The sequence below is a fragment of the Aquarana catesbeiana genome, linkage group LG08, assembly GCF_042186555.1.
Source record: "Aquarana catesbeiana isolate 2022-GZ linkage group LG08, ASM4218655v1, whole genome shotgun sequence".
Taxonomy (NCBI): Eukaryota; Metazoa; Chordata; class Amphibia; order Anura; family Ranidae; genus Aquarana; species Aquarana catesbeiana.
In genome coordinates this window covers 107,692,687-107,836,865 of record NC_133331.1, presented here as the reverse complement: position 1 = coordinate 107,836,865, position 144,179 = coordinate 107,692,687, and the positions used below count along the sequence as shown (strand labels likewise).

The window sequence follows — 144,179 nt, the reverse complement described above, 5'->3', positions numbered from 1 at the left end:
CACATAAATGGAGATTTTACATAAAAAATCCCAATACTAATTGTGTCAACAACAATTAATCTACCATCATAATGTGTACCAAAGGTTATAATAAACCATTGCTACAACAAAAATAGGTGTATATAACTTTATTAATAAATCAATCATGAATTATCTATCCAAAAATTAATCAAAGTGACGATAATCCCACCAGGATCCAGTATAAATACAGTGAAAAAATGCAAAATATACAATCAGTGAACGTAAGTAACAAATAAAGTGTAATTTCATTAATAAAGACCAGTGTATAAGAAGTAGTAGTCCAGAAAAAGTAATTCAATTCATGCAATAAATCGTGCATCTATTACCCAGATAGACTGCGGCACAATGGCTCCCCTGGGCGAAATCCCGTACATGTACGTCCTATCCGTTTTCGGGCCACCAGAGGGAAGGTCACCCGCTTTCACTGCACGGTGGGAACCCGATGCGCGCGGTAAGTTTCAAAAGTCTCCGATCTGTCCGTCGCAATGTCGCAGTACCGCTAATTACTAGTAAAAAAAATTAAAATAATAAAAATGCCATAAATTTTTCCCATAGTTTGCAGACGCTATAACTTTTGCACAAACCAATCAATATACGCTTATTGTGATTTTTTTTACCAAAAATATGTAGAAGAATATGTATTGGCCTAAATTGATGAATAAATTTGTTTTTTAAAAAACTTTTGGGGATATTTATTATAGCAAAAAGTAAAAAATATTGTTTTTTTTCACAATTGTCGCTCTCTTTTTGTTTATAGCACAAAAGATAAAAACCGCAGAGGTGATCAAATACCACCAAAAGAAAGCTCTATTTGTGGAAAAAAAACGCAAATTCCGCTCAGGTACAGCGTCGAACGACCGCGCAATTGTCAGTTAAAGCAACGCAGTGCCAAATTGTAAAAAGTGCTCTGGTCAGGAAGGGGGTAATATCTTCCAGGCTAAACAAACAAGAACAAGAACAAATTTCTTCATCAGTTTAGGCCAATATATATTCTCCTACATATTTTTGGTAAAAAAATCGCAATAAGCATATATTGATTGGTTTTCGCAAAAGTTATAGCGTCTGCAAACTATGGGAAAGATTTATGCCATTTTTATTATTATTTTTTTTTTTAATAGTAATGGTGGTGATCTGCAACTTTTAGCAGTACTGCAACATTCCGATGGACAGATCAGAGACTTTTGACACTTTTTTGGGACCATTGGCATTTATACAGCGATCAGTGCTATAAAAATGCACTGATTACTGTGTAAATGTCACTGGCAGGGAAGGGGTTAACACTAGGGGGCGATCAAGGGGTTAAATGTGTGTTCCCTCAGCATGTTCTAACTGTGTGGGGATGAGAGTGACTAGGAGAGGAGCCATATCGTTTTTCCTACTTAGAAGGAAGAAACTATATTGCTCTTCTCCTCTGACAGCAGAGGGATTTGTGTGTTTACACACGCAAATCCCCGTGCTGGCGCTTGTGCACGCGATCGTGCGTGGCCGGCGGCGATCGTGCCTGCTGGCGATCGTGCCCGCCGGCGATCGTGCCCGCCGGCCATGCACATCGGGTCCCCTGCCGTGCAGCCGGCATGCCCTCTGGTGGCCGGAAATGGGTAGGACGTACCCGTACGGGATTTCGCCCAGGAGTGCCATTGTGCCGCACATCTGCATAACACAGTCAGCAGGTGGTTAAAATGATTATTCACCTTTGCAAAAAACCTGTCTATGCAGGCAAGGGATGTTTGAAAATTAAATCAAACTGTGCAGTTCTGACAAAAGATGTATAATACCTTGCTACAGGTGTAGGCCATTTACATACCTCCTGAAGCCTGATTAAAATGCTCTCGGGACGTTGCTAAGTACTCCCTGGATGTTGCTAAGTGTGGCCTAGTCACTCACCTCCACCATCACATAAGTGATTTCTTTCTCTGATTCAAACCCCCTCACATACTCTTTCTCTCCCCGATCATGTAGCTCTGAGCTCAGCATTTGAAAGCTCACTCCTGTGATGGTGGAGGTGAGCAGTGATGACTAGGCCTCACTTAGCAATGTCCTTTTTTGTATTTGGTGTCCAGCTATAACGTGAACATTAAATCTATAAGATAAAGGTCACAGGCCTTTCCCACCAGCCCACACCACTTACCTGCGGGTAGATATGCCATGCAGATCCACCATTCCTTTCCTAGCATCTCACATCACTTGTGTGTGTGACACTGGGCAGTTTAACTTCGGGTAACCGGTATGAGTATTCATCACATACCAGCCACACATTTCTGCCCACTAAGTGCATGTGAAGGGGGGGGGAGCAGTGCACTCCCCTTCCCTGGGTTTAGCAGTGTCCTCCAGAGTCAAAAGTTTTGCTGCCTGTTGCAATTAGGGATGAGCCAAACACCCCCCCCCGGTTCGGTTTGCAGCAGAACCTGCGAACGGACCGAAACTTCACACGAATGTTAGAACGCCATTGAAGTCTATGGGACTCGAACGTTCGAAATCAAAAGTGCTAATTTTAAAGGCTAATATGCATGGTATTATCCTAAAAAGGGTTTGGGGACCCGGGTCCTGCCCCAGGGGACATGTATCAATGCAAAAAAAGTTTTAAAAACGTCCATTTTTTCGGGAGCAGTGATTTTAATGATGCTTAAAGTAAAAAAAAAAAGTATTTCTTTAAATATCGTACCTGGGGGGGTGTCTATAGTATGCCTGTAAAGTGGCGCGTGTTTCCCATGCTTAGAACAGTCCCTGCACAAAATGACATTTTTAAAGGAATAAAAGTCATTTAAAACTGCTTGCAGCTTTAATGTAATGTCGGGTCCCGACAATATGGATGAAAATCAGTGAGACAAATGGCATGGGTACCCCTCCCCCAGTCCATTACCAGGCCCTTTGGGTCTTGTATGGATATTAAGGGGAACCCCGCACCAAAATTAAAAAAAGGAAAGGCATGGGGCCCCCAGGCCCTATATACTCTGAACAGCAGTATACAGGCGGTGCAAACAAGACAGGGACTGTAGGTTTGTTGTTAAGTAGAATCTGTTTGTAATTTTGAACTGGTACATTTTTAAAGTGTAGCTCCAGGAAAAAAAATCTATTTTTAAGCTTTTTGGAAAACATAGGAAAGGGTTATCACCCCGTGACATTTGTTTTGCTGTCTGTGCTCCTCTTCAGAAGATTTCATCTCACTTCCTGTCCCAATGACAAATGTTTTTAGAAAATTTGGGGTTTTTAGTGAAACAAGGATTGGTGATAAAGCATCAGTGGAAAGGAGAAATGTTTTTTCCCATATTAACTCTTACAGGAGAGAATTTCCCTTCCTAGGGGTAGATTTCATCTCACTTCCTGTTGTCTCCTTCCGTTTGCAAGTAGGAGTCGTTTGTAAGTTGGATGTTTGAAAGTAGGGGCCTGCCCTATATACTCTGCAGAAATTGTGGCCTTAGGTGTTGGTGTTGCCACAACACTGTAAGCCCTCACAGGACCCTGCTGTGAAATATTAGATCAAGAATTGTAATTACATGCCCCTGTTGAACAGGGGCAGAAAAATTGGGCCTTTGGTGATGGTGGTGGTGCTGGTGACACAACACTGTAAGTCCTCACAGTTACTCTTAGTGGGCACTGGAATGGGCCCTGCTGTGAAATATTAGATCAAGAATTGTAATTACAGTCAGGTCCATAAATATTGGGACATCAACACAATTCTAATCTTTTTGGCTCTATACACCACCACAATGGATTTGAAATGAAACGAACAAGATGTGCTTTAACTGCAGACTTTCAGCTTTAATTTAATCTTTTGCAGTCAATTACAGCCTGAAGTCTGGAACGCATAGACATCACCAGACGCTGGGTTTCATCCCTGGTGATGCTCTTCCAGGCCTCTACTGCAACTGTCTTCAGTTCCTGCTTGTTCTTGGGGCATTTTCCCTTCAGTTTTGTCTTCAGCAAGTGAAATGCATGCTCAATCGGATTCAGGTCAGGTGATTGACTTGGCCATTGCATAACATTCCACTTCTTTCCCTTCAAAACTCTTTGGTTGCTTTCGCAGTATGCTTCGAGTCATTGTCCATCTGCACTGTGAAGCGCCGTCCAATGAGTTCTGAAGCATTTTGCTGAATATGAGCAGATAATATTGCCCAAAACACTTCAGAATTCATCCTGCTGCTTTTGTCAGCAGTCACATCATCAATAAATACAAGAGAACCAGTTCCATTGGCAGCCATACATGCCCACGCCATGACACTACCACCACCATGCTTCACCAATGAGGTGGTATGCTTTGGATCATGAGCAGTTCCTTTCCTTTTCCATACTCTTCTCTTCCCATCACTCTGGTACAAGTTGATCTTGGTCTCATATGTCCATAGGATGTTGTTCCAAAACTGTGAAAGCTTTTTTAGATGTTGTTTGGTAAACTCTAATCTGGCCTTCCTGTTTTTGAGGCTCACCAATGGTTTACATCTTGTGGTGAACCCTCTGTATTCATTCTGGTGAAGTCTTCTCTTGATTGTTGACTTTGACACACATACACCTACCTCCTGGAGAGTGTTCTTGATCTGGTCAACTGTTGTGAAGGGTGTTTTCTTCACCAGGGAAAGAATTCTTCGGTCATCCACCATAGTTGTTTTCCGTGGTCTTCCGGGTCTTTTGGTGTTGCTGAGCTCACCGGTGCATTCTTTCTTTTTAAGGATGTTCAAAACAGTTGATTTGGCCACACCTAATGTTTTTGCTTTCTCTCTGATGGGTTTGCTTTGTTTTTTCAGCCTAATGATGGCTTGCTTCACTGATAGTGACAGCTCTTTGGATCTCATATTGAGAGTTGACAGCAACAGATTCCAAATGCAAATAGCACACTTGAAATGAATTCTGGACCCTTTATCTGCTCCTTGTAAATGGAATAATGAGGGAATAACACACACCTGGCCATGGAACAGCTGATAAGCCAATTGTCCCATTACTTTTGGCCCCTCAAAAAGTGGGAGGCACATATATAAACTGTTGCAATTCCTACACTATTCACCTGATTTGGATTTAAATACCCTCAAATTAAAGCTGAAAGTCTGCAGTTAAAGCCCATCTTGTTTGTTTCATGTCAAATCCATTGTAGTGGTGTATAGAGTGAAAAAGATTAGAATTGTGTTGATGTCCCAATATTTATGGACCTGACTGTGCATGCACCTGTTGAACAGGGGCAGAAAAATTGGGCCTTTGGTGTTGGTGGTGGTGCTGGTGCCACAACACTGTAAGTCCTCACAGTTACTCTTGGTGGGCGCTGGAACGGGCCCTGCTGTGAAATATTAGATCATGAATTGTAATTACATGCACCTGTTGAACAGGGGCACAAAAATTGGGCCTTTGGTGGTGGTGGTAGTTTTGCTGGTGCCACAACACTGTAAGTCCTCACAGTTACTCTTGGTGGGCACTGGAACAGGCCCTGCTGTGAAATATTAGATCAAGAATTGTAATTACATGTCCCTGTTGAACAGAGACAGAAAAATTGGGCCTTAGGCACTGGTGCTGGTGCCACAACACTGCAACCCCTCACAGATACTCTAGTTGGAGCGCAGGAATGAGCCCTGCTGCAAAGAATTGCATCAAAAATTGTAATTACATGCCCCTGTTAAACAGGGGCTGAAAAATTGGGCCTTAGGCACTGGTGCCACAACACTGCAACCCCTCACAGATACTCTAGTTGGAGTGCAGGAACTAGCCCTGCTGCAAAGAATTGCATCAAAAATTGTAATTACACGCCTCTGTTAAACAGGGGCTGAAAAATTGGGCCTTAGGCACTGGTGCTGGTGCCACAACACTGCAACACCTCACAGATACTCTAGTTGGAGCGCAGGAATGAGCCCTGCTGCAAAGAATTGCATCAACAATTGTAATTACACGCCCCTGTTAAGCAGGGGCTGAAAAATTGGGCCTTAGCCACTGGTGGCGGCGCCCAGAAACAAAAATATTCTTACAAGCTATCAGCATGATCATTGAGGAGGAAGAGGATAGTCACTCAGCATAACAGGATAGTCACTCAGCATCAGCATAGGCAGTCTTGAAGGGATCTGACATTTCAAAAAAATGTTTTCGGTTACATCAGCATCAGGTGCTTGGTATCTGGTGGTGATCCAAGACTGATTCATTTTTATGAAGGTCAGTCGATCGACCGAGTCGGTGGACAGGCGCACCCTGTGGTCGGTTACAAAGCCTCCAGCAGCACTGAATGTGCGTCCCGAAAGAACGCTGGATGCAGAACAGGCCAGTAGCTCAATTGCATACTGTGCAAGCTCTAGCCAGTGATCCATCCTCAAGACCCAGTAACCCAGAGGATTTTCAGTGGGAAAGGTGTCCACGTCAGATCTTGCCCCTAGGTATTCCTGCACCATGTAAAGCAGACGCTGGCGATGGTTGCTGGAACCGATCATACCTTGGGGCTGGGGACTAAAAAATTGTCTGAACGCATCGGTCAGACGGCCACCTTCTCCACCGCTCCTTCTTTGACTGACCGAAGCCTCGGCAACACGTTTTCCAGGAACAGGAGTTTGTAACCTCCCAGTCCCTGGGAACGCATTGCACAGACCTTTCTGTAAGGCCTCCCAAAGATGTTTCATCCTCTGCTCCCTCTGCGATGGCAAGAGAAGGTCTGCAACCTTACTCTTGTAATATGGATCAAGGAGGGTTGCCAGCCAGTATTGATCCCTCTCCTTGATACCACGAATACGAGGATCCTTCCGCAGGCTTTGCAGGACCAGGGAGGCCATGCAGCATAGGTTTGCTGAGGCATTCGGTCCGGAGTCCTCTGGGTCACTAAGGACGACATGATCCGCAGCCACCTCCTCCCAGCCACGTACAAGTCCATGGGTTTCTTGGGACTGTAAATGATCCCTTAAAGACTGCTGCTGATGCTGAGTGTCAGGCTCCACCTCCATGCTGAAACAATCCTCCTCCTCCTCCTCTTCCTGTGTGATTGGCGGGCACGCAGGAACACTGTCTGGATAAAGGGGGCCTTGAGAGCTAAGGAAGTCCTCCTCTTCCTGCCTCTGTTCTGCCTCAAGTGCCCTGTCCATTATTCCACGCAGCGTGTGCTCCAACAGGTGGACAGGGGGGACAATGTCACTGATGCATGCACTGTCACTGCTCACCATCCTCGTGGCCTCCTCAAATGGTGACAGGACAGTGCATGCATCCCTGATCATGGCCCACTGGCGTGGGGTAAAAAAACAAGCTCCCCTGACCCTGTCCTGGTGCCATAGTCGCACAGGTACTCATTGATGGCCCTCTGCTGCGTGTGCAGGTTAAATTCCTTTTGGAGGTCTGCCAGCCGAGCACTGGCATTATGTGACCGGCGGAAATGCACACAGACTTTCCTGGCCTGCCTCAGGGCATCCTGTAAGCCCGGGTACCTGCCCAAGAACCGCTGCACCACCAAGTTAAGGACGTGAGCCAAACAGGGCACATGGGTCAGTTGTCCCTGTCGGAGGGCTGAGAGGAGGTTGGTGCCATTGTCGCAAACCACCATTCCTGCCTTAAGTTGGTATGGCGTCAGACACCTCTGAACCTGCCCCTGCAGAGCTGACAGAATCTCTGCCCCAGTGTGGCTCCTGTCCCCCAAGCACACCAGCTCAAGCACCACATGGCTTCTTTTGGCCTGCGTACTTGTGTAGCCCCTTGAACGCCTACAGAGCACCGCTGGTTCCGAGGACAAAGCACAGGAAGAGGCCATGGAGGAAGAAGAAGAGGAGGGGGTGGAGGAGAGAGGTGTGTCTGAATCACCAGTAGTGGCATTTTGGAGGCGTGGTGGCGGAACAACCTCCAACACTACTGCACCTTGTCCTGCATCCTTCCCAGCTGCCAACAGAATCACCCAATGCGCCGTGAAACTTAGGTAACGTCCCTGTCCATGCCTGCTGGACCATGAGTGAGCGGTAATATGCACCTTACCGCTGTCCAGCGAAGCCAAGACATTGCCTTCCACATGCCGGTAGAGAGCCAGAATCGCCTTCCATGAGAAAAAGTGGCGTTTGGGAACCTGCCACTGAGGAACCGCACTTTCCACAAACTCACGGAAGGGGGCAGAGTCTACCAACTGAAAAGGTAGCAGTTGAAGTGCTAGCAATTTTGCCAAGCTAGCATTCAACCGCTGGACATGTGGATGGCTGGGAGCGAACTTCTTTCTGCGGTGCAGCAGCTGGGGCAGGGAAATTTGCCTGGTACAATCTGACATTGGCGTACCGATAGCAGATTGCCCGCAAGTACTTGGCTGTGATACACCTAATTCTACACCTTCATTCCTCTCAGTGCAAGAGGACTGAAGGTATAGTGGGGTTGGAGATCCCAGCTGATGAGGAGCAAAGAGAGGTCCTCTTTGTTCTTTGGTGTGAGTCTTTTAGGTACGCTTGCCAACGAACTGCATGGCAGGTCAACATATGTCTGGTCAAGCATGTGGTGCCCAAGTGGGAGATGTTTTGGCCACGCGAAAGAGCCTTGAGACATATGTTGCAAATAGCAGCGGTGGGATCTGATGCACTCATCTCAAAAAAGGCCCACACCAAAGAACTTTTGGAATAACGGAATGGAAAATCCTGCGTCATTGGTGATGTGCCTCCTCCTCCTCTCTCCTATCAGGCACCCATATGGAGTCAGTGACCTCATCATCCCCTCCCTCCTCATCACTGGAGCAAACCTGGCAGTATGCTGCAGCAGGGGGAACATGACTGCCAGATTGCTGTCCTTCTTGGGCACCCCCTCTGTCTGGGCTCACGTTACTGCCTTCCTCTAGCTGAGTACCATCATCGGAGCCTTCAAAACGCTGGGCATCCTCCTGGAGCATGTACCCAACACTGTGGTCAAACAGTCTGGGGGAATCTTCAAGAGAACATGGTGGGGCTAGGGAAGGAGTTACTGATGCCATTGAGCCGAGGGAAGAGGCCGCGTTGGCAGCTGCTTTGCCAGACAAGGTACCCTGAGCCTAGGTGAGAGAGGATGAGGAGGATGAGGACGGCTTGGTCATCCACTCGACCAAGTCTTCCGCATGTTGCAGCTCAACACGGCCAGCTGCCGAAAAAAGGCCATGCGTGTCCCACAGCCACGTGCTGATGAGGACGCACCGTGTCCACGACTGTTGCACTGTTGCCTTTAGACACAGAGCTTGCTTGCCCTCTTTTATTGGCTTGTGACTGTCTGCCTCTCCTTGTTGGCCTTCCAGACATACTATTGGCCTGCAGTGAGATGTAGCTGCACAAAACTGGGACGTATATATATACCGATTATACTGCAGCTAGCAGAATCAACTGCCTGCCTGTAGTATTATTAGTATGAGAACACCTGCACTTGTCTTCAGGTAGCTATACTGTAGGTGCAACTGTGCAGGGTACAGGGTACAGTAACTGGAAATACGTCAAGAGCCTACACAAGCACCTGGCTTTAGTTAGTTATACTGTAGGTGCAACTATGCAGGATACACAGTACAGTAACTGGAAATACGTCAAGAGCCTACACAAGCACCTGGCTTCAGGTAATTATACTGTAGGTGCAACTGTGCAGGGTACACAGTACAGTAACTGGAAATACGTCAAGAGCCTACACAAGCACCTGGCTTCAGGTAGTTATACTGTAGGTGAAACTGTGCAGGGTACACAGTACAGTAACTGGAAATACATCAAGAGCCTACACAAGCACCTGGCTTTAGGTGTCTATACTGTAGGTGCAACTGTGCAGGGTACACAGTACAGTAACTGGAAATACGTCAAGAGCCTACACAAGCACCTGGCTTCAGGTAGCTATACTCTAGGTGCAACTGTGCAGGGTACACAGTACAATAACTGGAAATACATCAAGAACCTACACAAGCACCTGGCTTCAGGTAGCTATACTGTAGGTGCAACTGTGCAGGGTACACAATACAGTAACTGGAAATACATCAAGAGCCTACACAAGCACCTGACTTCAGGTAGCTATACTGTAGGTGAAACTGTGCAGGCTACACAGTACAGTAACTGGAAATACGTCAAGAGCCTACAAAAGCACCTGGCTTCAGGTAGCTATACTGTAGGTGCAACTGTGCAGGGTGCACAGTACAGTAACTGGAAATACGTTAAGAGCCTACACAAACCTGGCTTCAGGTAGCTATACTGTAGGTGCAACTGTGCAGTGTACACAGTACAGTAACTGGAAATACGTCAAGAGCCTACACAAGCACCTGGCTTCAGGCAGTTATACTGTAGGTGCAACTGTGCAGGGTACACAGTACAGTAACTGGAAATACTGTAAAAACACCTGCCTGCCTGTCAGTATATTAAGAAGAGAAGAACAGGATCTAGCTAAACTGAATACAGTGTATATAAATATATATATATATATATATATATACAACACCTGGGATGCATATATATATACACAATACACTGCAAGTGCAGCTAACTGACTCGACCTGCCTACTCTATCTAACTTAAATCAAATGACACTGTCTCTCTGTCTATCTATCTCTCTCCACCACAACACACTACACAGGGCCGACGTGCAGGCGGCCTTATATAGTGTGAGGCGTGTACTAAACCCCCTGAGCTATAATTGGCCAAAGCCTCCCTGGCTTTGGCCAATTATGGCTCTCTGTACACACGGCGCTGTGATTGGCCAAGCATACGTGTCATAGTGCATGCTTGGCCAATCATCGGCCAGCAATGCACTGCGATGCCACAGTGAATTATGGGCCGTGACGCGCCACTCGAATTTGGTGCAAACGGCTCAAAACGTTTGTAATTTGGCGAACGACCGAACACACAAGTCAAACGCATGTTCGAGTCGAGCATGCGTTCGACTCGAACACAAAGCTCATCCCTAGTTGCAATCCTGATGCAGCTGGCCCAAAAGGGGAGGGGAAGGGAGGGCAGCTGCCTGGCCGCAGGATTGTGGCCCAGCTCAGTCTTCAATACCATACTTACCAACTGTCCCGAATTTCCCGGGACATTCCCGGGATTTAGCCTCTTTTCCCAATTTTATTAATTCCTGGGAAATGTCCCGAGAAATCCACTTTTTCACGATTTTTCACCGCCGCTAGAGGTCCGCAGCCGGCGGAGACAATGTCTCCGCCAGCCACCATTTTTGAGAAGACCAGAAGTGGAGTGGAGCTGGGTGGGTACAATAGAAACCGAGCTGCTGCAGCACCACCCAACCTCCGCCCCGCTCCGCCCCACTCCGCCCATCCCTGCTCTGCCCCACTCCTCCCCGCTGCCAGTCTGTTATGGAAAGGGGCAGGGGTGGGCGGTGGTTCTATTATAACCACGCAGCCGGCAGGGACATTATTTTGTTCCCCCTTGGCCTTCTGTAATGGCGGCGGATTCACAGCTGGGGACTCCTGATGTGGGGGGGGCCCTGCTGGGGACTCCTGATGTGAGGCAGGCTCAACTGGGAACTACTGATGTGAGGGGGGCTCTGCTGAGGACTCCTGATGTGAAGGGGGCTCCGCTGAGGACTCCTGATGTGAGTTGGGTGTCCACTGAGGACTCCTGATGTGAGGGGGGCTCCGCTGAGGACTCCTGATGTAAGGGGGGCTTTGCTGAGGACTCCTGATGTAAGGGGGGCTCTGCTGGGGACTCCTGATGTAAGGAGGGGCTCCACTGGGGACTCCTGATGTAAGGGTGGCTCCGTTGGGGATTCTTGATGTAAGGGGGCTCCGCTGGGGACTCCTGATGTAAGGGGGGCTCTGCTGGGGACTCCTGATGTAAGGGGGGCTCCGCTGGGGACTCCTGATGTAAGGGGGGCTCCGCTGGGGACTCCTGATGTAAGGAGGGGCTCCGCTGGGGACTCCTGATGTAACGGTGGCTCCGCTGGGGAATCTTGATGTAAGGGGGGGCTCCGCTGGGGACTCCTGATGTAAGGAGGGGCTCCGCTGGGGACATCTGATGTAAGGAGGGGCTCTGCTGGGGACGTCTGATGTAAGGAAGGGCTCTGCTGGGGATGTCTGATGTAAGGGGGGCTCTGCTGGGGACGTCTGATGTAAGGGGGCTCCGCTGGGGACGTCTGATGTAAGGGAAGCTCCGCTGGGGACGCCTGATGTAAGAGGAGGCTCCGCTGGGGACGCCTGATATAAGAGGAGGCTCCGCTGGGGACGTCTGATGTAAGGGAGGCTCCGCTGGGGACATCTGATGTAAGGAGGGACTCTGCTGGGGGCACCTGATGTAGGACAGACTCTGCTGGGGGCACCTGGTGGTATCTGGTGGCAGGCGACGTGGCAGCTGACACGCTCAGGGGCCCCACTGATTCTGGATTATGGTGAGTTGAATGATTTCATTCTATATTACAATGTAATAATAGTAATAATGTGCCTCAATCATCCTGACACCACAACAACCATGGTGTCGGGATAATTGAAGCGCTAACACCAGGTGTTTGGAGTATCTTTATCTGCTGATTTGTTAAACTCTGGAATACACATTCCTATTGTGTTGTAGCATCTGGGCCTGCTGTCCCTCCATCCCTCTTTCCTTCCTTCTCTCTCTTTCCCTCCTTCTTTCATTCTTTCTCTCTCTCTCCCTCCCTCTTTTCCTCTTTCTTTCTCATCTCTCATTCATCTCAGACTCTAACCACACTCCCATGCAAACCACGTCCATATAAGCCACACCCACTATTTCACGTAAACCATGCCCATTTTTCGGCGCTACGCGCGCCGTATTTTTCTTTTTTGTTCTTTTTTACACCTACAAATGCATGCCTCGCCCCCTAATTATAATAAAACTCCACCTACAGCCAAAAAAAGTGTCCCTATTATTTTTTTTACAATGTTGGCAACTATGCAATACCTGAGTGGGCCAGTGAAAAAACACATTTGTTTTCAGTTTGTTTTGTGCCCTGGTCCTGCCTTGTTGCCTTTGTGAACCCTGAGCTATACCCCGATACAAGACCAACCATTTTGCACAAGAAGAAATAAAAACCGTGACTGATCATTAATGCAGAAAGCTCCTACACAGTGGCAAAGAGTTGTTTTGTGCTGGATTATTGCACAGATGATAAGGAAATATACAAAGCACATCAAGATTCAAGCACCTGACTCTTGTATTTAGACACTATGAGGTCTGTTCATCTTACAAGGAAAATGTTTACTTTGCAATGGAATTTTCTGTTAACTTAGTAAGTGAAAATATAAAAAAAAAACATATTTTTGCTTGCTATTGATTGAATGATGGAAGTCAGCAGAGCTTCACCTCACACTAAGAAAAGGGACAATTCCCTTGCAAAGCAAACAGCCTATTTGCCTTTAATAAACTGACTCCCTGTTTAGCCCAGACTTCAGCTTTAACCAGTTGTGGACATTGTGCATGCTACATATGAGAACCTAACGTGGTAATAAACCCAAAACCAAAAATGTACTATATTGCAGCTTACCAATCGTTAGAGGTGGTGGCTGCATTGGTTTTCTTTTCTCAGGCTTTTTTTCTTCTGTTTTTAGCTTGTGATCTGGCCAGTAACAAACCTCCTGTGTTATAGTGTCCCTATTCTGGATCAATGGGCACAGGGACACCTTTGGACAGTAGCATTATTAATCTCAGGTGATGGACTAGAGATTTAGATACATAAACAATTTGAAGCTAAATGGCAGCCACAGTATAATCAGTAACAACAATTTTTTTTTCTTTTAGGATAAAGGACATCATCATAAATAAAAGCTGATCATTGTATGCACCCCTGTTAGTGGTAAATGGTTTGCCTCAACCCTGTAACTGATACATCTGGAAGAGTGCTTGTGTATAAAAAAAAACAACAACAACAGACGAACTGGCAGGATCACCAGGTGAAAATAAAGGGTAAAAAAGCCCAAAAAAAGAAAACGAATTCAGCCATCACATCTACGAATTGTTAAGCTGCAATATAATAAATGTTTGCCCCACTGCTGCTCCCACTCCCTTGAACTTGATGAAAAACCAATAGCTAGGAGTTGCTGCGTAAATAAAGTACTTTACAGTTTTTGTCATAAACCGGACCTTCTGACACAGCGTTTATAAACACTGTTTGTAAACAGATGTTACTTCTCTATTTACTCTGTTTCATACATCTTCAGATCAAAGGGATGAACTTTGATCTGCATATGATTGTCAGTTATAGCAACATGACAAGTATAAATATTTTTTAAATGAAATTTGATCATATTTAACCTCTTATACAATTATAGTTTACTTTTAACAGCACCGATCAAAGCAGAGCTATACTCACCTTCTCTTCAGCAATGTGGTGTCCCGGAGCTCCCTCACTGATCACTGACATCTTTGAAAGGTCTCCCTCCCGATTTCAATCTTCAGCCATTTTTACTAGACATGTGCATTCGTTTTCGTCCGAATGCATTTTCGTCCGAATTTCAGGTATTTTCGTTGTCGCTTTGACAAATGATAACGAAAGTGCAGAATCCGAAAACCAAAAGACCGACAAATGCTTTATTTTCCTTTTCATTACGACAACAGTTCAATATAGATAGGAGATTCGACATGACACTGACAATAACAATCTGTGTCTATCGAACCTGTGGTCGAATGTGCCTAGCTTTAATTCTATAAGTCCAAGATTATTCTACATAGAGAGAAAAGATTTGACATAGAGAGAAAAGATTCGACATGGAAAGAAAAGATCGCTGCTGGAATTGGGTGGGAGAAGTAAAATAAAAATAATGATGATAATGAATGTTATTGGCCGATTGTAACCAAAGAGGAGGGGCAGTAAAATAGCTAGAACTAAGTACACACATACAGCCAACTTACTTTCACTTACGATTTGCTAGCAGAGAGAGACACACACACTGAATAATTTCAGAAGACAGCCAAGCTACAGTTCAACTAAACTTTTTCATATTAATCTGCTGCTATTGTGTTAGTGTTGTGAACTTGATATTGATACTAGTGTTGCTAGTGTTGTGATAGCCTCAGAGGCTGCCCATGTTGTGGGGGGGCTTATTATTATAGATTCTATATTATAATGCCATATCAATATCTAACACAACGTCGGATGCCGCGCCCACCATTGCACTTGGAGATTGAGAAACGTATGTGAAAGTTGGCTGACTGTTGGGGTAGAGTAGACCATTGAACATGAATGACGAAGTTTCGACAAACCAACGAAAAACATACAAACGTCAAATCTTTGGCTTATGGTGTCTGTCGAAAGTTCTAAGAAGATTTGACAGAGCAGCTAAACTGTACGACGCTGCAATCATACATTTCCGGTCAAATGCATCAGCCCATAGGCTATAGAAAAATTCTAATCTTGGTTGACTAGTAAAATAATTAATAAATATAATTATTACTAGTTATACAACATTAGAATTCTACTACAGCTAGCTTGTAGGCGGAAAATTCAACCGGAAATGTACACGTACAGTTTAGCTGCTCCATCAAATCTTCTTTGAACATTCGACAGACACCATAAGTCTTCAATGACAGATTCGACCTTAATTAATTTGAGTTTTCAGACGAATGCAATTTTTAACGAAAAACGAAATAAATAAAAAAGAATTTCGGGAGTAACTAAAAAATGTATTTTTCGGACGAAAACGAAATTCCGAAACGAAATATTTCATTGTGCACATGTCTAATTTTTACTGGCCAAGCCAAAATTATATTACTTTTAGGCATGCACAGAAGTTCATTCATCTAGGTAGATGCTGAAAGTGTAAACTAATCTGCACATGCGCAGCTCAGTGTACAGTGTAAGCAATTAGACCCCCTTCCACACTGATCTATCAATCAGGTCCGCCTGTCAGTTTTTCAAATGACCCGATCAGGCCATTCATTGCTCTCTATGGAGCATTGGATGTCAGCCGACATGTATCCACTGACATGTGTCAACATCCGATCCGATCCTGTCTGCTAAAAAACAAACAGGTCCCCATCTGTCTGACAGGTCGGATCAGATGACAGTCGGATGGAAACGGACATTCTTTCGACAGCCCAATAGAAAACAGCGGGCTGTGTCCACTCTGCATCAGCGGAGCAGACACGGGCCTGTCATCTGCCTGCTCAGTGGGGATCAGCGGAGAAATCCCCTGCTGAGCAGGATGATCCGCTGACGGAGTCCGCTTGATGTGAAAGGGGCCTTGGGGGGAAATAGATGAAATAGTTTGTCTCTTCTGCATTATGAAGTCTGTCTTTGCACAAATGTGTATTTCTCCCCACCTTTTTTTTTCCTGGTGATTTTTCTAACCAATAACACACTTAAAAAATATATATATATACTTTATTTACTTTGTTGTTTTTTTTTTTTAAAGTGCACAATTGAAAAAAAAAAAATATTTATTTCATGTGTAAATAACTGTGCAATGCTTTGTACCAAAATCATATTTTAGTGTAATAAAACAGGATAAATTATATATCAACATTTATACTTTTATCTACAGTAACACTATTTTATAAACTAACACTGATCATAACAGAAAAAGTGGATTTTTTTTAGTTTTGTTGTTTTTTTTTGTATATTGATTGCATAAAAAATAAACTAATTTTTAAAAGACAATGGGGGTTATTTACTAAAGGAAACTCCACTTTGCACTGCAAGTGCACTTGAAAGTGCACTGAAAGTGCACTTGGAAGTAAAGTCACTGTAGATCCGAGGGGGACATGCAAGGAAAATAAAAAACAGCATTTTAGCTTGCACATGATTGGATGATAAAATCAGCAGAGCTTCCCCTCATTTCAGATCTACCCCTTATGGGGCGTACACACGGTCGGACTTTTCAGCTACAAAAGTCCGACAGCCTGTCCGACAGACTTTCGACGGACTTTCGACGGACTTGCGGCGGACTTTCTAACGAACAGACTTGCCTACACACGATCACACAAAAGTCCGTCGAATTCTTACGTGATGACGTACACCGGACTAAAATAAGGAAGTTGATAGCCAGTAGCCAATAGCTGCCCTAGCGTGGGTTTTTGTCCGTCAGACTAGCATACAGACGAGCGGATTTTTCGACCGGACTCGAGTCCGTCGGAAAGATTTGAAGCATGTTTCAAATCTAAAGTCCGTCGGATTTGAGGCTGAAAAAGTCCGTTGAAAGTCCGGAGAAGCCCACACACGATCGGATTACCAGCCAGCTTTAGTCCGTCAGCGTCCGTTGGACTTTTGTAGACGAAAAGTCCGACCGTGTGTACGCGGCATTAGATTTAGAGCGACTGCACTTCCAAGTGCACTTGCAGTGCAAAATGGATTAGCCTTTCATAAATAACCCCCATTATCACCAAAAGAAAGCCTTGTTTGTCCTAATGTTTTCCAACAGTTAGGATGACTCAAAATATTATATTATAGCATATTTGTCTAGGGCTTCCTATAATTTAAGAATTGGAAGACGTATTTATTAAATGGTAAAGCATATCTAAACCCAAGAAGCAGAATTTAATATAGTGTAGCTTACCAGTTTATAGACATAGTTGCAGCATTCATTTTCTTTTTTCAGGCTATTTCCCTAAATTTCCACCTGGTGATCCTGCCTGTAAAGCACTTTTTGTCCTAAGGTGACAATGCTCACTCACTGTCCTGTATCTATGGAGGAACAGTATTGCCTCCTACAATAGAAAGTGTGTTAGGAGTAAGGAACATTTAGAACATTTACCCCTCTATTATGGAGATGAGAAGGGGGGTTGGTGCTCTGTAGTTCACAGATAAAGCTGGAAACAGCACTAACTGAAACACTAATGCTACGTACACACGGTCGGACTTTCCGGCGGACTTGGTCCGGCACACTTTCTGACGGACTTTGACCGCCAGGTGCGCCGGACTTTAAAACGGACGGACTTGCCCACACACGACCGGACTTTTCCGGCGGCTAAGTCCGCCCGTCTTTCCGACGGACTTTCGCCGGAGGTACGGCGGACTTTCAGAATGAACGGACTTGCCCACACACGGACAAGTCCGTTCATTTTGAACGTGACTCATGTGCGACGGGACTAGAAAAGGAAATCAATCTTGCCGCTTTTATCGGCAAGATTGACACCTTGCGAGCCCCGTCGCGGGGCATACCAGGCCCTTAGGTCTGGTATAGATTATAAAGGGGAACCCCCTACGCCGAAAAAAACGGCGTGGGGTTCCCCCAAAGATCCATACCAGACCCCGATCCGAGCATGCAGCCCGGCCGGTCAGGAAAGGGGGTGGGGACGAGCGAGCGCCCCCCCCCCTAAACCGTACCAGGCCGCATGCCCTCAACATGGGGGGGTGCTTTGAGGGAGGGGGGCGCCCTGCGGGGCCCCCCACCCCAAAGCACCTTGTCCCCATGTTGATGAGGACAAGGGCCTCTTCCCGACAACCCTGGCCGTTGGTTGTCGGGGTCTGCGGGCGGGGGGCTTATCGGAATCCGGGAGCCCCCTTTAATAAGAGGGCCCCCAGATCCCGCCCCCCCACCCTATGTGAATGAGTATGGGGTACATGGTACCCCTACCCATTCACCTAGGGATGCAATACCCTGCCCTCGCGTCGTATCTGGTCCGTCGGACCAGCATACACACGAGCGGACTTTCCGTCGGACCAGCACACAGACGAGCGGACTTTCCGCCCGAAACTGAGTCCGGCGGATAAATTTAAAACAGGTTTCAAATCTTGGTCCGGCGGACTTTTTCCCCAAAAGTCCGCTGGCGCCTACACACGGGCGGATTGTCCGGCACACTCTGGTCCGCCGGACCAAGTCCGCCGGAAAGTCCGACCGTGTGTACGCGGCATAACTGATAACAGTTAGTAGAGGCAGAGAACACAAAAAGTTATCAGCTCACTGGATTGTTGGTAGAATCAATAGGTATTTTTTGTACTTATCAATAAAAAATAACACAATAGTTTTAATGGAATATTTAAAGTGGATGTAAACCCTCTCCTATACCCAGTGAAGTGAACATCCTCAGATGATACAAAAAGATGAAACAAATCTCCCTACATAAGTTTTACATGCATATCTGCTGTCTTCAGCTTTATATATTCTTTAGAATCCTAACATCGTGTTTGGATTTTTACTTCCTCATTCAGCAGTAGGTGTGCATTCTTGGCTTACACAGTGTGACAGCTGATTGGAGGAAAGGCACACCCACCCATTGCACATAGACACAGGAACGAATATACTTTCAGAGCTGTACTGTGGCAAGACAAGCTCTCTGCTAATCTATTTATAACACCAACCCCCCCAACACAAATTTCAGTCTGCTTTTATCTCCCGTCTCGGAGAACTTGTCAGACGTTATCATGCTGATAACAGAGGAACGAAACAGCCAAAAGACACAGGACTTAGGCCTTTGGAGAGAGATAAGTAAACACTACAGATATATGTGTCTAGGTCAAATTTCATGAATCAGGTTTACATCTACTTTAAAAGATCAAAAGGGAGCCATTAAAAGAAGTTCATTATTAGAGTTTACGTACATTTGTGTTATCTGGATTGTCCAATGTTTGGTAACATTAGTCAACACTAATAAGGGATATCATCAAGAAAGCAGAATATTAGTTTATTTTTGTACAAAAAACAATAATATTGTATTCTGATAAATACATGTGGATAATATATATAATCTCAGCATTCAGTACCTACTGTACATTATAATCCTTCTTTGATTTCAAATTTTCCTTATTCATATGCAGACCCAACTATCCAGAAAACTTGACAGGGGTTTAACCACTTCAGCCCCAGAATAATTTACCCCCTTCCCGACCAGACCATTTTTTGTGATACGGCACTGCATCACTTTAACTGACAATTGCGCGGTCATGCGAAGATGTACCCAAACAAAATTGACATTCTTTTTTTCCCACAAATAGAGCTTTCTTTTGGTGGTATTTGAGCACCTCTGCATTTTTAATTTTTTGCGCTATAAACAAAAAGAGCGACAATTTTGAAGAAAAAGTAATATTTTTTACTTTTTGCTATAATAAATATCCCCAAAAAATATATAAAAAATAGGATTTTTATACCTGTAAAATCCTTTTCTTGGAGTACATCACCGGACACAGAGCCATAGTAGTTACTATGTGGGTTATATAGGCCACCTTTAGGTAATGGATACTGGCACCCCCTAAGACAGGAAGTTCACTCCCTATATAAGCCCTCCCATTACTGGGAGTACCAGTTTTTGTAGCAAAGCAATATACGTGTATCAAAAGAGGGGAGGGACCTCTGTGTCCCGTGATGTACCCCGTGATGTACCCCGTGATGTACAGAGCCATAGTAGTTACTATGTGGGATGTCCCAGAGCAATGTTAACTGAGGGGAGGGAGACACAACAAAAGTAGGGCACCATGAGACCAGAGGACCTATACTGCTGCCTGCAGCACACTGTGCCCAAAGGCGATATCCTCATGCTTTTTTACATCCACCTGATAGAATTTGGTAAATGTATGGACTGAAGACCAAGTTGTGGCCTTGCAGATTTGAGCCATGGAGGCTTGGTGATGCACTGCCCATGAAGCACTAAAAGCCCTGGTGGAGTGCGCTTTGATTTGAAAGGATGGAATCTTCCTCTTCAAACCATAAGCTTGAACAATTACTTGTCAAATCCACTTAGACATAGTAGATTTTGATGCTGCCTGTTCTTTTTTAGAACCTTCAGGCAACACAAACAAAACATCAGTTTTTCTAATCAGAGCAGTCGCCTTCAAGTAGACTTTGACTGCTCTCACCACATCAAGAGAATGTAGCAACTTTTCTTCCGTAGAACTGGGTTCTGGAAAAAACAAATGTAGAAAAATATCCTGGTTTAGATGAAAACCTGACACTACCTTCGGTAGAAAGTTAGGATGAGGACGCAATACTACTCTATCCTTGTGAATAAATATGGCTCTTTACAAGAAAGAGCAGCCAGCTCTGATACCCTTCTTACAGAAGATTTGGCTACCAGAAAAACTAGTTTCCTTATCAAAAGGACCAAGGGGATATGACGTATCAGCTCAAAGGTTGTTTCTGTAATGCCAACAGAACTAAATTCAGGTCCCAAGGGTTCAGGGGTGACCTAATCGGTGGATTAAGCCGCGTTACCCCCTGTATAAAGTTACGAACCAAAGAAGACCTGGCCTTTGATAGTTCTCAAGGCCAGCTTCATCTCTAACCCCATTTGCAGAAAGTCAAGGATTCTACCTATGACATACTTTCTGGGATGCCAACCCCTGGATTCACACCAGGAAACATATGCTTTCCATACTCTATAATATATGATTCTAGAGACCGGCTTCCTTGCATTAATCAAAGTAGATACCACTGAACCTGACAGCCCACGCTTCTTCAAAATGTGGGTCTCAATAGCCAAACCATTAAATTTAGCTTTTGTAAGGTAGGATGGAATACTGGTCCCTGCGAGAGCAGGTCTGGACGTGGTGGTAGGGTCCATGCCAGGAAGATATCAGGGTGAAGGGCCCATTCTCCCTTCTCCTGGCAACAACTGCTGGTGACTCAAGTAGTCTGCCTGCCAATTTTCTATTCCTGGAATGAAGACTGCCGATAGGCAAGGTACATTAATTTCTGCCTAAGTTAGGATATGATTCACATCTCTCTGTGCCGCACGACTTCTTGTACCCCTTGGTGATTGATATAGGCCATTGCTGTGGCATTATGGATTGGATCCTGACAGGACAATTCCGCAACCTGAATGTCCAGGCCCTCCAGGCTAAGCGCGCTGCCTGATTCTCTAGAATGCTGATGGGCAAAGTAATTTCTGATCTGGGCCATTTCCCTTGGACAGTCGCCTCTTCCAGGACTGATCCCCAACCCGAAAGGCTGGCATCTGTTGTTACCACCTTCCAGGTAGCTGGTAGGAAGGATTTTCCCTTCTGCAGATTTTTGGTTATCAACCACCAACTGAGGCTCCAGCGCACCTTTGGAGACAGACGCATTGGGAAATCTAGAGCTTGGACCTTCTTGTTCCAAGCCGATATGATACTGTTTTGCAGCAGTCTTAAATGAAACTGAGCATAAGGAACGGCCTCGAATGAAGCCACCATCTTTCCCAACAACCTCATGCAAAGCCGAATAGAAGGATTCTTCTTTGCTTTGAGCACCTGAATCAGTTCCTTTATGGCGCTGATCTTTGCCTGGGGCAAGAATACCTTTTTCTGGGCTGTATTCATGATCAGACCCAAGTATTCTAATCTCCTTGATGGTTTTAAGGAAGATTTCTCTAGGTTGAGAATCCAACCTAGGTATTCCAGGTAGTTGACTGTGGTGACCATACTTTGGTCTAAATGGGCAACCGACTGGTCTATCAAGAGCAGATCATATAGGTAAGCTATAATCGTTATATCTTGGGTCCTTAATCTGGCCAGAGGAGGGGCCAGGACCTTTATAAACACCCGAGGTGCAGTATCTAGACTGAAAGACAGAGCTACAAACTGAAAATGAAGATTTTCTACTTCGAAATGTAGATATTTCTGGTGAGCGGGGAAAATAGGCACATGGAGGTATGCATCCTTAATGTCGATTGACGCCAGAAGTTCTCCCCCTTGTAGGATGGAGACAACTGATCGAATTGACTCCATGCGAAAAGAGCAGATATTCAGGAACCAGTTTAGATCCTTGAGATCTAGAATGAGTCTGACATCTCCATTTGGTTTTGGCACCGTGAAAAGGTTTGAATAAAAACCCAACCCCTGCTCTTCCATGGGGACCACCATGATCACTTTTTGAGACAAAAGACAGTCCAATGCTTGAAAGAGAGACTTCTTTTTCTCTGGATCCTTGGGAACGTTTGATCTGAGAAAACTAGGGAACTCTAGTTTGTACCCTAGAGCTATTGAGGAAATCACCCATCTTTCTCGACACTCTTCCTGCCAGACCCTTGAGAACTGCAGAAGTCATCCCCCCACTCGAGCGAGCGGGGGCGCCCCTTCATAAGGAGGCTTTAGTATTTTGTTTTGTAGGTTTCCTCCCCCAAGACTTCTTTTGTCCCTGCGGTTGACTCTGAGGTTTACCTCTTGAACCTGACAGTGGAGGCCGTCGTGACTGCCTGGAGACTGATGCCCCTGGCACTGGAGAAGGACCTTGTTTAAATAAAATATTTTTACTCCTTTTCTTAACTGGCAAAAGGGTACTTTTTCCTCTAGAAATTTTTTGGATGTATTTATCTAAATCATCCCCAAACAGGGAGTTTTTTGCATGGTGCTTCGGCTGACCAATTTTTCAACCATAGGATTCTACGCGTATGTACCAGCCCAAGCGTAAGGTGTGAGGCCTGAAGAATAGAATCTCTCAGAGCGTCTATTGCAACATAAAGCCCCTGGTAGCTCGGCTAAATCCTGGACCTGCTGATCAGGGATAACCTTGAGCACCTGTTTAAACTGGTCTTTCAAGGACTGACATACCCTAATTGCTGCCACAACAGGTTGAGTCACTGAACCTGCCAAAGAAAATGCATTTTTTAACAGGAATTCCAATTTCTTATCCGCTGGATCCCTAAGCATTTGAGCATTATCTACTGGACAAGTCAAACTTTTATTCACAGAGGATATAGCAACATCAATTGCTGGTATCTCCCACTTCTTAGTGAATTTTTCCTCCATAGGATAAAGTGTTGAAAACTTTTTGGGAGGAAAAAAATGCTTATCTGGGTGATCCCACTCAGAATACGTAAGCTGTTCCAGCAATGAATGGACAGGAAAGGCATGCACAGCTTGAGGAGGCTTTAGTGAACCCAAACAAGAAGTGGGCTTACCAACCGACTCAGTTAAGGGTAGCATAAATGTGGAGCGGACCATTTCAGTAAGAGATTGCACCATCAATCTTTCAGATTGTGAAGCTGAAGGAGGTCCTTCTGCAATTGACCCCTCAGATGAAGGTAGTGGAAGGGGACCTGTCGCGTTTTGTCCCACTTTGGGAAGATGCAATTACCTTTCTTCCAATCCCATCATAGGTGAGGAAAAAACCTCCTCAGTAATATAGACAGGGGCTGCAGTGTTGCAAACAGTTGCAACATTTGATGACCCCGATGGCTCACTCTGACCAGCCACCCCAGATCTCTCAGGGGAGGATGACATTGTAGAGATGAATCTAGGGTTAGAACCTAAGGGAGACCCTTTTGTGTCCTTTTTTGGGGTGTTTCTACCCCCCTTCATAGCCCGATGCACAAATGCAGAGGTACTGCCAGAAGAAATTGCACCCACTGCTTGAGCAACTGCAGCTGCTATTAATGCTCAGCCTAATGCTCAGTAAATGTGCCTAGGAAATGCCTGTGTCACCACTTACATGCCCCCCTCTGCTCTTGTGTCCCTCCATCAGCCTGCAGACTGCAAATGGCGCTTTTTATCATGTAGTCCCACCCTGGACGTTGCTGCATGCCAACACCGTGCTAAGCCACGCCACCTTCGTCTTCCCACCGCGCCCCCTTCTTTTAAAAAAAGAGCGAGCGTTTTCCTGTGCGAGAGCGGGCCTCCAATCCAATGGGATCTGCATGTGTGGTGGGGGGTGGTGGCGAGGAAAGGAGATGGAGAACCGCCGAAATTGCACCCACTGCTGAGGCGGTGAAAGAGCGGATCGGCATCCGCCGACCTCTGTGGGCTTCCCCTACCTATTCCGGAAAGGGGAAAAGTTTCTGCCCAGGTGGGGGAAGTTTTTAGAAAAAAAATCCCCCCTCCATCAACTTACCAAGGCTTGGGACTGCTTAGCCCAGAGGAAGCCTGCAGTTTCTGTGGACACAGAGCGAGGAATGGAAGCATGAACAAGGTACGTGCTCTATACAGCCCCCAGTGGTGACTTTAGGCATGACAACATTTACTTTTTAAAGGAGACAATCCATAAGAAAATTTTAAATTCCTTAGGAATCTCCACTTACCTTATCCCGCTGCAGGGATTCTGTGGTAAAACCAGTTAGGTCCAATTTTTACCCTTCATGGTGGGCTCCATTAAAAAACCTTCAAGGGCTGGGGACCCTTTTTATCGGGAGATCCACACCCTTGGACCCGTAAAGCACATTGCCGGGAAGCTTTATGGCTGAAAAAAACAAAACGCTGGATCCCGGGGTCCAGCTCTCAAACAAGAGAAGCGTTACGGGCTAAACCTCGTTTCTTCCACCATGAGGCCCGGGTACCATTCAATACGGCCTGAAAAGACACTTTGAATGGATCTGGCTGCATAGCTTGCCCCAGCAAAGGATTACTCCAGTGGAGCTCAGCATAGCACATCTTTACTCGTGACCAATACCTAAGACACTGGCGAAAATCTGAGGTACTCCCAGTAATGGGAGAGGTTATATAGGGAGTGAACTTCCTGTCTTAGGGTGTGCCAGTGTCCATCACATAAAGGTGGCCTATATAACCCACATAGTAACTACTATGGCTCTGTGTCCCGTGATGTACGATAAAGAAAAACAACTTACTTCCTCAGTTTAGGCCGATATGTATTCTTCTACATATTTTCGGTAAAAAAATCGTAATAAGCGTAAATTGATTGGTTTGCACAAAAGTTATAGCATCTACAAAGTAGGGGATAGATTTGTGTAATTTTTATAATAATTGTTTTTTTTTTACTAGTAATGGCGTTGATCTGTGATTTTTATCGGGTCTGCGACACTGTGGTGGACAGATCAGACACTTTTGACACTATTTTGGTACCATTGACATGTACTGTATACTGTACACTGATCAGTACTATAAATAGCCTTTGATTACTGTATAAATGTCATTGGCAGGTAAGGGGTTAACACTAGGGGGTGATCAAGGGGTTAAGTGTGTCTGGGGAGTAATTTCAACTGTGGGAGAATGGGGGAGGAGACCGATTGTTGTTCCTAAGCATTAGGAACAACAGATCGCTCTCCTCACCCCTGACAGAACAAAGATCTGTCTGTTTACATTAACAGATCTCCGTTCTGTCCTTCTTTGGAGCAATCGCGGGTAGCCGGCGGCCATCGTGGCCACCGGCGATGCACATCGGCTCCACCGTCATGTGGTGGGAGTGCGTGCGCGCCCCCTATACTCCTTGAAGTGCCCGCCGTACCGCTATGCCGATTCGCGCAGGAGTGCCATTGTACCGCCATCAATCGACGGCGGCCGGTCAGCAAGCGGTTAAACTATAAATATGATAATTGTTGCAAGCACCCATGGCATTGTTAAAATTTGTCCCAAACCCTGCCATTTTCATTTTGCTGGACAACTTGGTTTAAATGTGGAAGAACAAAAAAAAGGCACGATAAATTTAAAAATAATTCACACATTGTGCTATCATTACATGTACTAACCACATACTTTTATCAGAATAAAATACTGTATTTTTTGCGATAGTGGTCTTTTTCATTTCCCATTAGAAGACGACTTATCACATTCTTCACATAGACAAAACATCACAAACTAGACTTCACATTTTTATTTCCAAATATTCTGACCACACAGTGACTTCATAGGAACAAAATGTTTACTCAAGAGAACATCAGTGGGTTTTGGTTTGGATTTTCTTTATCTTTATCTAACAGTACTTATTTAATACAGTAAATGCCATGTATGAACAGAATTCATTAGCATGCTCCATTATAAAAGGTAAGTAGTGAAGAACTTAGAAGACAAATTTCTAAGGCATTACCATCACACCAAAGGGGTCTTCAAAAGAAATATTTTGAAATGAAATGACAGGTTGACTGCATGATTTCACATAAAAAGTCTTTGCAAATGAAGACATCAGCATGACATCACAGACATATTGAAAACCCCTTTAATATGCTGGAGATTTTAGTTCATGTACAACAGCGCTATCACTCATCAGTGAGAGTGTTTCATGTGCAGTGTACACTTTACAAGAATTCAGAAGATGCACACAAAATCCATACAAACTTTACAACTGTCCTTCTGGTTCATCAAGAGTAATAGCTGTACTGTTGTTCTCAGTGCTCCTTGTTTCAATATCAACACTGCTGATTACTTCTTCTTGATTATCACTGGATTCACACGCACAGCAGCTGTCCTCCATTTTTGCTTTTTTGTCATTATTTTCAAAAGAAGACTGGAAGTCTATTAACAATACTATAAGTCGATAAAGCTGTAACATGACAACCAGGGCATTTTTGGCAGCAAAAAACACCAGCATTTGGTTAACCACACCAAAATAGGCCATTAGGATGATACGGCATATGAGAAAAGGACCATCTTGAATCAGTAGAGTTATTCCAATGTTCCAAAGGTCTGCACTGTATCTACAGAGCAGTAAACACAGGCGCCTCTTGGAGGATGATCCTTGTTGGCATCCAATATTTTGTACTATAAATAAAAGAACAGTAGACCCAAATTAGAAAATAACAGAATAATGCTAGATCAACAGATGAACATCTACCATTATTACTTCACGACTAATATGATTCAGCAATTTGCTACTAGCAACCGGCATACCTTTCGCTTTAATAGGCTATGAATCCTAAACTAAATCAAAAAGTGAATCACAGACAGTTGTTATACTTACCAGAAGTAGTATAGTTTACCTTAAAATCCTTAATTCCATATAAGTCAAAAATAACAACTAGCACTTTTGCCTTCCAGCTCTTGTTTCAGGATTCAAATCTTACCTGGGACAACAAGGAGTTAGTATTTTCTCCCTGTCTTATTCTAGGTTTCTTCTGGGTGTTTCCTCCCACATTCTAAAGATATACATACTGTCAGGCTAAATGACTTTGCCCTAAAGCAGGGGTAGGCAACCTTGGCCCTCAAGCTGTGGTGAAACTACAAGTCCCATGAGACATTGCAAGACCCTGACAATCACATGCATGACTCCTAGAGGTAGAGGCATGATGGGATTTGTAGTTTCACCACAGCTAGAGGGCCGAGGTTGCCTACCCCCACCCTAAAGTGTCCTTTCAGCATGTTTATAAATTCTGTATTCAAGAGTGAAGAACAATCCAAGATGTAGACATGTATAGCAAATTACAGGCATGCAAAATGTACATTATGATGTACCATGACAGAGTAAGACATACATAAATACACAAATATATCCATCTTTTTACTTGAGTTACCTTCTTTTTTTTGTTACAAACTGAAAAGGTCAAGAAAGTAGTTAAAAAGTAAGAGTGAAGCTGAAGTGGGGAGAAAACAGGATAAGGAAAGAGGGGCGAGGGGGGTGCTGGAGAGAGGGCCAGCATATTTCCACAAAGAAGGCATGGATCTGGCCAAGCAACCAGCTCAATGTATACTGGGAAATACTAGGGCTGTGACAAATTAATTTATCTTCTTGCTCCCTCAGAGTCATAGTGAGCTGCTTCATTTTTTTGTATTTCTGAGATCCTAGCTTGCGACTGTGCAATGGTGGGGGGGGGGGGGGGGGGGGGAGCTTTGCTTTCACATTGCTGGGATGCAGGCCTTAGTAGCACTGAGGAAGTGTTTGAGCAATGTGCTCTTATATATCCAAATAGAAAGAGGGGTATCATGCAATAGGTAAGCTGTAGAAGTTCTATTAAATGGCACATCCCTATAGGTCTTTATCCCGAAAGATAGGAGCATTTGCTTTGCTTGTAATCACCTCCAACAACCGTTGGACATTTGTTGGAACATCTGATGGAACACACTAGGGGGTAGATTTACTAATATTGGTGCACTCAGAATCTGGTGCACCTGTGCATGGTAGCCAATCAGCTTTTAACTTCAGCTTGTTCAATTACGCTTTGACAATACCAGATTGTACCAGATTTTGCACACTCCAGTTTTAGTAAATCTCATCTGTGTCCTGTACCACCTGGTTTGTAATTTGTAGCTATTTTCTTGATATTTACAAGCACTAGAGGCTTTGTGAGTGAAAAGGACTGTATGGCACTTTTGATTTTGGGAGAACACAATTCCCAGGTCTTCTTCTCAGAGCTTTAGGGACCTTGGCCCACTAACAGTCAGGTAAAAATAAAAGAGTGTTAAAGAGTGTCTTATGGGAAAAATGTCAAGGCACAGTTGTTTGAACTGTGTGGGAGTGCATACTGTCATATGAGACTCAGGGAGGTTGTGTAAGAAGCTGTTCAGTTGGGCCAGCTGTAAAAAATCCAATTCAGGCGTGAATTTTGTTTCCAACTTACTTCTGGTCAAAGGGCGAATGCCTGCTGAGAAATGAGATGTGAAATATTCCCTTTAGCATGAGGGCGTTAAATTGTGGGCTGGAGAAGGCATGTCTAAAAGCTCCAGAGCCCAACATAGGGAGCATAGGGCTAGGCAAGGGTAATATTCCCCTGGGGGTTCAAAGGGTTGCAGTTACTAGCATATGTTTGTTAAGAGTTGTGTGATATGAGGATTTTTAAAGCCACGGAAGACCCTCTAATGGGGTATCAATCAGTGAATGTTCCAATTTAACCCAGGGTATATGGTCAGAGTAGGTACACCAGTTGAGGAATCTTGTGGGTTATTTTATGACACTTGACCATGTCCCTAAGCCCCATGCCCCCCCAGTCTTTGATAAGGTTAACCTCTTGCGGACCAGCTGCAGTTTTACTGCAGCAAGTTGGCTCCGCTGCGCGAAATTGCGTTATTGTAGGTGATCTCTAGAGGTCCAGATAGTGGGCACGTGAGCTCCGTGAGTCCGACCGCGGGTCCCACGGACTTGATGTCCGCGGGGATACCCGCGATCGTCTCATAGAGAGGAAGAACGGGGAAATACTGATGTAAACAAGCATTTCCCCGTTCTGCCTAGTGACACTGACACTGATCACAGCTTCCTGTACTCGGGAACGGTGATCAGTGTCATGTCACACATAGCCCACCCCCCCATCCCTAGGACACACTTAACCCCTGCAGCTCCCCCTCCTGGTTGACCCCTTCACTGCCAGTCACATTTACACAGTAATCAGTAATCATTTTTAATCACACTGATCGCTGTATAAATGTGAATGGTCCCAAAATAGCGCCAAAAGTGTCCGCCTTAATGTCGCAGTCACGATAAAAATCGCTGATCGCTGCCATTACTAGTAAAAAAAAAAAATATTAATAAAAATGCCATAAAACTATCCCCTATTTTGTAGACGCTATAACTTTTGCGCAAACTAATCAATAAACGCTTATTGCGGTTTTTTTTACCAAAAATATGTAGAAGAATACGTATCGGCCTAAACTGAGGAAAAAAATGTTTTTTATATATTTTTTGGGGATATTTATTATAGCAAAAAGTAAAAAATATTGCTTTTTTTATTAAATTGTCGCTCTTTTTTTGTTTATAGCGCAAAAAATAAAAACTGCAGAGGTGATCAAATACCACCAAAAGAAAGCTCTATTTGGGGGTAAAAAGGACGTCAATTTTGTTTGGGAGCCACGTCGCATGACCGCGCAATTGTCAGTTAAAGTGACGCAGTGCCAAAACGCAAAAAGTGTTCTGGTCTTTGGCCAGCCAAATGGTCCGGGGCTTAAGTGGTTAAAATTAAGCATTTAATGTGTGCAGGCTTGCCTCTCCATACAAAATTAAGGAACTTGGTTCTCAAACCCTTTAGGAAATCCAATGATAAGACAATGGGAAGGTCTGCAGCAAATATAACAGCCAAGGGAGAATGTGAATTTTACAAATCTTATTGCGGCCAAAACAAATGAACACCTCCTTGTCCCACCTTTGTAAATCTTGTTTGAATGATTTAGCCAAAGGGCTGACATTCAATTCAAAAACTCATCTGAAGATTATTGGAATGTTAGTTCCAAGACAAGGAATGTATGAGAAATGTGCACTGATTTGGTCGCACATTTCTGTTTCCATTTCCACTTTCATAGCTGCTGACTTAGAGAGAGAGCCTTAGCTGTTTACTTCACCTTATAAGTTGGGGAGGAAAATTAATGGCAAAGTTCTAAAGAAGATCAGGTCATCAGCATCGGCTGCCAATTTTTGAGCATCTAGGTTGGTTTGAAGACCATGGATATCTGTGTGGGATCTGATTGTGTGCAAAAAGAGCTCCAAAATAAGTATAAGTATGAATACCAGTTTTGATAGTGGACAGCCTTGTAGTGTCCCATTAGGTATGTCAAAAGTTTCGGAAGTTACCTGATTGACCTTTTCCATAGCCGATGGTCTAGATTAGAGAGTGGTCAGCCACTTGCGCATCCCCTCACCCAAACTGACATACTTCAAGGTGGTGTAAAGAAATTCTCAATTTACTATGTGAAATGCTTTTTCAGTTGATAGGGAAACCAAGAGAGTATGCCTTGTTTAGGGGAAGTGGAAAGCGTTGAGAACTCTTTGCGTGTTATCTCAACCAGGGTAAACCCAACTTGGTCAGGATGTATTAATTTAGTGATTAATTTAGTGATATGAGGAAGCAGTCTAGTGATTAAGATCTTCATAAATATTTGAGGATCTACATTCTGTAGAGATATCGGATGGTACCTTTGACATAGGTATGGGTGTTTCCCTTCTTTGGAGATCACTGGGATATGGGCCTGGGGGGTTTCCTTGGGAATTGGATGACCAGATTGCAGTTGTACGCACTTTTCAGTGTGTTTATTAGTGTGGAGAACATGTGATGGTTACCTTCTTTGAGTTAAAGATACTGATATGCATGGCTGTAGTCAGTTAAGTAACTATGATGTCCCCATCAATCAGATATGACTTACTGTTGCCTCATTCCTAGTTGTTCTCAATTAATGTCACACAGTTTTGGTGTACAAGCAACTGCTGCCCTGTCACCCCTAAGCCATAATGCCTCTCTTTATAGTTTGCCCAATCCCAGTACACCTGCATTCTTTCACCCCAAGCAGGGGTCATGAGCAAATAGTTCCCCTGTTAAGGTGAGCAGTACCAGTTTAAGGAAGACTGGTGGGTGCTGCAGGTGACTGTGGCAGAGATAGTATCTGCAATGCACATGTAATAACATGGTACAATACTTACATCATTCGTTTTAGAATCCATAACAGCTTTAAGCTTCACTCTGTGTCTTGAGTCCAGAAACCCATTATGGCCATGCCCTGGCACAGTCATTCACCCCACTGACCTTTTCCAGAATTTCCCATTTTCCCATGTTCATATAGAGTCAACTTAAACAGTACTTTAAATTGACTCCAAACAATATCCTTATTCTCCAAAAATAATTTATATACGTTGACTACTTAAAAACTTAAGGACAGAGCCTAATTTTGAGATTGGGTGTTTACTGGTTTAAAACATTTTTTTTTTTTTTGCTAGAAAATTACTTATAACCCCAAAACATTATATATATTTTTTTCTAACATCCTAGAGCAGGGGTGTCAAACTCAACTTTATCGTGGGCCGCATCAGCACCATATCTGTATCTGTAAGATTAGATGTCCAGCGCATCCTCTCCCCTTATATTAGATGTCAAGAGCCACCCCACATCAGAAGTTGAGTCCCCTACTCTCCCTAACGTCACAGTGCACCCCTTCCTCATGCTGCTGCTGGGAAGAAGCTGGATGCATTGCTTGAAAGCAGAAAGTAGGGGTCTGGAGGAGGTCCAGAGGAGGGCTGGAGCTCTCCTGCAGCTGCAGGAGAGGTGTGAGGGCCACATGAAATGGCCTGGGGGGCCAGACTCGGCCCGCGGGCCTTGTGTTTGACACCTGTGCCCTGGAGAATAAAGTGACGGTCATTGTAATACTTTCTGTCACACCGTATTTACGTAGCGGTCTTACAAGCGCACTTTTTTTGCAAAAAATACATTTTTGGAATTAAAAAATAGGACAACAGTAAAGTTAGCCCATTTTTTTTTTATTTTGTGAAAGATGATGTTACGCAGAGTAAATTGATACCCAACATGTCATGCTTCAAAATTGCGCCCGCTCGTCCCCATGGGACAAGTTTGAGGGTTCAGGTAAGTAAAATGGGGGGGCTGGGGGGCCAGTCACGGACAGGCATTTTTTCACCTTAATGCATAGGATGCATTAAGGTGAAAAAACATGAATCTTTACAACCCCTTTAAGAGGGGTTTTAACCCCTTTAAGAGCTATGGGCGGAAGTGATGTTTTGACGTTGCTTCCACCCTGCAATGGTATGGAGCCGGGTGGGGGCCATCTTACTCAGTGCCATACCACACAGAGAGAAGTATCCGCTCAGCTCTGCCGCTACCGACATCTCCGGTAAGCAGCAGAGGGCACCGGAGCGCAGCAGGAGGGGGGAGCCCTCTCCCGCCACCAATAAAAGTGATCTCCGAGCGAATCCTAAAAGCTGACCGCCCGCTGAAGAAGTGGATCGTGGGGTTAAGGCAGCTAGCTGCTGCCATAACAATGATATTCCTCTTCAAAGTGACGACATATAACGGCGGCGGGCAGTCGGCAAGTGATTAAAAACTCTGTTCTACATTTCATGAAATTGTTACTTACTGTAATTTTTTGCCTCCTTGTAATGTCCTCTGTGAACTCCCAAACCTCTCCTATTTGTTTGGAATTAGCAGTGCATGTTAGTTGCAGTCAGGTACACTGCTCTGTGCACACTACAAATCCTATAATCAATAGTCCCCAATCAATCTCAAGTGAGAACAAGAGTGGGTGGTTACATACAGTGGGGCCATGGGTAATGAACCTTTGTCCGAAGGGCATTGGCCCAAACTTGCCTTGCATGCACATGGCACACAATTGTTGGCCAACAGTCATGAACGTAGTAATGTACTACATGGTTTTTTAGCTCTTTAGCGCCACCCTTTGGGCTCCTTCTGCTAATATAATAATGGTATATTTTCTATATTTTTGGATGCATAGAATGCACTTTTTGGTTAAGTTCTATTGGCAGATAGCATGTCTAATTTTATTTGTTTTCTTTTTTAATGCACAATAAAAAAATTGTGTAGAATAATACTTGGCTATGTGTTTTACTTCAAAAGATGGTTTGGGAGTAGGCAGTTGCATTTAAAAAAAAACAATGTAAAATTGACAAGGGACACCAACATAGTTGTATCTTTGATCTTAAAAACTACGGGATAATGGTGTTGTGGTAACTTGCCCAAAAAAAAAAAATTATTCTTGATATCACTAGAAAAAAAAAGCCTTTGAAAATTTGTTTGCAATAACTCCATCAGTATCACCAGCAAAGTAGCTTCATTATTATCCCATTAAAGAAGAAGAGAATGTGCACTGCATTTCAAGATTTCATAATTTGCCATGTCATAAATGTTAATCCTCCATTACGAACGCTAGTTTACAAGACCGACCGCTTCTGGCTCACCCTTGCTTCCGAGCATGCGTGCTTGTACTTTGGACTTTTGTCCAACGGACTTGGGTACATACGCTCAGAAAATTCTGTCTTTTGGTCATGCTTCTCCTGTGGGTCACAGGAGTGCACTTAGTTCTTAACTCCTGCAACCCAGGTTCAGCCGACAGCGGGCTAAAGCCTGCTGTCAGCTGATGCCATAGAGGCTGAGTCTGAGCTCTGCAGGGGATCCTGACTATAATGTCGGCATCCGCCCACATGCCTGTCCAACAGTTGGTTCAGCATCTCAGTGCCCCGCAGAGAGTCTGAGCCAGCCACTCCCGCCCCCTCCAAAGCCTGGCGCTCTAATGCTGGAGGGGCAGAGCACAGATTGATGACAATCAGTCATCATTCTGTGCTCAGAGTGGACACGAGAACTGAGCTATCAGCAGTCATGTGATCGCTCAATTCTCAGTGTAGAGTCAGTGGGGGGACAGCTGCAGCATTAGATCGATGCTGAAGCCATCTAGGTGAGTATAAATGTTTGTTTGCTTTTTTAATCCCACACTTCTCTTTTAATTCAAAAGAATAAACAGATATACTGTAGCAGTAAATAATTTCATTAGGATCTAATTAAAATGCTGCTTGCAAATAGTACTCACCAGCCAGATCAAGTGGGAACTGTAACATGCTCCATGTCCATATACCAAGGATTGAGTAAATCAATATGATGTTTTCTCTGGAAATGAAACACACATAATTGAAATATGAGATAATTTACAATATTTTGTTGTGCTAGGGGACGACAGCTATGGATAGGGGTGAGCAATATACAAAGGGATAGTAAGTTATATAAAATAAAAAAATAATAAAAAAATAAAAAATAGCTAATTAAAAGATATCAATTTAAATAACAGTCATGTGTGAGTTACAATACATTTATATGATAAAAATAATGATAATAGAAAATGAAAAATGAAATATGAAAAATGATAAAAAATGATAAAAAAAAAAAAAAAAAAGTCCTGGGATGGTGCTGGGTTGATGAACAAAAGTCCATTCATAAAAACTGGGATGAAATGAGTGGAGGGGGGGGAGGGGGGAATGCAGAGTATAGGTCTATGACTTCAGGGGGAGAGATGCAGATACAAACACAGGAGGCAGCTTGCTTGAAGGGCAGAATTCACCTTTGGAGGGAGATAAGAAGGAAGAAAAATGATGCAATTGGCCCGCCCGCCCTTCTTATACCTCTTCCCAATTTAATGGACGCTATGCCTGATGAAGGAGCACGCATGCTCCGAACGCGTGCACGCCCCCAGCGTCACTGATACCCGGGAAATACAACTTAACAGACGATCCACGCTGTGCCTGTCTCAACCCAGCCTGTGACACTGGTTACCACCTGCGCCGTCAGACGGGACAAGGAGACAAGTGTAACACACTCCAGCATTCAGGATCGCCCCCTGTGGAGCCCTGCTGCCCACCACACAGCTTCCCGGACGGATTTTTTACTTGATGTGCCTGTATCTACCTTACTCTGAGTGAGTGTATTTTAACCTGTAATAAATGTTTATGCTACAGTACTACACTTAGGTCGGCGCTGCTTTTCTTCCTTTTTATAATTGAAAAATGTCATTTTTATATATATCAGAGCATTGAAAATAATTGCTGTAGGTATTAAAGACAAACACAAATATTAAACATTGGAGTTGGTTTATTACAGGAGGATGTTCACATATCAAAGTGAAAATTTGCTTATCAAAATAAGTGTTAATTTTGCAAAGTAAATGCTCACTGAACTTAGTAAACAAGGCGAAGTTGTGTTTACTTCAAACAATCATGTATTAGCAAATATGCATTTTTTTAAAAAATATCCCTGCACATGACTGGGTATTCTAACTGTACACAGGTTTATCTTATTTAATAACATCCGTTTTGAATAGTAAATATGCATTAAGGATGGTTCATACTTATGCGCCTGAGGGAACTCATGCTAACGGCATGCCTTTCCTGACCCATAGGCAAAATGAGCTACGCTTTAGAATTAATGGCACCCCCCACATATTGGAAAACACAGCGCCCCTTCGGGTGCTTAAAATCACATGGTGCCGCAGCACCATGGGGTTACATTTGATTGCGGTTTTAAAAAAGGTTTGGGGACTTTTTTCCCCCATGTTTCCCACAGGTACAGCAGCCCATTCAAATTAATAAGCTGCTGTGCCCCCACAAACTCACCTATACAGAAGCGCAAAAATGTGAACCTAGGCTTTATTTGTTTTGCCTTTAGAAATTCAACCCCAATCAATATCTTCTGCAAAAGGTAGCTCTATTTCATTTTACCTCCAGATCAGATGTTAAAGTGAGAATGGGTGTCACAAAAATGGATTGATTGGGTGTTTTAAATGGGATTTGTGGAGGTTAGAAGATGCTTATGTTGTTGTTGTTTTTTTTTTTTTTTTTTAATTTGGGAGTTATATTGTAATTTACATATTAAGAGGGAGTTGGAAAAGTGACAAAATCACCCCTTTGTAATGGATAAATAAACATTGTATAAAACTACAGGATGCCTTCCACAACTTGTTATTGCTATGGATATTAACCTGCTCTGTCTCACTCAACCACTGCGCTCATGGCAGCATTACAGGCTCCTAAACCTTAAAGGTCACCTTCCAATGATTTATTGCAGGTCTGTGTGAGACACAGACCTGTTATTAGTAAAAATAACAATGAAAGGCATTCTAAGCTCAGGCTGCTCTTCTGCTACTAAGACAAAACATGTGATTGGATTAATTTATATCAATCCTTGGAGCTATACAAAATACGATTTTTTTAATTCTCAAAAGATTGGAGATTGGATTGAGCATTCTATGTTTAAAGTAGAAAGCCCCTTAAAAGGGAATCTATATGTTTTTCACTGTTGAGATACAACTGCGACCAAAAGTTTGCATACCCTGGCAGAAATTGTGAACTTTTGGCATTGCTATTGAAAATATGACTGATCAGGCCAAATAACTGTCTTTTATTTAACCTCCCTGGCGGTTTTCCCGAGTGTGGCTCGGGGTTAAAATTCAGTACCATTAGCGGTAACCCCGAGCCACACTCGGGATCGCATTGCAGGATCCTGGGGCGGCGTTACTTACCTTGTCCCCGGGATCCTGCGATGTCACCCGCAGTGTCCGAGGGCTCCGTCCTCCTCCGAAGCCTCTCCGTGCCAGGCTACGTTCCCTGCGAGCGGCGCGACGCATGGGGGCGGAGCCTGGCGGCAAATTAAAAAAAAGTAAAAATCATAACACATACAGTACTGTAATCTTACAGATTACAGTACTGTATGAAATGATTTCACATCCCTTTTGTCCCCAGTGCTTTGGCCCATGCCCTGCATGCAGTTTTATATGATATATACTGTTCTTTCTGCCTGGAAACTGGAGATTGTCCATAGCAACCAAAAAGTGTCCCTTTACGTCAAAAGTGGCTTTAGACCAGCTAGAAAACAGCGATAGTAAATTAGAACACTTGCAGAATTGAGCGATAGTGAATTGTGGGGAAATTTATTTTATTACTATTTTTTATTTATTTTTTTTTTATTATTTATTTTTATTTATTATATTATAATTTATGTTTTTGTGTTTCAAACTTTATCATACCCGGGATATCTACTAGACTCTGGTTTGGACAGATTTAAGTGTGTTATTGTTAAGATTTACAGACCTACAATATAAAACGCCAAATTTCCATGCAAAATAATGGTACCGCTTTCAGCACCTAAAATCCGAAATAATCATACCGCCAGGGAGGTTAAGGATAAATCAGATTTAAAGATTTTATTTAAGGTTAAATCATATTGATACCAGAAATCACCCAAATGACCCTGATCAAAAATTTACATACCCTGGAATGTTTGGCCTTGATACAGACACAAGGTGACACACACAGGTTAAAATGGCGATTAACGGTTAATTTATCACATCTGTGGCTTTTTAAATTAGTGTCTGTGTATAAATAGTCATTGAGTTTGTTTGCTCTCACGTGGATGCACTGAGTATGAAAGATTTTGAGCCATGAGGAGTAGAAAAGAACTGTCAAAAGACTTGCGTAACAAGTGGTAGCCAGGAGGTGGTGGGGGTATGTGGCAGCCAGGAGGTGGCTGGACCCAGTAGCCTGCCCGAATCCTAGGTCCCTCCCCTCATCTTTCCACAAAAAAGTGCCAGGAAGAGGAGTAACTTGGAGGAGGCAGCACTTGGCCTATTTCTAAAGGCTACTGCGGCCCTAAGAAACCCCCCGCCAGTCTTCAAGAGGACTATGCCTACATGACAGCCTGCAAAATGCTGGAAATGGAGGAGGGCCAACGCCTTTTATGTGAGGAAGTGTCAGGGCTGGGCTCAGCCCTTCCTTCTCTGAGTTGGCCGCTCAGCTGTCAGCTAATTGCCAGCTCCCATCTCGCTTCACAGTTACCCAGCTGTTGTTGATTCTGCTCGTCAGTCCTGCCTACTTAAAGCCGTCCAGCTCACTTGATCTCTGCCTTCGCCTTTGTCAACATCACAGAAACTTTCTCCTGCGTTCCTGTTGAAGATTTGCTCGGCTGACTTTCCTTCTGGCTCCTGATCCTGCTTGCTGTACTACTACATTTATCTCTGGCTCTCTGACATTTGCTTGGCTGACTACCCGAACCAGTTACTGAACTCTGGCTTGTTTTGACTACGCTTACTTTCTACCTTATTATTTTTATTATTAAACAAGTGTGATTAACTATACTTCTGTCTCGGTCTGATTCATGATTCCTGATAGTAGGCGAAGGCCATGAATTCAGAAGAGACAGTCAATTCACTTGTTGGTAATATTTTTTCCAGATTGGATGAGCAAGATCACCGCATGGATCAGTTTGCCATAGAGTTACAAACGCTCCAGAGTCACACGACTCACCTGGAAACTCCCACTGTGGCTGCTCTGGTACAACCTGAGTTGCAGGCCATCCCTGCTGCTGCGCCAGTCTCTGTGCAGGCACCCGCCTCTATAAGAGTTATGTCTGGTTCCGCTCCACTTCCCCAGCGATTTTGGGGCGATCCAGTTCAATGCAGAGGGTTTCTCAACCAGGTTGAGATTTACTTTGAGATGCTGCCCCAGGCATTTCCCACGGACAGAAGCAAAGTAGGTTTCGTGATATCTTTGCTTTCTGAGAGAGCCTGGGCAAACCCTCTATGGGAGACGCAAAAACCTGTTGTCTTGAGTTACCCTGACTTTGTGGCCTCCTTTAAAAGGGTATTTGACATTCCCGCACACTCCGCTTCTGCTGCCAAGTGCCTCATGTCCATCAAACAGAGTACGAGAACTGTTGCCGACTACGCCATTGAATTCCGTACTCTGGCAGCAGAGGTTGCTTGGAACAATGAGGCCCTCGTGGCTGCTTTTTCTCATGGTATCTCAGATTTCATCAAGGATAAGATAGCAGCCCGAGATATACCCACTGAGCTGGAGAGGTTGATCACGTTTGCCATCCTCATTGACTCCAGACTCAGAGAAAGACTCTCTTTTAAGGAGCGCTTGCGGAAGCCTCCTTTATCTTTGCCTCTGAGCTTTGCAGTCCCACCCGTTCCTCCCTCACCTCCCATGCCTCCTGGTACCGAGTCGGTCAGTGAAGATGAACCCATGCACTTGGGCTTCACGCATCTCTCTGTGGATGAGAGAGCCTTTAGGAGGAGGGAGAGATTGTGCCTTTATTGTGGCCAGGCAGGTCACTTTTTGAAGTCTTGTCCTACCCGTCCAGGGAACGCCAGAACCTTGAGGTCCTGTCATGGACAGACCTTAGGTGGCGTTGTTTCATCCCCAGTTATCCAGAAGGATAAGGCCCTGGTTTTGGTCACCCTTTCTTGGGCTGAGTCGTCCATCGAGATACAAGCTCTAATCAACTCTGGGGCTGCAGGCCTGTTCAATGATGCTGCCTTTGTATCGCAGCACTCAATTCCGCTGCAGCTGCGTGACACTCCACTTGCCATTGACGCTCTTGACGGGAGACCTCTACAGCCTGCCCATGTGACTCATGAGACGGTTCCATTGTCCATGGCTGTAGGGGCTCTTCACCATGAGATAATCCGATTCCAAGTTAATTTCTCACCTAGGTTTCCGCTGGTTATTGGTTATCCTTGGTTACAGAGGCACAACCCCTCTTTTGATTGGCTCCATGCTGAAGTTCTCTCCTGGTCACCACAATGCAGTGAGATATGCTTCCAGAAGGTAGCCAAGGTCCTGTGCACCTCTTCACTCTCCTCCCTGCTGGAGGAGTACTGCGATTTTAGCAATGTCTTTGACAAAGATCAAGCTGGTAGTTTGCCTCCACACCGTTCTTATGATTGCGCAATTGACCTTCAACCTGGTGCCATACCCCCTAATGGCCGGGTTTACCCTTTGTCGGTCTTGGAGGATAAGGCCTTGGAGGAGTATGTTGCAGACGCACTTTCTTGAGGTTTCATCCGCAAATCTCCTGCTGGTGCTGGTTTCTTCTTTGTGAAGAAGAAGAGCGGTGAACTGAGACCTTGTATTGATTATAGGGGTCTCAGTCGTTTCATGGTTAAGAATGCCTACTCGATTCCATTGACTACAGAGTTATTTGATCGCCTCAAGGGAGCAACGGTTTTCACGAAGCTTGATTTGAGAGGGGCATACAATCTCATGCGGATTAAGGAGGGCGACGAGTGGAAAACTGCATTTAATACCCGAACAGGCCATTCTGAGTACCTAGTAATGCCTTTTGGCCTTTGTAACGCCCCGGCAGTTTTCCAGGAATTTATTAACAATGTCCTCTGAGATTTGTTGCAGTTATGTGTGGTGGTTTATCGCAATGATATCCTCATATTTTCCAAGTCCCTGGAGAGCCACCACACAGATGTCTGTTGTGTGCTTTAGAAACTAAGAGAAAACAATCTCTATTGTAAACTGGAGAAGTGCGAGTTCCATCGTGAACAGGTTAAATTCCTGGGCTATGTCACTTCCACTGCTGGTTTTTCGATGGACCCAGAGAAACTTTTGGCAGTCCTACAGTGGTCCCGACCCGTGGGTTTACATCCTCTGTAGCGTTTCCTGGGCTTTGCCAACTATTATCGGAAGTTTATTTGTAACTTCTCGTCTCTGGTCAAGCCCCTGACTGATATGACCAGAAAGGACGGTAACCCACAGAGTTGGTCTCCGGAGTCCATTAAAGCTTTTGAGAGTCTCAAGGCTGCCTTTGTTTCTGCTCCTGTGTTGGCACATCCAGATTCTACATTGCCTTTTAACCTAGAAGTTGATGCTTCTGAGACTGGAGTTGGCCCCTTCTGTCTCAACGTCCTAACTCTGAGAGCGCTATGCATCTGTGTGGCTACTTTTCCAAGAAATTGTCACCTGCAGAGTGCAATTATGAGATTGGTGACAGAGAGCTGTTGGCAATCATTTTAGCCCTGAAAGAATGGAGACATCTCCTTGAAGGTACCACTGTGCCTGTTCTCATTTTTACTGACCATAAGAATCTCACATTCTCATCTGAGGCCAAGTGCCTCTCTTCCAGAAGGGTGCGATGGGCTCTTTTCTTGTCGAGTTTTAATTACATTGTCTCTTTCTTACCAGGTACTAAGAATGTAAGGGCTGACGCCTTGTCACAACAATTTTCCTCCACTTCCAAGTTGGAGTCAGTTCTGGTTCCTGTGATTCCTCCTGATCGTATTCTGGCTACGGTTCACACCAGTCTTGCTTCTCCTTTGGGTGACAAAATTCTTGCTGCTCAGGTCCATGCTCCTCCTGAGAAACCTTGTGACCGCTGCTTTGTCCCAGAGAGTCTCTGTACTGCCATGCTCCAGACTTACTATTCTCCCAAGGTAGCTGGCCACCCTGGGAAGAATCAACTCGTTTGGGCCATTTCCCAACAATTCTGGTGGCCTAGTCTACGGGCTGATGTAACTGCCTTCGTAGCTGCCTGTTCTGTGTGTGCTCAGAGTAAGACTCCACAACACCTTCCAGTGGGCCTCCTCCAACCCATACCCAATGGAGAGAGGCCCTGAACCCACCTGTCTATGGATTTCATTGTGGAGTTACCCAACTCCCAAAGCAACACTGTTATCCTTATGGCGGTTGACTGGTTCTCAAAGATGTGTCATTGTATTCTACGTCAGAAGTTGCCCACTTCTAAGGAACTGGCTTCCATTTTTGCTCGGGAGATCTTTCACTTACATGGGCTACCCAAGGTGATTGTCTCGGACAGGGGTAGTCAGTTTGTCTCCCGGTTCTGGCGAGCCTTTTGTGCACAGTTGGGAATTCAGCTTGTTTTCTCCTCTGCATATCACCCGCATTCTTATGGGGCCGCAGAACGAGCCAATCAGACCTTGGAGCAATTCTTACGTTGCTATATTTCTGACCATCATAACAACTGGTCAGACCTATTACCGTGGGCAGAGTTTGCTCACAACAGTGCCTTGAATTCTGCTTCCCAATTGTCCCCGTTTATGGTGAATTATGGTTTCCAACCTTCCATGTTGCCTGACTCGTTTGTTCCGCAGAGTATTCCTGCATTAGAGGAGCATCTCCGTGGTCTTTGTTCCACTTGGGCACAAGTTCAGGAGGCTTTGCAACATGCTACCGATAGGTACAGACTCCATGCTGACCGCAGACGCCTGCCTGCACCTTCCTACCAGGTTGGGGACAAATTCTGGCTGTCGTCTCACAACCTCCGACTTCATGTTTCTTCTTTGAAGTTCGCACCTCGGTTTATTGGGCCTTTCTGTATCCTTCGCAGGATTAACCCAGTGGCTTACGCCTTGGACCTTCCTCCTAGTATGTGCATCTCAAATGTGTTTCATGTCTCCTTATTGAAACATTTGGTCTGCAATCGCTTTACCACCTCGGTGCCACGTCCTCAGCCTATACAGGTTGAGAACCATGAGGAGTATGAAGTACAATCCATTGTTGTCTCCCGTAGGTTCTGTGGGCGCATACAGTACCTGGTGCATTGGAAGGGGTACAGTCCGGAGGAACGCTCTTGGGTCTCATCCTCGGATGTACATGCCCCTGTCCTCCTCCGTGATTTCCATAGACGTTTTCCCCTCAAGTCCGGTGGTCCTCCGAGGGGGAGGGGTAGTTGAGGTGGGGTACTGTCAGGGCTGGGCTCAGCCCTTCCTTCTCTGAGCTGGCCACTCAGCTGTTGGCTAATTGCCAGCTCCCATCTCTCTCCACAGTTACCCAGCTGTTGTTGATTCTGCTCATCAGTCCTGCCTACTTAAAGCCGTCCAGCTCACTTGATCTCTGCCTTCGCCTTTGTCAACATCACAGAAACTTTCTCCTGCATTCCTGTTGAAGACTTGCTAGGCTGACATTCCTTCTGGCTCCTAACACTGCTTGCTGTACTACTATGTTTATCTCTGGCTCTCTGACATTTGCTTGGCTGACTACCCAATCCGGTTACTGAACTCTGGCTTGTTTTGACTACGCTTACTCTGTTTACCTTATTATTTTTATTATTAAACAAGTGTGATTTAACTATACTTCTGTCACGGTCTGATTCATGGTTCCTGATAGGAAATGATCTTACAAGCCCTAAATAAGGGGTTGAGGGGCGAACTCAGAAGCCAAAGCCACTTTGTGAGTTGAACCATGGTCCTCCTCCTCCACCTCCTGCCACAACTCCAACACCAGAGCCACAGCCTGGAAGGAAGCGTGTAAGGAAGACCAGAGAGTGATGGCCTGGGTTCAGTCTGGTCTGACAAAAGATGCAGGCTGTTGTATGACCACAGCCTGGGGACAAATACTTCATCTGCTGCTGTTCCTGATGTTTTGTAGTCCTGGACCGGATTGTGCTCACTATTATATGGACTCCTCAGGCCACCAATTTTCACTGTAAAATAATTGATGTGTGCCCTGGGGTACAAAGGCTTCGCCAATTTCAGCAGTTTTTCCAGCGTTGCCTTCCTCTTTATTTTGTTATGACCCAGAATAAATGGCTATTTATGTTTCAGAAATACTTGCCTATGTGTTTTACTTCAAAAAGGACAGTTTGTTTGTGAGTAGGCAGGTACATTTCCTAAATACAATGTGAAATTAACAAGGGACACCAATACCAGCCAACCTCCTTGAGGTTAAAAAATACAAGATAATAATGGTGTTGTGGTAATGTGACACACAAAACAAGAAATAATATTATGGCGAGCACTAGGAAAAAAAATGTAGATCTTGATAAAAAAAAAAACAAAAAAAAAGAAACAAAAATTATAAACATTTTTATGGAAATCTGACGAAAAAAAAAATTATATTATTTATGAGATCACAAGAAATAATAAAGAAATCAGTTTGTGAGAACTCTGTCTGAATATGAGCAGCAAAACAACTTAATTCTTGTAGCATTCTAAAGTAGAAGAGAATGTGCAACATTAAACTATTTAAAAAATTGCAGCGAATGTGCTATCTCGATTACGAACGATAGTTTTACCAGACCGAGTGCTTCCGTCTTGTAATTTATTCTGCGCATGCGTGGCACTTTGTGCTTCTGAATTGTGTACACACGATCGGAATTTATGCAAACGGATTTTGTTGTCGGAAAATTTGAGAACCAGATCTCAAATTTTGTGCAACTGAAATTCCGATGGAAACTGTCCGATGGAGCCTACACATGGTTGGAATTTCCACCAAAAGGCTCCCATCGAACATTTTCCATCGGAAAATCCGACCGTGTGTATGGGGCATTAGGGGGAGCTTCAGCTGAACAAACTGCTGAGTTAATGGTTCGAGAAGTATTTAAACTACATGGAATTCCTGACAATGTGGTGTCTAACAGAGGAGTACAGTTTACTTCAAAATTTTGGAAAAACTTTTGCTCAGCCTTAGGTGTAACAGTTAATCTGTCATCTGCTTTTCATCCCCAGTCTAATGGTCAGACCTGGGAGGACCAATCAAACCTTGAAGCAGTACCTTCAATTTTTTGTCAGTTATCTTCAGGATGACTGGGTGGATTATCTTTCTACAGCAGAGTTTTCTTATAACAATTTTAAACATAGCTCCACTTCTCAAAGTCCTTTTTCATTAAACAACGGATATCATCTAGTTTGTATTCCTGATCTTCCTATCTCAACTCCAATTCCTTCTGTTACCAGCAGATTTAACTACTTTGCAGGAGATTCAGGAGAAATGTATCGAGACTTTGAGGGAGACTCAGGAATGTTACAAGAAGGTTGCTGATAGACATTGCAGATCACTCCCTACCTTTCATGTGGGTGACAAAGTTTGGTTATCAACCAAAAATTTGAAGGTCCATGTTCCGTCTGCATAGCTGGGCCAAAAGTTTGTAGGACCATTCAAGATTTCTGCTCAAATCAATCCGGTTATCTTTCGCTTAAAACTTCCTGACTGTATGACAATTCACCCTGTTTTTCACATATCACTACTTAAACCATTTCATCAAAATCCTTTTTCTGGAAGAATTCTTCCACCTCCTCCACCTGTTGAGGTACAGGGTGATGTAGAATTTGTGGTGGAGGATCTTTAGAATTAAGCTACAATGTCTGGTCCAATGGGAAGGATATAGGCCAGAAGAAAATTCTTGGGAGCCTGAGGAGAACGTTCATACACCTAGATCAGTGATGGCGAACCTTGGCACCCCAGATGTTTTGGAACTACATTTTCCATGATGCTCATGCACTCTGCAGTGTTGTTGAGCATCATGGGAAATGTAGTTCCAAAACATCTGGGGTGCCAAGGTTTACCATCACTGACATAGATTAACAAGAGAACTTGACCAGAGGTTTCCTCACAAACCCAGCCCTAGGATGTCCAGAGAACATCTTGAGAGAAGGGGAGTACTGTCAGGACCTGGGCTCAAACCTGGGACCTCTTCTGTGTCAGGCATTGACTCTTTTCACTGAGCTATCTGAGATGCTGGACAGCTCCCTGCCTGATCTATTGAGGAATCCTGCCTGATCCATTGGACAACCCTGCCTTGTGTCTTGATTGCTGTTAAACCTTGAACTCCTTGCTCCTCCCATGAACTTCCTATATAAGCCTTGTCTCAGCACTTCCTCTTTGCCAGATGATTGTGTCTTCTCAGCCAGTGCCTTGCTCTTGTCTTCCCTGCTTCCGTCTGTATTTTGCTACCACTCGTTATCGACACTTGGCTTGTTCCTCAACTACTCTACTGCCTGATCCCAACCTGCAACTACTCGATACCGACCTTTTGGCTTGTTTACTGACCACACTGTCATTTGATCCTTATCTGCTCATCCGCTACTGGACTTGCTCACACCCTGGTGGGGCGATCTTGAGGACCGTGACCTGGTACTGACATGGAGCTAAATCCATCTCCACCATCAGGAGCTCTGGTGAACACCAGTTAGTACTTAGATTCCGTACCTCCGGTGAGCCTGTGTCATCAGCCAGGGTGACTGCCTGTGTACCTATCCTGCTGGTCAGTGGTAGTCCAGCAACTGCTATAGCAACTGGTCTTCGAGCCTGACGCCTGATCGTAACATTTTGTGTATGTCTATTCTAATCTATCAAGCATACAAGGTGACAACCTGTGTGATATAGGGTCAAATCAGGCAAAGGAATTCCACCATGGTATTTTTGTACTTACCAGTTTATATGAGAATGTCTATTGGGCCAATCAAAATTAGTGAAGGGTTTGGAGTTGGAATAAAAGAAGTAGTGGGGAATATGAATTGGTAATTAAATAAGTAAATATGAAAGTATGAAAGTTTGGTAAATTTGTCATCTTCAAAATAATGTAGCGGTCGAACCAAGAGTGCTTTCCTGTCTGCCATTTCTTATGTAAGGTTTGGATGTTCCCAAGGTTAGTCTATATGTATCTTGGAGTCTGCGTGAGATAAATAGGTATTTAAGGACAAAAAGGGCCTGTTTAAATTTAAAAAAAGATTGTAATCTAGATATTGAACCACTACATCCCATGCCTATAATTTTTAACATTTAATTATTAAATGAAATAGCGCAACGTCGTTATGAAATTCTTGAAGAAGACAGGGGAGGGAAATAGTTGAAGTTGTCAGAGTGAATGACATATCATCCGCATATGCGGCAAGTTTATATTTCCTATCATGTATTTGGATGCCCTTGATATTGGGATTATTCCTTAACAGTACATAAAAAAGGGCTCCAGAGAAAGTACAAAGAATATTGGGGAGAGCGGGCACCCTTGACACATGCCATCACAGATTTTTTTTAACAGAGAAACTAACATGTACCCTCAATGGCTGCCTATGGAAATCCATAATATTACATTTTGCACATTTCCCTATCTGAAAATATATTTAAATTTTTTTTCATTTTAAACCTGATCATAAAAAAAGAAAACTTATGTAAAACCCTTCTATATTATATTTAACATTTCTTAAAGCACAATTGAACTTTCAGTGTAACTTAGCTAAATACATACTGGGTGCATCAGAGCCTTAGGCCTGGTTCACACCATGTTCAGAAATGTGCTTTTTTTTCTGCACCTGTATCTGCAAGGGCAAAAAGAAAACAATTGTTTTCTACGTGCCCTGTTCACACTACAACACTGGTATCATGTACAGATTTTTTTTGGACAAAAAACCCTCATATGACCCTAATGTTATTGTGTGAACAGAGTACACAGAAAACAGTTGTTTTCTATGTGTCCTTGCAGATACCCACATTAGAAAAATGTACGTCCCTGCACAGGGTGTGAACAAGCCCAAAATCTGTGTGTGTGTTTTTTGTATCAGTTTATATGGTGTGAATAAGGCCTTAGGCATTTAAATGAACTGACTCAGTGGTCACAATGGGGTTGATTTAATCTAAAACTGCAGAGTGGAAAATCTGGTGCCGCTGTGCATTGCATCCAATCAGCATCTAACTTCAGCTTGTTAGATTAGGCTTTTGACAAATAAACCTGAAAGCTGAAGCTGAGTTCTGAGTTCCAAATTCGGAGCTCTGATTTCCAAATTCAGAGTTCCAAATTCCAAAATTCTGAGTTCCAAACTCCAAGTTTTGAATTTCAAATTACAAGTTACAAGTTCCAAATTTCAAGTTCTGAGTTCCAAATTCCGAGCTTGGAATTCCAAATTCTGAGTTCCTAACTACAAAATTTGTGTTTCAAATCCCAAGTTCAGAATTCCAAATTCCGAGATTAACCTTTAAATACATCAAGGCGGCAAATATGGTTCAGGAGGGCAATATTTTTAATATGAAGCCAAGATCAAGAACACAGAGGCATGCTCTCAAACTAGCAGGAGGAAAGAGTAGTTGATTCTTGGAATAGACTTCCAGCAGAGGTAGCGAGACAGTCAACAGTGAGTGGATTCAAACATGTTTGGGAGTTCTGAATTCTGAATTCCAAATTTCAAGTTTCAAATTCTAAACTCTGAGTTCCATAATCTAAATTTCTAGTTTGAATTCCAAATTTTGAGTTCTGAATTCCGAGTTCCTTATTCCAAAATTCTGAGTTTCAAATTCCAAGTTCCGAGTTATTAAATTCCAAGTTCTGAGTTCCAAATTCCAAGTTCTGAAAACTGAACTCCGAGTTCCGAATGTTAAAGTCACAGTTTCGAATGCTAAACTCCGAGTTCCATAATCAAAATTCTGAGTTCCAACTTTCAAATTCCAAGTTCCAAATTTCAAATTCCAAGTTCTGAATACTGAACTACCATTTTCGAATTTTAAATTCTGAGATCTGAATACTAAACTCGGAGTTTCTTAATCCAAATTCTAAGTTCTAAATTTCAAAATTCTGAGTCCTGAATTCCAAATCCTGAGTTCCTAACTCCAAAATCTGAGTTCCAAATCCCATGTTCTGAATACCAAGTTCAGAATTCCAAATTTCGAGTTTAACCTATAAATACATCAAGGGTGTGAATACAGTTCAGGAGGGCAATATTTTCAATAAGAAGCCAAGAATTCAGGCATGATTTCAAACAAGCAGGAGGAAAGTTCAAAATTAATATTAAAAAAGAATTATTTTAGTGAAAGAGTAGTTGATGTTTAAAATAGACTTCCAGCAGGGGTATTGAGACAGTCAAGAGTAAGTGCATTCAAACATGCTTGAGACAAACAGATTCAAATTTAGACAAAAAAGTAAAAAATAAAATAAGAATTATGGGGCAGACCACTTGGTCTTTTTTCTGCCATCACTCTTCTATGTTTCTATGAGTTCTGAATTCAAAATTTTTAGTTTCAAAGTCCAAAATCTGAGCTCCAAATTCCAAATTCTGGCATTAAGGCATTTTGGCTTGTTTAAAATACTGTTCCAAGGGTTGTAGTGTTCTGAACTTAATAAGTATCAACATCAGATTCCTGGCAGAAATTTCCTGCATAAAACTGGAGGATAGGCAGTAAAGTAAATACACATATTTGTGTGTTTTTGTGCATATATGTGAAAAATTCATCTAGCTTTTGTTGGGATGTGTTGTACACACCTATACATGTATTTGTGCATACGCCTGTAAAACACTGTCCAGCTATGCAGATTTTTGTATTTATTTTACTGATCTAAATGCTGAACATGTTTACGTGTTTGTATGTACAGGCACTTTAAAAACAATGGGCTGTATTTATATATTTTTTAAAAATGTAAAAAAAAAGTGAATAAAATATAATTTAAATGTTTTTTTTTTATTTCTTAAGAACTGTCCCCAGTTAATATCTCTGATTACTGCCACACCAGTCATAGGATGATGCTGTATTGCTCTGGTGACTGTATGTAAAAAAATTTGAAAATTTTGACTAAAAAATGACAGCTTCAAAGAACTCACTGTGCCTCTTACTAAATACCTTGGAGTGTCTACTTTCCAAAAAGGGGTCATGGGGGGGGGGGGGGGGTTGTACTGTCCTGGCATTTTAGGGCCTCAGGAAAGGAGATAGGCAGTCAGTAAATCAGATTAATCTTCAAATATACTATACTGTATATATCATAGTTTGTAGGCTCTATAACTTTCACAGAAACAGTCATTTACACTGATTTGGGTTATTTTTACTAAAGAAATGTAGCAGACTACATTTTGGCCTAAATGTATAAAGAAAAATTATTTGTTTGCAAAATTCTATAACAGAAACTAAGAAAAAGATGTTTATTTTTCAAAATTTTTGGTATTTTTACATTTATATAGCAGAGAAAGTAAAAAACACAGCGGTGAGTAAATACCACCAAAGAAAGCTCTAACTGTGTGAAAAAAAGATATAAATTTAATTTGGGTACAGTGTTGCATGACCAAGCAATTGCCAGTTAAAGTAGCGTATTGCTAATTAGCAAAAAATGGCCTGGTCATGAAAGGGGTAAAACCTTTCAGAAGTCAAGTGGTTAAAATGGTTCAACAAATACACAACACTTCAATAATAATAAAAATCATAATAAATTGTGTGAACATTCACTTCAATTATTTCATAATGTGAAAAATAAGTTGTTTACCCTTTTATGTTTGGTTATACAAAGTGAAATATTTTTTTTTCACATGATTGGATAATTGATGTGAATATTAACACAAATTATCGTGTGAAGATTCTCTACTTCTTTAGTAAATCAGCAAATGATTACCTATGATATACTGTATATGGTCTTTATTATTGGTCTTTAACCTCCCTGGCGGTTTTCCCGAGTGTGGCTCAGAGTTAAATTTCAGTACCATTAGCGGTAACCCCGAGCCACACTCAGGATTGCATTGCAGGATCCTGGTGCAGGTTACTTACCTTGTCCCCAGGATCCTGCGATGTCCCCCCTCTCGCTGTGTCTGTAGGCTCTGTCCTCCGCCCAAAGCTCTGTGTGCCGGGCTCCGTTCCCTGTGAGTGTCGCGATGCACAAGAGGTGGAGTCTGGCAGCAAATTTAAAAAATAGAAACATAACAGATACAGTACATTGTAATCTTACAGAATACATTACTGTATGAAATCATTTCACATCCCTTTTGTCCCTAGTGCTTTGTCTAATGCCCCGCATGCAGTTTTATATTATATATATACTGTTCTTTCTGCCTGGAAACTTGAGATTGTCCATAGCAACTAAAAAGTGTCCCTTTACATTAAAAATGGTTTTAGACCAGCTAGAAAACAGCGATAATAAATTAGAACACTTGCAGAATTGAGCGATAGTGAATCGTGGGTAAATTCATTTTATTAATATTATATTATTATTTTTTATAATTATCTATAGTTATTTATTATATTATCATTTATGATTTTGTGTTTCAAACTGTATCATAACCGGGATATCTACTAGACTCTTGTTTGGACAGATTTAAGTGTGTTATTGCTAAGAATTACAGGCAATAATAAACAACAAATTTCTATGCAAAACAATTGTACCACTTTGAGACGCAAAAATCTGTTATGATCATACCGCCAGGGTGGCTACGGTGGCATTTGTGCACATCCCTACCTCAATATCAAATGTTTATTTAATTTTTATTACAAATAAGGTTTTTACTGGAAATCATAATAAAGAAATAATCCAATGATAACTGGTTTAAGAGTTTTATTTAAGTAATGCTGTTTGAGTGCTTTGCCAAATTCCAAACTGATCATGCAGTCTTCTGGCTTTTGTATTGATTCCGTCTCAAGAACATAACACTCTTTGCACATAAACCCTGTAAGCGGATAATGAAAAACAACCTGTTTACCTAACATCAAAGAACAGATGCTATTAAACCTAAAATGTAAAAGTAATTTTTCCCTAACATTTATTGGTATATTTAGTAAAATAAATAGGATATCTCTAATCTCCCCATTTTAGTTGAATTTAATCAACTGTAATATCGATGACTTACTGGTAGACTGCATTTGGAATGTAAAGTCTGCATTTGGATTACATTCTTTATTGTCTGAAGTAGTGTTGTTGTTATGAAATATACACAGTAGCAGTGCCCCCGTCTTTGTGAATTTAATGTATTTGACTTCTCCCAAGCTATCATCCTTTTATTTTTAACTTCAAAAATCGGAGTGAAAGATGAAGACAAACAGTAAGAACAGATTAGTCATTTTATTATTAAATGGACTTTTTCCACAGCAAGAAATAGGTAAACAATTTAATCTTATGAAATCCAGTGTAAATCTGGACAAAGAAATATTGTGGTTTATTGTAAGTATTTTAAAAGTTATTACTGACTTTTTGTAGGGATGGCAATCTTTTGAAACTGCATATTTTAATGACATATAGTATATTATGTGAAGATTATTTTTTTCTGTTAGTGCAACATTTGCCATTGCTAATTCTGTGATAGGAACATAATTAGGATCTAAACATTGCTTGCTGATAAAAGTTCCCCTCTCACAAAATACTGGTTGGTTGCAGATTAATCAATCATTTAAATATAAATTAACATTTAAATGTCCTCATTGAATACAATATATGAATATAGGTTGATGCAATATTCCCCATAACAAAAGTGGTCCTACAGTAAGTACAGGTAGGTAGTCACTGACAGTTTGTTCCCCTGTTTACTAAATGTCTACAGTGTTTTTTCTGGCTTTGATAAGTAATTACTAATGATGAGTTGTACTCCTCTGGGATTGGTTCGAGCAGGGTTTGGAGAACAAAGAAGTTTGCGTGCCGAACCCAAACCCTACTGAAATCAAATAAAAACCCATGCAGGAAAAGGTGACAGTGTTTTTGCAGAGGGTTTCCCAACCCCTATATACCCACCTCACCTATGCTAATTTGCTGATTCTTGTTCTGTCGCAGATGGCTACACTACCCAGAGTTCCCAGGTGAGGTAGAGATAGTGATCTGCTTCGCTGTGACAGAGCAGGAGCCCAGCTACCAATTAGTAGGACCAAACACTGTCAAAAGGTTTGTTGGTCGCTGACATTGCTCATTTCAACTGTGACTGCGATTAGGGAAAAGGATGTGAGGTAGAGAAGGTGGTGTGAGTATATGGGGGTAAGGGAGCGATAAGAACAAGCGGTGCAACTCTAAGTGCAGTATAAGGTAGAAAAGTTTGCGTTTAATAGGGGTACACTCACATGGTAGTGGAAAATAAAGGCATGTAGATAAAAAAAAAATGTAGTCTGCCAGGTCTGGGTGAAGGGCTGTCGTCTGCGGCTTCCCACATTGCTGGCCGGCAATGCTGGCAGCACTCATAGGTCTACTTCCCAAAGACAACTTCTGGATATGACGCTGAGCACGTGCACTCAACTCTTTGGTCGACTACGGCGAGGCCTGTTCTAAATGGACCCTGTCCTGTTAAACCGCTGTATGGTCTTGGCCACCATGCTGCAGCTCAGTTTCAGGGTCTTGGCAATCTTCTTATAGCCAGGGCCATCTTTATGTAGAGCAACAATTCTTTTTTTCAGATCCTCAGAGAGTTCTTTGCCATGAGATGCCATGTAGAACTTCCAATGACCAGTATGAGAGCGTGAGAGCGATAACACCAAATTGAACAGACCTGCTCCCCATTCACACCTGAGACCTTGTAATGCCCCGTACACACGGTCGGACATTGATCGCACATTCCGACAACAAAATCCTAGAATTTTTTCCGACGGATGTTGGCTCAAACTTGTCTTGCATACACACGGTCAAACAAAGTTGTTGGAAAATCCCATCATTCTGAACGCGGTGACGTAAAACACGTTTGTCTGGACTATAAACAGGGCAGTAGCCAATAGCTTTCATCTCTTTATTTATTCTGAGCATGCGTGGCACTTTGTGCATTGGATTTGTGTACACACGATCGGAAATTCCGACAACGGATTTTGATGTCGGAAAATTTTATAGCCTGCTCTCAAACTTTGTGTGTCAGAAAATCCGATGGAAAATGTGTGATGGAGCCTACACACGGTCGAAATTTCTGACAACAAGGTCCTATCACACATTTTCCGTCGGAAAATCCGACCGTGTGTACGGGGCATAACACTAATGAGTCACATGATACCAGAGAGAAAAAAAGGCTAATTGGGCCCAATTTGGACATTTTCACCTACGGGTGTACTCACTTTTGTTGCCAGCTGTTTATACATTAATGGCTGTGTGTTGAGTTATTTTGAGGGGACAGCAAATTTACACTGTTATACAAGCTATACACTCACAAAAATGTGAGGGGTGTACTCACTTTTGTGAGATACTGTAGATGAAGTAGATGTAGATTTTTATCACAGCTTAGAAGGAAAGAGTGTTCCATGTAGGAAAAAAAAATGTTTCCATGCACATGATTGGTTGAGAAGTCAGCAGAGCTTCAACTCATTCAGTTCTGGGGAAAATTCCCTAATTCTCCTGCAAAGTGCAGCTTCCCTTGAAGAGTGAATATCCTATTTGCCTTTAGTAAATCAACCCAACTGTCACTTCATGGTAACATGATAAGGTCCCTTTAAGCGAATCTTTCTTGAGAGGAACATGGGATCTGCCATTGCTGACCTCGAAACTGAAGATGCTAGTTGCCTGGCTATAACACTGACCACAGGCTTTCCAAGTCACTGACCTGAGACAAGTTTAGATATCAGGTAAGTCAGAGTAAAGTTAGAAGTTCTTATCTGCATGCTTGTTCTGTGGTAGTGGCTCAAACTATAGACAACACAGAATTTGCATGACAACCAGGCAACTAGCATTTTCAGAATCAGAAGTAAGCAATGGAAGCTTCCATGTTCCTTTTGTGGAAAGGTTTCGTTTAAACAGAAAGCACAGTGACATGGTCCCATCATTCAAATGCCTAAAGACTCTAAGGTTGTAAATCACATTTGTATTTCATTCTGCATAATAAAAAAATACCATACAATGTACCTTACGACAACTACTTCCATTGTCTCGCTAGTGAATTCCAAAATATCTGCAGCAGTGCCCACAAACATTAGGAGAAGTTGAGAAAGCTGATCGCGGGTTATTCCTGCTCCAATTGGCAAGAACCATCTTCCAATAATCAAAAGCAGAAGAAACGTCTGGTGTAATCCTAGCGTCCAGGCTGATTGACAGATTGATGAAATTAATGTATTGGCCTGTGTTTAAAAAGAAAAAGAAAACACTGTTTGTTGTTTCAGCACCGATTAGGGTATATATTAGGAGACACATCATCTTTAATGCTGATCTGCAGCATTTAGTGAAATTTAAATAGTTTGTTTGGATCAGTTTAGACCAAATAAACTATTTAAACTTTACCAAAAGCTGGAAATCAGTCTTAATAGGATGTACAAGGGCAGACATACTGTTTGTCTGGCTTCTACAAAGTAGAAGGTTCTGCCACTTATAATTTAAACTCAGAATGAGGAAATACATTTCAGAGATGAGATTGTTAGGAACAGGCACATAAACTCTGGCTGCAGTTATTGGTAGTGAACAGCACTTGTATTATTGTAGTACCTCCTTTGTTTTTATTATGTCCAGAAGGGCTGACAGAGGGTTTTAAAGAATTTGTTATCCAAACATTTCATATTCATGGTTTGTGACGGTTGTACTATTTACTTGTTTTAAAAAAAGTATTTTGTTCTCTTTGCATTTCATCTTTTGTGTGAAGCACCTGGTGATCCTGCCAGTCACCTGCTCCCCTGTTTCAAACTGACCACACTAGGCATAGAAGCACATCCATCCCAGCACAGAAAATTTCCTGGTGCCAGGAGAACATCCTACCTGTCCTCCAATGACAAGCCCCCCCCCCCCCTCAAGAATCGCTGACTGGGAAGATCGTTGTAATGTATATACTGTATACTATCTATCTATCTATCTATCTATCTATCTATCTATCTATCTATCTATCTATCTATCTATCTATCTATCTATCTATCTATCTATCTAGAAAGTAAAAGTGCCATACCATCAGGGAGGCATATAAGTGGCCCAAAAATGTATCCTGCAGCAGGTCAATGGCTCCAAACATATAGCCAATGTCATTAGGAACTATCTTCATTGTAAAGATGAGCAAAGAGTCCTAGAAGTGATGGTTTTTCCCCCACAGAGCCCTGATGTCAACATCATCGAGTCTGTTAGCACGAAGCCTAAATGCCTGCAGGGAAGAGAGTTTGTTTATCTATTTTAGATGTTGGTTATTTGCTGGCAGAGCTAGAAGATTCTGCATAAAATACTTGCCTAAAGTACTCACATTTTTGAGCATATGCATGTAAAATCTGCAGATACATGCATAAAACCTGCAGGTGTGCGACTAAATGCAACACGCATTTTCATATGTAGGTACAGCTGTTTTTATGGCCTCGTTGTTTATTATAGTGCTGCGTTTAAATGCTACTTTTCCCTACTTATTTTGCTCATATTATATAGCCATATATAACATATGTTTAATCACCTCAAGCTACCTGACCTGCTGTAGGACTGGCCAATCAACATCTTGTCTTCATGGAAACTCTCAGTGCTGATATACAAACTATTAGCCAATAGAAGAAAAGACATTTGAGAAAGAAAGAATGATGACACTGTATTATATTAAGGCTAACCTTAATATAAGCTGTGACACAGAGTTTTCACAGCTGCTATCCAGGGACTGCTAGAGAGGTATGAGAGGAGAGAGGGAGTAATAAATAGCTTACAACATCCTTTCTTCACAGGCACTGTTAGTAGTAATAGCATAGCGAATAGCAAGGGTAATTTTTCCATCTGTAAGTCATAGAAAAGAATATAATCCTACCTGGCTTAATATGTCACTGCTTGCTGTTCCATTAATGTCCATTGATTTGTTAGTGTTAACACATTCCTAAAAAGCAAATGCAAAAGATTAATTTGTTTTAAATCAAATACAACATTTTAGTGTTTGGTTGAGAAACTGCCTGCCTTTTTTTCAGATAAAACATTTTCAGAAGTCACTATTGATAACGTTCCAGTAAGATAATAAAATACTATTTAATACAGCATTATATGAACTAGTCAAAATACCTGGAATTAGTCCCTTATATTTCCTTACACCAATGGTTCTCAACGTCTGTCCTCAGGACCCACTAACAGGCCAGATTTTATGTATTACCTTGGGGAGATGCAGACTAGAATACTGCAATCACTGAGCAGAAAATGATATCACCTTTGATGTATTTCAGTTATCTTGCAAACCTGGCCTGTTAGTGGGTCCTGAGGACAGGAGTTGAGAACCACTGCCTTAGACTCACAAGGGAGGACAGGCCTCATCATTCTGGTGCTTCATTTTCATTGTCCAGTCACAGGTAGGGGTAAATTGGTAACTAAGCTCTATTGCTTAACTGCAGTGTGGAGAAGTGAGGTCACCAACCTGGCTATACAGGGTTATCTGGATCACACGACTGATTTAACATATGGATAAATATATTTGTTGCAGATTGAATCTGTCATGGGCTCCAGGCAAAATTAGTGAGAAAACTAGGTCAGTTTTCTAATAAGAGACTGATTGTAAAATTCTTCTGTTGGGCCTGGAGTTTGGGCTGCAGAAGAGATTGGGTAAGTGTGCAGCCTGGCTACTTCTGTCCATGAATCCACCGGCCAGGATACCTGGCTCATTAAAAAGGACTGGGAAACTAAACAGGAAGGGGGCTGTGCTATGGAAGTTTGAAACAAAAAACTGTATAGATGCTGGACTGACTGTGTGAGAGCACTTGGGAGGTTCAGACTGAGAGTAGTCTAGGGTGCAAAGGTCCACCATATGAACTAGAATACATCTGCTGAAGAAAGTAGGACTTTGTCTTGTTGTATACTAAGGCATCCTTTTTGTTCACCTGGCATGTGAGAACAAATGTGGGATCGTTATTCCCTTAAAGAGATTGCATTGTATTATGCCTTTCTATCACAGAGGTATCATTTGGGAATACAATACATACAATACATACATCAACATTGTATTAAGCTGTCTTCCTGGAGTACAGAATTTAATAATGTCCCTAAAATCATGCTGACGGCCTTTCAGATAAAGTAGAGCTGTACTTGTTCCATGCAGAATGCAGTGACACTCACTCATGCATCTCCTGTGCTTGGTCATTTGAAACTATAGATCACACGACCAAGTACAGGGGATGTGTGGGGGAGTTTAAATGCACATCAGCCCAAAGCAGCTTCCATGTGCAACTCTGCTCTGTAGGATGGGACTGACCAACATCTCTTTTCTTTTGCTTGATATCTTTGCAGAAGTACTGATACGGGAGGCAGTGTGTGTGTGTTTGGGGGGGGGGGGGGGGTCGGTAGTAGAGTGGTGAGCAGCGTGTGTGTGTGTGCGGGGAGGGGGGAGCAACCATTGAGCACATGGGCAAAAACTTGTGGTAGGACATGGGCAGATGCAGTTGCACCGCTGTGGGGATATATGCTGGTGGTTGCTGATGCTTATTTAGCCACTTTGCGTTGTACTGTTCATTACAAGAAGTGGTAACCTGCTGATCTGATAGTGGATATGTTATGCTGCTAGCACATATAAGGTGATAACTCAATAACTCAATGTGTTGTAAATCGTACCCCTTTACAACACATATGCCACTAAATTGCACCAGTCAAAGCCAGGCTAAACACTCCAGCCCTGGATGATATCCAGGAGTCAGGACACGATGCAAGTAAAGCTGCATATATGACACCCCGCCAAGCTCCTCTGCTCTGATTCATTGCATCTTGTGAAAGACGGATCTTGGTGGGTGGAACTTAGTGGAGTAAGGCTCTACCTGCATTTTGCCCTTTAAAACACATTTATGTTTTGCTTCACCCACAAAAGCCCTCATTTTTTTGTATTCACCTCAGGCTCCTCATTCTTTTAAGACATACCCTGTCCAGGATTTTAACATAAAAGACCTCAGGGCCCAATTTTGAATAAATTGCTTTTTGGTACTGACCCCTGGCTAGTTTGACCAAAGCTTGATCTTAAAGTGTATTTTCACTTTTGCAACCAAATTTGAGAAAACCCCTCTATATGTTTGTTATGTTTTGCAATTCACACAGTATACCTAAAAAAAAAGTTATTTTCCCCTTACCTTTTTATGTTTCTTAGGAGACATGGCAAACTGCATGCATTTCTGAAAAAGTTCATGATATGCCTGTTCTAATAGAAAGGCCAAGGATAAACTGAGTGTCCCCTCATTTACATACAATACAGAGGGCCTGCTTTTAAACGTTTAACCCTTTAGCTGGGAACATACTATGGGGGTTATTTACTAAAGGAAAATCCACTTTGCACTGAAAGTGCACTTGGAAGTAAAGTTGCTGTAGATCCGAGGGGGATATGCAAGGAAAATAAAAAACAGCATTTTAGCTTGCACATGATTGGATGATAAAATCAGCAGAGCTTCCACTCATTTCAGATCTACCCCTTAGATTTAGAGTGACTGCACTTGAAAGTGCACTTTCAGTGTCAAAGTGCACTTGCAGTGCAAAGTGGATTTGCCTTTCGTAAATACCCCCCCAGTGGGCTGAAAGTAAAAAAAAAAAATGCAGATTGGTGCAATGTTAGTGTGGCGATCTCCCCCACTGAGCTATTGTATTCTGACAGGGAGACTGCCCACCCAGAACACATTGATCAGTGCTAGCAGCCATTGGCTACCATTGCTGATCGGATGTTGGTTTCCTAACATGCTTGTTGGACAGAAGCCACTCATGAGACCGGCTTCTGTTGGACAGGGAGATGTACACATTGGCCGGAAGATGGCCAGTTCTTGCCGACCCAACCGTATTCAGCTAATTTGCCTTTGTTAGGGCAGACAGTGTTCAAACTGAGTCTACAACTGACAGCACAGCAAAGATAGGGAGAGCAAAGATAAGAGAACTAAGTGGGATTTTTCAGTGCTGACCTTGTCAGAAAAGAGCACCTAAAATGGTAATCAGCAATTCTTTTTTCAATTATGCTGTAACAAATGAAACGTGTTATCCCATTTTGGGTGCAAAGGTGGAAATACACTTTAAGTATCCTTCTTCTGACTCTCGTAAAAAATGTTCTCTCAAATTGGGCTTGCTAGATTATTTCTGCCTTGTGTGCATTTGTAAATGAATAATTCAGTAAATAAGAGCTGATTCATTCTGAGTGTAGAGAGCTATAGTATTGTTTATTGTAATCTACAGGATTTGTTATCAAATGCTAAACTGATATGCTTGTGCCAAATCAATTTTTTTTAGGCTAAATTAATTTACAGCTATCATTATGAAAGAAAGTTACATAGGGTTCTTTAAGGATTTGGAATTGAAGAAGAAATACACATTTTATTTTTTCAGACGTTATTTTGGAATGAATGAATACTGCTATTAATGAAAAAACACATTCTGTAATTATTTATATGTTACGTGTCTTTGCCTTCCTCTGAGCTTTCCACACAAACCTTACTATGTACTACTATTTACTACAGTGTTTCCTATAGTATATGTATTAAGGAGAGAAGCAGACAGCTAAATGGAATGTAGCAGTGAAAATACGTCAGTATGTCCTTTCCTAAATGGGATATATGGAATGCTGTGTCTGGAGCGCAGTGACATCACTTTACAATTTATAATCAGGCCCTGTTTTCTTTCTCATATCCAAACTGAGTTTACTGTTCCTATGCTGGCTTGTAAAGTGATGAAAGCATTTTTCCCCCAGTCATTCAGTATGTGTTTTTGAGTGCCTCAGTAAGTCATTCTAACCGCCCATGGAGATGAACCGTCAACATAGACAAGAGAAATGCCTAAATGTACCTGAACTCAAAAAGTTAAGGCTTGCTACTGTATATTTCTGTAAAGTGTGCCAAAGAAGACCCTGTACCTGTAGAGGGAGGTTGCAGGTATCACAGCACTGAAGGGGGATGCTTTAATTGGTAAGTGTGTCAAACTTTGATGCACATTATCGCAAAAGCCAAACACTGGTGAAGCCAAACACTTTAATTCTGCTTTATGTTTTAGATAGGAAAGGGTAGGAAAGGATTACAAGCCCTGTCCGATTTTTACTGCTATCTGTGGCCTTTCTTGTTTTCTGTACTGATGTTCACACAGGCAAGTGAAGGAACATCTCCCCAGAGATGACTTAATTTCTGCTGATACAATGTGTTGGAACACAAGTAACAGCTGTCACTTTGTCATTGCTGTCCATAGGCATAGACCTACAGTACAGCAGAAAGCTTTCCTTTTCCAATAGCATGGCCAGTACTGCTTGCAGGCCCATGGCTTTAACGCAGCTGGACAAACAATACTTTAGCAAATATACAATAGCAATGACCTCACAAGGGTAAGATAACATATTATTTCTAGCCATAAAACTTACCTGATGATCATGATTTATTTCAAGAAGCCACAGAGATGGCACAATGCTTACCAAATAGCAGAATATAGGAGGTGAACACCTGTGGGAATACAAAAAGGGTTTTACATGATGAAAATTTTAGTATTTTGCCATTTGGACTTCATCTAGCCCAGTATCCAATCAGTAGCTCTACACATAGACCCCACCCAGGCAGCACTTCCCAAAGTGAGGGCAATGTTGTATGAAGTTAAATATTACATTGGGTCATTTCAGACCACAGACCAGAGGGATGTAAAATAATTAACTAAGTTAAGTTAAGTTAAGTTAAGTTAAGTTAAGTTCTACTCAAAGTAAAAGGAAATTTATTTGTATCACCACATAGTGGCACTGTGGATACAGAGAATGATAGGAAAGTGCCAGTCCCAATTGTGGTGCCTATAAAGTCTATCATCAATATTTCCACTTAGTATCTACTCAAAGTAGAACTTTGGCTTGCTATTATAGAACATACTGCAGCACTTAAAGCAGACCTTCACCCCATATGCCCTTACCTCCCTGCAACTCACCCACCCCTTTTCACTCTAGAAAGCAAACAAGCAGATTTTTAGTCTGTTTACCTTTTTTCTTTTCATTTTTACTCTGGCCCTGTTACCCTAGTTGCCATTGTCGCCTAGGTGAGAATGACATTTCCCTACTCCCTCATCCTTCTGAGATACCATGTCATAAATCCCAAGAGGTTGTAAGAGCAAATACACAGAGCAGCCGGTGGACAGACCTGGCATGCACAATGGGGGGCTATTTTAGAGCAGCACTTGGGGGCATAAAAAAAGCCCCAAACCTGCTTTCAGAGAGAAGCATACTGGCATAATTTACACACATATGCACTGCCTAATAGCTAGAACAAATGAATGTTCTAGCGAATAGAATGAAATTCCGTGCATATACCTTACACAAATGAATGCAAATACATACGCGCATCAACGAACGAAAATACACACCAGATCAAATATTTTTTACACTGGATTTTTCTGCCAGCTCCTAGCAAAAAGATAAAGTTTAAATGGGCATTAGGGATGAGCTCAATGTTCGAGTAGAAAGTAAGTTTGACTTGAACATCGGGTGTTCGCCCATTCGCAGAACAGCGAACATTATGGGGCGTTCGTGGGAAATTCGAGTGCCACGGAATGCCCCATAATGCACTGCGAGCTCGCAGTGCATTAGCATCTGATGGTTGGCCAAATCATGCACCTGACCTGCATGTTTTGGCCAATCACAGCGTGCTCTGCTGAGAGAGCCATAATTGGCCTAAGGCAGGGTGCCTGGTGCCTTTGGCCAATCATGGCTCAGGGGAACTAAGTCCACGCCCCACACTATATAAGGCTGCTTACAAAGTGGCCGCGTATAGTGTTGTTGGCATGGACAGAGAGATAGCTTGAGCTAGATTAGGCAGGCAGGTTATTTAGTTAGTTGCAGTGTATTTGAGATATATATATATATATATATATATATATATATATATATATATATATATATATATATATACAGTCATTCTGGTATATATACAGATACTCTGCATTTAGCGCAGACTATATATTCAGTGTATACTCTATATATATATACAGTCTAATATACAGTATCTCTCAAATGTGAGTACACCCCTCACATTTTTGTAAATATTTTATTATATCTTTTCATGTGACAGCACTGAAGAAATGACACTTTGCTACAATGTAAAGTAGTAAGTGCACAGCTTGTATAACAGTGTAAATTTGCTGTCCCCTCAAAATAACTCAAAACACAGCCATTAATGTCTAATCCACTGGCAACAAAAGTGAGTACACCCCTAAGTGAAACTGTCCAAATTGGGCCCAATTAGCCATTTTCCCTCCCCGGTGTCATGTGGCACGGTAGTGTTACAAGGTCTCGGGTGTGAATATGGAGCAGGTGTGTTAAACTTGGTGTTATCGCTCTCACTCTCTCATACTGGTCACTGGAGGTTCAATATGGCACCTCATGGCAAGGAACTCTGAGGATATGAAAAAAAGAATTGTTGCTCTACATAAAAATGGCCTAGGCTAAAAGAAGATTGCCAAGACATTGAAACTGAGCTGCAGCAAGGTGACCAAGACCATACCGCAGTTTAACAGGACAGGTTCCACTCAGAACAGGCCTCGCAATGGTCGACCAAAGAAGTTGAGTGCACGTACTCAGCGTCATATCCAGAGGTTCTTTGGGAAATAGACGTATGAGTGCTGCCAGCATCGCTGCAGAGGTTGAAGGGATGGGGGTTCAGCCTCTCAGTGCTCAGACCATACGCCACACACTGCATCAAATTGGTCTGCATGGCTTTCATCCCAGAAGGAAGCCTCTTCTAAAGATGATGCACAAGAAAGCCCGCAAACAGTTTGCTGAAGACAAGCAGACTAAGAGCCCTTTCACACTGGGGCGGGAGCGGCGTCGGCGGTAAAACGCCGCTATTATTAGCGGCGTTTTACCGTCGGTACGCAGCTGCTAGCGGGGCGGTTTTACCCCCGCTAGCGCCCGAGAAATGGTTAAATACCACCGCAAAGTGCCACTGCAGAGGCGCTTTGCCGGCGGTATAGCCGCGCCATCCCATTGATTTCAATGGGCAGGAGCGGTGAAGGAGCGGTATACACTCCGCTCCTTCACCGCTCCGAAGATGCTGCTGGCAGGACTTTTTTTACCGTCCTGCCAGCGCATCGCTCCAGTGTGAAAGCCCTCGGGGCTTTCACTCTGGAATGAAAGTAGCGGCACTTTCGGGTCGGTTTGCGGGCGCTATTATTAGCGCAATAGCGCCTGCAAACCGCCCCAGTGTGAAAGGGCTCTAAGGACATGGATTACTGGAACCATGTCCTGTGGTCTGATGAGACCAAGATAAACTCATTTGGTTCAGATGGTGTCAAGCATGTGTGGCGGCAACCAGGTGAGGAGTACAAAGACAAGTGTGTCTTGCCTACAGTCAAGCATGGTGGTGGGAGTGTCATGGTCTGGGGCTGCATGAGTACTGCCCGGACTGGGGAACTACAGTTTATTGAGGGAACCATGAATGCCAACTGTGACATATGTTCTGTGACATATTGAAGCAGAGCATGATCCCCTCCCTTCGGAGACTGGGCCGCAGGGCAGTCTTCCAACATGATAACGACTCCAAACACACCTCCAAGACGACCACTGCCTTGTTAAAGAAGCTGAGGGTAAAGGTGATGGACTGGCCAAGCATGTCTCCAGACCTAAACCCTATTGAGCATCTGTGGGACAACCTCAAACGGAAGGTGGAGGAGCGCAAGGTCTCAAACATATACCAGCTGTCATGGTTATGCAGTAATCTTTCTCTGTCAGCTTACCTGCTCCTCATGTGTTCAGACTAAGAGGCCAGCTCCTCACACCTGGCTGGTTCTATAACCTCTCCTCTAAGCATGGCCCCACCCCAGGCCCTATCAGGGAACCCTATATTAACCTGTGCACTGCAAGCCAGCAGTGCTGATCAACCATTGTGTGTTAGCTTTCGTGTGTACTTGTTGTGTTTCCTACGTCTGATTCCAGTTACCGACTTTGGCCTGTTCTCAACTATTCCTGTCTGCTCGTGACCCTGACCTTTGGCATGTTCTCTACTATCCCTGTTTGCCTGTGACCCTGAACCTTGGCGTGAACTCTGTTGTCCTTGTCTGCTTGTGGCCTCGACCTTGGCTTATCCCTTTCCTTGTTGTTCCAGCCTACTGCCTCCTTCCTCTTCTCCTGTATTCTACTGTGAGCGTGAGCTGTGAGACCCTGGGGGCCGCGACCTGGAGCCAGACTGCAGAGCAGTCCATCCTCACCGCTAGAGGCTCTGGTGAACACCTGCTGGCTCTTAGACTCCATGCCCAGGGGAATCTATGCTCTAGCTCCCAGTAGGATCTGTGTTAGTGATCCAGTAGACCTGCTTCCTGAACCTCCCAGGGTTCAATCTGCAGCAGTCAGTCCTAGGGTCTACTACCTAGCGGTGCACTTCCGACTCCTACAGAGTGCATCTGTCACCTAGCCTCAAGGTGACCTGACACCAGCCCTGTGATGTTGTCATGGAGGAGTGGAAGAGGACTCCAGTAGCAACCTGTGAAGCTCTGGTGAATTCCATGTCCAAGAGGGTTAAGGCAGAGCTGGAAAAAAAAATGGTGGCCACACACAATATTGACACTTTGTGCTCAATTTGGACATTTTCACGTAGGGGTGTACTCACTTTTGTTGCCAGTGGTTTAGACATTAATGGCTGTGTGTTGAGTTATTTTGAGGGGACAGCAAATTTGCAATGTTATACAAGCTGTACACTCACTACTTTACATTGTGGCAAAGTGTAATTTCTTCAGTGTTGTCACATGAAAAGATAGAATAAAATATTTACAAAAATGTGAGGGGTGTACTCACTTTTGTGAGATACTGTATGTATATATATCTATATCTACATCTATAGATATAGATGTAGATATAGATCTATATCTATAGATCTATATGTATCTATATATCTATATCTATATCTATATATATATATATATATATATCTATCTATCTATCTATCTATATATATATAGATAGATAGATAGATATATATATATATAGATAGATATATATATCTATATATATATAGATATAGATATATATATCTATATATATATATAATTCAGTGGTGTACATTATATAATACACTTCAGGTGGTGTAATTATATAATTATATATATATATATATATATATATATATATATATATATATATATATATATATGTACAGTCTAGTATACATATATACTCTGCATTCAGTGTAGCGTACATATACAGTGCATTCGGTGGTGTACATTATATAATACACTTTAGGCAGTGTAGTCATAAATATATATACAGTCTAGTGTGTATATATATATATATATATATATATATATATATATATATATATATATATATATATATATTTAGATATAGATATCTCTATCTATCTATCTATCTATCTATCTATCTATCTATCTATCTATCTATCTATCTATCTATCTATCTATCTATACACATACACATACTCTACACTCAGTGTAGCTTATATATACAGTGCATTCGGTGGCGTACAGTTTCTAATACACTTCAGGCAGTGTACACAGTATATAATACAATGTGTACAGTTTCTAATACACTTTAGGTGGTGTACACAGTATATAATACAGTGTGTACAGTTTCTAATATACTTCAGGTGGTTTACACAGCATATAATACAGTGCAGCCGGTGTACAATTTCTAATACAGTGCAGGCAGTGTACACAGTATATAATACAGTGTAGTGTGCTGTGAAAAGAAAAAAATCCCCATCATGTCCGGAAGGCCACCAAGGAGAGGCAGACGTTCACATGCCACTAAAAGAGGGCAAGCAGCCTATGTATCTACAGTCAACAGTGGTGGTTGTGGACATGGTGCATCCTCTGCAGGTGGCCGTGGGGCACGCTTGTCCTATTTTCTGCAGCTGGCCATGTTATTGAGCCACAATATGCAGAAGAGTTGGTGGAGTGGATAACAAAGCCGTTCTCATCTTCCTCATCCTCTGTCACCCAGTCTCATAGTAGTTTGCCTTCCAACGCAGCGGCCAAAGCGACCTATTCCACCCGCTCCTTGTCCACAGTTACTCCTTCCGTAGCCCCACCATCATGCACGGAGGAGTCCCCAGAATTATTTGACCACAGTGTCGGTTACATGCTGCTGGAGGATGCGCAGCAATTTGAAGGCTCCGATGCTGGTTCCCAGGTTGAGGAAGGGAGTAACCTGAGCCTAGAGAGAGTGGGTGCCACAGACAAACAAGAAACTGGCAGTTATGTTCCCCAAGCTGCAGCATACTGCCAAGTTTGCTCCAGTGACGAGAAGGGAGGGAATGATGAGGTCACTGACTGTATTTGGGTGCCTGAGAGAAGAGAGGAGGAAAGTGAAGAGTAGGAGGAGGAGACACAACTTCAAAGAGGCAGGATGTCCTCCAGGGGGCAGCAAGGGCAGCCACCCTATTGTATCACACCGCAGAGCTCTGCAGGTGCAGAGCCCTGCTGACTCTCCACTGACTTTTAAAAGTTCCTTGGTGTGGGCCTTTTTCGAAACGTGTGCAGCAGATCGCACCATTGCTGTTTGCAACCTATGTCTGAAGTGGATCAAGAATGGCCAGAACAGCAGCCGCTTGGGCACCACATGCTTGACCAGACATATGGCGACTTGCCATGCAGTCCGTTGGCAGCAGCACCTGAAAGACCCACATCATAGAAAAAGGCGGACTTCTCCTTGCTCCTCATCTGGGATCTCAAACCCTACTATACCTCCAGAGCTCTCAAAAACCTGAACTGAGAGGAATGAAGTTATAGCAATAGGTGTCACAAATACTTGCAGCCAATCTTCTACACCACCAGCTGAATTCAGCAGGCAAATTTCCCTACCCAATTGCTTAACCGTAAAAAGAAATTCAGTGCCAGCCATCCACATGCTCAGCGTCTAAATGGTAGCTTGGCCAAATTGCTACCACTGCAACTGCTGCCTTTTCAGCTAGGAGACTGAACCCCTTTCGTGAATTTGTGGAATGTGCTGTACCACAGTGGCAGATTCCAAAACACCATTAATTTTCACGTAAGGCCATTCCGGCTCTCTACTGCCATGTGGAAGGCTAAGTCTTGGCCTCGTTGGACAGGGCAGTCAGCAGTAAGGTTCATATTACCACTGACTCATGGTCCAGCAGGCATGGGCAGGGACGTTACCTTTCATTCACGGCACACTGGGTAACTCTGCTGGCAGCTAGGAAGGATGCAAGACAGGGTTCAGTGTTGTAGCTTGTTCCGCCACCACGCCTCCAAAAAGCTAGTGGTGATTCTGCCACAACATCTGCATGCTCCCCTCCCTCCTCTTCTTCTTCCTCTATGGCCTCTTCTGCAGAATTGTCCTCTGAACCAGCAGTGCTTCCTAAGCGCTCAAGGGGCTACGCAAGCAGTCAGGCAAAAAAATGCCATGCGATGCTTGAGTTGGTCTGCCTAGGAGACAGGAGCCACACTGGGGCAGAGATTCTATCAGCTCTGCAGGGGCAGGCTCAGAGGTGGTTGACACTACGGCAGCTTCAGCCAGGAATGGTTGTATGCGACAATGGCACCAAACTTTTCTTCGCCCTTCGCCATGGACACTTGATCCATGTTCCATGTTTGGCACATGACCTGAATGTGGTGGTGCAGCATTTATTGACCAGGTACTCAGGCTTACAAGATCTCCTGAGGCAGGCCAGAAAAGTCTGTGGTCATTTCCTCTGGTCATACAATGCTAGTGCTCTGCTGGCTGACATTCAAAGGGAATGCAACCTGCCCACCAACCACCTCATTTGTGACATGCCCACCAGGTGGAACTCAACATTGGCAATGCTGCAGAGGCTGCACACACAGCAGAGGGCCATCGATGAGTACCTGTGCGAGTATGGCACCAGGTCAGGGGAGCTTGGCTTCTTTTCACCACTCCAGTGGTGTGACAGACCTATCCGGGAAACAGACTTTTGGAGGGAACTGTATGCTAGCCTCTTGCCGATCGATCGGGGGCCCTTGCATTTGGGGGAACGGTGTTCTTTGTGAGCTGTATGTCTGGGGACCCTGGATTTGCCATATTGGAATAGTGGCTGATTCATAATGCTGGGACAGATACTGTTAGGAAATGCTGATGTAAATTCCAACACCTGTCTGTCTATTGTCTGCCAAAATGTGTATTGTAAATACCGTATTTATCGGCGTATAACACGCACTTTTTTCCCCTTAAAATAAGGGGAAAATCATGGGTGCGTGTTATACGCCGATCCCCGCTATTTTGTGATCTGTCGGAGCGATCGCCGCGATTGCCGCCGACATTCACATAGCTTGTATTTTTAAACATGGCGCCGCGGAGTTCGGAGGGACTCGGGGGCGCTCGTTCAGCTGAACGAGCGCCACCGAGGACACAGTGACTGGGCGGAGCCGAGATACACATAGCCGAGGGTTCTCGGCTTTTCTCGGCGCCGTTCACAGTCACGCCCAGTCCCGCCATTGGACCTCTGTTATGTCCATCATAGGGACTGGGCGTGACTGTGAACAGCGCCGAGAATAGCCGAGAACCCTCAGATATGTGTATCTCGGCTCCGCCCAGTCACTGTGTCCTCGGCGGCGCTCGTTCAGCTGAACGAGCGCCCCCGAGTCCCTCCGAACTCCGCGGCGCCATGTTTAAAAATACAAACTAAACGTTTGTATGTCGGCGGCGACAAGGCTGCACGGACCACTGGGGGCAAGGCTGCACGGACCACTGGGGACAAGGCTGCACGGACCACTGGGGACAAGGCTGCACTGGGGCAAAGCTGAACTGGGGCAAAGCTGCACTGGGGACAAGGCTGCACTGGGGCAAAGCTGCACTGGGGCAAAGCTGCACTGGGGACAAGGCTGCACTGGGGCAAAGCTGCACTGACAAGGCTGCACTGGACACTGGGGAAAGGCTGCAGATGAACACTGATGAGGCTGCATTGATGGGCATTTAAATGTAAGTTTTTTTTCCTTAAACTTCCCTCCTAAAAGTTTTTTTCCTTAAAATTCCCTCTTAAACTTGGGGTGCGTGTTATACGCCGGCGCGTGTTATACGCCGATAAATACGGTAAGTCTACTATGGGATCTAAGAGTCATTAGATCCCCATTGTTATTTGTGTTAATTAACTCTGCTATTGTGTGAAGAAGAGTCTATGCTGATTGTGATAATGTTGATTGGATTTTCTGAACTACAAGACGGCCAGTCTAGCCTAACGGTCATGTCTGAATCATCTAGGCTGTCTAAAGGGATTAGTTAATTAGCTCATGTTAATTAGGTTAATTAGGTTACAGCTGTATTGTTAGAGTAATATGAGCAGGAGGTCTGCACCTCCACTCTGAGTGTATAAAAGCCTGTATTTTGTCAATAAAGATAGATTCCTGTTTGAACTTAGATACAGCCTGCCTGGTGTTTGTTCTGGGCTATCACAACTGGGTTAGAACGGCACATAGCTGAAGTTCTAATCCCGGAGCATTGGATGACCGAACCATCAGACGTTGCAATCTGATTCTATAGCTGCAGAGGAGTGTCGGGAGAGTGGAACCAAGCGAGCAAGGGGCTCGTTACATTGGTGGCAGCAGTGGGATTTGCTCTCCAGTTACTGGGACACTCCAAACCAGCCTGCAGGAGAGCCACACTGAAAGACTTACTTGAGAGCCGTGGAGGGAATGGTGGGATCGTGCTTCCTTGCTGTGAACACATCCAAACCATCACCTGGATCCAAGGTAGCAGGATAGCAGGAGAGGAGAAATACCAGCCACCATGGATGAGGAATTCAGAAGGAGGTTGCGAGAAGAGATACAGCACAGAGGACCAGTATTAAAGCAGGTCCTGCTAGGATGGTTTGATTCTGTCCGCTGTGAGCTCTGGAAGGAAGCGCTAGCCCGCGAGCAGCGACACCAGGGAAAAGTTCTCCCCTCCGTCCATGGGAGGTACTGGTCGCAGTATGAAGTGCGAATGCTGTTTTGGGGGGAACAGCCGAACCAGGAGTGGACAGCCGAGTTAAGCAGACTGATTTGGGCAGAAATGCGGTTGGACGAGAGCTACAGAGCCCTCCAGTGGTATGTAGCCCAAGTGTGCCCATGGACAGCGGATGACAGCCCCACGGAAGGCTTTGACTACGATGGCCTGGGATTGTTATACTGGAGGCTGTCCAGGGACCCTGACTTTGGAAGTGATCGGGAGTGGCGTTTGAAGGAAATAATGGAGCACAGAGAGCGGAGACTGAATGTCTCAGAAGTGCACTGGGCACTGGAAGATTTGGAGTTCTGGCCGTTCAGGAATGGGAGTTGGAGATCGCCTACAAACAGCTGTTAGACTCTGCTCAGCAGCAGGGTGGTGCTCCCTTTGCCTGGGACTATCATGAAATACCAGTTGACAACTCTGAAATCCTGGCTGAAGAGTTGACAATGTGGAAGAGTAATGGTATACTTTGCCAACCTGCCCCCGCAGCTATGGAGGCGGAGGTCTTATGGCAGATGCAGCATGTGCTGACTGACCTTGATGAACCTGTTTCTGCATTGGATGATCTTGGATGGAGGAATGTGCCTGTTCAGCAGAATGCCAGAGAATCGGCAGTGGAAAATCTAAAGATTGCCGTCCCCAAACCTGAAGTGCTGACAACAGGGCAGAGCTCTGCTAACCTCTGCCCAGCACTGATAGCATCTTCTGGGTTCCACGGAGAGGAGATGGTGAACCTTTATCCCCAGACACCAGTTGCAGAGACAGGGGATTTGATAGACTTTTCTGCTGAGGAAGAACAACCTGGTGAGCCTCCAGCAGAAGAGGAGCTGTTATTAGGGCCAAACTTCACTATGCTCTGCCCAGCACCAACAGAAGTATCTGTGAAGTTACAAGGAACTTCCCCAGCTGAAGCGCTGGCAACCGGACAGAGGGTACAAGATCTCTGCCCTACACCTGCGTCGGTTGCGGAGGCTCGGGGTGAGAAGGAGGTGGTCACTTCCCAGCAGCAGTTCAGGATACAGGGGGAGAAGGGAGAGGAGGTGTTCGTCGTCCCTCCCCAACAGTTAGCCGGAGCAGATGGTGTGGGGTTTCCAGCAGAAGGGCTGGCAACAGGGCCGAGTTCTGCTGGACTTTGCCCTCAACTAACAGAGCATGGATGTCCTGTGAAGGTGGATGGGACTTCAGTCTCCACCTGTATACCCCAGGGATGCTGGGCAGTCGGCCCAGATCCCCAACAGCATGACGGAGTGAGCCCAGACACCCTGTCTTCTCTCCAGCGGCAGAAAGGACTCCAGGGAGAAGGGCCAGTCCAGGCCTCTCCCCAGCGGCAGCTATGTTCTCTGAGAGAGGCAGAGGTTGGCTGGGTGAGTAATGCTTTGTTTGGAACAATTTGTTTGGGGTACTGTGTGGGTACAGGCATTAGAGGACTGGAACTACTGACTAACTTCGGAGTCAACCAGTCTGGGGTCTCCTCCTGTGTTAGTCTCCTGCCGAAAGGGGAGAAATGTGACAGACCTAGCCGGGAAAGAGACTTTTGGAGGGAACTGTATGCTAGCCTCTTGCCGATCGATCGGGGGCCCTTGCATTTGGGGGAACGGTGTTCTTTGTGAGCTGTATGTCTGAGGACCCTGGTTTTGCAATATTGGAATAGTGGCTGATTCATAATGCTGGGACAGATACTGTTAGGAAATGCTGATGTAAATTCCAACACCTGTCTGTCTATTGTCTTCTAAAATGTGTATTGTAAATAAGTCTACTATGGGATCTAAGAGTCATTAGATCCCCATTGTTATTTGTGTTAATTAACTCTGCTATTGTGTGAAGAAGAGTCTATGTTGATTGTGATAATGTTGATTGGATTTTCTGAACTACAAGACGGCCAGTCTGGCCTAACGGTCATGTCTGAGTCATCTAGGCTGTCTAAAGGGATTAGTTAATTAGCTCATGTTAATTAGGTTAATTAGGTTACAGCTGTATTGTTAGAGTAATATGAGCAGGAGGTCTGCACCTCCACTCTGAGTGTATAAAAGCCTGTATTTTGTCAATAAAGATAGATTCCTGTTTGAACTTAGATACAGCCTGCCTGGTGTTTGTTCTGGGCTATCACAACTGGGTTAGAACGGCACATAGCTGAAGTTCTAATCCCGGAGCATTGGATGACCGAACCATCAGACGTTGCAATCTGATTCTATAGCTGCAGAGGAGTGTCGGGAGAGTGGAACCGAGCGAGCAAGGGGCTCGTTACAAGTGGCTACTGATCAAGGATGCAGGCACTGTCCTGTCACCATTTGAGGAAGCCACAAGGATAGTAAGCAGCGACAATGCATGCATCAGTGACACTGTCCCTCTAGTCTGCCTGCTGGAGCACACGCTTCATGGTATCATGGACAGGGCACTTGAGGCAGAACAGTGGGAGGAAGAGGAGAACTTCCTTTCCTCTCATGGCCCCTTTTATCCAGATAGCATTCCTGTGGGTCCACCAAACACACAGGAAGAAGAAGAGGAGGAGGAGGAAAAGAATTGTGTCAGCATGGATGTCAAGGATAACATGCAGCAGTCTTCAAGGGATGGTTTTCAGTCCCCAGAAACACAAGGAGTTGTACGTGGCTGGGAGGAGGTAGTTACGGATTATGTGATCCTTACTGAACCAGAGGACTCAGAATCGAATGCCACTGCAAACTTACGCTGCTTGGCCTCCCTGATTCTGCAAAGCATACAAAAGGACCCTGGGATTCACGGTATCAAGGAGAGGGATCATTACTGCCTGGTAACCCTTCTTGATCCACGTTACAAGGGTAGGGTTGCAGAACTCATCCTACCTTCGCAGAGGAAGCAGAGAATGAAACCTCTTGGTCTTGAGGATGGACCACTGGCCAGAACTTGCTCAATATGCAATTGAGCTACTGGCCTGTCCTGCATCCAGCGTGCTTTCTGAACACACATTCAGTGCTTCTGGAGGGTTTGTAATGGATCAAAGAGTGTGCCTGTCCACAGACTCTATTGATTGGTTCACATTTATAAAAATGAATCAGTCCTGGATCAGCAGCTATCAAGCACCTGATGCTAATGTAACTGACTGAATTTGATATGGATCTGGGATCCCTTGAAGACTACCTATGCTGCCTATCCTATTCCTCCTCAATCATGATGATGCTAGCTTCCAACAATATTTTTGGTTTACGGCACCATCACCACCCAAGACCCAGTGCTTCTGCCCCTGTTTAACAGGGGCATGTAATTACAATGTTTGAAATAATATTTAACAGCAGGGCCCGTTCCTGCACCCAACAAGAGTAACTGTGAGGGGTTACTGTATTCTGGCACCCCCAAAACCTAAGGCCCAATTTTTCTGCAGAGTATATAGTGTAGTCAGTATAGCATATATACTGCAGTTCAGAGTATATAGTGCAGTCCGTATAGTACAGTGCCTTGCAAAAGTATTCACCCCCTTGGCTTTTTACCTATTTTGTTACATTACAGTCTTTAGTTCAATGTTTTTTTAATCTGTATTCTTTAACTTGTATTACAATCTTTGCAATTTGTAAGTTTGTGTTCATGCATATTCCTCTGTCACTCTTCATAAGTAGGTGACAGCTCTATTTCCTAGCTGCTACCTGTGTCACCTTCCCATTTTCCCTCTGCTCTTTTCTATAAATAATCTGCCTAAACACCTCCTCTCCAGTTAGACTGACAACACTGTACGATGCATTAGAACCACACTGGCTCAGAGTGCATACCGTCTCACTTTAAGTTTCTTACTGAAGTGCAGGGGATTGTGGGAAGAAAATATGAAACCAGATTTCAGGCATATATTAGCAGCATTAAAAAAAAAAATGTTCATTATAATAAAGATGTAAACTAAACTAAAGAGTGTGTGTGCATGTTGGACTCTACCAACCATGATATAGTAGATAAAGACTTCTAAGATGCATAAGTCTAGTGAGTGTATTTTTATTATGACTTTTCTAATACATATCTTTCACCTGTAGCAAGCAGTTGGTGCCACACTAGAATAAAGAAAAATCAACCAGCGCAAAATAAAAACCTAATACAGCAGCTGAAATACTGAGGGTCAAAATATCAAGTCCCCAAAACGTCAATGTGAAAAAGCAGTACAGTGCAAACAAATAAAAAACAATCCTAAAAATAAATGAAATATAAAATTCAAACACAGAAACAGTCCATGTTCTTCATAATAAAAATAGTAAAAATAGTCTCTAGTTGATCGGAGAAAACCAGCAAGTATCCAGTGGAATTGGTGATATATCAATCAAATAAGGTGACTTTTGTGACAACTTCCACCACTAAGAGAAATGGCCGCTCACCTCAAACGATGGACCCCTGAGTAAATCAGTCAGGTCAAAACAGCAAATCCCTTTAAGGGTATAAGTCAGCAAGATCAAACACTGGTATCAGATGAAATGCCGGTAGCTTGCTATTTCACATGGTATTCATCATCAACTCCAGGTCACTTGTTCCACTTTCACTTGGTCTCAGACCAAGTGGAACTATATTTTATTTATATATTTATTATATATTATTTATACTATGATTAATACCATGTGAAATGGTATTTCACATATTTTTAAAGGTGGGTCCAGATTCTGTTAAATCCTCCTATCCACAGACCCCCACAACCACTGGGCCAGGGTTGTGGGGAGGAGAACTTTGTCTTCATTAACATGGGCACTTGGCTTGGCATAGTTCAGAAGAAAGGGGGTACATGATCAAATTTTCCTAGTCTTTCAGGCAGCATGCTCGGACAAGGGTCTGGTATGAACTTTGGGGAGGGCCCACTCTTTTTTCTGTTGATTTTTGTGTGAGGTTCCCCCTTAAATTCCAATCAGGGACCTCATCAAGGATAAGGGTCTGGCATGTATTTTTAGTGGAAACCCCATGCATTTTTTTACTCTTTGTGGGTTTCCCCATTAAACTCTAAACCAGACCCTTATCTAGGATAAAGGGTCTGGCATAGATAAAGGAAATCAATGACCACTTTGCTTACAAACAGAACGAATTAGCTTGAAGGTGTGATTTTGCAGCTAATTAACCAGTTGCCGACCTGGCCATAGCTGAATGACGGCTACAGCGCAGTTGGATAACTCTGGGAAGGCATACTATGATGTCCTCCCAGAATCGCGCTCCCCGCGCACACCCGGGAATGTCCGTGAATGTCCGTGCCTCATGGATCGGGGTAAAGGGCCAATCCCAGGGGCCCTTTACCACGTGATCACTCCATCTAATGGATGGAGCGATCACTGTCAACAAACTGGCATCATGTCCAGTTCTCTCCCTCCTCACACCGATTGTGTGAAGAGAGGAGGGTGAAGCTGCAGCATGAGGCTGCTTGTGAGTGGAATTGTGCCCCATCAGTGCTCAGGAGTGCCCCAGCAGTGCCAAGGAGTGCCCCAGCAGTGCCCATCAGAGCCAAGCAGTGCCCATAAGAGCCCAGCAGTGCCAAGGTTAGTGCCCCATCAGAGCCCAGCAGTGCCAAAGAGTCAGGGCCGACGCTACCACTAGGTGGACTAGGTAGCCGCCTAGGGTGTACTGCCGCCTAGGGCACAGCCATGGCCTGTCACCTCCTCATCCCTGCTGGATGTAACCTCTGGAGCCGCCGTCCCTGTGTGGCGGGTCTGCAGGAGCGTGTACTGGGGGTCCGGAGGAGGTGAGGCTGCTACCGGGGATCATGCAGGGGCGCGGGGAGGGAACTATCACATGCAGTACACTGACGGATCCTTCCCCCGGCTCCTCCAGCTGCAGAGCTGTTCAGTGGCTCAGGGCTCTGATTGATGCAGAGGAGCTGGCCCGCCTCCTTCATTGTCACTGGTCGGGACTCATGAGGGGGTGTGGCCAGCCAAGCAGTGATCCAACCTGTCACTGGAGGACAGGGGGCGGAGCGGCTGGCCTCAGGGATGATCGCAGGTCCTTCTGGGCAGAGCAACATGGAGGTAAAAAAAGGCTCTAAAAATGCTTTATTGTTTTTTATGCAGCCACTGGACTGTGAGAAATTGGGTTGAAAACTGCTCTGCCCAATATCTCACAGTCAGAACAGTGCTACAGGAAAAACCAGATATCAACTTGATCTTTGTCAACTTTATTATTTCTATCTTTAGACTTTTAGCCCCCGTTCACACCTATGCGAATTAGATGCGGCTTACACCGCATCTAATTCGCAGGACATTTTAAAATACATTCATATGAATGCATCTGGTTCACATATGTGCGTTGCATTCGCATTGCGCATTGCACAAAAAATGTGTGCATTTTCCCTTCTGTCACCAAGCCCTCTGCTGTCGCCCAGTCCCCTGCTATCACCCAGCCCTCTGCTGTCACCCAATCCCCTGTTGTTGCCCAGTCTTCTGCCCTGCTGTCACCCAGCCCTCTGCTGTCGCCCAGTCCCCTGCTGTCACCCAGCCCTCTGCTGTCACCCAGCCCTCTGCTGTTGCCCAGTCCCCTGCTGTCACCCAGCCCTCTGCTGTCACCCAGCCCTCTGCTGTCGCCCATTTCTCAAAAAAAGAAAACAATTAAATGTTGGCAACTATGCTCTCTGTGTATGGCAGGTTAATGAGGGGGCAACAAACATCACAGGGGGTGTAGACAGGGCCGGTGCTAGACTGTTTTGCACCCTTTTTATGCCATATAGAGGTATAGAAATGATATTTTAGCGGTACAGAAGTTTTATTTTTTTTTGGGGGGGCACAAGTAGCTGGTCTCGCCTAGGGCACAAAATAGTCTAGCAACAGCCCTACAAGGAGTGCCCTATCAGAGCCCAGCAGTGACAAGGAGTTCCAATACAGTGCTCATCAGTGCCAGCCTATCAGTGGATCCTCATCAGCGCCCGTCAATGCTGTAAAAATGTTTAAAAAGTTGGTAGAAAAATGCATTTTCATTTTCTTTCCACATTTTCCAAAAACATGTGGAAAAAAATGACATGTTCAAAAGATGCATTATGCTTCATAGAATATACGTTGGGGTGTTTACTTTCCAAAATTGGGTCATTTTGTGGGCGTTTCCACTGTCCTGGTGTTCCAGGGCTTTCAAAAGTCTGATAGGTTGTTAGGAAATGATGTGTGTAATTTATGCTCCTAGAACACCTGATGGTGATGGCTGCATTTTGGGTCTCTGTATGTGGCCAAGCTGTGTAAAAGTCTCATATGGGGGCGTGGCCCGGAAAGCAATGGAGTAAGACGTGGGTAGAGTGAGCTCCCTGTACTAAAACTCCTGAAAGAGATCCTGTGCTGAAATCCGGGGAAGAAAACTTCCAAAACTATTCCCCTGAATACCAGACTTACAGAGAAAATGTCTCTGCCGAAAAGGGCGACCGGGACGGTTGACAAACTGGCACAATACCGCTGTCAGGACAAAGATCTGCAGCCTGAAGATGGCGCCGACATGTGCTCGGAATCCGAACCTCATGCTTCTGGTACGGCAAAAGTACTAGATGCCATAGCGGCTCTGCAGGGCACCCTAACCGCAAAAATTGACTAGGTGAAAATAGATATTTCCCTGCTGCGGCAAGATTTTTCAAAGTTAAAGGACAGAGTCACGCAGACTGAAACTCGAACAGGAACTGCGGAGGATATTCTACATCCACTGAGGCACACTACGGAGGACAAACAGCGGCAGATCCAGCAGTTGCACTCCCACCAAGACGACATTGAAAACCGTCTACGGAGATGCAACCTTCGGTTTATAGGTCTCCCGAAGAAGGAGGAGGGTACCGACCCAGCAACATATCTGGAATCTCTCCTAATTAAAAGTTACGGTAGGGAGGCTTTCTCTGTGATGTTTGCGGTGGAGAGGGCACACTGCATCCCAGCGAGACCCCCGCCACCTGGAGCGCCTCCTCGTACCTTTATAGCAAAATTCTGACAGGGATAAAGTTTTGTGACTTACCAGGGAAAAAGGAATCATCCAGATGGGAAATAGCCAGATCGAGGTGTTCCCAGAATTTTTCCAATGAAGTACAGAAGAAAAGATCACAATTTCAAGAAGTAAAAAGCCGTATGAGACCACACTACCTCAAATATGCAATGTTATTTCCCGCCAGATTGCGGGTGGAGGAAGATGGCTGTGCACAGTTTTTCGAGGACCCGGCTGCAGCCGCGACGTGGCTTGATCAGAGGGGTTGCCCAGCCTAGCGGTTTATTGAACTTCCAACCCCAGTGAGTGTATACTCTACTTCTTTCTGACGGGAAGACGTTTAATTTACTATGGGAAATAAGAAAACCTGCTTCCCCCACAGCGCCCTGTTTTTATGACAGAGTTTCCTATTATAGAGAGGGTAGAGCGTGGGAGAAATGTTACCGTTCTTACATGCCATAGTGATGTTCCATAGACTGGCTCTGAGTTAATTATCCCACACTTACTGGAACATGAACACCGTTACAAAGCAAATTCACTAAACATAGATAGAGGCTAAACTACTTGCCGAGCATTTAGTTCCTGTGCTGCAACCTGACGGAGTACTACAAACTTATATAACTAGTGTACAAGATGTGGAGCGCTTCGCACAGCAACATACAGACTCAGAATCTGGCTATATCCTAACACAGCTATGTGCAAGAATTACAGGGAGCCCACACGGAGGGAGTTTTGCGGTGATTTAGTCCCCCCTCTTAACACCTTACGTCACAATTGACAGTGAATTTTTCGCCCCATTAGAAATGTTTATTCAACATGTCTCAGAGATAGTAACTACGATAAGTCTTGTGCCTCCAGCCGGTCAGAAATGCCGGATGTTAAATTTCATGTTGAAAGTTCGGGACTACCTGCTTACACCAAGTTGGGGAGGTATGCAGCTGGGAGGGAAGGGTTCTGTTCAGCGTTTTTGGTATAGTTATGGGAAGTGCAGCACAGTTGTATATTACATATCTACAGGTATGCATATCGCATATATTAATAGGAAGAAATGCAGTATACAAAAACAGAGTTGCGGGAATTGTATTATGTATGATAACTCAATCTTCTTCTGCTAGTCCAGCCACAATGAAATGACTCCAGAGGAAATATGACCTCTATTAAATTTTTAACATGGAATGTGAGGGGCTTGCGGGACAAAATCAAACAAACCGCTGCCCTAGCATTCCTTAAGTCACAAAAAGCTGATGTTATAGTGCTGGTGGAGACCCACGTTACAAGTCACCTACAGACGGCTTTAAAAAGACCATGGGTAGGTTGGGTTTATCATGGCACGCACACAAATCAGTCCAGGGGCGTGTCGATAATTATAGCCAAAAACATCCCTTTCGAGTTGATAGATTTGGAATCGGACCAGCAGGGAAGATTTCTGTTTATAAATGCACTCATAGGAGGAAATCAGATTCTGGTGCTGGCAGGCTATGTTCCTCCCCCATTCACGTCGGAAGTGGTCATGAGGGGACTGGCATATCTGGCCAAGAACCCGGCGACCCCAGCAGTGTTGATGGGGGATTTCAACATGACCATGAATCCGGCACTAGATGCCGAGGCCAATGCAGGATGGATCCCCCAGTAACTCACCACAACACACCAGACTAAGCCGTATACTGAGGGAATTTGCCCTGACGGATGTCTGGAGGTGGCAAAATCCGTCCACAAGAGCACACACGTGTCACTCTACTAGTCACAATATGATGTCAAGAATTGACTTTGTGTTAGTGTCGAATACCCTGCTACCCAAAGTTACGGGATCAGGAATTGCTCCTAGAGCCCTATCGGATCACTCCCAGTGCTGGATAACGGTCTCCCTGCTGAGCTCAGTTCCCATTCCTGTCTGGAGACTTAATCCATTTTGGCTTTCAGTCGTACCAGACCTCGAAGGTATAACAAAAGAATTGCAATATATACTAAATGATAAGTGTATTATAGAAACAGATGTCATGGAGTGGGAGGTATTAAAAAATCAGGCCCGCAGGGTACTGTCGTCTAAAATAAATAGATTTAAACTGTCATCTAAGCTCATCTTGCAGTTGACAACTGACAAACTGCAGGAGCTTGAAACTGCATACACCTTAGATCCCAGTTCTGACCATCTCCAAAAAATAAAACTGCAAACTAGAGTAGTTACCCACATGCATATAGAGAAAGCCAGGCAACAAGTGTTCTTCTGCAAACAGCGAGTGTTTGAACATGGCGAACAAGCAGAGAAACTACTAGCGTATCTAGCGCATTTAAATGACAAACCCCCAGTGGTGGTGTCCCTGACTACACCTCAGGGGGCTATCATCACGGACCCCCCTCAGGTGGCAGCCCAGTTTCAGTCATTTTATAGCGAACTGTATAACACACAGAGCACTCACTCCCAACAAGATATTCAAAACTATTTGCACAATATACAATTCCCCAAACTCAACCCAGATCAAGTTAAGATGCTTGAAGCCCCTATAACACAAGATGACATCTCAGAAGCAATGTCCCAGCTATCTAAATCCAAGGCACCTGGCTTGGATGGCCTACCTTTAGAATTTTACAATACCTTTTCGGAGATACTTATTCCCAAACTAAAACAATTATACCAAAACATCTTTGATAAAGGAGTACACCCCCCATCCATTTAGGAAGCACAAATAATAGTCCTACCCAAGGGACAGGGAAAAATCCCCAATATCCTGAGTCGTACTGACCCATATCCCTACTTCAAGTGGATATCAAATTACTAGCTAAGATACTTGCATCTCGCCTTAACAAGATTATTCTCTCATTAATACACCCTGATCAAACTGGCTTCATGCCAGGGAAAAACACGGCCATGAATATTAGGAGGCTATTTATGAATCTCCAAGCCCAACATGACAACCACGGTACTAGGGTGGTGGTAGCCTTGGATACAGCCAAGGCCTTTGATTCGGTAGAATGGTTATTCTTATGGGAATGTTTAAAGGAATTCGGATTTGGACCATATTTTATTAAGTGGGTACAGATTTTATACCAAACACCAAAAGCACGGGTATTCGTTAATGGGTGGCTATCTGAACAGTTCCCCCTCAAGAGAGGCACGCGGCAGGGATGCCCCCTTTCCCCTCTTCAATATGTCCTGGCGGCTGAACCGTTGACCATTGCCATCCAGGCGGCGCCAGAGGTAGTTGGGCTACGCATAGATACATATATGGAAAAAATAGGTCTATATGTGGATGACACTATTTTATACCTGGCAGATCAGGGCCCATCGCTTCAGGCGGTGCTGGGGATCATTGAAAGGATGGGAAGCTTCTCAGGGCTGCGCATAAACTGGGATAAATCCCAGATACTCCCCATAGACCATTTCCCCCCTCCCCCCACACACCCGGAATTACCATTAGCTAGAGTAAACTCCATTAAATATTTAGGGGTGTTGGTCACACGGGAGCTGGGGGATTACATCACTAATAATGTGGAACTGCTGTTCTCCCTGATAAAATCCAAAACGCAAGCCTGGTCCAAATTACCTCTGAGGGTAATGGGGCGAATAAACATCATTAAGATGATTTTATTACCTAAGATTCTCTATTTGGTCTGGCATGCACCAATATATTATCCCCTCAGGTTCTTTAAAAAGATGGAAGCTATCCTAAATTCATTTGTTTGGGGACACGGAAGACACAAACTGGCCTGGCATATTCTCAAAAATCCCACATCCATGGGGGGAACTTCACTTCCAGACTTGCAGAAATACTATATAGCCGCACAACTATCCTGATTACATTTCTACATGATAAAATTGGCTCTCCAGTTGTACTGAATCCAAAATTATGTACTTTGGGCCTTCTACCAGATACAGATATAGACAAGTTTCAAGCTACATTCATTTATGAAGCTCTCTTTATGGCTAGAAAAGTTGTAGCTCGAACCTGGATGCTGACCCTCATTCCTACAGCATCAAACTGGAAAAGGGATATAAACAACACCCTTCCGTACAAAAAGTTGATTTACATGCATAGATGATGCACACAAAAATATTCAAAGGTCTGGGATAGATAAAAAATACTATGAGAAACCCCCTAACGGGGCTTTGAAGCAGCCAATGAAAAAGACTGTAGTCAAAATGTTAATTTTATTGATACAAAAAATGGTATAAAACAGGTGAGTTCTGACCTTAGAGTCAGGACACGAACTGGGGTACAATATAAAAATCACAGCGGACAATGCCCGTGGTTGGGAACAATGTACAGTACAGTATATTAGAGACAACAAGATCATGGAAATTGGAATTCTGACGTGTTTCGACCCTCACTGGGTCATCTTCAGAGGATATATGTCATCTGTAGGGGTGCAAGCATGTGTCAGGCATGGCATAAAAAATCAACAGTGGCGAACTCATGTACATACAGCACAGCATATATGCATGACTTGTATAGTTACCCGTCACAGAGTTCCCAATATTTCAGAATATTCCCAGTGATGCAATCCCTCCTATGCCGTCCGTCTCCCCAATGCCAGACCAACTCCCCGGAGAGCGGGTAATCGACCAGGTATGCCTTGCAAGGAATCACGCATATATACCCCCTTCAGGTGGGGGGGGGAGGGGGGAAAAAACACGCAGGCAGCGAAAGGCATACACTACACCCAAGATGGGGTAACGATAATGCTGAAAACAGAATTAAGAACGAGGGATCAGTTAGTTCCCCCAAAGGGACTTTTGAAAGCAATTTAATCATAATGAAGCGTGGATTCATGGTTAAGCAGGGAACAAAAAAGTGCAATGAAACAGAAATGAAAAGGGAAAAGGGGAGGGAAGGGGTGAAGGGGAGAAGGGGGAAAAAAAAAAAGGGGGGGGGAGGGGGGGGAAATTTTATGCATCTTGTGGGGTGCGCAGCCTAGTTGTCTGTACTCATCTGAGTGTCTCTGGTTGGTCTGGGATAGATGGCTGGAAGACGGAGAGACCTGTACTTAGGGGTCGATAAATACCATTAACACCACTTTAAGTGTCTTGGTAAACATGCAGGTTGCAGGGGTTGAGAAACCCAGGATATACAGGCAATAGTGGCTTAGAAATACTGTGAAAATCTTACCAAAGCTCTATTACTAAATGTCAACAACTATAAGCAGTAGAATGGAACAGTATGACTGCGCACTGTATATTGTTATAATCTTATTAATGTACATGTCAAATGTTTGATGTATACTTGTATGTCTTTGTTTAATAAAGTTGGATTTCCCAATTAAAAAAAAAAAAAGTCTCACATATGTGGTATCGCCATACTCAGGACAAGTAACAGGACGTGTTTTGGGGTGTCATTTGTGGTATGCATATGCCATGTGAGAAAAGTAACCTGTTAATATGACAATTTTGTGAAAAAAATAAAATACCAACTTTTCATTTTACAAAGAATTGTGGGAAAAAAATTACAATGTGAAAAAACTCGCCATGCCTCTTATTAAATACCTTAGAATGTCTACTTTCCAAAAAGGAGTAATTTGGGGGGTATTTGCACTGTCCTAACTTGTTAGTGTCTCCCATCAGTACAGCTCATGTGATCAATTTTCAATGATTGGCACCATAGCCTGTAGACTCTATAACCTTCACACAGACCAAATAATATACACTGATTTTGGTTATTTTAACCAAAGATATGAAGCAGTATAATTTTTTTCCAAAATGTATGAAGAAAAATGACCAAATTGCAAAATTTTATAACAGACACAAAGAAAAAGTTGTTTTTTTTTTTATAACATTTTTGGTCTTTTTTTATTTATACCGCAAAAAATAAAAAACCCAGAGGTGATTAAATACCACCAAAAGAAAGCTCTATTTGTGTGAAAAAATGACAAACATTTCATATGGGTACAGTGTTGCATGACTGAGTAATTGTCATTCAAAATGTGAGAGCACTGAAAGTTGAAAATTGGTCTGGTTAGGAAGGGGGTTTAAGTGCCCAGTGGGCAAGTGGTTAAGCCACATTTTTTTTTCTTTGTAAATGTTAGTTTTGCTATAGAAAGTTGAATAAATCATACTTATGCACCACTTCACAGGTATTGCAGGTATGCCTCTTGATTACCAGCAGAAATTATAAACGGTGTTGGTATCAAGGCCTTTAAGCACACTTCAAGTTGTTATATGTATTCTTGTCACGCTAATGCCCTGTACACATGATCGCACATTCCGACAACAAAATCCATGTTTTTTTTCCGACGGATGTTATCTCAAACATGTCTTGCATAAACACGGTCACACAAATTTTGTCGGAAATTCCGATCGCCAAGAACGCGGTGACATACAACACGTACGATGAGCCGAGAAAGATTAAGTTCAATAGCCAGTGCGGCTCTTCTGCTTGATTCCGAGCATGCGTGGAACTTTGTGCATCGGAATTGTGTACACACAATCGGAATTTCCGACAACGGATTTTGTTTTCGGAAAATTTAGATCCAGATCTCAAAATTTTGTGTGTCGGAAATTCCAATGGAAAATGTCCAGTGGAGCCTACACATGGTCGGAATTTCCGACAACAAGCTCCCATCAAACATTTTCTGTCAGAAAATCCAACCGTGTGTACGGGGCATTACTGTCAGCGTTCGGGTAAAGGAAAGCATATAATGCAATAAAGGAGGTGTGTTACTGTCTAAATCAGCAGGTGAAAACAAAGGGGAAAAGCCACAACATCTAATGATTGATAAGTTGCAGTATATTACTTTTTGGTTTTGGTTTTAATACCCATTTAACTAGTTGGATGCCATATTTAACTTTCCAGGGATAAAAGATAAAAACCAGATTGGCAACAGATATGCTTTTCCCCAGTTTTTTTTATTTTTTTTATCTAGTATATATTTTTTTTGCTAAACAAACCTTTACTCATTCAACAATCATCCTCTTTATTATCTGTTTATTAAGCCTGGGTTCACACTATTGCAAATTCTATGTGGGTTCACATGTCAGGAGATTGTGACCGGCTCTCTATGGAGCCGGTTCACACATCTCCGGGGCGGCTCCAGAGTGAATTGCACAGGAGTTCTGTGCATCTTCTGGTCCATTTCAGGTCTGAATTCAGCCAAAAAAAATCAGACCTGTAACGATGAACAGGGATGCACCGAACCCCTGCTGTGAGCCGGTCTGTACTGCAGTGTGAACCCAGCCTTATAATAGAAACAAATTAAAAAACAAAACATAAAAAAATGATTATCTGAGTGAAATATTGTATTCATTCTCTTTTCAATGGCGTACCTATACAGTTCATAGTGGAGCTTTTCCAAAACTTTCAGGCACAGTGCGCATTACATCATATAAATAGTAAGCTCTCAAATTCAGCTGAGCCAAAATACTCTACAACAAGTGCACGCGGAAACATTTTGGCTTGCATATGCAATATGAGGTACCCATGATGTTGGCTGGGTTGAATCAGTTCTTTCTTTAAGACCTTTAATAAAAAATACTTAGATGGTTAAAAATATAAGTGTTTTTATGTCCTTCCCTTGTAGCCAAGCATCAGCTCCCATTCCAAGTTTCCTTGTATCCTGCTGCTTAAGGTTTCTGTGCCACATGTGAAGTTTTATTAGGTCGCCAGAGAAACTCTGTTGAAATCTGAGTTGATGTAAGGGAGGGTTTGAATAAAGTTAGCCTTCTAACATTGTAACTTTTTAAAAGCCAGCTAGCTTAGTAAACCATTTAGCGCTAAGTATGAATTATAATGTGTGTTAAATGTTAAAAACAAAGCTGTTTTAAGAAATAAATTATTTTTTGTGATATAGATGTGTTTTTTTCCCCAACTGGATGTAATTAGTAATAATCTCGCACAGATGTTCCCAGTAGCTGTCTCACTGACTGTATATTGTATGATAATATAGTAACTGCAGGCTGTAGAAATTCTACTCTGAAATCCCAACATAGCTTTTACAAATGTTTGATACATTTCCTCTTACACAGCAAAGAGTCAGAAAATGATAAATTGGCTTTAAATTAACCATTTTCTTTGCCCATAAAGCACAAGGTAAAGGGATTACCGGTGCTTCATTTTCCACCTCCCCAGCAGCAAACATTCACTTTTATTTGCTCTAGCATCACTCTGTTTAGCTACTCTGACGCAGGGAAAGTGTCAGTGCTACTTGTCTTCCGCAATGCAACTGTCGCCATCGTATTCAATCAGAGCAACGCAGCTTTGTCCTATCTCTTAAACTGTCACTGTTTCATCCAATCAGAGCCTGGCTTATATAAACTTGGCACTGCTTTCAGTTTGCTGCTCTTGCATTGGATTGCAAGCTAGCTGCCAAGCCCCTTTGATGCTTTCCTGCTATCCAACCTGCATCTTCCTTTAATTGCCGTGCACTGACTTCTGGCTAGTATGATTATTCACAGCATTTTTCTGTGATTCCTGTGTACTAACTCCCAGCTTGTTCCTGACTATCTGTGTCTGCTGCCCATCTTGTCCTCTGGCGTGTTCCTGGTTATCGATATGTGCTGCCCATCCTGACCTCTTGTTCCTCTAACTATCCACGTCTGCTGCCTTCCCTGACTTTCGGCTTGCTCCTGACAATCTGTGTTCACAGCTAACCCTGACCTCTGAACTCTTCCCAGTGACCTCTGACTCTTGGTCCATGGTATGTAGAGCAGGATGAACCTGGGGGTTGCAACCTGGGCTTAGATAACAGCAAATCCGGTATTCATCAGGTGGGTCCTTGGTGAATACAGGCTGGCTTTAAGACTCAACACCCTGGAGGGTTCCCATGTCACATGCTCATGCGAGGGATTCTGGCCCTGATCAAGCTAGTACTTATCCAACTCCTAGCTCCAATCCAGAATCATCCTGATCCTGCTTCCAGGGTTTCCTTTTCCAGTGTGATCCGGCATTTGTTACCATTGCAGATCTTGCTTCCACATCCAACTTGTCCCATGGTGCCCTGCTCTTCTGTGAACAACTGTCAGCATACACTTCTTGGGTAAGACTATCACCTCTGATTGGGTACAGTGTAGCAAAGTTGTCATCCTGACAGAAAGAAAGCACAGGACTTCCTCATCCCCCATGGGCCCCTGCTTTTATGTATACAAAGGAAGCAGACATTTAATGTAAAGATGTGTAGGAACATTGCTCCCCCTTGAAAGAAGAAGGGAGCCATCATGGTGCAAGGAATAAAGAAAATGCTTTGTAAGTTGGTTTTACTTTTAAAACATTTCTTACGAAGTGATAATTAGGGAAATAACTTTTTTTGTCCAGTATTTAATTTTAAACTGCTGGTTGTCCTTTTGTAACTATTTCCTTGTGCCATGGTGATATGAAATAATACTTAATGAACAGAATACAAACACCTGTTACAAAAACACCAACCTCCTGGAAACCTGAACTCTTTGGGCATGTGAAGCCTATGTTTTAGGGACTTTCTTCTCGATGCACCTGCATACTTTTTTAAAAGCATACAGGTTGGTAGTATGGTGTGCTAAGAGAGATATTTTTCAGCGTGAGGGTTAAAATGTTTTTTTGTAAAAAATGAATTGCAACATAAGAAATATTGGTCTTGTAGACTGATAATTTAATAGTTCTTATCCATTACTATGCCCATTCCAGGTCAACTTGCCAGGGCATATGTTTACTTATCTGTAATAATGTTTTTTTTTTTATGGTTTATTTGTGGGCACATTGTACATTGTATTGTATTGTATTGTATTGCTTCTTCTTCATAGTCTCTGCTGGTTTCCCAGACAGAGATCATTTACCACTCCAGCCAAACACATTATCTAATGTCTAAAGATGCCTTTATGGGCAGTATTGCATCCTGGATCATCTTAGGGGTTTGTTGCATCAAGTTAGCCCTAGAAATTGACCATGGTTTGACAGTAAATCTGCATGTGACTTTATGGAATATGGATCCTGCCATTATCTGACATCTCCTTGATGCTGGGAGGTGTGGACTACAAATTAAGCAGAGAAGGAAATATAGCCAATATTGCTGTATGAGTTGTATAACCTATTGTGAATCCAAGATTTACTTGTACTTGTTATTCATGGACAATAATGCATACAGTATATGCAGTATATATGTTGACCACACTCTATAGCATCTGTTGGTAAAATATTCCAGAATGTGGAACCATATCTACCAGACAAGTATAACATTATTTGAAAAGTAGTAATCATATAAATCACGGTAATTATCCTCTTACTGTGCAACATAACAGTTCTAAAACAATCAACCTAGAATAATATCAAGAGAAAATAGCTAAAACCTGAGCAGTCTTATTAGTCTTGAATAACAATACACACACTTTTTTTTTATCTATTAATATACCAATACTGTAACATACTGTATGTGCAAGCTTCTCTGCTGTGCTGAGATAAAGGATAATATAATCAGTAATAAGCAAATCACAGGTTGTTTTGTCAGGCAGGTTCCAGCAATTACTGAAATGAATACACTGCAGAGAGAGGCTGTTTGCTAGAAAATAATTCAACTTCAAAATCAATTTCTAAGTAGCAACTTGAAGCTTTGTCGACTAATTGAATTTTTTTTTTAGAGAAATGCTATATTTCAATAGCAAAATATGTTTTTTAGTTCCATAAAATATATAATCTGTGTTATTTTTCACAAAATAATTTATTATTCTTAATTTTAAACATGTATTTATTATATATTTATAATTCATTACTCTTAATTTTTAAAACAAGCCTATAGAATATAGGCTGTTCCGATTTTATTAAATTTCAATTTCACTGATTTCAATCAGATTTTCAAGTCTTTCTGTAAAATGTACAATTTGTTTTTTGTTAATATCATGTCCAGGTCCCTTGCAGTATGCAGATACTCCCATGGGATAGTACAAAGGGCGCTTTTCTACATTTTCCCTTACTTCTCTTACTGCTTTACAAGTTACTATTGGTTCCTTCAGCATGTTTTCTCCCCTAGTAATAAGCAACCGATTGGGCAATTTTGGCAGTTTCTGCAGCGTGCCTTCTGACCCCTTATAAAGCCTGCTCACTCCTCACTCTGTCAGCCACCCAAAAAGGACTGGACTGCGCCACTCACTGTTCTCAGGATTTACCTCAGGTGCCGGGATTCCCTGCTTCTTCAGCTGATCAAGAAAGCAGAGAGCTTCGGGAGAGAGGAGTGGCTGAAGCAGTGTTTAGGTGAAGACATGCCTGCCACATCTTCTCCTCGCATTTCAATACCAACACGGGCTGTGTGTGAGGTGCAATCGTTAGATAATGTGTCAGAAGGAGCAGTTGACAGAGAAGAGACAGTAGCAGCCGGGGGCGGACAGACCATTCGGGCTCTTGGGCACTGCCCGAGGGCCCCATGCCACTAAGGGGCCCCATCAGGATTGTCAGCCTCAATAAAACCAGGGACAGTATGTAAAAATCTGTGTTTTTAAAAAAATCTCAAGTTTATAGCTGCCCCGCCTCTCCAGTACCTTTTCAGTGTGTGTGTGTGTGTGTGTGTATTCTGTGTGTGTATACTGTGTGTGTGTATATTGTGTGTCTGTGTGTGTATACTGTATGTGTGTGTGTGTGTGTGTATACAGTGTGGCCCCATAATCTATTGCCTGGGGGTCCCATAATCTCCTATTGCCTCGGGCCCCATAATCTCCTATTGCCTGGGGGCCCCATAATCTCCTATTGCCCAGGGGCCCCATAATCTTCTCCTATTGCCCGGGGGCCCCATAATCTCCTATTTCCCGGGGGCGCCATAAACTTCTCCTATTGCCTGGGGGCCCCATAATCTCCTATTGCCCGGGGGGGCCATAATCTTCTCCCATTGCCCAGGGGCCCCATAATCTCCAATTGCCTGGGGGCCCCATGAGTTGTCAGTCCGCCCCTGGTAGCAGCCGATGGTCTTGGTCCAAGGGACCTAAGGTGTTTTCAATGCCTTCCCCCTCAGTACTTAACCATCAGCCAGGCAAATTAGCAACCTCAGGTGAGCTCAGGAACCCTCTGGACACCCCTTTTAGTGAGAACTTTGCTATTTCTTCTCTCAATGATTTAGGCATAGTAACTGGTTCATTAGCCAATGCATTTTTTAATTTACAAGAAAGCTACCTTTCCACAACTTAACAGAGCTCAGACTTCTGCAGTGGTAATTTTGTCAACAAAAATATTTTCGTTGACTAAATTAACACTATTTTAGTCTGCTAAAATACAACCAAAGCTAAAACAATTCAGATGACTAAAATACGACCAACACTAAAATGTCCTTTTAGTCAAAAGACTATAACTAAAACTAAATCAAAATGTGAGTTTAATTAAGTTAAGTTTAATTAATAGTAAAATTAACACTGCACTGCCACATAAGAATATGTAGGGGGCATCTACTAAGCTACTTAAAGAAAAATGAAGAAAAAGGCTTTTCTTATTTTTTTCTTAATATTTAATGTTGGTAATATATTCAGGTAATATGTGCAATGGTATTACAGCCAATAGAGTTTGCATTTTTTTCGTTTTATTTATATTTTAAAGTTGCACTTCTGTTTGTCAAAAAGCATTATTTTTGTTTGTTTATGAAAATTGGTTTTATTTATAAAGACGATATACTGTATATCACAATGGCTAAATCTGTGTCTGTAGTGCATGTTCAAACCTTAATACCATAAATAATAACATGTTATTAGATTTTTATGCCAGGAGTATATAATAAATTTGGAAATTCTAGAGAAATGCTTAAATAATGCATTACAATTTAATTAAACCCATTCGATTTTAGTCAACTAAAATGTACTGGAGATTTTAGTCAACTAAAATATGGCTAAAAATAAAACAATTCAGATGACTAAACTATGACTAAAACTAAAATGGCATTTTAGTCAAAAGACTATGACTAAAACTAAATCAAAATATGATGTCAAAATTAACACTGGTTTTCTGTTTTCTGTTTTTTTTACATTTACCTCAGGTTTCTACTAAGAACAAGGTGCATTGGTGCATTACAAGAGACGCAGCGTATTGGTACATTACAAGAGGCACAGTCCGTTGGTGCTTTCCAAGGACAAAATGATTCCTAACATAACTCACAAAATTGTGAGGATATGGGTCTGAACCTGTGACCTCTGCTGTGTCTGTTTATTGTTGCTGAACCTGAGATGCTGGACAGTACCCTGTTTGATCCTTTGGACAATCCTACCTTGTGTCTTGTTTCTGCTGAACCTTGAACTCCTTGTTCCTCCCATCAACTTCCTATTTAAGCTATGCCTTTGCATCTCCTGTTTGTCAGACTTTTGTGCTTTCTCCGGCCAATATCTTGCTTTTGTCACTCCTGCTGTCTGTATCTCTGCTACTACTGACTTTTCTCTTGTTTCTCAAATACGCTTCTGCTTAATCCCAACTGCCACCATTTGTTACCAACCTTTAGCTTGTTTAAATCTTCTCCTCCAGGATCGGGACGTTTCGGGCTCCGGGCTTTCCTCCACCTCGTTACTGCTATTATGCACCTGCTGTGTCTCCGCCATGCTCATATTCCACTGCTCAGAAAGAGAAGGGGCGTGGAATATTCTAGAAAGAACGTCAGGGGCGGGCAGTTTCACGCATGCGCAGTGTATTATATAAAGTTAACATACGTGTGTCATACGTACATTCTGTGTATGGAGGAAGGAGGACCGGAAGCGGCGAACGTTATAACAAAGGTAACATTTTAACTTGGGACATCAGTGGCCTATACAGATTATAGATTGAGGCCTATATTGAGATAAGATTAGGAGAGTTTAGCCTGATATTTCGTGTTTTTTTCTTATGTTTGGCCTTTCAGCAAAGATTAAACAATTCAAAGACCCCGATTTCATGGGCCATTCAATTTGCAACAGTCATGAGCTGAAAATTGTGTGTGATTGATGAAACAAAACTAAAACTATGTTCCTTTTTCATACACAGGAAGACCTCAGCCAGGACGAGGCTCTGGAATGTGGCACACAGGAGGAGGCGAGGGTAAGTGTCAGCCAGGAGGAGGCGGGGTAAGTGTCAACCAGGAGGTGGCCAGGCCCAGTAGGAGCCTCACCCAATCCCAGGTGCCTCCCCTCCGCCTTCCAAAAAAAGGGCCAGGAACGGGAGTAACATGGAGGAGGCAGCACTGGGCCTCATTAGGGAGGCTAATGCGGCCCTGAAACCCAGCCTAAGCTGAAGAGGCCTATGACTACTATATAGCTTCCAAATTGCTGCAAATGGAGGAGGACCAACGCCACAACTGTGAAAAACTTTTTGTTGAGGCCATTCACAAGGGGTTGATGGGCCAAATGGCCGATGATGTACACTTATGTCCTCCTCCTCCTCCTGCCACAAGTCCACCTTCAGAGCCACAGCCTCTAAGGAAGGCTGCAGAGAAGGCTGCAGGGAAGTGTGGAGGGAAGGCTGCAAGGAAGACAAGAAAGTGATGGCCTGGGTTCAGTCTGGTCTGACAGAAGACGCAGCCTGTTATAGTACCACAGCCTGGGGACATATATGTCATCTGCTGCTGTTCCTGATCTCTGGGAGTCCTGGACCAGATTGTGCTCCCTATTATATGGACTTCTCAGGCTACCAATTTTAATTTACAAAAGTCGATGTCTGCCCTGGGGGCCAAAGGCTTCTCAAATTCAAGCAGTTTCTCCAGCGTTGCCTCCCTCTTTATTTTGTTATTATGAGCCAGAATAAATGGAGATTTTTTTTTACATGAAAATACTTGCCTATGTGTTTTTATTCAAATAGGACAGTTTGTGAGTAGGCAGGTACATTTCCAAAATACAATGTCTAATTAACAAGGGACACCAACATCAACCTCCTTGAGCTTTAAAACTACAAGTTAATAATGTTGTTGTGGAAACTTGTCACACCAAAAAAAATATATATATATATGGAGATCACTAGAAAATAATTTAAAAATAATCCCAAAAAGAGTTCTTGATTAAAAAAATAAATAAAAAGAAGATGACTATAAAAAATAATTCTAAACATTATTATGGTGATCTGGCTTTAAAAACAAAAAATATTATTCAGGAGATCACGAGAAATAATAAAGAAATAAGTTTGTGAGAACTCTGTGCAAATATCAGCAGCAAAACAACTTCATTCTTCTAGCATTATAAAGAACAAAAGAATGCGCTGAATTAAAAGATCCATAAATTTACAGCGTGACGAATGTGCTAGCTCCATTACGAACGCTAGTTTTACCAGACCGAGTGCTTCAGTCTCGTACTTGATGCTGAGCATGCGTCATTTTTGGCGCGTCGGAATTGCATACAGACGGTCGCATTTTCGGCTAGGAACTTTTTCCGACCAAAAACTTGAGAACCTGCTCTCAATCTTTTGCTGGCTGGAATTCCGCTAGCAAAAGTCTGATGGAGCATACACACGGTCGCATTTTCCGACCAAAAGCTCTCATCGGAGTGCTGGCGGCATTTCTGATCGTGTGTACGCGGCATTACAAAACCCTATTCTCATGTCTCTATCTCTCGGACTATAAAAGATGATCTAAAAGTGTGGGATGAATTTTTAATTGAATCTCTCCGCTATTTGGCAACAGAATTTCATTGAAGATTTTGATATTTGTCTTTTTACTGATGCCTTAGGTTCAGTAGGTTTTGGTGCATTCCTGTCTGGCCATTGGTGTTCTTTTTGGAAAATTCCAGAAATCTTTAGAAATTTAGTTAATTTGGAAATATTTCCTGTGGTGGTATCGATAATTATTTTGAGTGAAATTTTCCAGAACCACCCAGTAATCAGTCATGCAGATAATAAAGATATTTAATTTGCCATTAACTGTTTATCATCTCAGTCATCAAGTCAGAATTTTTTGTCAAGCTACTTTATTTCCTAGTTTTACACTGTATGAAGTTTAATATTTGGTTAAATGCAAACCATGTACCTGGTGTAACTAATATTATTACGTAGTTGTTGTCTTGTTTGCAGTCTTCAATATTCCAAAAAATGGCACCAGAGGCAGATCCAATTGGATCCCAATGCCCAGTTTTGATTTGGGATTAATCTCTGCCAATTTAAATAATTCAGTCTCATATAAAAATTCTGAAGAATATTTTCAAGCCCGGTCGAAATGGTGTATCTTTTGCTCTAACTCTAACTTGAACTTTACTATACTGAAGTTAATTCTTATATAGCCTAATGCAATCTAACCTTAGTTCATCTTTTCGCATCTATTCACAAAATTTTTTTACGGCCTTCCAAGTTCCTTCATTTTTTCAGGTTCCTCAGATTGTTAAAGATTTTGGGTGTTTCCATCCAGTTAAACATGGTAGGAGACCTACAGCATTTCCACTGAATTACTGTCTAAATTAATGCCTGCATTGGAAATGATCTGTTTTTCTCATTTTGAAGTTTTGCTTTTCAGAAAATTTTCCTTTGGCTTTTTGGCACATTAGGAATTGGAGAATTTTTTGTTCATAATAAATCTTCCAGTTCAATTCTAATAAATAGCAATGTTTCCGTTTTTTTTTTTTTTTGACTGAGTTAAATTGTTCATTCAGAGATCAAAATCTAATCAAACTGGTAAAGGCCATTTAATTACATTATATAAATCACCTAATCTTAGTATTTGTCGTGTTTTGAATGTGATAAACTATCTAACAGTTAGACTCTCCTTTTGTGGCTCCTTTTATTCATTCAGATCTATCTCTTGTAAATAGATACCAGTTTTCTGCTGTACATTTTACTTGCCGCCGACTTAAACTTTCTAAATTTCTGTTCATTTTTGTTGAATAGGGGCTGCAACCATAGCTAGTTCTTTTAGATTTTCCCCTGAAGAACTGAAAAGTGTGAGTTACTGGGATAGTAATAGGTATAAAATTTATGTTTGTACTGATCTAGTTATTAGCTAATTTTCTTTTCTAGGTTCTTCAGAGTTTACTGTCTGAATAGTTGGCCATTCTTGTATTTATTTGGCCCCAAAGAGAGCAGCATCCAGGGCTTATTCTGAGATTTTAGGTTTGAATGAGAATAAATGCCAAAGTTTTTGATGAGGTATTAAAGGTTTGAGATTTAGGAATGTAAGAGAGAGATGAATTTATTAGTTTGGAATCTGTCTAATCCAGATCTCATAATAATTAATTCTGGGGTAAACAATCTGGGTAAAGTTAAAGGGGCAACTCCACTTTCAGTTATAATGTGACACAAGTCATATCGTAATTAAATATTGTTAAAAATGACCATTGCCTTTCAATATACAACATTGTCATTTTCTGTAGAATGTAACGAAAGCTAACTGGAATCTTTTTTTACACAGATGGTGTACAGAACAACCCTCAGAAATGTTATTTCCTGCTTGTGTGATTGCCTCACTGATTTTCCCAGAGGTGTGCACTAAGATACAAATCAGATTTTGAGCATCCCCTGCAACAAATTGTCATGTTTGCTGAGATACTCTCAAAGGAAAATCACATGTAAAGGGATGCAGACCCTGCAACTTTCCTCATTAGAGCCTTGCAGGTACAGCAGCTGACTGATAATTATGAAACCACTCCCATACAGATTCATTTAGCACATGGACACAGACAGACAAAGAGCTATTCCTTCAGAATAACAAAAAGTAGGAATTTGCATTAAAGTACCTGCAATGTACACAGATCACCTTAAGGGGAATGTTTTTTTCTCTGAAAAGGATCAAAGACATCTTTGGTCACCTTTAGGTAATATAATTTATTTAGAAACATTCTGTAGACGTCTTAACAGAATCATTCATAAACAGAATCATTCATCATTTCTTTCCAGTTCTCCATAGACCAGATTTAGTGCATTTATCGAATATAGGTGTAGACATATTTAGCATGGGTTTACAGAACCTTATTGAACAAGTAATGGGGTTTGGGGGGCCTCAGCCAATTGCTCAACTGTTGGCTTAGGCTAGTGGGGTTAATCATCCAGTCTATTCTGGATGGACATTGTTAGTTCATTTGCTGTATTTAGTTATTTTGAGGTGTGTGTAAATTTAAAGTTATGCCTAGAATTAGATTTGTTAAATTAAATTGTTAAAATGTTGGGTTTCCCCTTAAATAAAAACCATGACCATAAAATAACCATTCAAACTTGTAAGTTGTGTGTCTCTTTATCTCATACTTTAATACTGCTACTTTGTGGTATCCAATGCCTGGGTCCCTTGCAAAATGCAGAGACCCCATGGGATAGTACAAAGGGCGGTTCACTCTGTTTTCCGCTTTCCTTACTGTTCTGCAGGTTACTATTGGTTCCTGCAGCATGTTTTCTCTCCTAGCAACAAGCAAGCTGATTCTGCGCTTTCTGAGCACTTATAAAGCTTGCTCACTCCTCACTCTGTCAGCCACCTGAAAAGGCCTGGGCCATGGTCTCTCCCGTTATATCATTCTGTCACAGTTTTATGTAGTGGGTATTAGTCATCCAGCCTAGTCTAGATGGACATCGTTATTGGATTTGCTGTATGTAGTTATTTGGAGGCATATGTGAATATAAAGTTATGCCTAGAATTAAATGTAGTTAGTTTTGAATTGTCAAAATATTGGGGATACCCCTCAAATAAACACTGTGATCCCCAAAAAATGACCATTCAAAATTATAAGTTGTGTATGTTTCTTTTAGGGCTGTTATTGATTAAAATTTTCGTGTTGGATTAATCAATTTTTATTAATCGATTAATTGACTATATTTGATTAATTATAACGCACATACAGATCCAACTACTTTTAACTGACATCATGAGTAGCTCCTCCCCCGTACACGTTACGTTCAATCAGAACTTCCTCAGAACTTCCTCAGCAGGGCTGGGCTACGGCGTCACCCTACAGTCTATTTAAATAGCACCGTTGTGCATCAAGGGGACCGATGGCAAGCCAGAGACATCCATCACCTACTGAGACAGCAAAGTGTCAGCTCTTTGGAAAAAAAGTGCCCTCATCATAAATGTTTCTTGATTGCTGGATAACCAATCAATGTCAGTTCATCGTCAAACTGACTTACAGCCAGGAAAGCCCTCAGATATGTTGATTTTCATAGCCAAGTCCAGGATTTACATAGATATTTATCTGAATACTTTGACCAGTGAGCTCAATCAAATCATTAGGATCTGTCTTCCTCAATTTATGATTTCATGGACATCAACGTTACCGGACTCCTCCCCCCTTCCCTTCGTTAGCAGACGGAGGCACTTGTGGAAGGGGGGAGGAGTCCGGTGACATCGATGTCCGTGACATCACCGGATCTCCGACGGAACTCCCTGAAGACCCAGAAGCTGGCGGAGAGGTGAGTACCGATCAAAAAATTTTGATCGATCAAAAAAATTAACGATTAATCGAGGAATTAATCTTTCATTTTCGCAGCCCTAGTTTCTTTATTTCATGCTTTATTATTGCTCATTTGTGCTATTGCATGATTTTTTTTCTGATTTCCAGAGCTGGGTTTATGAACTTCTTTTGTTATAGAGCATTTCCTCCAAATGTGTGACAGCAGGATCACACTGACTCTCTGGGCTATGAGTAAGGGCTGCTTCTTCAAGGAAATGATGCAAGACTCTCAGATCAAAAAGTATTTATAAAGGACAGTAGAGAGTCAAGACCATCATGTATTACAGAAATCATCAATCAGTGTGGTAAAATCCCAAATAGTTAACCCAGGAAAATATCAAAATAACATTTGACACCCTTTATTGGTTCACACAATATTTGTTATAGAACAGCTGTACTCTAGGCATTTGTTAAGCATGCCAAGCACAGTTTGAGGCTGGGTATACTAGATTTCTACAAAATAGTTACTGGCAGCAACATGTTTAGAGTAAAAAATGGGGAACAGACTTTATAAATATTCAAAATTGATCAAGTAATACATACCCCCCCCCCCCCAAAAAAAGGAAATCGTTTATTTTAAACTTTTCCTAGCGAGAGACATAAGCCACTCATAAACATGGGATGAATGATGGCCAGTCTAGCTGATTACAGTTGGATTACAAAGCAATCCTATGTGTATGGGAAATATACGACTTCTTCAAACACCCCTTGGCCAAACAATCTTTAGGAAAGAATTTGAATAGCCTCTGATGGATTTCTATAGACGAATGCTATTATTTTGTTAAGATAAGGTCCACACTGGGTATCTGCAGACTGTAATAACAAGCAAATGTGTGGGATCGGGCCTTTTGGGCTTCTCTTAGAGACAACAATGAGTGCTACCAGCCGCTGGGAAAAATCACTATCAAACACTGATATTTGATAAGATAGGATGCAAAATTCATCACATTGGTTCTCAGCATGATCAAAAATGGGCAAGTTCTTCTCTGCCTTACATTCACGGGCAAACATCTGTCTATGTCTCAGCTGCTGCATGAAAACAGTAAGTTCTATTAAATGCTGTCCAATGCTGAACATTATATGGCAGTCAGAACATGTTCTGACTGTATCCAGTTTAGGTAACAGATACCCGATAACAATCTGTTTGTGTAGGTTCCTGTGAGAAAATCTGAGAGAGGTGAGTAGGGATGAGAAGATGGCCTTATACATTTGCTAGACCAAACACTGAATGTTCTATTTAGAAATGTTTTCACACAACCTTCATCAAGGATTCACCTTTTTTCCAAATAAATCCAATCTAGAAAATGTGTGAATCGTGGGTAAAATGCCTTGACTGACACAACATGTTAGGGTGAAGAGGCTGTTCATCCTTACTCCTTTCTGAGTACAATTGAGGATAAAGAAGATTTTAAGAGTTTTAAGGTAATACTCAATTGTCTCTTTGCTCTTCCTTATGCCGTTTGCGGTTTACTGGAACCATTACTTGTGTGTGCTGGTCGCTGCCCTGAGGTATTCATCTGTGGCTACTGTGGCTATGTTTGATGCTGCAGAGTCACAAAGCTGATGCTTCATCTTAAGGCTAGCTGGGGGCTGTCAGGCATTGTCCTGTGCACAAGCGTATATAACATCTTATCTTAGGGGTCAAATCCTCTGCTAAGCAGGTGGAGTGCATCTGTGGCTTTGGAGAATTTTATCTACACTACAAATTGCTGGCACATGTAGTTCACCAGTTATATGGGCTGTTTGATTTATATGTTGGTTATTGTTGTACTGGGTCCATAGCACTTTATGTCACTGTGTTAATACCACTTCATTTGTATTTTTTTGGTGGTTATAATTTAATTGGACAGCACATCTATATTAGGTTGCAGAGTTGCCAGAGGGTCAACTATGTTTGCACATCCAGCTGCCTTTCAGTGTCTATGGGCAACTTTAGACTTTAAAAGCTTTTCTTACTCTTCAATAGTAATTAATGCGAAACTGAAATGGCTTCAGCTCAATTTTTTTTAAATGTTACATTTTTAAACAAAATTTGTATAATTTTTTGTTTTTACTGTAGGTATAAAGTCTTTGTTTTACAAGTAAATATTTAATAAATGACAAAGGATTCCCAGAGCACTTTGGTTATGCTAAAGATACAGCACAGGTGGAACTGCCTTCCTTCAGGCATGCTTCCTCACTGAAAACTCTGACTGTCCAACTGTTTCAGAGGCTGTTTGACACAGGGCACCTTCCTACGCATCTGATAGGCATGTCTGATATTTCAGGCCTTCTGGTCTGATCTGTTTTATATGCTCTCTACACTTTTTACTACACCCCTTTCTCCTGACCCAGCTGTTGCACTTCTAAATCTAAAACCCCCGGAATTAAACCAGTGCTAATTTAAGCTCCGTGGGTGATACATTATCTCCCACCTTATTTTGACGAGTCCCTATTGCTCCCATGATCAGCAACTTCATAGAATTTTCTTGGCATTACATTTCAAGTCTCCTCTAGAGGTACCCGGGTCCCGCACCCTCTCCCCCCATCTCTTCTCTCTGCATTCCCTCTCATTTCTTCCTGCTATTCTCTCGTAACTACTACCTCTCCTGATAGCCAACTAACACTGACAGTCAATATTGTTTTTTTGAACCAAAACCTGCATATATTATGGCAGAATACCTCCTCTCCCCCTTTCCCTTTCTTCTCCTTTTTTACATATAAGGCTACATTGTTCACAATCTGATGGGGTTAATTCACCCCTCTCTTTCCTATATGAGTGAAATGTCAAACCCCAATCTATGGGAGTATTAACTCCATTATTATCACACTATGTGAAATCCCCCCTTCATTCTATCTTACCAAACCCAGACTTTTTCACTAAAATGTTTAAATATAGCCTACACATCTTACATTTGTATGACTTTCATTGAGATTCTCCTATGTAAGATCCATACTTTATTTTTATCCATCTGGATCTCTTTACTGTAACCATGCATAGCTACCATTATGTCATTCACATGTTTTAAGCCATTTTTTGGACCATTGTTTGTACCACTTATAACTCTCTCAATAAAATCTTTGAACAAGAAAACTCTGACTGAACCCTAAGAAAAGGGAAGAGCTCCTCCCTTCAGCTTCAGCTATTGAGCACAATAAACAGGTGTATTGCAGCTGGGGCTAAAGAAAACAAGCAAAGCATGTGAAAAAACAGTTTTAACTATAAAAACCACCAAACTGTGCTCTGCTTCCAAGGTCCTGTAAATTTTAACAGTGCTACTAAAATCGATTTACATGTTGTAAATAATTAAGGTATGCTGTCATGTGTACTTTGTAGGAGTCATTCTTACAGGCATAAAAAATATACTTCATCTGACTGCTTATACTACATATGAGCTCCTGAGTTTTAAAACCAGCTTCAATTAGATTGGTCATAGATGGCAGATAACAAGCAGTGGGAATCTGTCATGTTTTCCATAACCTGGGCAATAGACAATGTAGCACATAATCTTTAGATTTTAGCCATAACTCTACTCATAGCTCTTGAACTCGTTATCAAACTTTAGATAGGTAAGAAACCAGGAATCATCACAAAAAATGCCTAAATCTGGAGTATTGATTATGATTATAAGGGTAGTTATACTTGTTGTAAAATGGGCTACTAGAGGTGAAAATACATTGGATATGGTGTATTCCAATACTATAAGCAGGCCTACAGAGCCATTCCACTATCCCATCTGGGTTAGTCAGACTACCTTTCTTTATTCCTTATTCCAGCATGTATTCCTATCAGGCAGAGTAGAAAATAAGCAGAATTTGGCCAGAGGGTTTTCTCTCACGGCTACAGGATTGTTTAGAAAGAACATATTGGGAGATAGTTGAGCAACAGTATTTAGAAAACAGTTCTGGATTATATAAAAACTTGTGTGGACAATGTTACTTAGGATAAACGCATTCCGGTCTTTTCAAATCAGAAACCCTGGATGACTAAGGAAATAAAGAGTCTTCTTAGAGAACGGAATAGAGCATTCAGGGTCAGAGATAAAGCAATGTATAGTATTACGAGAGCTAATCTGAAAAGAGGCATAAAAGAAGCCAAATTAGCCTATAAAAAGAAAATTGAGGACTATTTTAATGGAAAAGATACAAGGAAGGGCTGGAGGGGTATAAAGTACTTGACACAACATAGAGGAACTATAAAAATGGAAGGGAATTCTAGTGCTTCACTGGTTGAAGAATTAAATAGGTTCTTCTCGCGGTTTGAGGTTGTGTTACCAAACCAGGATTTAGGGTGTCCTTTAGGTCCAGGAAACTGTACACTCACTATACAGAAATATGAGGTGAGGCAGGCATTTAAGGCTATAAATAGGAGGAAATCATCAGGTCCAGACGGAATCCCAGCAAGACTAGTTAAGGCCTGTGCTGAGCAGGGGTCTTTGCCAAGATCTTTAATCGGTCACTGTCATCTGCTGTTGTTCCGGCATGTTTAAAATCAGCCACTATTATTCCAATTCCAAAAAAGTCAACTGTGGGAAGTTTAGACAATTATAGACCAATAGCACTGACCTCAGTACTAATGAAGTGCTTTGAAAGATTGGTCTTGAAATATATCAAAACTAGATTAGAGGGTAGTTTAGATCCTTATCAGTTTGCGTAGAGGGAAAATAGAAGCACAGAAGATGCAATAGCTTTAGCGCTGCATGGGGCACTTAGTCATCTGGAGAATTCGGCAAACTACATAAGAATGTTGTTTATAGATTACAGCTCTGCCTTTAATACCATCATTCCAGATCGGTTGGTTGAAAAAAAATGCAAAAATTGTACTTTCCGCCCTTTATTTGTTTTTGGATAAGGGCTTTTTTTGTCCATCGCTCACAGGTGGTCAAATTGAATAAGTTTGTTTCTTTCAAGTGAGAAATAAGTACTGGAGCACCGCAGGGTTGTGTGTTAAGTCCCTTTCTCTATGCGCTGTACACATATGACTGCACCCCCTATTATGAGACCAATAGTATAGTTAAGTTTGCCGATGACACTACCGTAAACGGTTGTATCACTGGAATCGAGGAGAAGCAATACAGGAGAGAGGTTGATAGGACAGTGAAATAGTGTACAGCGAATAACCTGATCCTAAACACAGGGAAAACAAAGGAACTGAGTGTAGATTTCAGATGGAACAGGCCTGAACCAGCACTGCTTTTTATTAAAGGCTACACAAGGCCACACAATTATAATGAGTCTAGGATCCTTCCTTAGACATTGTACTTCAATACATGCCGCCTAGTAATAAAATTCAGTGATATACAACCACCACCTCCACCTGGACTTGTAGTTTTCCATTCACAGAGGACTGTGAATGAGTGATGTGGCTGAGTGGGCCTGTGTCAGGGCAGGGGTTGCTCTGTTCGTAACATGTTACATGTTACACCCTATATAGGTGTAACATGTAACATGTTACGAAAGGTGAACTTATTCTTTAATGATTTGAGCACTTGTTCACAAAGTGTGCAAGAAGCAAAACATTTAATGCATATCTATAGTCAGGATTTAAAATCATAAATTGATTTCCACATTGTGTTTCATTTATCTCTAGCCTATTCCTATTATTCTGAACAATCTGGAAGTTTCTAAGCTTGCAATGTGAAGATCTCCACATACGTCCTTGAATTATGTGACACGTATTCAATATGGTAGGCACTGCTGTGTCACAGAATTCATAGCGCCTGCCATCTGAACTACATAGGTGCTGAGAGGAGAAGTTTCAGGAGGCAGAGTCAGCACTGCTTGCAGACAACAAGATATTATGGGATATATAGTACTTAGAAATTGAAAGTAAATAGAGGAGGGGACGCAGAAGGGGAGCTGCAAAGCATGCTGGGAATCCAAGAAGTTGTTACATAGTTACATAGTTAGTCAGGTTGAAAAAAGACACAAGTCCATCCAGTTCAACCTTAAAAACAATAAATAAATAAAATAAAAAATATCGTACAATCCAATATACCCAATTTTATACCCACAGTTGATCCAGAGGAAGACAAAAAACCCCAGCAGAGCATGCTCCAATTTGCTACAGCAGGGGAAAAAATTCCTTCGTGATCCCACAAGAGGCAATCGGATTTTCCCTGGATAAACTTTACCTATAAATGTTAGTACCCAGTTATATTATGTACATTTAGGAAAGCATCCAGGCCTTTCTTAAAGCAATCTACTGAGCTGTCCAGAACCACCTCTGGCGGGAGTCTATTCCACATTTTCACAGCTCTTACTGTGAAGAAACCTTTCCGTATTTGGAGATGAAATCTCTTTTCCTCTAGACGTAAAGAGTGCCCCCGTGTCCTCTGTGTTGACCGTAAAGAGAATAACTCAACACCAAGTATATGGACCCCTTATATATTTGAACATGTTGATCATATCCCCCCTTATGCCCTGTACACACAATCGGACTTTCTGATGGAATATGTGCGATCGGAGCTTGTTGTCGAAAATTCCGACCGTGTGTGGGCTCCATCGGACTTTTTCCATCAGAATTTCCGACACACAAAGTTTGAGAGCAGGCTATAAAATTTTCTGACAACAAAAGCCATTTGCATAAATTCCGACCGTGTGTGGACAATTCCGACGCACAAAGTGCCACGCATGCTCAGAATAAATTAAGCGATCAAAGCTATTGGCTACTGCCCCGTTTATAGTCCCGATGTACGTGTTTTACATCACCGTGTTCAGAACGATCAGATTTTCCAACAACTTTGTGCGATCGTGTGTATGCAAAACAAGTTTGAGCCAACATCCGTCGGAAAAAATCCATGGATTTTGTTGCAGGAATTTCCGATCAATGTCCGATCGTATGTACAGGGCATTATTCTCCTTTTCTCAAGAGTGAATAAATTCAGTTTCTCTAATCTTTCCTCATAGCTGAGCTCCTCCATGCCTCTTATCAGTTTGGTTGCCCTTCTCTGCACTTTCTCCAGTTCCCCAATATTCTTTTTGAGAACTGGTGCCCAAAACTGAACTGCATATTCCAGATGAGGTCTTACTAATGATTTGTAGAGGGGCAAATTATATATCTCTCTCTGGAGTCCATACCTCTCTTAATACAAGAAAGGACTTTGCTTGCTTTGGAAACCGCAGATTGGCATTGCATGCTATTATTGAGCTTATGATCTACCAAAACCCCCAGATCCTTCTCCACTACAGATTCCCCCAGTTGTACTCCCCCTAGCATGTATGATGCATGCATATTCTTAGCCCCCAAGTGCATAAATTTACATTTCTCAACATTAAACCTCATCTGCCACATAGTCGCCCAATTAGACAGTGCATTGAGGTTGGCTTGTAAATTGAAGACATCCTGTAAGGACGTTATTCCACTGCATAGCTTGGTGTCATCTGCAAAGACAGAAATGTTACTTTTGATTCCAGACCCAATATCATTTATAAAGTTATTAAAAAGTAAGGGTCCCAGCACTGAAACTTGGGGTACACCACTGATAACCTTAGACCATTCAGAGTAAGAATCATTAACCACTACTCTCTGAATTCTGTCTTTTATCCAGTTTTCTATCCATTTACAAACTGATATTTCCAAGCCTGTAGACTTTACCTTACACATGAGCTGCGTATGGTGAACTGTGTCGAACGCTTTTGCAAAATCCAAGTATACCACGTCCACAGCCACCCCTCTGTCCAAGGTTTTACTTACCTCTTCATAAAAAGAAATCAGGTTTGTCTGACAACTTCTGTCTTTCATGAATCCATGCTGTCTGTTGCTTAAAATGTTTTTTTCCAGCAAGAACTCGTCTATGTGGTCTTTTATTAAATGCTCCAGTATCTTCCCGACTATAGCAGTTGAACTAACAGGTCTATAGTTACTTGGTAAAGACTTTGATCCCTTTTTAAATATAGGCACCACATTTGCCCTGAGCCAATCCAGTGGTACTATTCCCATCATTAATGAGTCCCTAAAAATTAGATACAATGGCTTTGAAATTACAGAGCTCAATTCTTTTAGGATCTGTGGGTGAATGCCAGCAGGTCCAGGTGCTTTGTCCACCTTTATTCTGTCTAAATATTTCTGGACCATATCACTTTTGAGCCATTGTGGATCATTCGGGGCTGTGTCAATACCACCCCCATTATGGACATAGGCTCCCCCATGCTCTTTTGTATACACAGAGCTGAAGAAAGTATTTAATAAATTAGCCTTCTCTTTGTCCCCAGTCACCCACTCTAGATTATTTTGTAAAGGGCCTGCATGCTCAGACCTACTATCTTTTGCAATCTGTTGTTCGTTTTGAATTTTTGCATCCTTGATTTCCTTTTTACATATTCTGTTAAATTCTTTGGAACATTTAAACGACACTAGTGTTCCTTCATTTTTATATTTTTTAAAAGCTATTTTCTTATTGTTTAAAGCTTTTTTAACTTTGACCGTGAGCCACATAGGTTTTGTTTTTAACCTTTTAAACTTATTGCCCATGGGAATATACTTTGCAGTGAGGTCCCAAAAGGTCTTTTTTGAAGAATTCCCATTTCTGTTCTGTGTTTATCGATGCAAATATACCCTCCCAGTCTAAATCCTGGAGAGCAGCCCTCATCCTTGGAAAATTTGCTCTCTTGAAGTTAAGTGTTTTTATCTTTCCCGTATGTATTTCTTGTTTACAGCTAACATCAAAGGAGATCAGGTTATGATCACTGCTAAGAAAATAAAAAGTGTAGCGCTATATTTAGATAAAAACGATTACATATATAAAAATAACCAAAAAAGTGAACATCAGTGTAATTCACCCATATGTAAACTTGGAATTTAACCAATACTATAAATCAAGCATAGAGGAAAAAGGCCTTATAACAGCACCTGTGAAAATAAAAATAAAAAATACAATCTAAGAATAATATTTCTTTTAAACGTGTGGTTGTGTTAAAACTGTCCCATAGAACCATAAACACCAATATTAACGTGTACAAATGACCCATAAAAATAAATGGGATTCAGAGAAAGTCTCTGGGGTTTGAACAGTTCATCCAAGCGTGGAGATGGTCACAGGGCTTATATGCAGATCACACACCAATATATATTCACGTCCAGAGTAATTCTTCTTATATTCAATAAGAGTGGGAGTAAATAAAATGCCCTTACCAGAAACGGTGGACTCACTGGCCGTTGGCGGTGAGGCATATAGGCTTTCACCGTTTATACGGTAGGGTTAAAGCTGTCTCCGGTCTGTGGTGGGAGCTTATGGAAGGCCTCACGACTTACAATCTTCAATGATGGAATCAGGTCCACTCAGATGAGAGAGCGTGTTAGAGTGTCCAATAGGATCCTCTTCCGGTAATCGCTCACTTGGCTTTTGAAATCAATCCAAGCAGCATCCTCCTTGGTTCTCCTCAACGTTTCCTATGCATTTACTGCCTGAGTGTGTGACGCTCTGAATGGCTGCTTGTTGTGGTTCCAAGAGGGATCGCGCTCGAGGGGAGACACCTATGGGAATCTATACTGTAGGTCCCAGCAGCAGTTGGCACAAATATAGAGGGAGTGAGGCAGCACGTACAACGACAGTTTCAGAAGCAATTTTTCTTGTCTAAATGCCTTTGCATTTAGACAAGAAAAATTGCTTCTGAAACTGTGCCATTACCCCCGCCTGGCCAACAAAAGCAGCCGACGATCAAGACCCAAAGCTGGCAGTCCAAAGAGTCAGCAGCCAGCAGGGAGCTCCGGGATGCAGCACATATTTCTTTAACCACTTGCTGACCGCCTCACGACGATATACGTCGGCAGAATGGCACAGGCAGGCAGAATCACGTACCCGTACGTGATCTGCCTCCCGCGGGTGGGGGGTCCGATCGGACCCCCCCCCGGTGCCCGAGGAGGTCGGCTTTTGTCCAGCGGCGATCGGAGGTGAGGGGGAGGCCATCCATTCGTGGCCCCCCCCTCACGATCGCCGCCGGCCAATGAAATTGTTCCTATGCTGCTGTATGGTAAACAACAGCAAAGGAAATGATGTCATCTCTCCTCGGCTCGGCAGTTTCCGCTCCGGCGCCGAGGAGAGAAGACTGCACTGTGAGTGAAAACACACACACAGTAGAACATGCCAGGCACACAAAACACCCCCGATTCCCCCCCGATCACCCCCCAATCACCCCTCCCCCCCCCCGTCACACTGACACCAAGCAGTTTTTTTTTTTCTGATTACTGCATGGTGTCAGTTTGTGACATTTAGTGTGGTAGGGCAGTTAGGGTTAGCCCCCTTTAGGTCTAGGGTACCCCCCTAACCCCCCCTAATAAAGTTTTAACCCCTTGATCACCCCCCATCACCAGTGTCACTAAGCGATCATTTTTCTGATCGCTGTATTAGTGTCACTGGTGACGCTAGTTAGGGAAGTAAATATTTAGGTTCACCGTCAGCGTTTTATAGCGTCAGGGACCCCCATATACTACTGAATAAAGGTTTTAACCCCTTGATTGCCCCCTAGTTAACCCTTTCACCACTGATCACCGTATAACCGTTACGGGTGACACTTGTTAGTTCGTTTATTCTTTAGAGTGTCAGGGCACCCGCCGTTTATTACCGAATAAAAGTTCAGCCCCCTGATCGCCCAGCGGTGATATGCGTCGCCCCAGGCAGCGTCAGGTTAGCGCCAGTACCGCTAACACCCACGCACGCAGCATACGCCTCCCTTAGTGGTATAGTATCTGTAATATCTGATCCGATCAGATCTATACTAGCGTCCCCAGCAGTTTAGGGTTCCCAAAAACGCAGTGTTAGTGGGATCAGCCCAGATACCTGCTAGCACCTGCGTTTTGCCCCTCCGCCCGGCCCAGCCCAGCCCACCCAAGTGCAGTATCGATCGATCACTGTCACTTACAAAACACTAAATGCATACCTGCAGCATTCGCAGAGTCAGGCCTGATCCCTGCAATCGCTAACAGTTTTTTTGGTAGTGTTTTGGTGAACTGGCAAGCACCAGCCCCAGGCAGCATCAGGTTAGCGCCAGTACCGCTAACACCCACACCCGCAGCATACGCCTCCCTTAGTGGTATAGTATCTGATCAGATCAATATCTGATCTGATCAGATCTATACTAGCGTCCCCAGCAGTTTAGGGTTCCCAAAAACGCAGTGTTAGCGGGATCAGCCCAGATACCTGCTAGCACCTGCGTTTTGCCCCTCCGCCCAGCCCAGCCAAGTGCAGTATCGATCGATCACTGACACTTACAAAACACTAAACGCATAACTGCAGCGTTCGCAGAGTCAGGCCTGATCCCTGCGATTGCTAACAGTTTTTTTGGTAGCGTTTTGGTGAACTGGCAAGCACCAGCGGCCTAGTACACCCCGGTCGTAGTCAAACCAGCACTGCAGTAACACTTGGTGACATGGCGAGTCCCATAAGTGCAGTTCAAGCTGGTGAGGTGGCAAGCACAAGTAGTGTCCCGCTCACCAAGAAGAAGACAAACAGGCCCGTCGTGCCCATACTGCCCTTCCTGCTGCATTCGCCAATCCTAATTGGGAACCACCACTTCTGCAGCGCCCGTAATTCCCCCATTCACATCCCCAACCAAATGCAGTCGGCTGCATGAGAGGCATTTTCTTTATGTCCTCCCGAGTACCCCTACCCAACTAACCCCCCCAAAAAAGATGTTGTGTCTGCAGCAAGCGCGGATATAGGCGTGACACCCGCTATTATTGTCCCTCCTGTCCTGATAATCCTGGTCTTTGCATTGGTGAATGTTTTAAACGCTACCATTCACTAGTTGAGTATTAGCGTAGGGTACAGCATTGCACAGACTAGGCACACTTTCACAGGGTCTCTCAAGATGCCATCGCATTTTGAGAGACCCGAACCTGGTACCAGTTACAGTTATAAAAGTTAGTTACAAAAATAAGTGTAAAAAAAAAAATATATATATATATATATATAAAATTTAAAAAAATAGTTGTCGTTTTATTGTTCTCTCTCTCTCTATTCTCTCTCTATTGTTCTGCTCTTTTTTACTGTATTCTATTCTGCAATGTTTTATTGTTATTATGTTTTATCACGTTTGCTTTTCAGGTATGCAATTTTTTATACTTTACCGTTTACTGTGTTTTATTGTTAACCATTTTTTTGTCTTCAGGTACGCCATTCACGACTTTGAGTGGTTATACCAGAATGATGCCTGCAGGTGTAGGTATCATCTTGGTATCAATCTTTTTAGCCAGCGGTCAGCTTTCATTTAAAAGCAATCCTAGCAGCTAATTAGCCTCTAGACTGCTTTTACAAGCAGTAGGAGGGAATACCCCACCGTCTTCCGTGTTTTTCTCTGGCTCTCCTGTCTCAACAGGGAACCTGAGAATGCAGCTGGTGATTCAGCCAGCTGACCATAGAGCTGATCAGAGACCAGAGTGGCTCCAAACATCTCTATGGCCTAAGAAACTGGAAGCTACGAGCATTTCATGACTTATATTTCGCCGGATGTAAACAGCGCCATTGGGAAATTGGGAAAGCATTTTATCACACCGATCTTGGTGTCGTCAGATGCTTTGAGGGCAGAGGAGAGATCTAGGGTCTAATAGACCCCAATTTTTTCAAAAAACAGTACCTGTCACTACCTATTGCTATCATAGGGGATATTTACATTCCCTGAGATAACAATAAAAATGATTAAAAAAAAAATGAAAGGAACAGTTTAAAAATAAGATAAAAAAGCAAAAAAATAATAAAGAAAAAAAAAAAAAAAAAAAAGCACCCCTGTCGCCCCCTGCTCTCGTGCTAAGGCGAACGCAAGCGTCGGTCTGGCGTCAAATGTAAACAGCAATTGCACCATGCATTTAAGGTATCACCGCGAAGGTCAGATCGAGGGCAGTAATTTTAGCAGTAGACCTCCTCTGTAAATCTTAAGTGGTAACCTGTAAAGGCTTTTAAAGGCTTTTAAAAATGTATTTATTTTGTTGCCACTGCACGTTTGTGCGCAGTTGTAAAGTATGTCATGTTTGGTATCCATGTACTCGGCCTAAGATCATCTTTTTTATTTCATCAAACATTTGGGCAATATAGTGTGCTTTAGTGCATTAATATTTTAAAAAGTGTGTTTTTTCCCCAAAAAATGCGTTTGAAAAATCGCTGCGCAAATACTGTGTGAAAAAAAAATGAAACACCCACCATTTTAATCTGTAGGGCATTTGCTTTAAAAAAATATATAATGTTTGGGGGTTCAAAGTAATTTTCTTGCAAAAAAAAATAATTTTTTCATGTAAACAAAAAGTGTCAGAAAGGGCTTTGTCTTCAAGTGGTTAGAAGAGTGGGTGATGTGTGACATAAGCTTCTAAATGTTGTGCATAAAATGCCAGGACAGTTCAAAACCCCCCCAAATGACCCCATTTTGGAAAGTAGACACCCCAAGCTATTTGCTGAGAAGCATGTCGAGTCCATGGAATATTTTATATTGTGACACAAGTTGCGGGAAAGAGACAAATTTTTTTTTTTTTTTTGCACAAAGTTGTCACTAAATGATATATTGCTCAAACATGCCATGGGAATATGTGAAATTACACCCCAAAATACATTCTGTTGCTTCTCCTGAGTACGGGGATACCACATATGTGAGACTTTTTGGGAGCCTAGCCGCGTACGGGACCCCGAAAACCAAGCACTGCCTTCAGGCTTTCTAAGGGCGTAAATTTTTGATTTCACTCTTCACTGCCTATCACAGTTTCGGAGGCCATGGAATGCCCAGGTGGCACAAAACCCCCCCAAATGACCCCATTTTGGAAAGTAGACACCCCAAGCTATTTGCTGATAGGTATAGTGAGTATTTTGCAGACCTCACTTTTTGTCACAAAGTTTTGAAAATTGAAAAAAGAAAAAAAAATGTTTTTTCTTGCCTTTCTTCATTTTCAAAAACAAATGAGAGCTGCAAAATACTCACCATGCCTCTCAGCAAATAGCTTGGGGTGTCTACTTTCCAAAATGGGGTCATTTGGGGGGGTTTTGTGCCACCTGGGCATTCCATGGCCTCCGAAACTGTGATAAGCAGTGAAGAGTGAAATAAAAAATTTACACCCTTAGAAATCCTGAAGGCGGTGATTGGGTTTCGGGGCCCCGTACGCGGCTAGGCTCCCAAAAAGTCCCACACATGTAGTATCCCAATACTCAGGAGAAGCAGCTAAATGTATTTTGGGGTGCAATTCCACATATGCCCATGGCCTGTGTGCGCAATATATCATTTAGTGACAACTTTGTGCAAAACAAAATTGTCACTTACCCGCAACTTGTGTCAAAATATAAAATATTCCATGGACTCAACATGCCTCTCAGCAAATGGGGTCATTTGGTGGGGTTTTGTGCCATCTGGGCATTTTATGGCCTTCAAAACTGTGATAGGTAGTGAGGAGTGAAATCAAAAATTGCCCGTGGCCTGTGTGAGCAATATATCATTTAGTGACAACTTTTTGTAATTTTTTTTTTTTCATTATTCAATCACTTGGGACAAAAAATATTAATATTCAATGGGCTCAACATGCCTCTCAGCAATTTCCTTGGGGTGTCTACTTTCCAAAATTGGGTCATTTTGGCCTAAATGTATCACTAAAATTGAGTTTATTGGATTTTTTTTATAACAAAAAGTAGAAAATATCATTTTTTTTCAAAATTTTTGGTCTTTTTCCGTTTATAACGCAAAAAATAAAAACCGCAGAGGTGATCAAATACCATCAAAAGAAAGCTCTATTTGTGGGAAATGCAAATTTCGTTTGAGTACAGCATTGCATGGCCGCGCAATTAGCAGTTAAAGCGACGCAGTGCCAAATTGTAAAAAGTGCTCTGGTCAGGAAGGGGGTAAATCCTTCCGGGGCTGAAGTGGTTAAAGTGGGGCCATAGTTCTGCTTTAATGTATGGGTTCGCTTTACCCAGGAAAATAAATTCAGCACCCATAATGCACCCATAATGTTTGTTTCTCTACTCCAGCATAATATGCCCTTTCTTATGGCACAATTTGCATATTTAATTCTGAGTTCATTAAGTAAGTCATAGTAAATATTAATAGATACATTCAAAACATTATTCCGCATTTTCTTTAAATGATTCCCATGTCTTCAACTTTTGATTTATTGGAATTACTTTTGATTTGGTAATTCCCTACAATGTCTTCAAAAGAGCTTCCACTATTCCAGATGTGTTTGTATATTTTGAACAATCTTAAAATTCTGTTTCTAATTATTTCCCACCAGAGTGGCCTTTAACTCACATCTGCCAAATCACATTACACAGAGGCTTACAATGATCCATATTCTTTAATGGCACAATAGATTTACTGACTCTGCTGTGAAGTATGTATCTAGCTTCTTTGGAAGATGTGTCACCGATAGGAAAATGCAACTGCTGTGTTACTTTATACTGTAAATGCCTTTTTGTGGTCATTTGGAATAAACACTTACACATGGCCAGTCCTACTAACCTTGTTTCTAACAGTCTTCTGTTCATGTTTCAGTAAGGTATGTATATATACTCACAGACCTCAGAAGAAGCTGTATCTGTGGCCTTCAGGGTACTTTTTCTTTATGGGGAGCCAATGTATAGGCAATAGTGTGTGAATAGTTCCCTTCCACAGAGTATGATGGAGTGGCTGTCTCCTTGCGGCCTAGTAGATACCAAAGGCATGCATTTTGACTTGAGGTCTGTGAGTATATGCTATTTACTTTTTTTAAGAGTACGGCCCTACCCCTGTACTCTGTACATTACACACATTACACACTGACCGCTGCTTTGTGTACGTTACATACTCTTGTCTCCTGCGTTCTGTGTAATATGCACTCCTTACCTCTGCAATCTGTGTCTTTTACACTCCTGTACTCTGTGCGATATGAACTATTGTCCTCTGCACTCTATGTCTTAAGCACTTCTGACCCTTGCACCCTGTGCAATATGCACTCATGTTTAAGCCCTATCCATTGTTAACTGTCAGGGCTGGGCTCAGCCCTTCCTTCTCTGAGCTGGCTTTCAGCTAATTGCCAGCTCCCATCTCTCCACAGTTACTCAGCCGTTGATGATATCCTGCTCATCAGTCCTACCTACTTAAACCATCCAACCCAGCGGATCTCTTCCTTCGCCTTAGTCAACATCCTGAGTTCATGTTAAAAGACTTGCTTGGCTGACATCCCTTCTGGCTCCAGATCCTGCTTGCTGTTTTTTTCGGATCATACGGGATATCAATATCCCACCAACAAATTATACTCAATACACCTAGTACTTCATTACCAGTTGACAATTAGCAAGATCCTTAAGCGTCCAGACGTTGATCTTCGTTGTGTGTTATTTGTTTTTGTCTCCTGTATTGTTTTGTTTTTCTGTCTAGTCCGTTATCAAATTATGTATTCAGCAATTGGGTTCTATCGGACCTAAACCGTCTATTCTATTCTATAGTTTTAATCTAAGGTTGTTGCACGAAGATGATGAATTGTATTTTAATGATTTAATAAATAGATTTATACTTTTTGGTAATACAGCTAGCATTTTTTGACAACCACAAATTAAACACTGTTGCCACAGTAACCCCTTACCCGGACACTAGAACTGGGTGCCCCCTTTCTTTTCTTATATGCAGATTATGGTTACAGCAACAGTTAATATACTTAATTACTATTAGTTGGTCACTTAAATTATTTGACCACCCTCAGGTGTTACTTGTTCCAACTCCCCCTCCCCTTCAGTTTAGCTTGCTGTTTTACTAAGCTCATCTCCGGCTCCCTGACGTTTGGCTTGTCTGACTATCCGTTCCGGTTCCTGAACTCTGGCTATGTTTTGACTACGTTTGTTCTATTTACTTTTATTATTAAACAAGTGTGATTTAACTGTACTTCTGTCTCGGTCTGATTTCATGGTTTCTGACATTAACATAATTTTGCCACATGCACAAAACACGACATCTCACTTGTTTCCTTTGAGTCCCCAAGACTAAACCCACCTCCCCAACCGCAAAAAAAAAAAATATATTCAGCCCTGCTCTGCATAGCACTGAAGAGTACTCACGATAGGAGGAGAACACTGTGACCTTGTCATTGTTATATGGCAAGTTGGGAAGCCCAAATCACTTTTATAAAGCACATCAACATGCCAGAGAAGATTTAATTAAAGAAGCAGAGGAGTATGGCCACATTTAGGCTGTTTAGTACATAGATACTAGTATGAAAATCATTATATTCACTAAACATTTACAAAATATTGAACATGCTTTAGAAATTTTAATAATGCTTTTAAAGCTCCCTATAGTTCCAGTCTAGGAGTACTGAATACAAGTCTTAATACTAGTGTTGCTAGTAAATGAGCATTCAGCAAGGTTTATAGCTGCTTGAAGGTTGAAAGGAAGAGCAAGGAGGAACAAGGTCTTTAAAGGGGTTGTATGGGTTCATTTTTTTTAAAATAACAAACATGTTATACTTATCTCCACTGTGCAGTTCATTTTGCACAGAGTGGTCCTGATCCTCCTGTTCTGGGGTCCCTCAGCGGCTGTCTCGGCTCCTCCCTGCAATAGATAACCTCCTTCTGGGAAGCTCTATCCCGAGGGGGTTAGCTTGCGGGCGCGCTCCCTGTCATACACACAGCGTGTATGACTCGGTCCCGCCCCCCCGGTGGGCCGCGTCATTGGATGTGATTGACAGCAGCGCGAGCCAATGGCTGCCAATGGCTGCGCTGTCTATCCTATCTATCCAATCAATGGCCAGACTCCGTGGAGAAGAGGACGCCAGGGGACGCGCACAGCAGGTGAACAGGCTCAGGTAAGTAAACGGGGGGGCTGGGGGGCTGTCATTGCCAGGTGATTTTTCACCTTAATGCATAGGATGCATTAAGGTGAAAAAACACAAACTTTTACAATCCCTTTAATGCAAATTACCCACCCACAGTGATTTGGTAAATTTTGGCCACATCTTTTTCCTGTGATACAAAGTGAAGTATCAAAAAAAAATCAAAGACTAGTTTTAAAAGATTACTTTATTTAAACAAACAACTTGCCACATTAGTTAATTTGAAAGTTAATGTATTTACAGTGGGTCTTTTAATGTATCCCATGTCAGTTCCACTTTTACATTCATAAATCCAGATTATCCAGGGGTTTAAAGCTAAAATGTATGTATATGTTATCCATCACATTTTCTAGAGTGCAAGATTCTGAGTGACTATGGTGCTTCGAGTGCCCAAGTTGCCAATGACTTGCACCATCCATCTACTAATTTCTTGAAAATCATTGCTGTTTACAATATTCGATCGATTCATACACTTCTCTGTCATCTGATACTGCAGAAAAAGACTCATGATGACATATTTCAGAGCTCAGATTAGTTGGGTGGGTTTTTTAGATTAAATTGTAACCAAGGCGGGCATTTGGAGGTTTAGAAAAATGGGAGATCTTGGGGTGCAATAACTATACCACTAAAGTGGAATTTTTTTTTTGTAGCAGGTGTTTTGTGTGTATATCATTTACCATAAATGGGGCATTTATTACTTTTAGTAAACCTATCATGAGCGCAATACATAATGTTGTGTATCCCTGGCTCTCATGTTGTTTCTCCGTAACTATTTAATTAGTCACTAAGTTAGAACAACTATGCAGACAGCTAGATGAATGCAAATATTCTATCGATGTGTAAGGTAGACTCTACCTTTATAGATCTCTAAATATAACCTGCTTAGAATCTGTATTGTTTCTTCAGCTGGGATTGTAACATACAAATATCTACTAAACCTGTCACCCGAAAATACTGAATAGCTTTGTCCTGGCCTGCTGCAATTGCTAAATGTCAGTGGGGATTATGCTTGAATAGCAGAAAGTTAATCTTCCACTGCATTATAAGCGCAGAAATTTTCAGGAGTAGCCATTTTCACATGACTGTTAGCATCTTTTGAAGCTGTACCGAAATTGACTCCCTGTGAGAAATGTTTTCTTTTGGTTATGGATAGGAAGAAAGGAGAAGTGTTAGATCAGGTCAGGATTTTATTTGTTGTTTCACCAGGGACCTATTGGTTAGGCCAAAGGGCCCCTAGATTGTGAAATGGGTCATCATGGACCACAATCTACAGGCACCTCCTAGTGGGCTACAATGTTGGGAAGCCACGGAGAACCCCAGATGAAGAACTGCTTAGTGGAGATGGTGGGGCATTTCACGATGGTGGAGGACCTACTAGGATCCACCAAGCCCTGAGGAGCCCTACCAATGCCTAAAGAAAAGCCATCAGCAAACCTAGTAACCAGCAGGAGAATCAGGAAGCAGCCACACTAGTGTCTCAAATTTCTGCTCCGGCTGAAGGAATGAAAACATGTTGTACTGGCGGTGTCACTCTTGGGTGGTTTGGAGGGTGGGCCTTTTAACTAAAAACCCAAAGGTTGGTATTCATACATGGGAACAGGAGGTCCCACTGGTGATGATCACTACTGCCTGTGACACCGTCACCCAGGAGGTTGGGGTGGAACTGAATCTCATACAGGATATTGTAGTGGGACAGAACTGTCTCCTCTTTGTGGAACTATGCGAGTAGAGGGCTGCCTGGACAGTGTGACCATTCTACTTCTTTTGAAGAGCTGGACAATGTGACTGTAGAAAGTATTGCTGAGGTTGTACCAGAGTCAGAAGGGCTACAGGCTGTGGAGACCCCTGGGGGTGGGGAATTTTCCACTTTTGTTTGGTTGGGGAGAACGTGGAGGAAACCTCCCCATTACAGTGTAGGTCCGAGGAGGATGATGGGAAAGGTTGCTTTAATTTTACGCATTCTGACCTGGATGTGCCATGGGGTGTAATGTGGGACTCCACTTTAAAAACTTCAGAGAGCAAGTTACCATGGTTAATGGGGTATTATAAGTGTCTAAGGCTCAGAGAAGATTTGCCCACTCTGCGGTCAATGGTGAGTTGCTGTACCGAGTCACTGAAGTCTTGAGTGAGGTTGTCAATGCGCTAATGGTCCCCCAACCTTTTAGGCGCACGGTATTTCACCCATGAGCTGAGAAAACAGAGGCATGGATAATAGATCAGTACTTCTGGCTGTGAGTTGCTACTGTGGTGAAACGGTATTGTGGTTCATGGCCCACTTATCCACTAGCCGCTCCAATGTCACATTTTAGGAACCCCTTTATACCTTTTGCTATTATCAAAGTATCATTTGAGTTTATTGTAATGGATCTGGTGGGCTCCTTGGTAAAATTGGCTTGGGGTCACCAGTATATTGTTGTGGTACTTGAATATGCAACAAGATTATCCAGAGGTGGCCCCCAAGGAAGACTCCTTCAAAGTGATCGCCAGAGAATTATTTAACATTTTCTCAAGACCTGGGTTCCCTAGGAAATTTCTGACAGACTAAGGCACTCCATTTAGGTCCATGGCGATGGCAGAGCTGTGCAAGCTGTTCCAGATCAGTTGTGTAGTTCTTTCTATCAACCACAAATGAATGGCCCAGTGGAAAATTTTAATAAGATCTTAAAATCAATGCTCAAGAGGGTGGTACAAACGTATGGAAAAGGTTGGGACTGCCTACTTCCAGCTTTCATATTTGCCATCAGAGAGGTACCTCAAGCATCTACCAGGTTTTTTCTCTTCTCCGCTTGAGTTGGTGTATGGGCAAGACCACAGGGGCTGCTTGGCTTGGCATGGTAAAAGAAACCTGGGAATATGAATATTATCCACAAAAGACAGTGTTACAGCATTAAACCCAAATAAGGAAGAGAAAAGCTAAGGTGGCACCTCTGGTAAAGGAACATTTGTAGTAAGCACAGAGAAGGGTGTACAACCGGACCGTCAAGCTTAGACAGTTCCAGGTTGGGGACTGGGCTTAGACAGTTCCAGGTTGGGGACTGGTCTTAGACAGTTCCAGGTTGGGGACTGGGTGGCTGTACTCATACCTACAGTAGAAAGTAAGTTCCTGGCCAAGTGGCAGGGGCCATTCAAGGTGGTAGCAAAGTTTGACTAGGTAAATTATAAAGTACCAACTAAGCGAAAACTGTACCAAATCTACAATTTGTTAAAGGAAAGACTGAGAGTGGGTAGCTGCCCTGGCTAAGTTTCGGTCAAATCCCCTGGTTAAGGAGAATGTAGTCCCAGTTGTCACAATCATATCCAAGCCACTATTGCAGCAAGTAAAATAGTTTTTACAGAGGAATGTTTTAAGGACCTATACGTAGGTAGGTTGAAGTTCCTGATGCCTGTTTACACTTCCAAGTCCGGAAGCTAAGTGTATTTCTGGGTTTTCTGTTTGACGGGTTTCGCTGGATCCGGCTCGCTGGTTCCGTGTGATATAAAAGGATCAGAGGGTCCATTGCCGAGTAGGGGGGACGACTGAGCTTAAAAAGGGGAAGAGGATAAGGGCAGAAGTTGGATGGGGCCCGAAGATGCGGGAGATGGAATGATGCCATGCTGTCATCAGAATCTGGAAGACCATCCAATTATAGACTTAATTTAAGCAGGCATGCTGGGGCAGCCACAAGCCTGTAGTTAGAGACTAGGGGTGTTAGGGAAATGTCTGCACTTTATTCAGAACTGTTACCTGTGATTTTCATCATGTTAATTTATTCTTTACTAAAGCTCTGTGAATTAATACAGTGTGAAGATATAGTGGTTACCAAAGGTAACGAAGGTTGCAGCCTGTAATTAAGCATGTACATGTGGCAGGTGAGATAGCCTATTGCAGCGAGGGAGATGTTTTCGACACTCCTTCAGCTGCGATCCATCTCCCATAGCAATGAGGAGCAGATTTGCACTGCCAGGGCCCTCATCCTGTACACAGGTACAGAAGAGTAATGCCCTGTACACACGATTGGACATTGATCGGAGATTCCGACAACAAAATCCATTGGATTTTTTTCCGACGGATTTTGGGCCAAACTTGTCTTGCATACACATGGTCGCACAAAGTTGTCGGAAAATCCGATCGTTCTGAACGCGGTGACCTAAAACACGTACTTCGGGACTATAAACGGGGCAGTAGCCAATAGCTTTTGTCTCTTAATTTATTCTGAGCATGCGTGGCACTTTGTGTGTCGGATTTGTGTACACACGATCGGAATTCAAACGATCGGATTTTGTTGTCGGAAAATGTTATATCCTGCTCTCAAACTTTGTGTGTCGGAAATTCCGACGGAAAAAGTCCGATGGAGCCCACACACGATTGGAATTTTCGACAACACAATCCGATCGCACTTTTTCCATTGGAAAATCCGACCGTGTGTACAGGGAATTAGAGTTAAGTGAATACACACTGTCAGGAACTATGAATCGGAGACAGAAAATGCAGTTAAAGTCACACCTTTTAATATAATGGTGAAAATGGTACAAATAGTAAATATAGTCAAAACATATCCAGGGTACAGTAGCCAAAGCGGGTAGTCAGAGCAAGCCAGTAAATCAGGAAGCCAGACATCAGTGTAGTCGGAGGCAGCAGACAAGATCAGGAACCAGAAGGGATGTCAGCCAGGCAAGTCTTCAACAGGCACACAGCAGAGGGTCTCCAGATATATTTGACCAAGGTGAAGTCATGGAAGAAATGAACCAGGCAGTTTAAATAGCCAGAAGGGGCTGGCTGTAGGCTGGACTGACGAGCAGGAAATGATCACTGGGTGAGCCACTGTGAAACAATGAGTGCTGGCAATTAACTGACAGCTGAGCAACTTGAGCACTGAGAACGGTGGGCTGAGAGCCCAGCCCTGACACACACATAGAGTGCTAGGTATACAGCTGGACCCCATACCGTGACTGGGTTTGAGGTAGCAGTGATATGCTGAACAGGAAGAAAGGGCATTGGCTCTGCATGTCCCTACTAAATGCCCATGTGATGGTGGTTATACTTAATATATAGAGAGAGTTTACTAGAGTTTAGTCATCTACTGGGTCGTGAGCATAGCTCAAGTAAAGGTACCCAGAGTGCCTAGAGTAGCCAAGAAGAACCCACTAGGTCTATCATGTGACCCTTGCTTGGTGCCCATTGAGGAGAGGAAACATGGAGGACATGATGACCACCCTGTCAACATGACCTGCCCTGCCCGTACAGACTAGCAGGCTTACCAGTGTAATTCAGCATGCTATTGTCACAAAGCCTAATGTGAAGCTCCAAGTAAAACCCTATCACAATCCCGAAGCACATAGGACAACAGTATCAGAGGAGGTTTGGAAAATGCTCAAACTCAATGTTATTGAGTAGAGCGAATGGTGGAGACAGATAGCATTGCTATCGAAGGTCAGTGGGACATTGTGGTTTTGTAATGATTTCAGAAAGCTCAATGAGGTATTGAAGTTTGCTGCATATCCAATGCCCCAAATAGACAAACTGATAGAAAGGTTGGGACGAGCCTGATATAATACTGCCTTAGACCTTACCAAGGGGTACTGGCAGATACCTTTGACTAAGTATGCCAGAAAAGGGATCACCATTCTGCCCCAGCTTCTTTTCAGAGAGCGATAGATAAAACACTATGCCTGCATTGGAAATACACTGTATTTGGATGTCATTGTCATCTTTGTACAGACTGGGAGTCCCAACTTCCTCTAGTGCAGGCTGTGCTTGACTCTCTAAAGAAGGAGTGATTTACGATTAATCTGGGAAAGTGTGGCATTGTGGAAGAGACCAATTACCTGGAGTACATTGTAAACAAGAGGCTATTTGGGTTTGGCCCTGTCCCATCACCAAGAAACAGGTCTAAGCTTTTTAAAGCAATGTTGAGTATTACTGTTGGTTTGTCCCTAACTATTGATGCACCACTGACTGACTTCAAAAAGGGCAAGAAGTCAGTCATGGTCAAGTGAAATGGCAAGACTGAGGAGGCTTTCCGGGAGCTTAAAGTGGTTGTTGCTACCATCCCCTCTGTTATAATAAATGCTATACTCCACTGTATGTGTTTTCTAAAATATCTGCCGATAAATACCTTATTTTATATCACCGATTGGTGGTCACGTGACCGGCCATCTCTGAGCTCTCCAGATCTGACCGCAAAGCGACGGAGCCGAGAAACCCCCACTGACACCATCCAGAAGGAGGAGAGGAGAGGAGGAGAGAGATGACCAGTCACGTGACCGCAGAGTGACTCTATAAATAAGGTATTTATCGACTGATTTTTTAGAAAACACATACAGTGGGGCACAGCATTTATTATAACAGAGGGGATTGTAGTAACAACAATAAGTTATGATACCAGCAGGAAGGTAGGGGAGGGCACTGGTACGAGCTGGCAAGCAGGGAGTGGAGGGGGAAGGAGGACATAGGAGCACAGAGGAGAGCAGAGAGGAGGGCTGCATATGATGGAGGCACGTAAACTGACACGGTGTCAGGGCTCAGCAGCCATGATACACCGTGGTCAGTTTACAGAGGGGAGTGTATAGCCAGGCAGGATCAGAGAGGTATTTCAGGTGATATAGGGGGGCCAAATGACACAGCACAAGCACTGTGCTGTATAACATGCTTTAAGGGAACAGGATCCAATTTTTTTTTTTTTAGGTTAAGAAACACTTTAAAATGGCTACAGTATATGCCAGTATACAGTGCTGGTTGCTCTGGATTTTTTTAAAGAGTTTATTGCTCAAACGGATGCCTTATGTGAGGGCTTATGAGCTGTTCTGTCCCAAGAGGTCAATAAGTAGGAACCCCACATAATCTTTCTTAGTGGAAAGTTAACAGCCACCTAGACATATTAGGCTGTAGTGGAGCAGAAATGCCGATCAAATGGACTCTAGAATCACTATGCTGTTTTCTCTCTGGCAGGAAGATTCATCTGGTGTTGTACCATGCTCCACTGACCTGAATGAGACAGAACAAACACACAAATGCCAGGGTAAGCAGATGGTTCCTGGAATCCTGGTATTACAAGAATTAAAATTCATGGTAGAACATATATCAGAAAATGGGGTATGGGGAGGTTATGTACAGGACGCTAGGAATGTGTCCTGGATGACAGTTGTTTTTCCCCATCCCTTGAAGGGGGATGCGTGTATGCAGTTTGAGGACACTGGGGTTTTCACCCATGCATGGTGAGGTGTTCCAGGAGTAGTCTGCATGAAGACAGCTCATTTACAGTGCCCTCAGGATTGGTAAGTCCTTTGGGACCTGAATTTTGGAGGTATTAGAAAAAAGGAAGGGGGTACCCCAGGGGGATGGTGTGAGTAAAAGAGTGGGCAGGATATTGGCAATAGAATCATAGAAGATGTATATAAAAGTGTAAATTTTATTGGATAAACATATACAAAATAGAATAGAATATACAATAAACATCTAAAATCATGAAATTGAAATACATGTACAATCAAAATCAGCAGCTAATTGGATGTTGAGAGCACACAACATTACTAGACTGGAAGTTGATTGAATATGGTGGTCACAACAAGTCCCAACATGTTTCGTAAACAGAGAAAAGCCAAAAGGCTAAACAAACTCTGTATTCAATTCCTTCTTCAGGGATTAGATGGAAGCTTGCTAGTAACATTAAGACATATATTCCTAGACAGTGTTGCACAGCATTATTCGGATAAATGGTCCCTCACGCCTCAGACGAAAGGATAAAATTGCATGACAATATTCAGCAGATGAAAGCATAAAGGCATTTTATACTTTTAAAGGATTTTGGAAGATTTACAGAACACAAGTAGTAGGTGGCAGAGGATAATGTTTTCCCAGAGGGAGTGGCAAATCAGGGTACACAAGGACACCCTCAAACGGGCAAACCAACAAGTGCCTTAGACAACCATTTAATAGCCAAGTGTCTGCAATTGCATGGATACCAAGGCTGTGCAGCAAACCGGGGGGGGGGGGGGGGGGGCACAGACAACGTTAAAAATGTGGGGTGGAGAGTTAAGACACTATAGGGTTGATTTACTAAAGGCAAATAGACTTTGCACTTTGTAAAGTGCAGTTGCCCTCTGCAAGTGCAGTTGCTCCAGAGCTTAGTTAATGTGGTAAAGCTTCACTTTACAAAGAATACCCAATCACATGCAAGGAAAATAAAAAAAAAACTGCAGAGTGTACAGTATTTTTGCCTTTAGTAAATCAACCCCTGTGTTTGTGCTCTAGATTGCTTTTTAGTAGGGATGAGCCAAACACCTCCCGGTTCGGTTCGCACCAGAACTTGCGAACAGGCAAAAAATTTGTGGGAACACGCGAACACCGTTAAAGTCTATGGGACATGAACATGAAAAATCAAAAGTGCTAATTTTAAAGGCTTATATGCATGTTTTTGCCATAAAAATTGTTTGGGGACCCAGGTCCTGCCCCAGGGCACATGTATCAATGCAAAAAAAAGTTTTAAAAAAATGACTTTTTTTTAATAATGCTTAAAGTGAAACAATAAAAATGAAATATTCCTTTAAATATTGTGCCTGGGGTGTCCTTAGTGTGTATGTAAAGTAGCTCATCTTTCTTATCTGAGCACACAACCTGGCAGGCCTCAGAAAAAGGGGGGGGACAAGAGAGCGCCCCCCCTGAACCGTACCGGGCCACATGCCCTCAACATGGGGAGGGTGTTTTGGGGTGCCCCCCAAAACACCTTGTCCCCATGTTGATGGGGACAAGGGCCTATTCCCCACAACCCTTGCTCCGTGGTTGTGGGGGTGTGCGGATGGGGGGCTTATCGGAATCTGGAAGCCCCCTTTAACAAGGGAACCCCCAGATCCGGCCCCCCTATGTGAAAGGCAGTACCCATTCAAAAACTAAGTGCCAAAATGGTAAAAATAACAGGCGACAGTTTGGAACAAGTCCTTTATAAAAAAAAAAATGTCCCGCGACGTAATTCCATCTTTGATGACAGAGCTGACGACTCAAGAAAAAAAAACAAAAAAAACAGAAAAACTCAGCCACGATGGGAGGCGTCCGCGACTGCAGGCTTTTTGCAATGACAGCTGTTCTATAGCTGAGGGCGGGGCCACCCAGTAAAGAAAACGGGTAACCCTGCCCCCTTCTGACATTATGTGGCATCACGTAACATCAGAGGGGGGCTAGGTCACTTGTTTACGTCACCGAGTGGCCCCGTCCTCAGCTATATAACAGCTGTCATTGCAAAAATGTCATATCTAAGCTGGCTGCTCAGCTGTCGGCTAATTGCCAGCTCCTATCTCTCCACAGTGACTGACCTGTTGATGATATCCTGCTCGTCAGTCCTGCCTACTTAAGCTGTCCAGCTCAGATGATCTCTGCCTTCGCCTTTGTCACATCTCTAGAGATGCTCTCCTGTGTTCTTGTTAAAGACTTGCTTGGCTGACATTCCTTCTGGCTCCAGATCCTGCTTGCTGTTCTACTACGCTCATCACTGGCTCTGACGTTTTGGCTTGTCTGACTATCTGTTCCGGTTCCTGAACTCTGGATGTGTTTTGACTACATTTACTGTGCTTACCTTTTTTATTATTATTAAACAAGTGAGATTTAAGGGTCGGTTCACACTGAGGCAGCATGACTTGCAGCGCAACTGCCTCAGGCGACCCAGGACACGACTCAGCGGCGACTTGCAAAAAGACTTCTGTATAGAAGTCAATGCAAGTCACCCCCAAAGTAGTACAGGAACCTTTTTCTAAGTCGGAGCGACTTGCGTCACTCTGATTAGAACGGTTCCATTGCACAGAACGGGACGCTTACTGTATTTCTTTCTCAGTCTGATTCATGATTTCTCACAAAAAAAAGCCTGCAGTCGCGGGACGCCTCCCATTGAGGTGAAGTCTTTCCATTTTTTTTTCCCCTCGGTTCTCGGCGCTGTCATCGAAGATGGAGTTACATCGTGGGACATTTTTTTTTTTTTAATAAAGGATTTGTCCCAAACTGTAATTTTTACCATTTTAACACATTTTTTGGTGATTGTGTAGGGGTACAATGTACCCGATACCCATTCACATAGGGGAGGCACCGGGATCTGGGAGATTCCCCTTGTTAAAGGGGACTTCCAGATTCCGATAAGCCCCCTCGCTCGCAGACACACACAACCACCGGGCAAGGGTTGTGGGGAAGAGGCCCTTGTCTCCATCGACATGAAGAAACCCATGCCATTTTTTTCAATGATTTTTATCTATATTCCCGGGATCCGGCAATACATTACAGCCGCGAGCAGTTTTAAATGAAAAAGCGCTTCTAAGTAAAAATTATGGCAGGCAGTGGAGTATCCACTGCCTGCCATAATTTTTACTTAGAAGCGCTTTTTTACTACACAAATGTAAGTTGTTTACTTATTTTAAATAAATTCGTTTTACAAACGGTATTATGCTATGTGGCCCCCCCTCTTTATTTCATATGGGCTATTCGTCTGAGATGATCCATTGGAAGGTTTGCCATCTACTATAGAGAGAGTTCCTTCACGGCTCTGGATACGTTTGGAGTTTTGCTGCTATTCAATTTGGAGGTCCCTTCCTTTATTGCCTGTTGGTGATACAAGCTAGATTGACTCATTGAACGTATGTTCTTATGAGTTCAATTCCTCTGGTAAGCCTTCACTCTTTCTGTGTGGAGGGTTCATCACATCTAATCTTTTGCATGCGTTATCCACGTGGTGATTAAGCAATTCTATATACCCTCTGGATTAACAGCAGTCTTCTGCATCTGAAGAGATATTCGAAGAGCACTAGAGACTGTATTTTTGCACATTGTGGACTGATATAGTTCTTTGTTTCTACGTTCTTGCATATATGTTATATCATAAGCTTGTTAAAACTTTAGCGCTACACTTGTTTGTGCACTTATGCTCTCATTCATAAAACTATGTACGGTTGCCTTGTAAGCAGCCTTACATAGTGTGGGGTGTGGACTCAGCCCCCTGAGCCATGATTGGCCAAAGGCACCCTGCCTTTGGCCAAACATGGCTCTCACAGCAGAGCGCGCTGTGATTGGCAAAAGCATGCAGGTCAGGTTCATGCTTTGGCCAATCAGCAGCTGTCAATGCACTGCGACCTTGCAGTGCATTGATGGTCTCGCCGTTCATTATGGGGCTTTCTGCGGGCGCTCTAAATTCCGGCGAATGCCCCATAAGGTTCAGTATTCAACGAACGGGTGAACACTCAATGTTCGAGTTGAACTTACATTCGACTCGAACATCGAGCTCATCCCTACTTTTTCCCTAATATCCTCTTGAAAGCAGACCTTGCAGTAAAAACAAGCCTATTTCATTAGGCCTCTCACCCCTATTCTACAATGCTGCATAATAGCTGTAAAATAAAAAGTTATCAAATAAACTTATCTTCCACCCACTGCGACTAGGTAACAGTTACATCATGGACCATATCAGCATAATCCTGGGAACAATGAGTTCCTGGAATCTTGCACAGTGCGGGAGTGTCTCATTGCAAGGATCACGCAGGAAAGATTTTGACATCACCTTTTGCAGTGGAGAATCTCAGTAGAAGTTTAATATATTTTCTAACTTTACTCTAACACTACTGGGTTTTTTATTCATGGAGCATTGTAGGATTGGGGTGGGAGGCCTAATGTAATAAGCGAACCTTGCTTTTAAATGAATGGTCCACTTTTAGGCAGCATCTGGAAGACATTCTGCAATACTGGCAAGTACATGAATAGAACTATTTGTTACTAATTCAAACAGTATGAGTATTTCAGAGCCACAAAAGTGGTTAATATATAAAAGTGAATATATTGCCCATAGCAACCAATTAGACTCCAACTTTCCAAGTGCGAGGAGGGAATTCGAAACCTAAAATCCAAATTTCTTAAGCTCTGAATAGTTTGGGGAAAAGGTAAAACTTTCTTTCAGATTTTTACTTCCGCCTGTAACCCCATTCAGGTGTTTTTCCCTTACTGCCTGTACCTGTTTTAGAGATTTACCGTTACTTTGCGCCCTATTTAGGACATAGACGGCAACAAACTTCTGAGAGAGGATCTAACCTTCCCCCACTCTATCTAAAATAAAATGCTTTGGCCTGAGCTGGATTTTAAAGTTAAAACAAAATTGGTTCTCTTAGACCAGTTTCACATCTATGCATGTGCGGTTGATGCATTTTTGAGGCCTATTTTCCAGCAAGTTCTGTGTTTTTTCATGTGCTTTTTTGATGCATTTTTAATGCATTTTTGGGTTTTGTTAATGTTGCCAAGAGGAGATGTCTTTTGTGATGCAGGAAAATGCACCAAAAACAGACCAAAACTGCATGTGCATGTGTTTTTTATGCACCTTTCCAAAAAATATACTAGTGGAGACTGCATAGATGTGAACGTGACCTATAAGAATTAATGTTAAATGTACTGTAGTGCGTTTCGGAAAATCTGCAAACACATTGCAAAACACATAGGTGTGAACTTGTTTCTTCTCCTTCTCCAGTTTTTTGAATAAATCAAAAGTATGCATTAGATTACTGAGCTAAGGCTTCAATGAGATTCCAAAAAAACTGAGCTCAGAGAATGGCACAAATGAGGTCTTTCTCTCTAGTAAAGGTAAGTAATTAAATCATAAGCTGTCTGCAGGACTTTTACCTTTAAAAGTATAAACATGAGTACAAATTCAATTTTATAATAATTGCAGTATGTGCACTTTTAAAATCCTTTTTTTTTCAGAAAGGAACAAATCAACAATGTCCTTAAAGTGCTTCTAAATGCATAAGTTTTTTACCTTAATGCATTCTATGCATTAAAGTGGCTGTAAACCCAGATTAACAAAAATTAAACTGAACATTTTAGCTAAATCAGCAAAGCAGCGCAAACTCATTTGTGCACAGCCTGGCAGGAATATGAGCAGCCTGTCAGCTGTATTCCTCACTGTCTTGCTACTGGAAAAAAATCTGACACATGCTAAAAATTTGTGTCACCACGCCCCCTCTCCTTTGAGTGAATGACATGCAGAGGAGACTCATGTACGAGCATGAGTGAAGGGTGCATGTATCCTGCTGCCCCAGCCTGAGTAAAAGAGTTTTGTTTTAAGTGCTTGTAAAACTCATAACCATCAGTTCCCAAATAGATGCATCATTTTATAGTTTTTTCAGTATAAATCCAAACCACTGTATTATTACCTCTGTACTTTCATCTACAAGTCTATCACAGCTTTTTGGAAAGCTCTGGTCCCTGGGCTTTGGAGTCGTGACATCACTGGCCCCACCTCCCAGCAGGGAGCGACGTGCGCGCACACTTCCAGCACTGTGTGCACCACTAAGCCCTTGCTAGTGTTTGAGTTTACAGCGGAGATGTGGGGCCAGTGATGTCATGACTCAGCCTCCTGAGCTCCGGTCCATAGACACGCCCATGGACCAGAGATTTTCAGAGAGCTGTGACAGGCTTAGGGATGAAAGTACAGAGGTAAAAATAGAGTGCTTTGGATTTTTACATAACAAACTATAAAATGGTGCATGTATTGAAGAAATTATGTATATGAGGTTTACAACCACAAGTTAAAAACCTGCTCGGTGCAGCTCCCCCCCTTATGCTTACCTGTGCCCCATCTCGATACAGCAATGTGCATGAGAGCAGCAGCTCTGCTGCATTTCTCTCTCTCCTCATTGGCTTACACAGCAGCGGGAGCAATTGGTTCCTGCTGCTGTCAATCACAGCCAGTGAGCCAATGAAGAAAGAGTGGGGAACGGAACACAGCTCGGGAGTGAGCCTGCTCAAGTGCCCCCATAGCAAGAGGCTTGCTATTGGAGGCACTCAGCAGCCAGGACCACCAGCAGGGGACCCAAAAAGAAGGCCAGGACTGCTCTGTCCAAAACTATTGCACAGAGCAGGTAAGTATAACATATTTGCTATTTTTTTTAAAAAGTACAACCTTTAGGATCACTTTAACCACTTTAACCACTTGTCTACCAAGGTACGTATATAAACATAATGGTATCAAGTGGTTAAATCAAGCTTATAGCTGCCACCGCAGCTATGAGCTTGGTACCAGCTTTAAGAGCTGGTGAAAGGCTTATAAAGAAAATTGATTGGGACCCCTAATGTCTTCATAAAGAAGACCTGTCACCTGCCCATGCTGTCACATGCAATAAAGTTAATGGATAATGCTCATACTAGCTGCCTGAAACTGTTTGAAAACAGCGCGACAGTGAGGGACTCCGCCCACGCGGCCGCTTCCTTCATACACACAGCTCTGTGTGTCTGAATAAACTACAAGCCCCAACATCCTTAGCGGCTGTCACAGCACTGTGAAGAGTTCATTGAGTCCTTCCTGTCAGGGAATATCTGCTTACCCATATGGGATGTACGGGCAAGCAGATACACTGACAGTGTGCAGGAAACCTGCATGGCATCAGTGATATACTGATCCCTGGTGCAATAATTTACAGGCTTCTACTGAAAAAAATAATACCTGCAAGAAAATGTATTTTATTTTATTTTTAAAGTGAACTTATCCTTTAAGAAAAAAAAAAAGTGAAAAAATATATAAAATAAATAAAAATAATGAAAAAAAAAATTAAATATCCCCAGTCACCCCCAAACACATGCCATAAAAAAATCTGGCGTAGGGTGAGCATGTGCATGTAAACATCAATTGCACCACACATGTGAGATCGTTGGAGTAAGAGCAGTAATGCAACAATTCTGGGGCGTAATAAACAGTTAACTCTAAACTGATCAACTGTAAAGGCTTTTAAAAAGCCACCTATGAAGAATTATGGGTACCATAGTTTACTCAACACAACCCAAACTTTAATATTGTACCAAACATAAGTATAATACTGTGTTTATTTGCACTAAAATAAATTTTAGTGTATTTTGTCCTGAAATCATGTGTTTGATAAATAACTGCACAAATATCGTAACTGTGCAACATAAAAAATTCCGACCACCATTTTATTTTCCAGGGTCTCTGCTTTCAGAAAATAAATACCTTTTGCTGCTTCGAGGGATGATGATTCAGTGTCTGAAGGTTTCAACCAATGTTGGGATGCAGTAGTGATGTTGTGCTATTGTTTACTTACCAAGTACAGACAACTAAAGCTGTAAGTGTACAGTATCTATAGCCATAACATGTTACCACCAAGACAATTGTCCCCAGAACAGGTGTCTATATTAGAATATTTATCCTCACCTATTCCAATGACAAACTGTAAAATTCTGGAATTTTCCTCACGTTCTGCCCCCGAAGACAATGGTCAGCATCACAAATAGAGAAGTTGATCTACCCAGTGGGGACAAAGGCAGCAATAAAAATCTGACAGGGGTTATTGCCTTTCCACACTTTATCTAAAACTAGAAAAAAGGGTTTTACCTTTATATACACTTTAAAGTGTTCATTCACCTTTACAGAACAATCTGTAAGGTGAACTTGCACAGGACCCCCTCCTCGCCCCCTCCCAGTTCCGCTGACCTGCATGGCCGCGATCGACCGTACTGAGCCCCGGTATAGCTCCCCCAAGGCTCCGGCGCTTAGAAATCCTCTCAGCTTTCTCTCTTCTTCTTCCCCACTAAGAGGACGGGCTATGCATGATCTGATTGGTCGGCGCCACCCATGTGATGGCACCACCTAATTAGAATGCTCCTAAACATTCCACCTAGGTACGTTAGATTAAGCTCCGGGGATTTCTAAGCCCTGGAGCCTTGGGGCGGCTATACCGGGGCTCAGAATGGGCGATTGCCACCATGCAGGTCAGTGGGACGGGGGGGGGGGGTGACGTGGGGGTCCTGTGTAAGTTCACCTTACAGATTTTTCTGTAAAGGTGAACATACCCTTTAAAGAACATCTATCATTGAGATCAATCTGATCTTGACTTTACTACCTAGTGGGTTACTAACCTGAAGCAAGCAAGCAGCCATCTTGACACTTAAAAAAAAATCTGAACTACTGTTTTAAATTATTTTTCAGCTCCATGAAGATGGGATCAGGATCACTGCTCTGGAGCCAACATGTTCAACAGTCAGTAATGACAGCCCTCAGATATCTAGCCTCCCAGGTTGCCACAGTGGCCCCAGATAAGATACCATGATGCTTCTTATAAAGGTCTGAAAGGTTAATGCGTTTCAAGGGATATGCCCTCTTCCTCAGCTCTGAGGAAGTGAGCAAGTCCCTTGAAACGCATTATCCTTTCGGACCTATATTGTTCCTCAGCGTGATGTGATGTGATGTGCCGAGAGTTTGAAGCTGGATGTATTCTGACAAGCTTGTACTTATGTTGGTTACTTATCACTTCATTTTATCAATAAAGAATATTTGAGGATAATGCACTAGGCTGGTGCGCCCTTTGTTTGTTTTTCTGGTTACAGTTTGTCCAGAGCATCCCAGTCTCAAGAGGGCGGCAAAGCGTGACATATCTGTGCAAGCCAGAATGGGAGTTTAGTATAGAGAGCCTGAAACATCTGAGAACCACTTTAACCCTTTCACTGCCTGGTCTGATGTCATACGGACCAGCCACCGGGATTGTGTGTAAAACTGATAAGCAGGCCTCTACTTGTCAGGTGAATGCATTTGGGGCGACTACGCTGCCCCCCCATTAGCCTCCACACACCCCCGGTACCGGTATCCCCCCCGCATGCATGCCCCCACCATGTATTGCCCCCACCGATGTGGCGGGTGGACGGGAGGGAGAAGAGCGGGCACGCTTCCGCTCTCCTCCCCTTCTTACTGTGACCTGTGTATGACGTCACTTCTGGGTCAGCCTCTCAGTGTTAGCGGTTAGCATAGCCATGAGGGGATGTATTGCATTGCAAGCATATCTGCAATGCAATACATTCAATAAAGCCCAGAGGAGACTAAAAGATCCTGCATGTCTCATTAACGAGATCCTGTAACCTAAAAGTAATCAAAATCCCCTGCCCCCCACCAAAAAAAAATGTTGATGCCCTCTGTCCCCACATATATATACGCCCATATAAACATAAACGCATGGTTAGGAGGCGCCTATGCCTGAAAACATTGATTGTGATACACGTGTTACATTTCTCCACGCACACTGGAGTGAGAGCAATAACTCTAGCACAATACCTCCTTCATAACACTAAAGTGATGACCTTTTGGGAGCTTTTGATAGAAAATATAGGGAAGTTTGTCGCCATTTCACAAACTTAAGGTTTGACATGTTGGATATCTATTTATCTATTTATGGCAGCTTCCCCTCATTTCAGATCTTCCCCTCAGATCTAAAGCGACTGCACTTCCAAGTGCACTTCCAAGTGAATTCGCACTTCCAAAGTGTGAATTCAGGCAAAAATTTGCACCCGAATTGCACCTGAACCGGTGGACAGGAACGCACTGGACCCCAGACTGCAAACTACAGCCGCACATATGTGAACCCGGCCTGAAAGGGTGCAAGGGGAAAAGAAATACCTGTATTGCCGCGTACACGCGACCGGTTTTGCAGTCAGAATAAAATCAGAAGGTTTCTCCGACGGAACTCCGACGGAATTCCATTCAAGTGGTCTTGCCTACACATGGTCAAACCAAAGTCCAACCAAAGTCCGACCGTCCAGAACGTGGTGACGTACAACACGTATGACGGGACTAGAAAAAGGAAGTGCAATAGCCAGTAGCCAATAGCTTCCGTCTTGTACTTGCTTCACAGTATGCGTCGTTTTTGGTCCGTTGGAACAGCATACGACGAGCGGTTTTACCGACAGGAATTGATTCCGTCAGAAATATTTAGAACATGTTCCATTTCTAGGTTCGTCAAAATTTTCAAAAAAAAAAAAGTCCGATGAGGCCTACACACAATCGGAATAGACGATGAAAAGCTTCCGTCTGACTTTTTCTGTTGGACATTCCGCTCGTGTGTACGCGGCTTTAGAAATTATTTTATAGTTTGTCCCAGCCCCTGTCCCAGAAAAGTGTGCGATGGGAATATTTTATTTGGGAAAATAAGTAAAGCACTGGGTAATTACCAAAATAAGTAAATATATTTTACTGTATGTGCTGAAAATATAAATAAAGGTACATTTATTGTTTTAATTAGAAAAAATATTAAAAAATAATTCAATTACTGAATACTATCATTCCAAATACTGATCACATGCAGTTAACAGAATACAATATTTATTATAAATATTAGTCACTTTTAGGTCACTATAGGTAGTAGAGAGTAAGGATGAGCCAAACACCCCCCCCGGTTCGGTTCGCACCAGAACATCCGAACAGACAAAAAATTCGGGAAGAACACACGAACACCGTTAAAGTCTATGGGAAACGAACATGAAAAATCAAAAGTGCTAATTTTAAAGGCTTATATGCAAGTTATTGTCATAAAAAGTGTTTGGGGACCCGGGTCCTGCCCCAAGGGAGTATCTATGCAAAAATTTGCAGTGATCAACATGGGGACAAGGTGCTTTGGGGTCTGACCCCAAAGCACCCTCCCCATGTTGAGGGCATGTGGCCTGACACGGTTCAGGAGGGGGTCACTCTCTCATCCCCCCCTCTTTTCCTGCAGCTTGCCAGGTTGCGTGCTCGGATAAGAGCCTGGTATGGATTTTGGGGGGGCCCCTACGTCATTTTTTTTTTAAATTTGGCGCAGGGTTCCCCTCAAAATTCATATCAGACCTGAAGGGTCTGGTATGGATTTTGGGGGGACCCTATGCCATTTTTTTTAAATTTGTCGCAGGGTTCCCCTTAATTTCCATACCAGACCTGAAGGGCCTGGTATGGATTTTGGGAGGACCTCACAGCATTTTTTAAAAAAAATTTTGGTTCGGGGGTTCCCCTTAATATTCATACCAGACCCAAAAGGGCCTGGTAATGGACTGGGGGGGAACCCATGCCCTTTTTTTCAATGAGTTTTATCTATATTGCCAAGATCCAACAATTCACTACAGCCACGCTCAGTTTTAAATGACAATTATTCCTTTAGAAATGTAATTTTGCTGTGGTACTGTTCTAAACACGGGAAAACAGTGCCACTTTACAGGCATACTATAGACACCCCCCAGGCATGATATTTAAAGGAATATTTCATTTTTATTGTTTCACTTTAAGCATTAAAAAAAATTGCTGCTCTCAAAAAACGTCCATTTAAAAAAAAAAAATTACATTAATACATGTCCCCTGGGGCAGGATCCAGGTCCCCAAACGCTTTCTATGACAATAACTTGCATATAAGCCTTTAAAATTAGCACTTTTGATCCTTTCATGTTAGTGTCCCATAGACTTTAACGGTGTTCCGGCGGCTTTCGAATTGGCCCTAAACACCACATATTGTTCGTGTTTGCCGAACATCCCGAACAATCAAAGTTATGCTCGGGAGGAACCGTTCGTCCATCCCTAGTAGAAAGATAGTAGTGACTCATAAGTTGCTATGAAAAGTCACTATTGCATACAGTAAAAGATATCCACACACTATGGTACATGCGTTCATTACACTCCAGAATGGTACATCCTAAAGTGCATCGCTACGTAATACATTACAGATCCACCGGGATGTGATGACAAAATACAACCAAGTACTATTTAGATGCAATCTGGGGGGTTGATTTAATAAAGGCAAATCCACTTTTCACTACAAGTACACTGCAAGTGCACTTGGAAGTGCAGTCGCTTTAGATCTGAGGGGAAGATCTGAAATGAGGGGAAGCTCTGCTGATTTTATCATCTAATCATGTACAAGCAAAAATGCTGTTTTATTTTCCTTGCATGTCCCCCTCAGATCTACAGCGACTGCACTTCCAAGTGCACTTCCAAGTGCTCTTGCAGTGTACTTGTACTGCAAAGTGGATGTTCCTTTAGTAAATAAACCCCAGTGCCTGACAGGCAGAAAGTTCAGCAAGAAATGCATTAGCTCTCATCTTAAAAAAAAAAAAAAAATCATACATATGTAGATGCTTACCATTTAAGCCCTCTTCCTTTCCTAAATTTCAATGTCAGCACAGTCTCAATGCACAGTAAAAGGTTCAACAGAGCCAGCAGCCAGTACATAGGGTTACGTTTAATTTCAGTGACTCTCCAAACTCCAACTAATGAGTGAAGAAAAAAGAGAAGTCTAGTCAATACTGCACTGAGGAATACAAAAAATTCCATGGTGTAGCGTCTTGATCCTTTGTTATTCCCTGGAAATCTCAGCGCTGACGATGTTTCTCTTATTTCAGTGGAGTTTTCGTAGTGGACAGGAAAGTTACTCCCGGGAAATGCGATGTGTATTTCTGTGCAGATGTGCAGATGCTGATTTCTCTTCAACAAAGAAGCTTATAGCTGCATAGTAAATCGCCCCTCCTCCAGACTTCCTGAACTTCAGCTTGTAGTGACTTTATCCTGAGCTGAGTGGTATCTCAGAGTAACTCAGACAGAGACATAATGGAATTCATCCCATCATTACTGTTATTTATTTTGTGACATTTAAAGTCTTGTAACATTTTTATTGCTTGAAGAAGAAAGCAAATTAGGTTTGTTTTTTTCACATTGGTTGAAATGTTTTTAAAATTTCCCTTTAGGGGAATTAATAGTGTGCTAATTATTATTTTTTTTTTTTTTTTTTTTTTTTTTTTCATTTTAAAGTAAAGTTTATTGAATTCTTGAGAAAATACATCGAACAAGACAGATGGAAAGGAGCACAGCGCTCATCGAGTACAGATTATAATAACGGTACAGTTGTTATATATGATGTCAACAGAAAATCTTGAATAGACATAAACATGTAACCTAAACACATAAGTTGCTATGAGCTTTGGGAGTCTCGGCCCCAGAGCCCCTTCTGGGAACTGACTGCTCTGGTGAACCGGGAGACCCCGAGCCCATTCCGTTATTAATATGTGGAGAAATGTCCAGGGTATGGATACACAGCTTTATAAACTGGGAAAATAATAAACAGGATAAAACTGAATGGAGCATGTATCTATACGACAACCAACAAACATGCCAATAACGTACTTCTACACACAATGCTTTAAACAAGGAAGCCTATCGGTCAGTTGACCTTTCAGGGTTGATTACCCTTTGGCCAGTCGAACCGGACCGAAGTGTGTTATGCTTGTGGGATAAGGTGGTATTACGTTTGAGAGTCTGCCCTGATAGCCTCCTTGAGGCCAATACCCAATGCAATCAAGAGTACCGAGAGCCTGTGTGACCAGTATTAAAATAAGGAGAGAATAGAAAAGTGAGATGGAGAAAGGAAGAAATTAGGAGAGACAGAGGGGATAGGGGGGGATGCGAGGAATAGCTGTTCATCATGAGTGATGGGGAGGAGGTGCACAGGAGACCCCTACAAGAGAGAGATTGAAAGTCCATAGACTAAAAACCATGCTTAGAACTATCGTTCACACATACAGAGGGTGCCCCACTAGATTTGCCCAGGGTTCCCAGATAGTTTTGAATTTGTCTAGGGTATCTAGGATTGTGTTGGATATTTTTTCTTGCAGCATGATCCAAGTGATTTTTTGTTTGGCTAGCCGAATGGACACTTTCGGCGATTTCCAGGACCGGGTGATGGTCATTTTGGCCCCTACTAGAATAAAATGGATCAGCTTCTGGGAATGTTTGGAAATCTTAGGGATGGGGCCATTAAGCAATGCAATAATTGGGTCTTGTTTCAGGGTACAACCGCATGTTCTGCGGATAAGGGAGAAAATCTTGTTCCAATACATTCTGATTTTAGGGCATTCCCATAGTGTGTGTAAAAGAGTCCCCACATGACCGCAGCCTCTAAAGCATAGAGGCGACACTTGCGGAAAAAATTTGGCTAGACGAGACGGAACCAGGTACCAGCGTGTAAGAATTTTCAACCCTGCTTCGTTTAATGAAGTGTTAACCATACCTTTAAAGGAGCGGGCAAAGTTAGTATGCCACTTATCCAGATCCCAGCTGAAGTCAAGATCCCTCTCCCAGCTCATCATGTACGCTGCCTTTTCCGTGGGTTCCGCCAGGGAAGAATAGATGAGAGAGATACCTCCCTTTGTGTCTGAGGCCGAAGCACACCATTGTTCATAAGGCGTTACTGAGAGATGATTCTCATTGCTCTTCCAAACTTGATTCAAAAAATGTGAAAGTTGAAAGAATCTGAATTTTTCAGCTGAGGGCATTTCTAGTTTGGTAATACAGTATGCTAGATTGAGGGGACCATTGGAATTGAAGAATTGACCAATTCTATAAAGGCCCTTGTCAAGCCACCATTTGAAGGCTCGAATATCTAATCCAGGTGGGAAATTATGATTCCTAAAGATATGTGCCAAGGGATGCCAAGTAGAGATGAGGGGTTTGAGCTTATGAAGAGCGTCACAAAGTTTCATTGAATGAGATAATGTGGGAGCTAAAATAGGGGGACGTTTTTTGGGGATATTCCATAGCAGGAAGTCTAAAGTGAATCCTGGGACCGCCTCTCGCTCCATGCTCACCCAGTCTGGTTTGGGTCCTTTCATATAAATAGTTGAAAATTGGCTCAGTTGTGCTGCCTGGTAATACCACCAAAGATTAGGAACCCCTAATCCTCCCTTTCTTCTGGGTCTAAAGAGTACCTCTTTAGAGAACCTGTGGCCTTTTTTATCCCATATAAATCGTATTATTGCGGATTGTAGTCGTAGAATGTGCGATTTGGGGACTGGGATGGGTAAGGAACGAAAGAGATATAATAACCGAGGTAGGAGTGTCATTTTGACCGCGTTCACTTTGCCTAACCACGAGAGCTTATATAGCGACCATTGGGACAGGTCGTCTGTGAGCTTTTTGAACATTGGGGGGAAATTGTGTTTATAAAGTGTATCGATACCAGACGTAAGGTTAATGCCAAGATAAGGGATGGATGCGGAATTCCATGAGAATGGAAATTTATTTTTTAGGTTGTCCACAATGTCTTGAGAAATTGAAACATTAAGAGCGACTGATTTGGAGACATTAACCCTAAGTCCGGAAGCTGCTTCAAAGTCTTGTAAAAGTTGCATAATGTTAGGGATGGAGATTAAGGGAGATGTGACGAACAGGAGGACATCATCCGCGAAAAGAGCGCATTTGTGAGAATTTTGTCCACAACGAACCCCATGGATGTCAGGGTGTTGTCTAATCGCGATGGCTAAAGATTCGATAGCCATCGCGAAAAGAAGAGGGGAGAGGGGACAACCCTGCCTTGTTCCCTTCTGTATAGAGAAATTATCTGATAGATGTCCTTGTAATCTCACCTGTGCCTTGGGTTGGTGGTAAAGGGATCTCAAAATATTAATAAAGTTTGGGCCAAAACCCCATTTACTTAAAATTGTGAAGAGATAGGGCCAAGCCACTGTATCAAACGCTTTTTGGAGATCTATGGAAAGGAGGAGGCCTCCCTGAGGAGGTCCCCCGTCCCACCCCGATCTTATTAGGGAGACTGCATTTATTGCTCTACGTATCTGGTCCGGTCCCTGTCTCCCCGGTATGAACCCCACCTGGTCCTTATGTATGTAGGTGCCTATAAAAGAGGCGAGTCTATTGGATAATATTTTTGTCATAAGTTTTAGATCATTATTAATTAATGAAATAGGTCTGTAGTTACTGACTTCGCTGGGGTCTTTACCTGGCTTAGGTATGACCGAGATAAAAGCCAAGTTGGCATTAGGGTCCAGCTGAGAAGTTTTGGTTAAGGAGTTGAAGAGGCGGACCAGGTACGGAGAGAGAGCGTTTGTAAAAGTTTTATAATAGTGGTTTGAGAAACCATCTGGGCCTGGGGCTGAATCTTTTCTAGACCCTTTTATGACTGCTCGGATCTCGGATTCTTGAAATGGGGATTCCAAGATGGAACGGTGAGATTCAGAGATTGTAGGTAATGTGATTTGTTCTAGAAATGCATCCAGTTTTTGTTGAGAGATTGGGCAATCATCGGAGTACAGTTTGGCATAGAAGGATTGGAAAGATTTAAGGATTTTACTTGGGTTTTGGGTGAGCTAATTATTATTTTATATTATTTTAGCTATATTTACATAATAAAGTGACCCTAAACCATATACTTGTTCTCTAAAAATAATCCATACATGTCCAATACTTGGCCACATAATCTAATTTTTGTAAAAATAATTTCTTGTTGTGATTTTCTGCTTCCTGGTAATGTCCTCTTGAGCTCCCAAACCTCTTCTTTCTGCCTAACTTCTGTCTGTTCGGAGCAGTGCACATTAGTAGCCCATAGTCCTTAGTCCATCTCAGGATATAGCAGGAGAAGTTGGCTATGTCCCTACATACAGTGGGATCGTGGAGAACAAACATGACCTCTTTCTTACAGGAAGTTAGATAACAGCAGCAAAAAAATAAAATAAAACAAACGAAAAAAAGAAAAAGAAACCTAGAATTTAGCGATTTGGAATACTATTGCACAGAGCAGCCCCAAACCTTCTCTTCTGGGGTCCCCCGCTGACACTCTAGGCTCCTCCTTTTCTCAGAGTGCCCCATAGCATACAATGGTATCATGGAGAACAAACATAACCACCGTCTTACAGGAAGTTGGATAACAGCAACAACAAATAAAAAAATTAAGCAAACAAAAAAATAACTGAATTTGGAGATTTGGAATACTATTGCACAGAGCAGCCCCAAACCTCCTCTTCTGGGGTCCTCCGCTGGCTCTTTGGGTTCCTCCTTTTCTCCGAGTGACCCCATAGAAAGCCGCTTGTTTTGTGAGGCACTTGTGCAGGCGTGCTCCCAAGCCAGGCTGTGTGCGTCCGTAGACACACACTGTGGATTGGCCCCACCCTCTCCCACTCTGTAACTTGGCCCCACCTCCTCCCACTCCTTCCTCAATGGATTTGACTGATAGCAGCAGGAGACAATGGCTATCATTGCTTTCAGTAAAGCCCATGAATTCAGGAAGGGAACAGAGCCGGACTGCCTGTGGGGAAAGAACAGGAGTGGGAGTGGTGTCAGGTAGGTGTTTGGGGGTGGTAGCAGTAAGGTAAAAAAAAAACCCTCTGCCTTTAGAATTACCTACTTAACCACTTGCCCACTGGGCACTTAAACCCCCTTCCTAACAGACCAATTTTCAGCTTTCGGTGCTCTCACATTTTGAACGAGAATTACTCAGTCATGCAACACTCTGCCCATATGAAATTGATGTCCTTTTTTCACACAAATAGAGCTTTCTTTTGGTGGTATTTAATCATTGCTGGGTTTTTTATTTTTTGCGCTATAAAAGAAAAAAGACCGAAAATTCTGTAAAAAAAATGCTGTTATAAAATTTAGCAAAATAGTAATTTTTCTTTATAAATTTTGGCCAAAATTTAAACTGCTACATATCTTTGGTAAAAAATAACTCAAATAAGTGGATATTATTTGGTCTTTGTGAAAGTTATAGAGTCCACAATCTATGGTGCCAATCTTTGAAAATTGATCACACCTGATATACTGACGGCCTATCTCATTTCTTGAGACCCTAACAAGCCAGGAAAGTACAAATACCCCCCAAATGACCCATTTTTGGAAAGTAGACATTACAAGGTATATAGTAAGAGTCATGGTGAGTTTTTTGAAGTTGTAATTTTTTTCCCACAGTTCTTTGCAAAATCAAGATTTTTTTTCACAAAATTGTCATATTAGCAGGTTATTTCTCACACACTGCATATGCATACCACAAATTACACCCCAAAACACATTCTGCTACTCCTCCTGTGTATGGTGATACCACATGTGTGAGACTTTTACATAGCGTAGCCACATATACAGAGGACCACATGCAGGGAGCACCATCAGGCGTTCTAGGAGCATAAATTATCTAATTATCTAATTTCCTGACTATCTCTTGCACTTTTGAAGGCCCTGGAGCACCAGGACAATGGAAACGCCCCAAAAATGACCCAATTTTGGTAAAAAAAAAAAACACCCTAACGTATAATCTATGAGGCATTATGAGTCTTTTTTAATAATGAAAACCCATTTTTTTACACAAAGTTGTCCATTTATACAATATTTCTAACACATAGCATGTACATACCAAAAATTACACCCCAAAATACATTCTCCTACTCCTCCTGAGTATGGCGATACCACATTTGTGAGACTATTCCACAGCCTGTCTACATACAAAGGCCCAACATGCAGGGAGCAGCATCAGGTGTTCTAGGGGCATACATTTCTCAAATCTAATTTGACCAACTATTACACTTTTGTGAGGCACTGTAGTAGCATGGATGAGAACCGATGTGGCATGGATGAGCATGAATGGGGATGGATGAGCCGTGGATGGGGATGGTTGAGCCATAATGTGGATGGCTGAGTATGGATGGGATGACTGGGCATGAATGAGTATGGCTGGGGATGGCTGAGTACGGCTGAGTATGGCTGAGTATGGCTGGGTATGGCTGAGTATGGCTGAGTATTGCTGGGTATGGATGGGGGGGGTGGATGGCTGAGCATGGATGGATGGATGAGTATTGCTGAGTATGGATGGCTGAGCATGGAGGGATGGCTGAGCATGGATGGTTGAGTATGACAGAGGGATGGCTGAGCATGGATGGATGAGTATGACAAAGGGATGGCTGAGCATGGATGGATGGATGAGGCTGCAATGGGTACAGAGCAGCACTGAGGGCACTACAGATCCAGCCCACAGCGGTGCTGCAACCGATCTCTCCCCTCTTACTGTACTGATCTGTACATGTGATCAGCAGATTGTGGGTGCAGTGTCAGGCTCCTGCAGACTGTCAGTGTAGCTGTCTGCCTGTACCTCATACAGGCAGACAGTTATTGAATGACAGAAAGAATCAATAAACTACTAGAGCACTCACCAGTGCCCTTGTAGTTCATTGAGAACTACAAGCCATCAGCCACAATTGTTGACAGTAGTTGTAGTTCTCTCATTCACAGGACTCTGTGAATGGGGGTGGAGCCCTGCACAGCCACGCTCTTTTTAATTTGTGACAGCGGTGCAGGGAAAATATCCCCCGCCTGCTGTCATAACGGGGGCCTGGAGGGATTAAGGGGCTGCAGTTTCAGTAACATGTTATACCCTGAATGTTGGTGTAAGATGTAAAATGTTATGAAAGGTGAACTTATCCTTTAACTTGACAATGACTCTAGGACAGTGATGGAGAACCTTGGCACCCCAGATGTTTTGGAACTACATTTCCCATGATGCTCAGCTACACTGCAGAGTGCATGAGCATCATGTGAAATATAGTTCCAAAACATCTGGAGTGCCAAGGTTCGCCACCACTGCTCTAGGAGGTCTCTTTTATAAATGTTTTCACACAAGATTGATACAACTCTCACCAAGGATTCACACATTTTCCAACTAAATGCCATTGGAAAAAAGTGAACTCGGGTGAAAGCTGGGTGAAAGCTAGGTGAAAGCTTGGTGAAAACATTTATTAATAGACACCACTTGATATGAGCACCAATTTGAGTCTCAAATAAAACAATGAGTACATTTTATTGCATACAAAATAAATACATCATTTTCAAAGAAAAAGAATATCCTTCCCCCCATAAAACTTAATACCATTTTCTAATGTCCCACGCATCCACAACCCATTATAATTCAGATAACCTGTAGTCAAAAAAAGACTGGCAGCTGACAATGCTATAAGAAAGACAGTTTAATGTTTTGCAAATGTGGCAATCTGATTAATCACAAAAGAGTTTCAGAGTGCCTGAATAAAATTTTCCACTGAATATTAGGCAGATTGACTAGTTTGTGTATTGAATTGGCAGGCTGAGAAATGCAAAAAATGAGAAAATCTGCCCTTAGGTGAGGATCAATAAAGTAAAAAGACACCTGCACAATATTTTCATACTGTACAATAAGATATACATATATGAACAATTATGTAGTGTTACTCCCTTAAAAAAAGGTACTAACATCCACAAAGTGCTCACTGTTAACAACAAAATAGGAATAATATTGTAAACAAACTGTGTACATAAAAAATGCAATATATTTGATGGGTGCTCAAAAAAAATAAAAAAGAATCTCATAATCAACTAGTAAACTCATAATAAATGTGTAAACAAAGTGCGTTTCATAATCTTCACTGTGCTAACCATCAATGTGCAAAACAGAGGCTGCTTACCAAATTTATTTGACCCTCTTTTCATGGAGCTGCACTGGATTATCTCTTCATCTCCCAGTTATTTATGCACATCAACACAGCAAAGATTATAAAATGTACTTTGTTTACACATTTTATTAATGTGTTTATTAGTTAAACTTGAGACCTTTATTTGTTGCGTAACAAGTGCATATATTGCACTTTTTTGTGTATACAGATTTTTTGATAACATGATTCCTGTTTTGTTGTTAACAGTGAACACTTTTTGAATGTTAGTAACTTTTATTAAGGGCGTAGCAAAGCTATGAAATATATTGAAGCTAAGAATATATTGTACTTACAGTAAGGCCCCTTTCACACGGGGTGGAATCTGTCCAAGCAGATCCACCTACTCAGCCTGGGGATTGATCCACTGATCCCTGCTGAGCAGGTGGATGACAGGTCTGTGTCTGCTCTGCTATGCAGAGCGGACAAGGACACAGCCCGCTGCTCTCTATGGGGCGGTCAGATGGAAATGGACTGCATGTCTGTTTCCATCTGATTGTCATCTAATCCGATCCACCGGATAGATGGTGAAAGTATCCCCATCCGTCTGTTTTTAGCAGACCAGATCAGATGCCGGCAGGTGACAGCGGATGCATGTCCCCTGACATCCGCCGACCCATAGAGAACATAGAAGGGTGGTACAATCGGGTCCGCCTGAAAAACAGACAGGCAGACCCGATCGGTCCGCTGGTGTGAAAGGGGTCTTAACTGATGCCTACATCTGCTAGCCCAATGTTTCTCAAAATTTA

The 144,179-nt window shown here is 42.7% G+C and overlaps 1 protein-coding gene across 1 annotated transcript; it reads right to left on the bottom strand.

The window, feature by feature from the left end:
* Nucleotides 1–26,260: 26,260 nt before the first annotated feature.
* On the bottom strand, nt 26,261–136,767 carry TMEM26 (transmembrane protein 26). Its single transcript, XM_073596265.1, has 6 exons — nt 135,285–136,767; nt 61,042–61,120; nt 56,509–56,574; nt 54,660–54,871; nt 34,639–34,715; nt 26,261–27,159 (listed from the first exon to the last, which is right to left on the bottom strand). Exons 1-6 carry the CDS (start codon nt 135,473–135,475, stop codon nt 26,738–26,740), a joined length of 1,047 nt encoding a protein of 348 aa, XP_073452366.1. The 5' UTR covers nt 135,476–136,767; the 3' UTR covers nt 26,261–26,737.
* Between the last annotated feature and the right edge of the window lie 7,412 nt (nt 136,768–144,179).

What these genes read in the sequence shown, in the direction of transcription:
- TMEM26 (XM_073596265.1), bottom strand. Translation starts at nt 135,475, where the DNA reads ATGGAATTTTTTGTATTCCTCAGTGCAGTATTGACTAGACTTCTCTTT. An exon ending in AAAGGAAGAGGGCTTAAATG is followed by an intron (nt 61,121 to 135,284) that starts GTAAGCATCTAC and finishes GTATTCCCACAG; the next exon opens with GTGTTCACCTCCTATATTCT. An exon ending in GTTCCCACTTGATCTGGCTG is followed by an intron (nt 27,160 to 34,638) that starts GTGAGTACTATT and finishes TTTTATTTATAG; the next exon opens with TACAAAATATTGGATGCCAA.